The sequence below is a fragment of the Nomascus leucogenys genome, chromosome 22a (assembly GCF_006542625.1).
Source record: "Nomascus leucogenys isolate Asia chromosome 22a, Asia_NLE_v1, whole genome shotgun sequence".
In the NCBI taxonomy this organism is placed as follows: Eukaryota; Metazoa; Chordata; class Mammalia; order Primates; family Hylobatidae; genus Nomascus; species Nomascus leucogenys.
Window position 1 is genome coordinate 87904205 of NC_044402.1, and position 144179 is coordinate 88048383.

Here is a 144179-nt window from a genome sequence, read left to right on the forward strand (position 1 = left end):
AACAAAACAAAATGAAAAAAAAAAGAAGAAAAAAGAAAAGAAAAAGTAAAAAGTAAAAAGCCTAGGGATTGGGTGAATTTTTTTGAAAAACAGCATAAGGATTTAGAGACTGTTTAGATGTGGTATATGAGGGAAAACAAGAAATCTAAATTGAGTTCAAAATTTCAATCCTGAAGAACAGGCAGAATTATACTATCATTGTTAGCGAGAAGTCATGAAGCTATACCAAATGAATGAAGTGGTTGTTTCTAAATCAGTTCCAGTTCCAGTGTCAAATTTCAGGTGAACACTACAGAAACTGACATGTCTTGGAGGCTGTTAAGGTTGTTGAAGTGCCGGACTGCACGTGGCTCACCAATAAATGAAAGATATAGGTCTGGATATAGAGTGAATTAACTCCAGCGAAATATTCAATCCCCAAGAGTGACTAGCCCATGAATTTTCTAGTAGACTCTTCCTTGCTGATAATTTTCTCTTCAACAGAAATAACCTACTTTTTAAAGCATGAATTATTAGTTGCATTGTGTGCAAATCCTAATGATAACTGAATAGATTTCAGAAGGTTTAAATATTTTTGTTATTTTTAGTAAGAGAAAATATTGGGAAGCATAGTATTAGGAAGTACATATAAATAATTTCCTTTCGCTTGCCATAAAACTTCTTGTTTCCATGAAGTTTCTCCTTATCATGAGTTGTATTTAACACACAATTATTCAATCATTTTGACTGATAGAATGGGCTATGGTCAAACAAACAAACAAAAAAAGTGAAACCAATCCAAATCAGGCAGGCACATGATGCAGAGTTGACTGTTCAAAGACAGTTTAGCTCAATATAGATGGAAGTACTGGTTAGTACAAAAGGAGAGAAACCATGTCTAAGGAGGGAAGCACATAATAGAATTCTGTGATTACCAGTCTTTTCAAATACACAATTGAATAAACTTTATCAGAAGCAGGTGTTTGTCACCATTTTATATGTGAAACTCAGGAAGTTCTTGCTTTTTTAAGAGCTGTATTCCTTAATCTGGTTACAGGCTATAAAGGAGATAATCATTTACATGGTCATGTTCTCAAACAGATGGTCACCAAATGGAAACAAAGGACTGATTTGATGTAGCCGGTAGTATGCTAATTTGTAGTTAAATGAAAATACAGAAGGATCCAGAGAATAAGTAATTTCCCAGTAGCCAGTTGATAAATTACAGACCTAGAATAAGCAATTTAACAAAATTAGAAAAGTAACTCTGATACAAATACGTTGATAACAAGTACAATAAGCATAGAAAATTTAATGAACATATTAATTAAAAGCATTTTAATAGAAGAAAAATCAAAAATCATAGTGAAACATTTCATATAAAATATTTAGTAGAATTAATGTTATATTGCTATAACAAATTCACATATTTTTAACAAAAATTTCTTCATATACTATTTTCACTCTCTGCTTCTTTCTTTTTCTTTTGGTTTTAATTAGGCCTCCTTTTGATATTCTTTGGATGAAACCTATAAGAGGAAGAGGAATAAATTAATGTGTGATAAAATAACACAATGAAACATTTTATCTAAAATCTTCTCAAAGTATCTTTTAATATTTGAATCCAAAACACGTTATTGATTTAAAAGCCTTTAATTTGTCCATGTATTCGTGTAGAACAATTTATTTTTAAGGATGTTACTTTGCATATATGAGTTAATAAAAATGGATAAGCATGCCGTTCATTTTTATTATTAGTTCCTCTTCTGTTACAAATCCATGCTTGCTTTATTTTTAAATAGTAGAAATGTGGCTGTATGTGGTTGATTAAATTACAGATAGTTTTTATTTGCATTTTTATACTCTTCTTAGACTTTTATAAACATGCATTACTTTTATATTCAGAAGACATTAATAAATATGTTAAAATTTTGTGCATTACAAGAAAGCTTAAAGCAATTTTGGTATAGTCTTTTAAAGTGAATGCTTAGTATTTGAACATTAAAAGAGTAACATGTTTAATTTGTTTTAAATTGATTCTTTATCTATGAGGACATTAAAAGAAATTACAGTTACATATCTAGCAATATTATCTAAATGTAATTGAAGAGGACATTTCTTAGCTAGATTATACTTTCTTATAATAAAGTAATTAATTTCATATCTTAATAGATTATCATTTCAATTCAATTGCTATCTTAAACACTAGTCAATTAATGGGAAGAGTATCTTCCATACCTTTTTTACATGCCCTCAGACATTCTTGTTTGGAAGTAAAATTGTTTTCATTTCCCCCACATCCACTGTACTTAAATGGGCGGCATTTCCCAATGACTGAATTGTAGTAGAATCTGTTCTCATTGGCACGACACAATCCTCTGTCTGCTGGAGTGAGACACCATGAGGGACCGTGAAATTCTAAAAACATTAGGAAAACATGGTGAGCCATATGTGATAGTGGATTTCAGGTTTTCATATTTATATTGTTTATAGATTAATGTTGTTGCATGTGTATGTAAAACAGTAATCTGAATGAATAAAGGGGTATTTAATAAAATTCGTGCATTTCAATTCTAGGAAATTGCTTAACAAAACCCTGTGTCCACTATATTGAGATTTTTCTCCAATGAATTAAAAAATCTCATTTGCTAAAGAGAAGTGTTATTACTCTTTATATGAACAAACTATTTGTACATAATAAAAACCACTGTTCAACAATGTAACTGCTGAAAATTTCTTACAGACACACACACACACACATATCACACATATATATTCATTTACATATCATTTGTTCACAAATATTTAGCTTTAAAAAATTCTAATGAGCAAAGTTTTTATTTGTGATGTAACAAAAACACTGAAGCTGAGGAAGAGTTACTTCTCTTGACTAAACACATGCTGACTGATGTAATACAATCACAGTTTAAAGTGGAGGAATTCAGGTGTAGCAAGTTTTAAGTTTCAAGGAATGAGTCCAGATGAGATGTTTGTCTTGGTAGCATTTTTTTTCTCATATTTGAAGCTTAGTTCTAGATGAGTTAAATGTTTTTGCAAAGGAAGCAATATTGATAAAGCCAGTGAAATGAAACATTCATTTGGATCAGACAGATAAGCTGGTTTGTCAATGGGATCAATCAATGGTTTTCAAAAACAGAAGAGAAAAATACAATTAGGGTAATAAAAGGAGCACTCAAAAGAGTGCTAAATCAAAAGAGAAAATTAGTTTCAGCTGAATGTTAGTTTTTAGCTCTCTGGGAATTACTGTCAGTGAGGGGCACCGAGTACTCTTCGGTAGCACAGCTAAACTGCTTTGATGTTAATAAACCAGTACTACAGGTAAGTTGTTGTATGGCAAGGAATCAATACAAGAAAACTTTAATGGCTTTGTCAAATGGTGAGATGTGATCCAAGCAAATACAGAGGAGGAAGATTTGCTAAATGTCCAATATTAGCAGAAAATAGAACTTCGAGGTATCCAGTAGTAATGAAGGTGAATAGATTGTGCTTTAAGCAAGAAGCAGTCTTTTGGCAAAGAAACCCCAAATGAACAGACTGTAAAAGAAAAGAAATAAAACAAAGTGAGAAAAAATGAAAAAAAATCTCAAATTGATATAAACATTTTTTACCACCTCCTGCCTTCTAGATATTTAAATAAGGACTAGAGTGTCTTGATATAGTAACTCAGGTAATAAAAAATATTCTGGGAAATATGAGAGGGAATGAATACTGTGAGAATAATTTATGAGAAGAAATTTGAGACAGGTGATATTTTTGTGCCAAACTACATCAATAAGATATCAGAACTATAATCAAATAAAGAGTATTTAGTTTTACTTAGGTCTTTGACTAGGAATATATGCAGTGATTTTAAGAAGACCTTCTAGGATTTGTAAAATGAAAACATCATTTTAAATCACATGTAGCCCTTTATGTTTTACCTTCTCCTATGTGGGGATTATAGTGCATGATTTTTAAAATAATTTTTATTGTGTATATGTGAGGTTTACAAAATGATGTTATGGGATATATATAGATAGTAAAATAGTTGCTATAGTGAAGCAGATTAACATACCCATCTTCTCACAGTTACATATTTGTGTGTGTGACAAGGGTAGCTAAAATCTACTTATATAACAAAAATCCCTAACACGATACTGTTTTACTAACTGTCGTCTTCATGTTGTACATTAGATCTCTAGGCTTATTTATCCTACATGCCTGTATTTTGTATCCTTTGACATGATGATATGCCATCATAAATCAAAGTTGAATGGTGAGAATGTGTGTTAGACATTCTAGAAAATGTTGACATTTCCTGTCACTAAGAATCATTTATATTAGAGGAATTTTCTAGCAGTCTAGGAGAGTTATATTGTAATTGAGTTGTACTATTGTACACACTTTTCCAATGTGTGTTATGTGTATTATCATCCTTGCACAGTATAGAATATAAAATGATTATTAATTGCCACCACTTTGATCTCATGAGCTTCCAGTTATCACCTATGTTCAGAAACAAAAGAGATGCACTAGATGCAATTAACCTAATTTGAGAAAAGAGAAAACAGAGGAAATTGCTATCTCTTTTTTTCCTGTTTAAACACCCACAGTAACTTCGAAATAGATGTGTATGATAAAATGATATAAGATTTATACATCAATTTCACTTTAGCATTTCGTATGTAAGATATATCTGCCCATAGTAAGTTGCAGATAATATGTGTGAATGTGGTTGTAAGTTGTATCCTTCTTTGCAAATGTTAGTTGTTACGTCTAAATAGCAATGCCAGATATCAAGCCCCCTTATTCCAGAACAGAAAAAATTTTCTGATGACAGGGAGCAAACTCCTTCTCTTTTCCCACATACAACCTATAGTAAACATGGCCCAATCATAAAATCAAGGTTATTTCAAAATGGGAAAAAGCTAGCCTAGTACACATGGGGCTACATTCCCTAGATTGGAGGTATGAGAAGAGGAGCCTCTGTTATCATAGACCAAGAACAGCAGGTGAATCCTAGAACCATTTGGGCCTTTCCATTGAAGCTGAAACCATGGAAGATACACCACAGATGTGGTGGAGAGACATACATTAGCTTAAGTCTTCCTTTGACCATCCAGTCATCCAACAAGGCCTGCCATTTACCAGATCCTTTCAGAAGCCAGAGGAGAAAGTTCCCCATAAAACCACATGAGGCAGGGTGAAAGCAGGGGATTGGTTTGAGAGCAAACAGACAACTGACCAGCATAGATGCCAGCAGAGAAAATTTCACTAAATTATCCAAGGCATCAGATTGCCTCTACTGACACTCTTTATGACTTCTGAATCAGAGGGTGTCTGGCATGCTGCTTCTGACAGCCTGGGATTTGGTATGCAGATGCACCTATAATCAGATACTTGCTCCTACTTGTCCATGACTGATGCAATGTCAGTTGTTTATCTATCTTACTCCGCCCTGATTTCAACCACTGCTTACATAGATCATTCTACACAACAGAGTTTTGACCCAGATCAACAGTGAGGTTCCTAACACTAGTAATGGCAATATTTCAATAGTGCATTAAAATGTGAAGTTAATCACTAAGGATATTGTATTATGTGTAATTAACTTTTAGAGGTTTTTAAAGATGCAATAAATTATTGTCAGTTAAGGAATCATTATAAGGTTGTTATTCTTCAGAACATAAATTTTACCTGATATGTAAACTAATTCATTTATCTTAAGGTCATTTTAACTCTGAGCAATAAGACTATCATTGGGTTACTATATCATAAATCACAGTAAAAGTAAAGTAATGAAGCAAATGGTTTCTTAAGAACATTTTAGCTCCATTTGAATTTTTTTCACTTCTTGAAGAGAAAAACTTGATTGTTTCCAAATAGCAAATTTATTCTACATATAGATCAGCACTCATCTGTTCAAAATCCAGACTTTGCCATCTACAATGAAAGAAAATATAAAGGTTTTGTGAAATGTGATTTTTTAATTTGAGATTATAATTATTCACAGAAAGTTAAGATAGAATAAAAAAGACACTAACCTGACTTTTGTTCTTTTTCCAAAGGGAATTTAATAATCAAATGCATTCTGTCTTGATTCTGCTATTAATAACCAGTTGTGTACCTTCTGTCTACAGGGTTTTTGATAGGTTTCAGAATTCAAGATCCATTTTTTTTTTAATCAGGAACTATCATGATCTAATGTGACTGCTAAACTGTAAGATGGTGCTCTAAACTCAGTTTTACAGGTAAAGTTGTTAATGTAAATTTGCTTTGAGGTTTATACAGTAAACTTTGAATCATATATTCACTTTGAATCTTTACTGTGGTATCTTTTTTATGATTCTCATTTGGCTTGCCTACTTAGTTAGGCTTTTGTTTTACTAAACAAACTAGGTTTTGTGAAATATCTTACAACTTGTTAAGTACATTTATTTTTTTCTTCTAAGACTTTTTAGGGAATTGAATAACAAATCTTTTTCAAAGTTTTTTTTCTATATTTTGTAGTAAAGAGAAATATAAATTATTTACTGCAAATTATCTTTGTAAAACTTTGAAATAATACAAAAGTATAACAAATGTAAAACAAAATTTATCCATAATTTGATTCTTGCCCTTTAACCACTATCAACGGTTTACATATCTCCAAATTGTTTGCATATTCAAATGTATTCATATAATATTCTATATTTATTACTATACTTGATAATATTTTGTGGCTGTGTCTCCACATTTTTATGTAGACCTCACTCTTTTTAATGTAGGTACAGTATTTCATTTTATGAGTTGACTACAGTATATTTAGTTACATGGACATATAGATTATTATAATTTATTTTTTCAGTACCAGACAACGGCTCATGAATACCCATGTACACTGGTTCAGGTGCATCTAAAATTAGAAGTATGCAAAATCTATATTCAACTTATAACTTGGTAGATGTTGCTGAATTTTCCACTGAAACTTTTCACAAATTTATATACCTACAACGACATTTAAAGTGCCTAAACCATTTAGCAAAACATGGACCTTACTGCTATGAATTTATCTACTGTTCAACACTTTTTTTCTTCCCCATGCCAACAAAAGTAGAAGGGTACTATGTGGGACAAGAAACTGCTTATAGCTTGCCAAATGTTATATGAAATATCATTTACATGAAATCTAAATGTCCTTAATTTGAAGATGCACTATTATTTTATGTACTACTCATGAAGAAAGAAAGACACGGCCGGGCGCGGTGGCTCACACCTGTAATCCCAGCACTTTGGGAGGCCGAGGTGAGTGGATCACCTGAGGTCCGGAGTTTGAGACCAGCCTGACCAGCTAGGTGAAACCCTGTCTCTACTAAGAATACAAAAATTAGCTGGGCGTGGTGGTACACGCCTGTGGTCCCAGCTACTAGGGAGGCTGAGGCAGGAGAATCACTTGAACTCTGGAGATGGAGGTTGCAAGTGAGCCGAGATTGAGCCACTACACTTCAGCCTGGCTAACAGAACAAGACTCCATCTCGAAAAAAAAAAAAAAGAAAGAAAAACATAATTACACTGTTATACACTATCAGTTATAAGTTTCATCATGATTAGAATCATGTTAAAATGTAGAAAAACCTGCATGTTAGAATCAAGAAAATATAATAATTTATATTTTGTACCAACACACAAATACATACATATAAATATACAAGCACATGTAAATGAGAATAGAATTTATATATGTATCCACTGGGCAAATATTTAAGAGGACGTGCAATCAGTTGGGAGGATGATTACTATAGAGATAGCTTTATTAGGTAGGGAGCTTAGACATTTGCTAGGTTAAATTTTACAAAAAGATACTTTTATGCTGACTTATTCTATATTGTTTGGGCTCCTCTAGCAGCTACTTCCAGTCTTGAACTTTATTTACTTTGTGATAAGTTTAAAAAAAATACAAGGAAATAGTAAATGAAATATGCTAGAATGCCAACAGTGATTGTTTCTGCGTAATGTGAATATGGCCAGTTTTTCTTCTTTTATTTTCTTTTTTATTCAAATTCTTTGCAATTATAATGCTCAAGATATATGATAGAAATATGTTAGAGTGAGTCCAGTGTCCTGAGGTAATAGACAAAAGGCTAGAGATTAGAGATTGGAATCTGTTTCTGAGTAGGAATGTGTGGTAAACTTGTCCCTCTCTCTATAAAAAAGAAAGAGTATGTATCTCTATTCATTAATCAGGAGAAGTGGTATTAAATTGGTGGAAAGCGATATTCTATAAAGAAAAAAAAACAGGGAAGGGAATGGAAAAACAAGCACTGTGGAGCTTTTTTCCCCCCATATGTGTACACTGGGCCACTTACCTGAGGATAAAATATAGAAGGAGCGTTGCCAGTGAACTTAAAATTGAAAGGTCATGAAGAGTAGACTGAGTGAAAACCTGCCCAAACAGAAACTCCCTCCACATATTAAAAGGGAAGGAAATAAATTGGGTAGATGTTCTCTGGGTTGGATTTCATTGCCTAGATACTGCCTAATCCATGGACAGAGTTCATAAAGTCGTGTTTCTTCAAGGATTTGTCTAAGCAAAGCCACAAAGAAAGAAAGCCATGGTAAAATTACAGCTATTGAGTGTACTTTATTCTAAGATAATTATGTCTTATAATGCACTAGAAAAACTTTCTTCATGACATATATGTAAAATTTTAAGCCCTACAAAATTTTAGTAAAAGTAAAAAATGAACATTTAGTCTGTCGATCATCTTTTTAGGAAGAATGGGATTTTAGTAAGCAGAGGATACGGAGAAGCATATGGGTGAAGGAAAGTAAAAACACAAAGGTCAGAATGTTTCTGGTTTGCTTGGGGGTACTTTGCAACCTCCAGGCTATCTGAAGAACATAACACAAAAAAGAGTATAGTGGGATACAAGGCTGGAAAATTACATTTAGGTCAAATTAAGAAGATTCTTGAATACTATTATATTTAGATTTTTATAATGCAGACATTAAAGAGCCACTGAAATTATTGAAGAATGAAAAGACAAGTTCTGATCTTGTTGAATACATGAAGCAAACTCAACCAGGCATGTTTAGGTTGAATCCAGTAACTTTCAATAGAGAAGAATGTAAAATTACCACAACCGAAGCAGTTACCACGGGAGTAGCTAAAATTAAGCACCAGATTGAATTTGGGCAGGTAGAGAGCTAGAGATGAAATAATTCTAGTGTTTCTACATTCAGAAGATGTAATACTTGTCTAATATGTTATGAAACATTATAGAATACATTCTACTTATAATAGTTGTATTTCTTGTAAATGTTGGTGGCTTTTATTCATTGTGGCTTTACTTAGAAAAATATCTGAAAATAAAGATGAAATTGTAGACTATGTCCATGGGTTAGCCAGCATCCAGGCAAATGAATTTGAAGTGGAAGATGAAGATAGAGCTCAAGTTTTGAGAAGATAGAATATTTTAATTTCGACATTGTTTAATGAACGTAAAATGTTATTGTGACTCTTTTCTCCCATAACCCTTGTTCAGGTCTCTGTCTTAGCATGTAGCACAGACATTGAAGTCACCTATTTATTTATCTTCTTCCCTATTTGACAAAAACACCTATAAGGGACAAAATTACACTTTTATTATTCTCATACTCCCAGTACCTATGGTAGTTATTCCCATGTAGGAGACACTCAATGTTTGCTGAAATGAACTGAAATTAGGAAGTACACAGATCTGTAAGTTAGGTCATAAGATAAAATTGGAAATATAGGTCTATACATCCTTCAATTAGTTATAAGATCCAAAGACAAAAAATCTGTATTTTATAATTATGTTTGAATTTGCAAGTGCTATATATGTTATTTCAAAGAACCTTAGCATAAAATTTGTTAAATGAAGATATGTCAGATCAAGGTTACAGACTTTAGCTTCATTAAAAATGATCAACAATAAAATGTATACAAATAGTACTCATTTTTTTACTATAAACCTCGGATGAAAATAGGTCATCATCTCATTGAAAACAACCTCAAAAATTAATACTTTGTGCTTTAATTGTGTGCTCAACAACTGGGTTAAGAATTTTATGTCTCATTACAGTTTCACAAAAGTTTTGAGATATTTCTTGCCACATACAACAAATGAGGAACCTGAAGCCGAGAGAAGTTTTGTGATCTTTTTTCAAGGCCACAGACTGAGTCAGCAAATAGCAGAACTGGAATTAAAAACCACATCTTTCTTTCTATAACGTCAGTGCTCTCAACCACGAAGATACGTCATTCTGAAAACTAACTAGAAAATTAAGAAAATAATAATATCTGAGCAAAACTATTTTAATAATTTTATCAGACAAAAAGAAAATTGTCACAACTTCTCCTTTAGAACTGATGTCCAAATTCCCTCTTTTCTGAAGCTCAGGTTCAGAACATGCTAAATATACCATAGTCCACAGTTACAAACATGAAGTTGAAGTTTCTTAAGTTTGAACAGGAGAAAGAGTTCTAATCAAAATAGGTCATCACACAAGGAGGCTAGAAACAAATCTTGGTGCAACAGTGCTGATTCAAACAGTATTTAGAGAGCTTGAACATTTGAAGGCAACAGGTATTGAGTTGGCATGGTCAACACGGACTAATTCTAGAAACAACCACACCAGAGTTCCAGTCTTGCATCCATGTGATCATATCTGCACTGGTCACTCAGATCCATGTAATGGTGTTAGATGTAACCAAAAACTGGAAACCCCACTCCACTGTGTCCCTAGAAGAGGCAGAGTTGGAATTTTCCTGATCAACAAATTTTATTTATTTATTTATGAGAGAGTCTTGCTGTCACCCAGGCTGGAGTGCAGTGGCACAATTACAGCCCACTGCAGCCTCAACCTCCCTCGCTCAAGCAATCCTCCCACCTCAGCCTCCAAAATAAGTGGGTCTACGATCACAGGCCACCATATTGGGCTAATTATTTAATTTTTTCTAGAGAGAGGGTCTCTGCATGTCACCCAGACTGGTCTTGAACTCCTGGGCTCAAGCTATCTTCCCACCCCAGCCTCCCAAAGCACTGGTATTACAGGAGTGAGCCACTGCAGCCAGCCACCATTTTGTATTAACACTTCTTAACTTCATTTCTGCAAAGATTTTCCATTACTCAAATAGAAAAAAAGGTAGAGAATTACACACAACATAGAGTAGCTCAAGTTTGTCTAAGCTATTCCTACCACATTACTAAGCTGCCCTATACCAGTCACTATTAAATTCATATTACAATAAGGATTTTTCTTTTTTTTAAGCAAAAGAAGTCATATCAAATTAGTATTATTATTAGTTTGTAGCTTGCATGGTATTAATTTGTAAACAATTTTTGGTTTATAGTTGTATAATTATCATAATGAATTTATTCCTACTATGTTACTGGTTCATACAAAATGAAAGTTATTTTAAGTAATTTGGCTTACAAATTGGAAGTCTGTGATTTTTTTCCTTTTAAAGATATCTATATATTTTTCAAGCTTGAGAAACACTTCTCTGGAGGACTCTTATGACTGGGGCAACAAATTATCTGTGTTAAGACTAAAGATGGTCCAGGAAGAAAGGGATTAGAAAAGCAGGCAGTGGTCATCTAGGGTAACTGCATTTTGATGGCAGTGATTTTGGCAGAGATGAAGTGCCACATTTTTGTTTCTCATCAGCATTCCTGTCAGGAAGTAGAAAACTTGCTGGGTGCTGTCCAAAACTTGTTATCTATTTTTGGAAAGCCAACTTGTCAGAAAATCAGAATATGAGGCTCCAGATTTACTATGCAGGCATCTTTAGATTATGAGGGATGTTCCTGTGCTTCTTGGTCTTAGAACACATTATGAAAGGCAAGATACTTCTTTAGATCTATGAAAGTGGACTGTGGATGAAGTGGGTTTTTTTCGTTTGTTTGTTCATTTTTCAAGAACTGTAAACAGTGCTTGTGATGGTATGCAGCTGGATGTGGAACTCTTTAGTTGGTGAGGGATAGTTTCTCTCCAGAAAGTTCTCATGGTTGCAGTATTCCTCTACATGCAATCACACCTTCAACAAGAGGCCAAGGAGATAATAACAATCTCATGCAGATTTATAAATTGACTATATCAGTGATTGTGTTTGGCTGTCCATTAGGCCCTTTGTGAATATAACACCTGTTTCCGAAGGCTAGTGAGAACAAAAATCTTTAAAAAATGTATTTATATATGCATAGATTTTATTTTCTATTTTTTCCACATAAATGGAATGTATGTCTGGAGGTCATACATTGAATACATTCAGGAGAGGAATAGAGTTTCAAGTAGCAAAAGGATCTTCAGGATGTCATCCAATTACTTTCCCTGGACCTGGAGGCTAGCAGGAGGCAATTTGGAACTGGGTCAGGTATATAGGAGTTCCCTTTTTCAGTCAGTGGCCAACTACTAGAATTGGGTTGGCAGTAGCTTTTTAAGTCTACCTGAATTTTCTTCCCCCCAGAATATCATAAAGCTGATGTAGTTCCAAGGCCCCTCTCAAGAGTTGATGTATGGGGCCAGGCACAGTAGCTTACACCTGTAATCCCAGCACTTTGGGAGGCCAAGGCAATCACCTGAGATCAGGAGTTTGAGACCAGCCTGACTAAAATGGTGAAACCATGTCTCCACTAAAAATACAAAAAATTAGCCCGGCATAGTGGCAAGCGCCTGTAATCCCAGCTACTTGGGAGGCTGAGGCAGGAGAATCCCTTGAACCCGGGAGGTGGAGGTTGCAGTGAGCCGAGATCGCGCCATTGCACTCCAGCCCGGGCAATAAGAGTGAAACTCCGTCTCAAAAACAGCAAGAACAAAAAACAAAACAAAACAACACACACAAAAAAACAAAGAGTTGATGTATGGAAGCAAAGGGATGTATAAAAATCAGGAAAAAAATGACTTTTTTTCCATGAATAGTTAGGTCCAGTCAAAAGGCTCACAACTAGCATGAACTCCTGAGAACATTCATTTTTCTTTGCTAGTTAGACATTTACAAGTGAGGTGCAGTGAGAAGACTATGTTTACTATGCATGTAAATATTAAAACTTTATTAGCAGTATGCTATCAAAGGCATCACGTATACATATAAATATTAAGGAAATGCCAAAAGCACAAATATTAACATAGGCATGAAATGCTATCCAGTCCTAGAAAGAACATGGATGCATGAATGCAGAAGGCGTTCAGAAAGACTTGGTAAATATGAGCCGCATTCTTCCAACCATCATTTGTTCCTTCTTTTGTAACTGTGGATCACAAAATTAATAAATAAAAAGTGTGAGTCATCTTTGTATGTTTAACACTGTGATCAATGCTGAGGGTGGGGGAAGTCTATAAACTATATAGTACGTTATGTTTTTCTTCAAAAAATCTTGTAATCTAGGCGGTGAGGCAGAGCAAGCACAATATCTAATAATACAGTATTAAAGGAATCATAGTAAGAAGCCAGGGGAGAGAGACAGGAAGAAGGCCTCCTTATGGTAGTGAAAAGGCAGATTGGTTAAGAAGATGAGGAGGGTCAGTCAATTTTAGGTGGGGAAAATCACATAAAACATCCTTTAGAATGAGAGTGAGTAATTTGTGTTTAATAATAATGAAGAGGCCAATATGAATGGACGGAAAAAAGTTATATTTAAGGGACAGAAAATATCTGCAATAGGTAGAGGACTAGCGGACAATGCAGACACATTTTAGGCAAGTGGATGAAGCTAAATTACCCATGATTGATGAATAGAAATAGGACAGTGATGTCAAAAAGTCACGTATAATTTGTTACATATGATTGTTCCTTTTTGTCTCTCCTCTCTAATATGCTTTAGTTTACTTATGTTACATATATAATTATATTATGTGTAATATATATATAATATCTGAGTTATATCTGAGCTTTCTGATATCTATTTATTTATCTATTTGTCTCATGTCTATACAGCCTGGTTTGCCTAAGCCCCTATTAGTTTATGCTTATTTTGGGGGGATATCATGTTCATATGTATATGATTTAAAAATACTGAAATACTTTTAAATATAAAACTATTTTTGTAGAGTCACCAAAATGACAATTCCAATTTTATGTCAATGCATACATTAAAATAGACATATACCTTAATTTTTTAGCACCCTCTTTAACTATCATTAGTGTTCCAAACTGGATGACATGATTATTTAGGGAATCTAACCATGAAGGATTGATGATCTGAACAAAATAAATAGGAATGAAAAGGGAAGAGACAGAAATAAACATTTCATAAAAAGCAATGAAATTTAATGAATGACTGGAAGAACAGAAGTGATACAAAGAAAATTACTAATCATTCAGATTGGAATAATCAGAAAAACAGTAGAAGAACTCAAAAAGTTTGGAAAGTTGCAAATGTCGAAAAGATAAAGAACAATTATACAAATAAACATCTTTTGACCTTGAAGCCCCATGATACTTCTCTGTGACAATAATCTCAACTTGTTTCTAATGAACACATTCAAACTCTTCGAGTTTCCATATATGCATTAATTTAGTTCTAGTATGAATTCTTCTTAAAATATTAGTCATGATTTTGAGGCTGTATATTTACTGATGCATTTATCTGAATAACCAGAGATTTTATGAATGTCTAAAATATAAATTTCTTCTGCAAATGGGAACTTACAAAGGAGTTGTTTAACAAATGAGAATCTAAGGCCTAGTGAGTTAAGTGTATTACTCTGAATCACATGGATAATAATAATGAGTAACCCTACACGAACTGACTAGATATCAGGCACTGTCCTAAGAAAGTTATGTATTTTCACTGATTTAACCTCACAACACAACCTATCAAGTTAGTACTATAGTATTACCATCCTCATTTTACACTGGAAAGATGAAACTCAGGTTAAGAAATATCTTAGGGTCACACAGCTATTAGTTGAAGAGTTGGGAATTTAACCCATGTCTTCAGGCTCAAAGGTTTTTTATTTGCTATATCATTATTTCAATCATGGGGGAAATCAAGAAGAACCAATTGTGATGGTTTTCAATTCTAGAGTTTATGCCCAAAATTGCACACATTTAGGGAAACTGCTTTAGAAATATTTCTTTTACACAAGTGGAGAGAACACATTTATTTTGACTACATGGATATACTCAATACAGCCAATCAAACTGAAATAATGCACTCATGCTTAGGGATATGCTTACAAATCATTATTTTAAATCTCTTTAAGGAAGAGTAAGACTGTCTTTGAGATTACCTAAATAACTTGCTAATATTGAAATGTAGAAATCAAAAGAAAAATTACACCTGAATTGTGCTTAGTAAGTATTCAAGTATCTTGAATCAAGAAAGCTTACTGGAAAAATACATCTTGAAAGCCATTTACAACATTCCAGTAATTAAAAATATATAGCAATTTTTAAAGAGTCATATTCTAATAAAGTTTAACTAAACTTCTAAAATGCTTCCATAATATCATGAAGAAAAACATTAAAATTATATTTATAAATATTTCACTTAATAATAATTGAATTTTAGAATATTCAAATACTCTAAAGATTGTTATTTAGTGGAAAGAATTTTAAAGAATGGTATTCCATTTATGTTGTGGGGCAGATTATTATTCCTGTACATTGAATTGAAACTTTAAAGGATTTACAGCTTTTCAAAATAACCTGATACCACAGAGAACTTTACACGTTTGATAAAACCCTTGAAAAACAAAGTTTTATGTAAACAAAAAATTGCATTTTCTTAAACTACAATACAATGTATTAATATAATTGTAAGCAGTGACAGATGTAATTATATTTGATTGGGGAAATTAAGAGGTGTCTGTAGATCTCAGCAAACCTCTCAGACAGAAGTGACAAGGGGTCCTCTGGGTTTTAGACAGAGTACAGGGACATCTGCATATCCACTTCTGCATCTTGGCTGGGGCAGATTAGAAATCAGGCAGGTTTTAAGAAGAATGACAACATAGCTTCATTGGCAATCCACGTTATGCTATCCTTAATATCAAATGTCTCCTAGTAACTGCAACATTGTTTCATGTTTTAGATTAGGAAGGAAGGAAGGGAGGGAAGGGAGGGGAGGGGAGGAGAGGGGAGGGCAAGAGAAGGGAAGGAAATGCTCCTAGAAAAAGAGGAAAAGGGATCAAATTGGCCGGAGGAATGTTGATTTTGAGGCCAATATATACAATCAAAAATAAAACAGTTTTCTAGACAAATAAAGGAGACATATGCCCTAATTTTAAATGCAGTTACGATAATATTATTCCTTAAATGTCTATTATTCTGAATAAATTCTTGTTAATATTGTTTTCTTTTAAATTCATGTTGTCAATTCTTACTGCTTAGTTAATAATTTACTTTTACAAGCATTTATTTATTTGTTACAATTTTCAATATGCATCTACATAATAAACTAAAGACACATATCAGAGGCCATTTAAAACTCATTAATATTACTTTCTCACACTTATTTTTATTTTGCCCTTTCTAACTTGGCAGTATGCTTACCAAAAATTTTAAGTTTTATACTTCAAAAAAAAACTTAAGGCAAAACTATTCCTAACCTACTCTACTCACTTTAATGATAAATGACTGCAGATCTCCACTTGAATTGGTAAAATAATTCAAACAAAAATATTCAAACATGTTGCAAACTGATTTCATACATTTCTTGTACTTACTGATATACTGTGTCACATGTATATTTAAACCTGTTAATAATTTTGTCATTCTAAATTTTATAGCAGTAAGATTTAACGTGCTTTTGAAAATATAATACTTAACTGAATAAAACAAAATATGAGTGAAAAATACAAAGCTGGAAAGACATAAAGAAATAATGCAATGATAGTACTTAATTTTTTCAGATAAAAAAATCAGAATCTCAAAAGTATTAATTTTTACAAATGAAGTAGTATTTAAAAATTAGACTCAAGTTCATCTGGCATTCAATTCACTGCTCTACCTATTGAATGTAAGGACCTGAAGTCATTTTGAATATATCATATTTTCCAACTCCCACTGAAAGTTTGCATCCACTTAATGACCTCTTAAGTGCTAATTGCACACTTATTGAATGCCTACAATTTAGGGAATTTATTAATCCCTGAGACAGCCATCAATTTTTTAAGATCTCACATAAGAAAGAAACATATTATAGAAAGGCATTTATACTTTAGTTCTCACACATTAATCCTCATGCTTAGGCTGGGTTGAGGGGGATAAGGGAGGATGGGGATGGGGGTCTGGGGAGGGTCTGAAATAGGCAGGACTAGAGGGTAAGGCATGTAGAGAACTTAATTCTCCTTTCACATAATAATGTTTCAATTATTAAAAGCACATATTATGCTCCCTCGTAGATCTCATGTCTCTTTACACTTTCCATTTCCTCTTTAATCGTGTTTCAAATCTGCCTTGTGATTTCCAAGGTGTGACATTCAGTGCTGAAGCAAGACCCACAAATGATTAGATCACTGTGGGACTCAGCTGAACATTCACAGACTCTTTCTAGAAAAGTCGGAGTCAACATTTTAATGCTTCAAATCCACCTGGGCAGGACTTTTGTTTGCATTCTGTTGGCTTGCTTGCTTAGTTGTTCATTTGTTTGTTTGTTGTAAAGAGGAGTAGCTCAAAGCCAATCTGATTCTGATAAATGGCCAAGGTAGAGAATTCCTGGCCCAAACAGTATGTTTCCTTTATTATTATTATTATTTTAATCCTAAGATTGCAATTTTAATAGTTACAGAATTCCTCACAGTCAGGCTAAGTTTATATATAAACATGCCAAGTTTACCTTTGACATGTTCACATGGACTACTTCTAAACAAAATCTTCAATATCTGAATAAGAATATGTGATTTTTATGATTTAGCTAGGATCTAATAATTTTACACTGTTAATTTTTAGCTTTTTATGTTATTTCTAACTGCCCAGATATTTGTGGTTCCTGATTATGTTTTCCAGTATTTTCACTATTTTCTCAGCTCTGCATTTTGTGGAAATATTTCCTGTATATTCGTTTAAATCTGATAAATAGGTTAACAGACAAGAACATAAAAAAGAGTCCTGCAGAATTCAAAAGAAAATTCCCTCCAGAGTGACGTAACATTTAGGCATGGTTATTCAATCAATTTCTAATCTGTCCTGTGAGTAACACCAGAGACCTTGCCTAGTGTCATACTGACTTTAAAAGCACTTTAGACTGCCTTTGATGCACTGCTGTGCCAGTACAATGATTTACCATCTTACACTGAGGCTGTTAATTCCTAGTACTATTTTACAAAATAAATTTGGCATAGAGTTAAATATCATATGAAAGTTTTTCATATGATACATAATCAAAAGCTTACTTCAAAGCATACTTTAAAATAGATTAGGAAAATTGTTGCTTTTATGAGATTGAATGTCTTAAACAATTTGAATCTCAGTATTTCAACAAACACATTATTAAGCAACAACACAGGTATATATATATTTAAAAACATATTTCTAATACACAATCCACTTCATTGTTACCATGATAATAGTTTCCTGGAAGCAATAAAATCCACAAGATTCTTACCAAAAAGGCTGGGAACCTTGGTTGATTGTGGAGTCAGTGAGTTATTCACAGCACTGAGCTGGGTTCCATAATTATCCACCTGGAAACCATTTGCTGGGAAAAAATACAGCCAATTAAAACAGATAAACATTGTCACAATCTCATATTTGGACTCATGAAGCATACAACAGTTAAAAAAGCAGACTTCTGGCAATTTCATTCACATTGCTATGTTAAATTAACAAACAGTGAATCTTTAAATATAATTGTAAGGTAATATTTCCATGAGTAACTGTAGTTCTTGGTCAAAAAAGCATAGCAGTTAATGTTTATGTCATGCCTTTAATAAATGTTATAGGCAGATAAAACAGTGATTTTAGGTGGTAGTTTTCAATAACTGTTTGCTCTCATATTTGTATAAATGTGAAAGATTTCAGCAATTCTATTGTGCCAAAATTGTACTGCAGTATTCTCAGGAAGAAAAATTAAATAATGCAACATAAAAAGTATTAGATCTATGAAAATAATTTCTTAATTTTCTTTGCTTTTTAAAAAACTATAGTCACAAATCTCACATTGAATGCACACAAATATATCTTCATTTGCATGGCTCAAAACCTGAGTAAGCTTGAATATCATCTGAGATGCCTTAGTTTTAAAAGGATGCCTATAAATTAACTAAAATGAAATAAGAAGTAAACTTACGACCATCTTCACAGGTGTTCTTGCATTCTTCCAGTGTCTCAAAATTGTTCATATTGCCCAGGCATCCACCATACTTGAAACGTTCACACTGTTTTGTCTGATTGTTATAAAAATACCTGGTAATATAACCTCGACATATTCCAGGATCTTCTTCCAAAAAGCAGAAATCTGGCTTTTCTAGAAATTATAAAAATGTCAGAAAGCAATATTCTTTTGTGTAAATAAATTACTGATTTTAATAAAATTTATAAATACCTGGCTATTGAAGGAGTAAGCATAAAAATTAAAAAGTAAACTCTAACTTTATCCACAACTATACACTATTAAAATTATCTACCATATTTTGGGATTGGCATTTCAAATTCTAAATTTCTCATAGTAAATTAGTAGGGAATTAACTGTCATTTTTTAAGAATTTAAGGAATAAAAGATTATTTTACTATGTGCCACTCTTGCTTTGAAATTACAAAACATTATGGCAAAAAATGTGGTTTAATTATTTTTAATATGTTCATGTGTATTAACATTTAGGAGAGGTCTATGAACATTTCAAGCTATTGAGGGTGGCTTCTCAGGAAAAGCATTGTAGTGCGTTGCTTCATTAAGAATGGTTTAAATTTTTAAAAGTTGAAAAAGAAAATTTGAGGGGTATGGAAGTTTTCATGGCTAGCCTTAGAAGTTCCTGAATTCTTATGCGGGAATTAATATCTGTACTAGGTAGGACATCCTCTACTGCTGTGTCATTTTTATTTTTTCCTTCTTCTTGTCATTGGAATGACTTCAATAATGCAGAGACAGAAAGGAAATACATGTTCAAGGATTGGAGAGGCTTTTGCAAAAGACTAATCCTTCTTCTCTGATAGTGTTCCAAAGCAGGCTAAACACAGCTGTCATAAAAGTTGTGCCACTGTGATCTACATCACCAGCTCTGTCTACATGCATGCACTGTGAAAAGAAGTGAGCTAATTTTCAAAATTATTATGCTCACGGGTATATTGGGCCTGAATTTTTAGAACAAAATTCCAATTTCTCAATTTTTTTCCTGCAAGTATATTACCATATTGGCAAAACTGAACTGTGGTAACCTTTTTCATCTTAAAACAACTTGTTCTTCTATGTCAGGGAAGCAATACCCACAAGTATTTTACAGTAAAAAAGAACATGTATTTAATAATATTAATGATTTCTGCAACAGTTGCAGATATGCAAAAGAACTAACTCTTTATTAAAAAGTTATTTTATTAAAATTTCCTACTATAATACAGTTTTAAAAGTCTATTTTCTATAACTTTTCAATGTATTAATTTGAAAGTTAACTTTGTTTCTTCTGTATTGCCTCTTGTTCTTTCAAATGAATGTTTTCATGATTTTTAGTTAAGTGTAATAATATGTGGGGAAAGGAATACAACAATTCTTTAAAATTTTATAACATTTTATCAGGTAAAAATACATTGAATTACTATCATATGATTTGTTTTAGTCTTAATGTGTACTTTTTATGAAATTTTAAATGATCTGAACAGAGGATACAAGAACTTCATGTTTGCCAAAAGTGGATGGGCGAAAAATATTGCATGTAAAAAACAAAAAAGTATAACAAATTATGCTGATAAGTATAATTAAGAAACTGTACATGTACATAAATATATACACCTAATACATACCCACAAAAATTAAAACTAAACAAATAAAACCACAACAAACAATAAACTGTACAACTGAAAGTTGTTATTTTTCCTATGAAACTACATCGGGAAACATGAACTTATTTGAAGACAAAGTTGAAAATGGACACATGTAAAATAATTCTTTTTTGGCCTGCAGTTTGAACTACAGTTGTAAATCAAAAAATTAATTTCCTATTTTCTTCAGGTAAATAAATTAACCTTCTTATTGAATTTGCATACATAACCCTTGCTCTAAGTTGGTGCACAGTTGAAATTGAGTAACACAGAACGCAGACTGGATAAGCTAAAGCAGTATTACTGTCAACTTTTGTTTGGGCCTGAATACTTGGGAATTGTCTTGGACCAAACTTTCTTTCTAAGGGATTGTATTAAATCTCAAATCTCTTTATAATGGTCCAATACTAGGAAGCATAATACAATGTTAACTCGAAATTGATCAGGTCTTTGTTATGAATAGGTGTTAGCATGTAAGCATTTTTAACATTCATGTGGAAAGCTTTATTCTCTTTCATATATAATATGAGATAGGAATGATTGAATTCTGAATTATAAATATATACTTTATAGCACAATTTTACATAAAAATAGTACCTGTATTTAATTTTTTTCTAATTTTATGTTTTTGGTAAAAGTTCCTAATATTTAAAGGTTGGTATTTTCTTCCACAAAAATATTTTCCTTTGTAGACAAAAACTTCATTATAAATATGCCATTTTGATATTACAGATAAGGCCTTCATTTAATTAAAGTACTAAATATTTTTGTCAAGATTATTTTAATATTTATAGGAACTTATTTTTTAAAATTGTAAGTACATACATTTACTTATGTTTCTTGTACAAGCTTTGCTATTATCTTTATTTTATACATTTTGATTCCAATTCTGTCAGAGAATTGAGCCTAAAGATTATCAATGTGTCACAGAAATTTTCAACTCTTTCCCACATAAATAAATCAAAATAAATAAAATTAAAATGCACTTTGAATTTTGTGGTCTTTCATGTTGTGGTCTTTCATGTCCTGAGTTAAATAATTTAATCTCTTTGTTCAGTATTTTCTCATTGAAATGTAAATGCCATAACTGGCAATTGGACCAAATCAGTTTCTAGACCTTTATTAAAAGGAGGTTGGTTTCCCTGATCCATTGATAACATTTTTTCTGGTGCTGATATATTTGTGAAAAAGTAATTATTTTTAGCTAAAAACAATAAATGATATGATTTAAATTACACAATTAAACATATACATACATGCTAGATATTTATTTTTAAATATCTCCACTTACTTTTGCATGTATAACTGCTGACAACTCACAGACATACATCTATTCAAGGGAATATTTGGTGAAACTTGCTAAAGCCACACAATGCTGAGATTAACAAGTGATTAGAGATCAGAGAAATAAAGTAAGACTCAAAACATCAAAATCTCTATCTGGAAGATGTTAAAATAACATGTGTGGCTCTGGACTATGATTGAACTAAAACTAAATATCATACTAGAATTAGAGTAAATAAGGTGTTTGGAGCCTCCTCTGACAAATACAATGTATATATTTTCCTAATTTTTGATTATGTCCATTGAAACACGCAATAAATCATTTCAAAAATGACATGATCAATCTGTCATATGGGTTTATGATCAATCTTTTTTATGGGTTTTTGTAATCAATCTCAGAGAAACTTAAGAATTGAGTATCTATACTGAATCAAGGACCAGAAAAAACAAGCAAACAAACAAATGAAAAATTGAATATCTAAATGCCTTACATAAATCCTTCAAATTTACAGACAAATAAATGTTCACCTTGTTGCAATGTTGTCTTCATAATCCTGTTTGCATTATCTGTAATCAAAAGAATATATGCATATCAATTGCTACAATTTATAATGTAATACTATGAATTTGAATTTAACAAACAAGAGTGATATTTATTACCATTAAAATAATTCTTATACAGAATGTCTTCATAAAAATTGAATTTCTTTTTCTTTTCTCTAAAAATTAATCTTTTCTGTGTACTGTAACCACGAAGCCACTTCATTTCAATAGAGTAATGTTTTAGAAACTATGATAAAACTTTCTAACACACTTACAAAGCTGAGAATTCAGTGACTATGTTTACTGTTCAGAATATCTATACTTAAAACAATTATTTTAAAAATGTGAAATATGAAAGTAATTCAAGCAGCCTACGTTACATATAAAAATAATTTGTTAGATACCTGGGAATAAAAGTGAAATTAACCAGAATTATTTCCTTTCTTTATTCTTTCCCCTGCTGCATTGTCTCAACCCAATTGCAAGCTTCATTATTATTACCAATGTAGAGAAGAAATGAAACAAAAGGCACCTGGGACACGTTGTTTGGTTTAACATTTGATTAACGGAATCATTTCCCTCTAAAACTGGAATGTTAGTTGTCTTTGTCCTACCATATTCCAAGTATGAATTCTAAGTTCTAATTTAAATGATAGGTAATGAAATTTAAATTGACAAGTCTATGAAGTTTTAATTTGTTCGCATAGACATTAGGAAAGTTGAGTGATATTTATTTTGTTGTGGAATCATTTGTTTTACAGAGAAAATCTTTGGTCAAAGCAGGTTACCATTAGTTATATGACCAGAGAGATAGAAAGGGAGCGAGAGAGAGAAGGGAAGAAAGAATGAGAGAAATAATATGAATTGGGTTATAAGCCTCTTTCAGCAACTGGATCATCTTTTTTTTCTTGAAATAGTTAATTCTTCTATGGAGAGTAAAATGTCTACAAAAGGGAAACTAACGGACCCAAACTTCTTTTCGAATTGTACTGTTTTATTCAATAGCCTTTTAAAAAAAGAGGTGTGTGTGTGTGTGTGTGTATATGTATAGCTGTATCTATTTAGGTAAGTTTTGTGTTTTGCTTTGTTTTCACTGCAACTAACCAACTTCATGTTAATGTTTTCAACTAGATTGTAGACTGTCATATAACCTGACATTAAAATATTTAGATATAAAACTAATATGTTATGATTTAATTCATAAAAAGAAAGAAGTGTATACATACAATGAGTACATAAGACTAGAACACTAAACAATTTTCATTCCTGATTTACCTAGTGACAATAGTCATAGGATGGGAATATATAAATGCTTGATTAATATAATTTTTAAAAGAACATATATTTTGTTTATTTACTGTTACATTCTAAATAGGATTAATTCAGGTAATACACATGCCAACTAACTCAATGTGGTTTAGCACACTAGAATTTTAAGTGTATTTATATTACCAATAATTATCTTTGAGGAATCTAGTAATAATAACCTTGGACATGATAATTTGTATGGCAATAGCAGTATGAAAGCAATTGATAGTTAGAAATGATTTATAGCAAATTATCACGTTTTCTTAGATTTAGACAGGACAAACCATTTATCAATGCTTTTTAAGGAGCAATGAGAGAATGTTAGACTAATTTCCATTCTAGTACTCTTTTGAATTTCAACTTATATGAATTTGTTTTAATATTTCATTATGAATATTAAGATGTAAGACTGACAAGCAAAAACATCCCAAAATTTGCATTTGGTTGACACACATTGGTATATGATATTTTATACCTCAAACTGACTTATTGATTTTTGCTTCTAAATCCATTCAAAAGTGTGCCACATGTAAATAATGATATGTTCATCTGGGTGTGCAGTGTTAGGTAAATACCAATTGTGTGAAGTTGGTAGAGAGCGTTGTTCAAATCTTTTATATCCTTAGTGATTGTTGTTTACTTTTTCTGTCAATTACTGAAAAAAGGTGTCTTGAAGTATGTAAACTGAACTGAAGAATTGTATACTCTCACTTCTGCCAATTTTTTCATTAAAAATTTTGGAGTTTTATAATTAGGACCATACACACAGGCATTAAAGATTGTTGTGTCTTTTTTATTAATGGACCTTATTATAAATATCTTTCTTTCCACCTGGTAGTATTTTTTATCCTGTAGTCTACTTTTACTAATCATTCTTATGATTAGTGCTTACATATTATATCTTTTTCCATCCTTTCACTTTTAATCTCTCTGTCCTTATTTGTAAAGGGCCTTTCCTATAGACAACATGTAGTTAGTTCTTGATTTATTTTTGCATACAGTGTGATAATATCTACCTTTTAACTGGAGTGACTGGACCATTAAATTTTAATTTAATCTAATTATCATTAAAGTTGAGTATAAATATCACTAGCTATTTGATTTCTGTTTCTCATTTCTTCTTTGTTTCTGTTTCCCTCTGTTCATGTCTTCTTTAGAATCGCTGTAATTGAATATTTTAATAATAATTTCATCTTCATTATGGGCCTATTTGTTATTTCTGCTTGTTTCATTTTTTTAATGGTTGCTTTAAGGATTATAATGTACTAATCCATTACAGTCTAGTGTCAAGTAATGTATGTCATTGTCACCTGCAGAAACCTCAGAACTTTACAACAATAATCTCGTATTTTTCTCCTTCCTTCCTGTGTGCTTTAATTCTAAATCCTTTAATACTAATTGTACTGCTGCTCTACCAGGAATAAATTTCCCCAGATAATGCTGATTTGAAAAGCGCTTATTTTAAGAAGTAGATTACTGATTGGCACTTTTTTTTCTCTTTCAGTTCTTTATTTTTTCTTTTTAAAAATTTATTTCTTTTTTATTTTCATAGATTTAGGGGTTAGAAGTACAATTTTGTTACGTGGTTATATTGCATAGTGGTGAAGTGGATTTTAGTGTAACCATAACCCAAATAATATCCATTGTACCCATTAGATAGTTTCTCATTCCCTGGTCTCCTTTCATCTTCCCATCTTCCTGAGTGTCTATTGTCTATTATTCTACTATGCCCACATGTACACACTATTTACCTCCCACTTATAAATTAGAACATGTGGGATTTGAATTTCTGTTTCTGAGTTATTTCACTTAAGATAATAGCCTCCAGTTCCATCCATGCTGCTATAAAAGACATGATTTTATTTTTAATGGCTGAGTAGTATTCCATGGAGTATATGTGTATATATAAATATCACATTTTATTTACCCAATCATCTGTTAATAGACACTGATGTTGATTTTATATCTTTGCTACTGTAAATAGTGCTGTGCTAAACATACAAGTACAGTTATCTTTTTGATATAATGATGTATTTGCTTTTGGGTAGATATCCAGCAGTGGGATTGCTGGAACAAATGGTAGTTCTATTTTTTAGGTCTTTGGGAAATCTCCACACTGTTTTCCATAGAGGTTATACTAATTTACATTTCCAGCAACAATGTATAAGCATTCTTTTTTCTCCTAATCTTCAACATCTGTCATTTTTTGACTTTTTAATAATAGCCATTCTGACTGGTGTAATATGGTATCTCATTGTAGTTTTAATTTGCATTTGTCTGATGATTAGTGATTTTCGGCATTTTTTCATATGCTTGTTGGCTGTGTATATGTTTCTTTTGAAAGATACCTTTTCGTGTCCTTTGTCCATTTTTTAAGTAGTTTGTTATTTTCTTGTTGAATTGTTTGAGTTACATGTAGATTTTAGATATTAGTCTTTTGTCCAATACACAGTTTGCAAATATTTTTTCTCATTCCTTAGGTTATCTGTTCACTCTGATATTTCTTTGGCTGTGCAGAATTACTTGTGGATCAACTTTAACTCTCATTTGTCTATTTTTATTTCTCTTGCATTTGCTTTTGAGGATTTAGTCATAAATTCTTTGCCTAGGTCAATATGTAGGAGAGTTTTTCCCAGATTTTCCTCTAGAATTATTATAGTTTCAGGTCTTACATTTAAGTCATTAATCTATTTTGAGTTAATTTTTGTATAAGGCAAGAGACATTATTCCAGTTTTATTCTTCTGCATATGGCTATCCAATTTCTCAACACCATTTATTGAATAGAGTGCCCATTCACCACTGTGTGTTTTTGTTCATTTTGTCAAAGAACAGTTGGCTGTAAATAAGTGTTACAGCCAGGAGGGAGGAGGTACCCTGCAAAGCTACAGGGGCAGAGCTGCCCAAGACCATGGGAGCCCACCTCTTGCATCAGCGTGACCTGGATACGAGACATGGAGTCAAAGGAGATCATTTTGGAGCTTTAAGATTTGACTGTCCTGCTGGATTTTGGACTTGCATGGGGCCTGTAGATCCTTTGTTTTGGCCAATTTCTCCCATTTGGAACAGCTGTATTTACCCAATGCCTGAACCCCCATTGTATCTAGGAAGTAACTAACTTGGTTTTGATTTTATAAGCTCATAGACAGAAGGGACTTGCCTTGTCTCAGATGAGACATTGGACTGTGGACTTTTGAGTTAATGCTGAAATGAGTTAAGAATTTGGGGTACTATTGGGAAGGCATGATCAGTTTTGAAATGTGCAGGTGCATGGTGCAAGCTGTCAATGGATCTACCATTCTGTGGCCTGGAGGATGCTGCCTTTCTTCTCACAACTCCACTAGGCAGTGCCCCAGTAGGGAATCTGTGTCAGGGGTCTGACTCTACATTTCCCTTCTGCACTGCTCTAGCAGAGGCTCCCCATGAGAGCCCCACCCATGCAGCAAACTTCTATCTGCACATCCAGGCGTTTCCATACAACTTCTGAAATCTAGATGTAGGTTCCCAAACCTCAATTCTTGACTTCCGTGCACTCTCAGGCTCAATACCATGTGGAAGTTGCCAAGGCTCGAGGCTCACGCCCTGTGAAGCTCTGACCCTAGCTCTATGTTGGCCCCCTCCAATCATGGCTGGAGTGGCTAGGACACAGTGCACGAAGTCCCTAGACTGCACACAGCATGGAGACCCTGGGCCCAGTCCAGGAAACCACTTTTTCCTCCTAAGCCTCCAGGCTGGTGATGGGAAGAGCTGGCACAAAGGTCTCACATGCCCTAGAGACATTTTCCCCATTGTCCTGGTGATTAACATTCAGATCCTTGTTACTTACGCAAATTTCTACAGCTGGCTTGAATTTTTCCTCAGAGAATGTAATTTTATTTTCACTTGCATTGTCAAGCTGCAAATTTTCCAAACTTTTATGCTCTATTTCCTTTTTGAAACTGAATGCCTTTAACAGCACCCAAGTCCCCTCTTGAATGCTTTGGTGCTTAGAAATTTATTCTGTCAAATACTCTACATCATTTCTTCAAGTTCAATGTTCCACAAATCTCTAGGGCAGGGGCAAAATGCTGCCAGTCTCTTTGCTAAAACATAATGAGAGTCAGCTTTGCTCCAGTTCCCAACAAGTTCCTCATCTCTGAGACCACCTCAGGCTGGACCTTATTGTTCATATCACTATCAGCATTTTTGTCAAAGCCTTTCAACAAGTCTCTTGGAAGTTCTGAACTTTCCCACATTTTCCTGTCTTCTTTTGAGCCCTCCAAACTGTTCCAACCTCTGCCTGTTACCCAGTTCCAAAGTCACTTCCACATTTTCAGGTATCTTTTCAGCAACACCCCATTCTACTGGTACCAATTTACTGTGAGCAAGTCACATCTTACATGGATAGTGGCAGGCAAAGAGAGAGCTTATGCAGAGAAACTCCTGTTTGTTAAAACCGTAAGATCATGTGAGACCCATTCACTACCATGCATGATAATAGCATGGGAAAGACCACCTGCCCCCTGCCCCATCCCCCATGATTCAATCATTTCCCACCAGTCCCTCCCACAACACATGGGAATTATGGGAGCTACAAGACGATATTTGGGTAGGGACACAGAGTGAAACCATATAACACACATTGTTAGAAAAACCACAACCACTTCCGCTTTCTAATCTCTAATAGCCATCTCCTCTTTTCAGAGAGACCACCATGCTGTACTTGGGTTTCTTTCATATAATGGTGGTTCTGAATGCCTTCACACAGGAAGCAGGGGAGATTGCAGGGCTCATCTTATGTATTTACCTTCTCCCAGAGGTCACAATCCTGCATGCCTTTTGTTCAATGTTTGCAAACAGTTGTTTTTTACATTTTGTCCAGTTTTATAGTTCTTTATGTTGGGAGAGAAAGTCTTGTTCTATTTATCCATCATGGCTGCCAATTAAATTCTCTCCTGAGGTGCGTTTTTAAAAGTCTAGCCATATTTTTTTTCTATATACCAGTTATATCCTTATTAGTAGTCTGCTGTATAAAACACTCAGACATTCATACAATAATTACAAGTGACTTTTCTTTTTTTTTTTTCATGGAGTCTTCCTCTGTTGCACAGCTGGAGTGCAGTGGTGCAATCTCAGCTCACTGCAACGTCTGCCTCCTGGTTTCAAGCAATTCTCCTATCTCAGCCTCCTGAGTAGCTGGGACTACAGGCACATGCCACCATTCCCAGCTAATTTTTGTATTTTTAGTAGGGACGGAGTTTCACCATATTGGTGAGGCTGGTCTAAAACTCCTGACCTTAGGTGATCCACCCGTCTCAGCCTCCCAAAGTGCTGGGATTACAGGTGTGAGCCACTGCAGCCAGCCTCAAGTGACTTTTGATAGATAATGAGGAGATAGGGGTAACAGAGTTACATTTACGTGCTAGCCAGAAATGATATTTTAAATGATGATAAGCAAGGCTATTACTGATGAACAAAATGATTACATTTGACTAACCTTTAAAGAAAAGAGTAAGTTTTGCACAATGATAAACCATAAGACTTGAACTATACACATATATAAAAAGAACAGGTATATATTTCAGGAAAGAGGCCAGTTGATGAAAATAAATAGCCTGCCAAATGAAAGAATGGGGATTACAAAGAATGAGGCAACCAGGCTTCTAGCCAAGGTACTGACAACTAAGAATGATTTTCAACTCAACACAAAAGGATACTTGGCCCAATACGTATGGAAGAAAATGGGGTATAGAAATCTGTGATGAATGGGAAAAGACCAAGCAATCACAAAAACCAAGGCACCACTGAGGACCACTGAGCTGCCTAAACTGTGTTAGTAACATTCCTAGGGCATCTATGGAGAGGAAACAGAGAAATCAGTGCTGTGAGGTTAAAGAAATATATTCGTGTCTATTCTCTTCTTTCAGATCTGGAGCATACAACTAAACATCTTACAGAGTCACAGAGGAGAGAAGTTTGCTCTTCACCACATTGAGGTTTTCCCACAGGCCAAGAGCACCATGATGCCAAGGCTCTTGAGTAAAAGCTATTTAGAAAGCAGTAACAAAGTGAGAATGCAGAGCTGCCTGATTTGCAAAAAACAAGACATCTAGTGTTACTAACCAGAGATATCATTTCTATATCACCTCAATTGTATCCAACCAGCTCTACTAACATGCTATTGTAGAATATTGGTCTAGAAACTAGGGAAATAAAAGCAACTCAACTTATTTTATCCCTTGAGTAACTTACAATTTGGAAGAATAACCTGAGATTTAAAAAAACATTCAAAAGTTTGGTCAGTAATTATTTGTAATTTATCTTAGTGAGAAGATATAAAATCCCATACAATAAGGTAATTAGCAAATATTGCAAAAATGTTAAATTTTAGTAGGATTAATGCAGAATAAAAGTTTAATATAATATGATGTACTTTTGAAATTTATAACTTAGTAATATTAATATAAAACATTGCGTTTAGTAAAGTCCACAAGGGTCATCAGGGGTGATTTTTCTTTTCTATGGTGTTCTATTTTTATTTCCTGTAGTATTTTAAGGTTCCATTAATTAAAAAAACTTAAATGTCATATATAGTTCTACTATTTTATGCAGCTGAGAATTTTCTAATTAAGAGCCATAGAGCTTCAATTTCCAGATTCATGATCTTGAGAGAGGATAGTGATGAGACCATTGTGATGACAAAGGAAAGACTAAGTCAATGTGACTAACAGTTTTTCTTCTGCCAGCTGAGATTACAAGTCTGGAAGGCTGAATTACACCCACTTTATTTTAAAAATGCTTCACAATTCTGTGAACATGAATTGAGGTTTTTTTCTTCTGTCTTTATTATGGATAAGAGTATAAGACAATAAATGAGGCCTCATATATTTTATAATTCACTGATATGAAAAAAATGAAAAATGATAGTTGAACATGCAAGTTGACCATACCTAAAATTTGATAATTTGCTTTAAAATGTCTCTCGGGCATATAGAGAGTTTCTGGTACCTATAAATGTGGGTATTTCATGGTACAATTCAGAATTATCATTTTCCTTAAATGTTTTTAGACTTCCCTGAAAGTCTAAAAATGTGGAAATAAAAGATTCCTTGGAAATATTAAAATAGCATGAAATTACTTTTCTCCCTAAATTATCAAATCCATAATTAGACTCAATAGCCCTGAAGGGTCTTGAGTAATAAGGGTTCCCAGAAACCTACCTCTTATACACATTTTTTTGCACTCTTCCAGACTTTCAAATCGATTCTGATTTCCTTCACATCCCCCATATATAAATTCTTCACACTGTCGAGTGAAAATATTGAAGAAAAATCTTTTCATGATTGCTTTACATGGGCCATCATCCGCCTTGAATGCACAAAATGAATGCATAAGTTTCAGTGGTGGCAACTCAGTACCTATGAGGTAAAAACAAAAGATACAACATGTAATCTCCATCAACATTATAATAATGTTTTTCATTTCCTTTTTAATATGTCCTGATTTTAAGGAAAAGTGCAATAAAACATACTAAGAAACTATAAAAAGTTATTCAGTTATCAAAATGGTAGATAAAGTTAATAAATTCACCAAATGAGGCACAACTTCTAGACTCTTGTTAGAGAGGTATTGCTTAAATCGTACCAACCGAGCTGGGAGGGAATTGAGTAGTAGTTGTAAGGCAACTTTATTCAAGTGGATGTGTACATGATAGACCTCTTTTAACTCAGCTAATGGACTGTTCTTTGAATTTCTCTCCCTAACCCACACTTGTGTCACTTTTTACACATAAAACAACCCTTTAAAAGCAACAGAATATTCACATTCATATATATATATACACACAGACACACATATGTATATAACACTATATTAAACCATTCCCTAATTTTAAAAATTTATGTGTTTGATGTTATGAAAAATATACTTCATGGTGCTTTTTTTTTAACTTACCATATGATGCTTGGGTTTTAATAATGTTGAAATAATGTAAATAATGCTTTCTGTGTTTTAAATAGAATGAGGTAATTCTTTTGACTTCAAATTATATATTTTTTCTTTAAATATTTAACTACTAATTTTCATAACAGAATTTTGTACCCTGGGAATGGACATACACGTAGAGGAAACTCAACTAGATTTTTTAAACATTTAATTTTTTTCAAGTCTAATAAAATTAATAGAAGCCTAATATTAAATAAGGTCTATTTGTTTACCAGTAAAGATAGACACTGAAAATTGTGGGTGGTGCAACCAAAAGAATAATGACAAAAATGCCATATAATACTTCTTGAATATTTTCTGCATATTGAGTCTATGTATTTTCTATGTCTTTGGCAATTGATTATTAATCTCTTATGAGGAATATTGAAACCTATAAATGACCTAAACCAACTTTTCCTCTAGAGGGCAGCAATATTATATTGGATTAAACAGATGAGTATAAATATCTTGAAAAAAAGTGTTTTCATTCATTCTAAAATAGTTTGAACTTTGAACAACAACAAAAAAAGAATGACTGAGACTTTAATATTTTCACATAAAATATTTTTAAAGCATAAAATACAGGATAAGTTTTTGGAGTATGATTGTCTCAAAAGAAATCAGTTTTAAATTTCCTGTAATTTCAAAACGTGAATTTTTTGAAACAGAAAATATGTGTATAATAAAAGTTAAATTAGATAATTTTATTAATTGCATTCCACCCATAATATATTATTATTCTAATCATCAATTTTGAATTAATAGCAAGTATTAGTCTTAGTAATGTTAAAACTCTTTGTAACAAAATGATTGAAATGATATTGTTAATTTTTTATATGAGTCATAAAATTGCAAGTAGCCTTTACAATCTTGGAAGGGTTAAAAATACAGCTTTCTATACATAAGTTGGCATTTTCATGCTGTTTGATTCACGTGACACTAATTATTTTTGAACACGTAAATTTTATCTCAACTACTAACACTGCTTTCAATTTTAAAAAATACTAGTTAAATTTACATAATACCATCTCATTATTTTGATCTATTTGATAAGTTAATTGATTTTTTTTTCAACTGAAATAAATTGAGCTGACAGAACTGATAGAAGAGTATGTTTTTCAGGTCCAGAATTTGTTAACTTAGAATAACATATGACAGAGAATTATCATGATACAGGGATAGTTTCAGCACCAAACACGATTGTCATAAAATAGCTAACTAGCAAGTAAGAATGTTGATCAAATCTTTAAAGTTGAGTTTTATGCACATATGCATTTGTGTGTCTTCAAATTTCTCTGGAGTTATATTCAATTGACAAAATATAATATTTGTGTTTACCAACATGATTTTAAAAATAATTTTAAACCAATAACAGTGTCACTAAATCCAATAAATATCTATAGTCTATATACAAATAATTGTATCAAAGTGAGTTAAGAAATATTGGTGAATACTGACAAGTTTAAATGTCATTTCTTTTTTTTTCAAATCCTTTGGCTAACACTTTATGTTGATGAACATATCTAAAATATGATAATTTGCTTTAGAAGGTCTCTCAGGCATATAGAGAGTTTCTGGTACCTATAAATATGAGTACTTCATGGTAAAATTGTCCATTTTTCTTAAATTAGATACACAAGTACTTTTTAATAGAAATTCATAACATAAATATAATTGAGGATTGCTAAAAATACTTTCTAAAAATCGAAAAATGTATGAACCAAAATGACTTGTTAAAACACATTTTCTCTATCACTGAAGTTATAATTGTCAGTATAAGTTTAAAAATCATTGAATTTTTTTTCTGAGTGGCACATTTATGAATAATTGTAAATGCTGTTTATATTTTTTGTCTTTACTTAAGGATTTTAGAATGCTAAGCTGACATTTTGAGTTGTTATGAGAAGCCAGAAAATTTGGTGTGAAGACCCTAAGTGGTGCGCCTGACTTACAGCAGGCCCACAATAAGTATCATCAAATTTCGTATCGTGAGTTTCTGAACTCTAGACGTGTTTGTTTTGAAACCAATAAAAATGTGACCTATCAGCTCCTTAAATATGGGACCCCAGAATTCACATAACAAAGCAGGAATAAAAATATTCTGGCATTTTTAATTTTACAGCTATATACCATTATCTCAAATTGCTGTAGAAATTCTCATATAGTGTGATGTTATTCATTCCCAAGTTAACATTACTTTAGAACTTTAGAGACAAATTATTGAGGCAGTGTTTCAGATAGAAAACTTGAATAAAGATCTGTATCTGCAGAACACAGGGAAATTTACCTAATACCAGCATTGCCATGTATATTCAGAAAAATCATTTTTTATAAATCAATAATTTTATCAGGTACTAATTGATGATTTCTCTACTTTTTATTCTTAATATATTTGATAGTGTTTATCATCAAGCTAAATCTTTTTTCCATTTTCTGCGTTAAAGATATAATCACCTATAGTTCAATCTGCTATTTAGTAATTTCGCCAGCAGGTGGCGGCAGTGCACCACAAAGGCAAAAGCTGATAAACTAGCTGCAGTAGTCGTACCTAGCAATAATAGCTAATGTTGCTCACTGAGTAATTACAATACTCTTGACATTTTTGTAATTGTACCCTTTAATGATCATAACCACCTACTGAGTTAGGCATTATTATCTTCACTTTATAAATTATAAAATAGCATTGCAGAAATTAAGTAAATAACTTAAATTCATACCATAAATGATGGGTTTAAAATTGATCCTCATATGGTTTTACAATAGCTATCTCACGCATTCTTAATAACTGCATGATATTGTCACAGATATGTGACTGACATTCCTAAAGTAGCATTTGGATCAAGCATACAGTTTTAATTATATAATTTCCACTCAATCAACAACTTTTTTTTCAAACCTTCACCTTTATGAAACTAAAAATGGTTTCAATAATGGAAGTAGGTGATAATTTTCTAGAAATTTTCTAGGAGAAACACTAAGTATTAACTTTTATGAATTATATCTTGTTAATTATTAGGTGATTATTTGTCTTTATTCACACTTTAATGTATTTCTTATAGAAATCCTGTATTAGAATATTCTTTGTGCAATGATCTTGCAGCCCACACCTAAGCACAGCATCCCTGGACTCAAGCAATGGCCAGGTGTGCTGTGTGACCCACAGTGCCATGCCACTCCACCCAAAAGGGATGGAAATCTGCCTTGGTTTTCATTTCTTATTTTGAATAAACCCTTTTGAATGTTAATACTTGGGTATTGACCATGTCTCAAGCACTGTGCTGTCACTACAGATATGACAGTAAATTAGATGACAGCAGCCCCTCGTTCATGGAGCATATAGACACTAAGGACTTACATAAATATTCAGAAAGTCCTGGGTGCTGTGCGAGTGAACAGTAGGATGCCTAAATTAGCCTGAAGGTGTCAGCAATAACTTTCCTGAGACTCGAAGGAAATATTTACAGAGGTAATAATTATCTGCCAGCAGCCATGAAAAAGCAAAACACATACAGGGCAATCTAAAAGGAATTTAATCTGATCCAGTCATATAAATAGAACTTGGTTTATATTGAATCATTTGCATTTGATGTCATGAATTTTATGTCTCATAGTCTAAAGGTTACAATCCTGCCTTCCCCTCCCCTCCCCTCCCCCCACCCCATGTCCTGGGATGTTGGATAGAAGCTTACTATAATATTTGCTGCCTGAAAACATGTCATGCCCTTGACTGTAAGAATGCTTATCCTCTTGGAACTTATTTGCGAATCTAGGGCTTTCGGGTAACTTACCATCTAAGAATCCACATGCTGCTAGACTCTAATTAAAGGATTTTATTTTATTTTATTTTATTTTTTTTCTGGCAGGGAAGAAAAAAACACATGTACCTTTTGCCTTCTCCGTGTCAGAAAATGTGCCAGATGCTTTTCCACTTTTTATATAAAAACCATAGGAAATTAGTTATTTACATTATTCATTTACAGCTTAGGACACTGGTAGTCAGAAAGTTTAAATAACTTACTCAGTCTCACAAAGGTACTAGGTGGCAAACTACACCTGCAAACTCAGGTCTGTCTGATTCTAAATCCTACAAAAGATTCTTGCCTTTCACTAAATGTTCACTCTTAATTTTCTCTCTCCTAGCCCAATGGAATTGTTTTAAAAAGCTTATCACCACTCTTTTTATTGTCATTTTTGCCTTATCTAGACATTAATTCTAGATTATCCTCCCTGCTGATTTGATGGCTAAAAAATCATCTACTATTTACTTGTGAGAGAAGCAATAAAATTTGATGTATTTTTCTATTAATGAGTACTTTATTTCAATTAAATAATATACTTCTATAAAATGATGTTATGATCTTAGCATCATGTGATAAACTGTATCTCCAAAATAGAATTTTTTCAGATGTAAGATAAGGTTATTATAAAAATTAATTTTAAATAAAAAGAAAATAAAACTAGATAAAATTGCAACTAGTTGGTGAAGAGGTCTTTAAGTCTAGCTTAAATATCAAAATTCTTTGTTATCCACCTAGGTTTGGAAGCTACCTTGTAGTAATTTTAAATTCTGGCTTAATTACTGATGACTTAATTCTGGATTATTGATTGACTGTGGCAGCAGCAACAATTTCAGGAACTTCCTGGTTAACCAATATTCATTTTCTCAGTCCAGTTGAGGAAAATTGGACTGGGACAATACAGGGAACACTTGGATCTATTTGCTTCTCACTTCCCACAAGTGAGATTGCCTGTTTTTTCCCTGTTAGGACTTATTTTATCCTCCACCTTCCTTGTTTCTGTAACCTCCAGAATGTTAAAATTTTAACCCACCAACTTTTGAGAAAAAAGCTGAATGAGGGATTGAAACTCATAATGTTCAAATTCCTATTTTCAAAAAGGTACATTAGGGTTTTTACTAAATAATGCTTCATCTCTAGGAAATTTTTGTAACATGACTTCCCCTTGCAGAGCCCTCAGAGAACCAAGCTTGATTGAATCTCCTTCCTCTTTTCATCAACAGCAGCACTCTCCATGCTTCTGTCACTTTGTTTACTACTTTATACGGAAATAAACTGTCCCCCCCTTCACACTCCCCTAGGAAATGGCGAGATTCTTGAGCACCTTATCTCAGCCATACATGTTTCCCTAGCACCTTCCACAGTTTCAGGCCCAGAAGATGTATTTATTCAAACTTTATTAAAGTACACTGAACACAGTCATTTTAAAAAGCTATTGGAGATATCAAATAAGAATGCATTTATGGAAATCTTTTTTACATCTTAAACTGCTATAGAAAAATAAGCTATCATTTTGTTAATATTCTCTCATTAATACCAATGCTTGAGATTTCTGTCAGCAATTTACTAATTTGCCACAAAATGTTACGTTAAGAAAGGTATATATCCACAATAACCATCACCATACAGTCTTCTCCTTGCTCTATTTTTTATTGTTAATATTCTCATTTTTAGGCACAGAGTTTTATGGCATTAGATCTAACTTATATTGCTAGATCCTTTGGTGTCCTGGTTGACTAGATTTTTATATTAGTCTCGACTGGGAAGTTTTGATTTTGGAAATATGGGGAAGAAAGAGAGAATAGCTGAAACCTCAGATGTCTGAAGTTTCCTTTCCTCCTCACACTTTTCCTAGCCAAAGGGTAGCATCAAATATCATAGGGAGCTGTTTTTACAACATTTTGCTCCTTGCAATGGCCCAGAGCTACTCCAGTGTTTAATACTGTATGCTGAAAAAAAGAGAGAAGTGTTTCAGCTAGTTACTTGGTTTCGGACTGTTTAAAACACACATGTGCGTGTATACACACACACACACACACACACACACACATTATGTATAATAAATTTCCAAAGAAAAATATCACTTCAATCATAACTAATTTCCCTCCACAATGGAAAAATATGGTAGATTTTTTAGATTAAAATTGGGAGCTTTAACTAGCTTAAAAAGATAAATGCTTCTAATATTTTACCTGTGATAATTGTGTGTTCTTCATCTTCCTCAGAATCAGCATTAAGAGGCGCAGGGGCAAGATTAAGCAGCAGGCATATGGAAGCCCAAAGTGCGTGTATTTTCTTCATTGTGTAAATCACCTCTGAAATACAGAACCCATACATATCTAATAAATCAAGTGTTAATACGCACTCATTTACAGACTAGTAAACATCATATGTGTACTTCATATGCAAATTTCTATGCCATTTTATGTGTATACACATACATTTCTCTGTGCATACTCAATGAGTCATACTTAAAACGTATATGTAGTATTCAGAATTATGGGCAAACACATTCAGTGCATATATTTATTAATATTCAAGCAAACAGGTCATATTTCAACTTTGAAAATATAAATAAAAAGGACAGTAATTGAGAGACATGGGTAAATGCTGATCAATATGGCGAAGTATGTATTAAAGTCCATTTCCATGTGCGATTTTACTTTCTGCATTTTTCGCACAGCTATTCTTTCTCAGTTAGAACCAATAATTATTTAGGCATTTTTCTATTATTTCTTTAATGCAACTTTTAATTCCTGATTTATCTTTCCCTCTGCTCTAGTTCTTCTTTTAAAAAGGAAACACATTTGCAGAATTTTCATCTTTGTTTCCTTTAAAAAATACATTATTTACATCAATTTCCTAACCAGGTTTTCTGTCAGATAGCAGACAGCCAAAACAGAGGACAAAAGAAGTGTCTGACATTCGAGTTAGTCCTCTTTCCCAGTTCATTATTCCCCAGTTTAGGGAGTTATCTGATTCAAAAAGTTTCACAGAAAAGTGACTCTAAGTGATAAGCCATCACTCTTACACTCTAAAGGAAACAGATTTCCATAGGAGAGTGAGACTTTTCCTGTTTCAACGTTGTTTAAAGATCTATCGCCAAAAAAGAAAAAAAAAAAAGAAAAAAGAAAGAAGAAAGAAAGAAAGAGAAAGAAAGAAAGAAAGAAAGAAAGAAACACCTCTATGTTTTTAAAGATGACTTCTTCTTTGGATTTAAAGGTGGAAGGAAAAGTGTAATGATCATGCAACACAGAAAAATAAAAGAAGGGAACACTTGTTTCCTTCCTGTTCTCAGCCACCAGTGCCATTCCAGTCAGGAAGGAAAGCGAGATCTTATCGGCAAACATTCACAAATACAGGGACAGACACTCCATCAAAAACAATCTAGAGAATTATCTGGTTTTGTCTGTAGCAGATCACAGCTGCAATATACACCATTGTGGGTAGCCATATAATAATGAAGTAATAAATGCTATTATGCTTTAAGTTTCATTAAAATCACTAGTGAGATATATAACCTTTTTTTCTCACACACTTTGCAGGTGTTAACATACATTTGATTTTTAGTCAGTAGAGATGCCATATATCTTGTAAATCATACCATAAACCATTTGAATTCACAAATATATATACATATTTATATAGATACATGATTTTGAAGAATCTTTAAACTTCTAATCCTTATCGCATTTTTGAACACATATTTTTCAGAGATTCATTTATTTTCATTTGATTCTTTGAAATATACTATCCTGCTATACTTTGAGTATAAAATACAGAGTGTGCTCTGCATCGCACAGTTCAGGAAGCAGGCTGAGACTGGGGGCCTGCTGAAGCCCTTGAGAGAGAGTGCTCTAAATTCAGCAAGTTCCTCTCTTAAAAAATGGCGGCCTAGGGTATTGCCTAAACAGTACTTTAGACTTTCGTTGGGTGCTAGGATTAGAAACCAGCTCTGACAAATTTGGATCATCAGTTTATTATTCTAGAATATGTGGAACAATCTGAGATGACAAGGGCAGGCTTGCATTGGTTCTCAGAAACAGCTAGAACTGGTGAGCTGAGCACCACCAGGTATCTCTCATTGTGGCTACACTCCTTAGACAGCTTTATTTTCTCTCAGTGTGACCCAATCTTCTCTGCATAGCATGATGCATGAACAATGGACTGTCCTGGGTTTTAAACCTTAAGAGTTTTTCAATCAAAATAGTGTGACTACTTCTCTTTATGGTCCAGGCTTAAACAGCTTGAGACGAGCTCTGATAGTTTCAGCATGAAACAAGGGACACCTTTTGGACCAATCCATTTGAGTTGGGAATTGTAGGAGACCATCATAGATTTGGTGGACCCAAAACCAGCCCGGGGTCAGGAATCAGAAAATGTAATGACATGGCAAATATTAATGGAACCATATGGTTTGGGTGGTGGAAAGGGACAAGTATAACTCCCAGAAGGAGGAAATTGTTGCTTTCAGAAGGGAAGGGTGTTGGACAGATAAATGACTGTATGACTATATACCACAGCAAGCCATAGCTAAATAGTAGCATATGTAATTTTTTTAAAAAAAAAGAAAAGCAAAAGGCAAATAAGGTACATGAATTGCAGGAGGAATCAAATATCTAAATTTTTACTCAAAAATTCTGTCTGGTTCTGGGTGATAACAGATTTAATGTAGGGATGAATCCATGCACCAACTTCTATATACCATGCAAAATCTTTTTCCTTTTGGAAAAATCCAACTTTCTTAAAATTAGAAAACAGAAGTTTATAAAACACCATTTGCGGATCTCCTCCCTCCATAGATCAGCAGAGAATTTGCTGTAAAGATCTGCTTGATAAGCCCATAATCCTGGCTTTCTAATAGAAACATCTTCTTTTAAAAAAATTGACCCTATTATTTAAAAAAGTTTTAGATTTACAAAAAAAAAATTGAGAAGAATGTACAGACTTCTCATACACGTCACACCCAGTTTCCCTATTAACATGTTACATTAGTATGGCGCACTTATCATTAATATACCAAAATTGATACATTGTTACTAACTAAAGTCCATATGTTAATCAAATATCCTTAGCTTTTCCCTAGCATGTTTCTGTTCTAGCAACCCATCCAGAATACCAAATTGCTCTAGTTGTCATCTCTCCTTAACTTCCCTTGGCTGTGACGGTTTCTCAGATTTTTCTTATTTTTGATGATCTTGACAGTTTTGAATAATACTCGTCAGGTATTTTGCAGGGTATCCTCTTACTAGAATTTATCTGATGTTTTTACTCATAATTAGACCAGGGTTATGGGGTTTGGGAAAGAAGATAACAGAGTTAAAGTGCCATTTTTGTCACATTATGACAAGGATACATACTACCAACATAATTTATGACTGCTATTGATCTTAAATACCTGACTGGGGTAACGATTGTTAGATTTCTCCACTATGAAGTTACTTTCTACCCCTAACTTTCCATACTGTTCCTTTATTTATTTTTTTATACTTTAAGTTCTGGGATATATGCGCAGAACATGCAGGTTTGTTACATAGGTATACACATGGCATGTTGGTTTGCTGCACCCATCAACACATCATCTACATTAGGTATTTCTCCTAATGCCATCCCTCCCCTAGCCTCCCACCCCCTGACAGACCCCAGTATGTGATGTTCCCTTCCCTGTGTCCATGTGTTATCATTGCTCAGCTTCCACTTATGAGTGAGAACATGTGGTGTTTGGTTTTCTGTTCCTGTGTTAGTTTGCTGAGAATGATGGTTTCCAGCTTCATCCGTGTCTCTGCAAAGGACATGAACACATCCTTTTTTATGGCTGCATAGTATTCCATGGTGTATATGTGCCACATTTTCTTTATACAGTCTATCATTGATAGGCATTTGGGTTGGTTCCAAGTCTTTTCTATTGTGAATAGTGCCTCAACAAACATATGTGTGAAAGCATCTTTATAGTAGAATGATTTATACTGGGTCAAATGGTATTTCTGGTTCTAGATCCTTGAGGAATTGCTACACCATCTTCCACAATGGTTGAACTAATTTACACTCCCAACAATAGTATAAAAGAGTTTTTATTTCTCCAGCATCTGTTGTTTCCTGGCTTTTTAATGATCACCATTCTAACTGACCAGTGATGATGAGCTTTTTTTCATATGTTTGTTGGCCGCATAAATGTCTTCTTTTGAGAAGTGCCTGTTCATATCCTTCATCCACTTTTTGATGGGGTTGTTTTTTCTTGTAAATTTGTTTAAGTTCTTTGTAAATCCTAGATATTAGCCTTCTGTCAGATGGATAGATTGCAAAAATTTTCTCCCATTCTGTAGGTTGCCTGTTCACTCTGATGACAGTTTCTTTTGCTTTGCAGACGCTCTTTAGTTTAATTAGATCCCATTTGTCAGTTTTGGCTTTTGTTGCCATTGCTTTTGGTGTTTTAGTCATGAAGTCTTTGCCCATACCTATGTCCCGAATGGTATTGCCTGGGTTTTCTTCTAGGGTTTTTATGGTTTTAGGTCTTATGTTTAAGTCTTTAATCTATCTTGAGTTAATTTTTGTATAAGGTGTAAGGAAGAGGTCCAGTTTCTGTTTTCTGCATATGGCAAGTCAGTTTTCCCAACATGATTTATTAAATAGGAAATCCTTTCCCCATTGCTTATATTTGTCAGGTTTGTCAAAGATCAAATGATTTTAGATGTGTGCTATTATTTCTGAGGCCTCTGTTCTGTTCCATTGGTCTATATATCTGTTTTGATACCATTACCATGCTGCTTTGGTTACTGTAGTCTCATAGTGTAGTTTGAAGTCAGGTAGCGTGATGCCTCCAGCTTTGCTCTTTTTGCTTAGAATTGTCTTGGCTATACGCACTGTTTTTTGGTTCCATATGAAGTTTAAAGTAGTTTGTTTTTTCTAATTTTGTGAAGAAAGTCAATGGTAGCTTAATGGGGATAGCATTGAATCTATAAATTTCAATAGATGATTCAATATTTTTCAATATTTTCAATATTGATTCTTCCTATCCATGAGCATGAAATGTTTTTCCATTTGTTTGTGTCCTTTTATTTCCTTGTGCAGTGGTTTGTAGATCTCCTTGAAGAGGTCCCTCACATCCCTTGTGAGTTGTATTCCTAAGTATTTTATTCTCTTTGTAGCAATTGTGAATGGGAGTTCACTCATGATTTGGCTGTTTGTCTGTTATTGTTGTATAGGAATGCTTGTGATTTTTGTATTCTGAGACTTTGCTGAAGTTGCATATCAGCTTAAGGAGATTTGGGGCTGAGAAGATGGGTTTTTGAAATATAAAATCATGTCATCTGCAAACAGAGACAATTTGACTTCCTCTCTTCCTATTTGAATAAACTTTATTTCTTTCCCTTGCCTGAGTGCCCCGGCCAGAACTTCCAATACTATGTTGAGTACGAGTGGTGAGAGAGGGCATCTTTGTCTTGTACTGGCTTTCAAAGGGAATGCTTCCAGGTTTTGCCCATTCTATATGATATTGGCTGTGAGTTTGTCATAAATAGCTATTATTATTTTGAGATACGTTCCATCAATACCTAGTTTATTGAGAATTTTTAGCATGAAGAGGTGTTGAATTTTATTGAGGGACTTTTCTGCATCTATCGAGATACTCATGTGGTTTTTGTCATTGGTTCTGTTTATGTGATAGATTAAGTTTATTGATTTGTGTATGTTGAACCAGCCTTGCATCCCAGGGATGAAGCCAACTTGATCGTGGTGGATAAGTTTTTTGATGTACTGCTGGATTTGGTTTGCCAGTATTTTATTGAGGATTTTCGCATTGGGATATTTTCGCATCAGGGATATTGGCCTGAAATGTTCTTTTTTTTTGTTGTGTGTCTGCCAGGTTTTGGTATCAGGATGATGCTGGCCTCATAAAATGAGTTATGGAGGTGTCCCTCTTTTTCTATTGTTTGGAATAGTTTCAGAAGGAATGGTACCATCTCCTCTTCGTACCTCTGGTAGAATTCGGCTGTGAATCTGTCTGATCCTGGGCTTTTTTTGGTTGCTGGGCTATTAGTTACTGCCTCAATTTCAGAACTTGTTATTGGTCTATTCAGGGATTCGACTTCTTCCTGGTTTAGACTTGGGAGGGTGTATGTGTCCAGGAATTTATCCATTTCTTCTAAATTTTCTAGTTTATTTGTGTAGAGGTGTTTATAGTATTCTCTGATGGTAGTCTATTTCTGTGGGATCAGTGGTGATATCCCCTTGATCATTTTTTATTGTATCGATTTGCTGCTTCTCTTTTTTCTTCTTCATTAGTCTGGCTAGCAATCTACCTATTTGCTGATCTTTTCAAATAACCAGCTCCTGTATTCATTGATTTTTGAAGGGTTTTTCCTGTCTCTATCTCCTTCAGTTCTCCTTTGATCTTAGTTGTCAGATATAAAAAGAGTTCCTCTTTAAAAATTTGGCTTTTTAGCATCCTTGCTCTTTGTTCCCTACTCCCAAAGCCAAACTACATTGCTTATCCTTTATGCCTCCCTGTTTTAGTTTCAGTAAACAACTTTCCTATTACTCCTTATCTACAGAGCCCACATCTGCTAATCAATCTGTAAATTACCCCTCCCATTGTCCACCAGTGTAATCACACCCCTGCCCCTATCAAGTTAGCCAATCAAGTTCAGTGTTGATTGTATAGTCCAACTCCAGCTAACAGAGACTAGACACATGTCAGAGATGATAAATTCATCTTCAAAAAGTTTTAGTTCCGTGTTCTTCCCGTTCTTTGTTTCTCCAGTTTCTATAGTTAACTGTGCTGTAAACAACCCTTCCCACCAGTCCTAATCTATAACTTACATCTGTTCTGTTCCCTTAATTACGCACTCTACAACTATTCTTCCTGCTGAAACTACTTGTCCTACCACTGTAACCCACATCCTTGCTCTATTCAGATTAGCAAATCAAAATTAGCTTAGATTATACAGTCCAACTCAGCCAGTAAAAAAAAGACACAACAGTAAAACCCCCTCGTGTTAAAAATAAAAACCCCTGCCCACCCCTCTTGGTGTGCTTTCAAAATGACATGCGAATAACACCCTTCTACTAAGAGAGGAGACCACCCCTCATATTGTCTTATGCCCAACTTCTGCCTCCAAAGAAAGAAGAAGTAAAAACTAAAAGGCAGAAATGAAATCCACAGGCAGACAGCCCAGCGCTGTGCCCTGGGCCTGGTAGTTAAAGATCGACCGCTGACCTAACCAGTTCTGTCATCTATAGATTCCAGACATTGTATGGAAAAGTATTGTGACAATCCCTGTCCTGTTCTGTTCCATTCTGATTACTGGTGCATGCAGTCCCCAGTCATGTACCCCCTGCATGCTCAATCAATCACGACCCTCTCACACAGACCCCCTTAGAGTTGTAGGCCCTTAAATGGGACAGGAATTGCTCACTTGGGGAGCTTGGCTTTTGAGATGCAAGTCTGCCGAAATTCCCAGCTGAATAAAGCTCCTTACTTCTTTAACCCGGTGTCTGAGGAGTTTTGTCTACAGCTCGTTCTGCTACATTTCTTGGTTCCCTGACCAGGAAGCGAGTTGATTAACAGAGGCCGAGGCAGCCCCTTAGGCGACTTAGGCCTGCCCTGTGGAGCATCCCTGTGGGAACTCTGGCCAGCTTGAGCGGATCCTGAGAGTGCTCCCGGCTAGGCATTTGCCCCAGTGGAATGCCTCTTTAGAGCAGTGCATGGCAGGCCCCCGCAGAGGGTCAACGCAGTGGCTGAACACCGGGAAAGAACTGGCACTTGCAGTCTGGACATCTGAAACTTGGTAAGACTGGTCTTTGGAACTTGCCCACTCCATTTGAGTGGAAGCGTGGCCTGATCACCCACGGCTTGTCTGTACCAACACTTTGGTTTTTGTTTTTAACTTGACTTGGATTGCTTGATACTCTGGTTTTGGTTTTGACCTGACTTGGATTTCTTGATGCTCTGATTTTGGTTTTGACTCTGGTTTGGTGTAAACTGTAAAAGTGTCTGTGTGCCCTTTTTACCCGTTCTTTGTTTTGCAGTGTGCATGTGGTGTGAGTGTAGTGTTTTGTCTCAAGGAAGCATGGGTCAGGCACAAAGTAAGCCCACCCCACCAGGAACTATGTTGAAAAATTTCAAGAGAGGATGTAAGGGAGAGTATGGTGTTACTCTGACACCAGGAAAAGTTAGAACTTTATGTGAAATAGACTGACCAGCATTAGAGGTGGGTTTCCCATCAGAAGTAAGCCTGGACAGGTCCCTTGTTTCAAAGGTATGGCACAAGGTAACCTGTAAACCAGGGCACGCAGACCAGTTCCTGTACATAGATACTTGGTTATAGCCGATTTTAGATCCCCTCCCTCCGGCCCCACAGTGGTTGAGAGAACAGCAGCATAAGCGGCTGACAGAGGCAAGGAAAGACCAGCAGAGAGAGAGAGGGAGGAAAGAGACAGAGAGGAAAAGAGGCAAAGAGAGAGAGAAAGTGACAGAGAGGAAGAGATAGAAAGACAAAAAGGGAGTCAAGGAAAGAGAGAGAGCGATATACAAGTAGTTAAGAAAAAAATACAGTGTACCCTATTCCTTTAAAAGCCAAGGTAAATTTAAAACCTATAATTGATAATTAAAGGTATTTTCCATAACCCTGTAACACTCCAATACCACTTTGTTGTCAGTGTAAACAAGGGAATACCCCAAAAGCACTGAGGCCACTGATAACCCCTAGACTTCTTATCAAAAATCCTTAACCCAGTAACCTGCGGATGGCCCAAATGCATTCAATCTGTAGTGGCAACTGCTTTGCTAACAGAAGAAAGTAGAAAAATAACTTTTAGGGGAAACCTCATTGTGAGCACACCTTACCAGTTCAGAAGTATCCTAAGTTAAAAAAAAAAAAAAAAAAGACAAAAATGTAGCTTACTAACTTAAAAATCTTAAAGTATAAGGGTATTCTGTTAGAAAAAAAAGATAAAAGATGATTTAACATTAACCACTGAAAATTCCCTTAACCTAGCAGGTTTCCTAACAGGGGATTTAAATCTTAATTACTATACAAAGGTTCAACCAGACCTAAGAGGAACTCCCTTCAGGTCAGGACGATAGATGTTTCCTCCTGGGTAAATGAAGGAAAACAAAAAAAGCCATCTATACCAATTCTAAGTTAATTTGAACTAAACAAGGTCTTATTAATAGCAAAGGATAATTGAAATCCCAGACTTACAAGGTTTTCAACAAAAGTAAATTTTGCTAAAAGTTAAAAGTGTAACATGTATTATAGTAACTTCTAATCTTGTGGCCTTAGTCTAGTCCACAGACATAAAGGAAGTTCGCTTTGGAAAAGAATGGTTATCATCTTCAAAAAAAAAGGGAAAAAATGGGGGGAGGGGTGCGAAATTTATGTAAAAAGAATGTTATATGGTAAATTATTGTTCTGAAATAAATTAACTGGTTGTTTAAAGAAAGAAATGTTTGTAATAAGTCAGAAAGTTAAGGCATGTCAAAGAATTGTCTGTGAAAGTCATGAAAGAGAAAAAAGTTATAAAAAAGAATTTATGCAATAAATGTTGTATAATTTAAAAGTAATTGGGCCTCCTGAATGTAAAACTATTGAAGAAACAGTTTATGTGCAAGATGTATAAGGAAAGTGAAATATATCTTTGGCAAAGGGATTATAAGGAGGCATAAGAATGTGGATTTTTACCTACATTAAAAGGTTAAAAAAAGTTTTGTTTTGAAGGTTTAAGCAAGTTTTAAAACATTAATCGTAAAGAATATTCTGTGTGTAAACATATTAGCTGAAGTTAAAGAGGTATCATCCAATTTTTCTGTGAACTAAACATTAAAATAAAAACACGACGGGTTTTTCTTAAATCACTAACCTGCTCTTTAACAAAAATTATAAAAGATTAAAAAGAGTCTATAAAAATCTTACCTTATGGTCTGACATTAAAAATTGAATAAATATGTCTACGAAGTTTTATTAAAACTAAGTTCAACATTAATAACACACTAATATAAAGGTGAAATTTAGCTTATCTGGTATAAAAATCATACAGGAAGCATTGTCAAATATAAAATGGTGTTTGGCTTTCTTTGGTCTAAAAACTAATAAAAATAGGTGCTGAGAAATAAAAATTTCACGGTAGAAAGGCACCAGGGACTATAAAGTCCACTGCTGATGTCCCCACATTTAAAACAAAAGATTAATTTCTTAAAAATTATATACTTGGTTTATCTTCCACTTTCCTTTCACCCAAAACTAAAAGTCTTTTAGCACACGTACCACCCCTAGAATTTCTGGTAAACCAGCACCAGCCTAAAGATCACGTAAGAAGGAAAACTCGAGCCAGCCTGGGAAGGAGCTTACCTTGTGCTGCTAACCACCGAGACTGCTGTTCATACAATGGAAAGGGGATGGATTCATCACACCCGAGTCAAGAAAGCACCACCCCCTCCAGAGTCCTGGGCCGTAGTCCCAGGAGAAAACCCTACCAAACTAAGCTAAGAAAAATTTAACTCTTTCATCTATTCTATTACTCTTTCTTCTTTCCTTGCTCTATTGCTGACCATCTAGTTATTAACATAACCAAGTCAATTTTGCCCACACTATTGCATTTAATGCTTGCCTTGTTATACCCTGTGGAGACTTGCAAAGTCAAAGACAGCTCTCTACTTCAGAAAAGTACCTCTGTCCTTCCTGACTCTCCTCAGACTGGGCATTAGTAAATTGGGACCATTTAATCCAGGGAGATTTCCATAAAGACCCCAATGCCAACTAGGAGTCTTGCCCCCCGATGTAGAGCTTTTATGCCATAGTTGGTCCAACACTCTGTGGACCACTAAAGAGCAAGGATGGACTTCCCCAACCGGTTTTTGTAATTTCCTAAAACCATACATTCATTTTACTAGAGGATCATAGAAGTAAAAGACTTAATACAAACTTTGGCAATTAAGCAGGTTACCAAGATGCAAATGCCTGGTTGGAATGGATCAAATATTCCCTCCACATGTTAAACAAAAGCAATTCTTATGCTTGTGCACATGGCAGGCCAGGGGCCCAGATTGTCCCCTTTCCACTAAGGTGGTCCTCCACTCAACCAGGCATGGGCTGCATGGTAGCTCTTTTCCAGCATTCTACAGCCTGGAGTAATAAGTCATGCCAGGCTCTTTCTGCTATATCCAGAAGTTCAGCACCCTGCGGGTCAGCCCTCAAGGGCCATCCCGCTTTCGTCTCCCAACACTAGGTTCACTTCATGTCTCTCATGACAGGGAGAAAACTTAGCATTCCTTGGAGACCTGAAGGGATGCAGTGAGCTTAAGAATTTTCAAGAGCTTATCAATCAGTCAGCCCTTGTTCATCCCCAAGCGGATGTGTGGTGGTATTGTGGTGGATCTTTACTGGGCACTCTGCCAAATAACTGGAGTGGCATTTGTGCTTTTGTCCAATTGGCTATCACTTTCACCCTGGCACTTCGTCAACCAGAGGGAGGAAAAATAAGACATCATAAAGCGAGAGAAGCCCCTTATGGGTCTTTTGACTCTCACATCTATTTAGATGCAATTGGAGTCCAAAAGGGAATACCAGATCAATTTAAAGCCCAAAATCAAACAGCTGCAGGATTTGAGTCAATATTTTGGTGGGTGACAGTTAATAAAAATGTAGATTGGATAAACTACATCTATTACAACCAACAGCAATGAGCTTTTCATTAGTTAAAAGAAAACTCATGTTGGCCACAGCCCTGGGGCTACCTGACCAGACAAAACCTTTTACACTATATATGTCAGACAGAGAAAACAAAAATGGCGGTTAGAGTTTTGACCCAGATGATGGGGCCCTGGCCAAGGCCAGTGGCCTACCTCTCTAAACAACTAGATGGTGTTTCTAAGAGTTGGCCTCCATGTTTGAGGGCCTTGGCAGCAACAACCCTGCTAGCATAAGAAGTGGATAGGCTGACTCTTGGGCAAAACCTAAAGATAAAGGCCCCCCATACTGTGGTGACTTTAATAAATACCAAAGGACATCATTGGCTAAAGAATACTAGACTAACTAGATACCAGAGCTTGCTCTGTGAAAATCCCTGCATAACCATTGAAGTTTGCAACACCCTAAACCCCACCACCTTGCTCCCCGTATCAGAGAGCCCAGTTAAACATAACTGTGTAGAGGTGTTGAACTCAGTTTATTCTAGCAGGCCCAAACTCTGAGACCGTCCTTGAACATCAGTAGATTGGTAGCTGCACGTGGACGGGAGCCGCTTCACCAACCCCTGCAAAGTGACTCTGAAGAAGATGACAAGCCCTGCTCCAGTCACACCCAGAAGCTGACTGGTCCACGCACAGCTGAAGCATGAGGAAACTCATCATGGGACTCATTTTCCTTAAAATTTGGACTTGTACAGTAAGGATTTCAACTGACCTTTCCCAGACTGAGGACTGTTCCCAGCATATACGTCAAGTCACTGCAGTAGGACAAAAGGTTGCTACAGTTCTATTATTTTATGGTTATTATAAGTGTGCCAGGACTCTAAAAGGAGCTTGTTTGTATAATGCTCTTCTGTACAAGGTATATAGCCCTGGAAGTGACCAGCTTGATGTGTGCTATAACCCATCCTTTTTCCTAGTGCCCATAAAAACAGGCACACTTCTAGGCTTCCCAGTCTATGCTTACCGAGAAAAGAGAAGCATAGCTATAGGCAACTGGAAAGATGATGAGTGGCCCCTTGAAAAAATCATACAGTACTATGGACCTGCCACTTAGGCACAAGATGGCTCGTGGGGATACCAAACCCCCATTTATATGCTCAACTGAATCATACAGTTACAAGCTGTCTTAGAAATAATAACTAATCAAACTGGCAGAGCTTTAACTGTTTTAGCCCAGCAAAAACCCAGATGAGAAATGCTATCTATCAAAATAGACTACTTGCTAGCAGCTGAAGGAGTAGTCTGTGGAAAATTTAACCTAAACAATTGCTGTTTGCACATAAATGATCAAGGGCAAGTAGTTGAAGACACAGTTAAAGATATGACAAAACTGGCACATGTGCCTGTGCAAGTGTGGCATGGATTTAATCCTGGGGCCATGTTTGGAAATGGTTTCCAGAACTAAGAGGATTTAAAACTCTTATAATAAACATTATAATAGTAATAGAAACCTGCTTACTACTCCCTTGTTTGCTACCTGTACTCCTTCAAGTAATAAAAAACTTCATCACTACCTTAGTTCACCAAAATGCTTCAGCACAAGTGTACTATATGAATCACTATTGATCTGTCTTGCAAGAAGACATGGGTAGTGAGGATGAAAGTGAGAACCCCCACTAATGACAGAGGTTCTCAAAGAGGGGGGAATAAGGGAGTAGACCACCTCTCATATTGTCTTATGCCCAATTTCTGCCTCCAAAGAAGGAAGAAGTAAAAACTAAAAGGCAGAAATGAAATTCACAGGCAGACAGCCCAGTGCCACGCCCTGGGCCTGGTAGTTAAAGATCCACCCCTGACCTAACCGGTTATGTTATCTATAGATTCCAGACATTGTATGGAAAAGCATTGTGAAAATCCCTATCCTGTTCTGTTCCGTTCTGATTACCAGTGCACGCAGCCCCCAGTCACGTACCCCCTGCTTGCTCAATCGATCACAACCCTCTCACGTGGACCCCCTTAGAGTTGTAAGCCCCTAAAAGGGATTGGAATTGCTCACTCAGGGAGCTCGGCTTTTGAGGTGCAAGTCTGCTGAAATTCCTGGCTGAATAAAGCTCCTTCCTTCTTTAACCTGGTGTCTGAGGAGTTTTGTCTGTGGCTCGTCCTGCTACACTACAAAAGTAAAATTGCCTTACTAAGTAATCTTTTATTGAGCACACGTTTTCTTCGCAGCACCAAGAACTTGTTTCTAACCTTAGTTATTTCTTCTGCTAGCTTTTGAATTTGTTTGCTTTTGCTTCTCTAGTTCTTTTAATTGTGATATTAGGGTGTCAATTTTAGATCTTTCCTGCTTTCTCTTTTGGGCATTTAGTGCTATTAATTTACCTCTAAACACTGCTTTAGCTGTGTCCCAGAGATTCTTGTATGTTGTGTCTTTGCTCTCATTGGTTTGAAAGAACTTATTTATTTCTGCCTTAAGTTTGATATTTACCCAGTAGTCATTTAGGAGAAGGTTGTTCAGTTTCCATGTAGTTGTGCGGTTTTGAGTTTCTTAATCCTGAGTTCTAATTTGATTGCACTGTGGTCTGAGAGACTGTTTGTTATGATTTCCATTATTTTGCATTTGCTGAGGAGTGTTTTACATCCAATTATGTGGCTAATTTTAAAATAAGTGTGATGTGGTGCTGAGAAGAATGTATATTCTGTTGATTTGGGGTTGAGAGTTCCATAGATGCCTATTAGATCCACTTGTTCCAGAGCTGAGTTCAAGTGCTAAATATCCTTGTTAATTTTCTGTCTCATTAATCTGTCTAATATTGACAGTGCGGTGTTTAAGTCTCCTACTATTATTGTGTGGGAGTCTAAATCTCTTTGTAGGTCTCTAAGAACTTGCTTTTTGAATCTGGGTGCTCCTGTATTGGGTGCATATATATTAGGATAGTTAACTCTTCTTGTTTCATTGATCCCTTTACCATTATGTAATGCCTTTCTTTAGCTCTTTGATCTTTGTTGGTTTAAAGCCTGTTTTATCAGAGACTGGGAATGCAACCCCTGCTTTGTTTTGTTTTCCATTTGCTTGGTCAATAATCCTCCATCCTTTTACTTTGAGCCTATGTGTGTCTTTGCACTTGACATGGGTCTCCTGAATAGCGCATACCAATGGGTCTTGACTCTGTATCTAATTTGCCAGTCTCTGTCTTTTAATTGGGGCATTTAGCCCATTTACATTTAAGGTTAATATTGCTATGTGTGAATTTGATCCTGTCATTATAATGCTAGCTGGTTATCTTTTTTTTTTTTTTTGAGACAGAGTCTCGCTCTTTCACTCAGGCTGGAGTGCAGTGGTGCAGTCTTGGCTCACTGCAGGCTCTGCCTCCCGGGGTTCACGCCATTGTCCTGCCTCAGCCTCCCATGTAGCTGGGACTATGGACGCCCGCCACCTTGCCCGGCTAATTTTTTGTATTTTTAGTAGAGACAGGGTTTCACCATGTTAGCCAGGATGGTCTCGATCTCCTGACCTGGCGATCCGCCCACCTCAGCCTCCCAAAGTGCTGGGATTACAGGCATGAGCCACCATGCCCGGCCCTAGCTGGTTATCTTGACTGTTAGTTGATGCAGTTTCTTCAGAGTGTTGTTGGTTTTTACAATTTGGTATGTTTTTGCAGTGGCTGATACCGATTCTTCCTTTCCATGTTTAGTGCTCCTAGAGGAGCTCTTTTAAGGCAGGCCTGGTGGTGACAAAATTTCTCAGCATTTGCTTGTCTGTAAAGGATTTTATTTCTCTTTCCCTTATGAAGCTTCGTTTGGCTGGATACAAAATTCTAGGCTGAAAATTCTTTTCTTTAAGAATGTAGAATATTGGCCCCACTCTCTTCTGGCTTGTAGAGTTTCTGCAGAGAGATCTGCTGTTAGTCTGATAGGCTTTGCTTTATGGGTAACCCAACCTTTCCCTCTGGCTGCCCTTAACATTTTTTCCTTTATTTCAACTTTGGTGAATCTGATGATTATGTGTCTTTGGGTTGCTCTTCTCAAGGAGCATCGTTGTGGTGTTCTCTGTATTTCCTGAATTTGAGTGTTGGCCTGTCTTGCTAGGTTGGGGAAGTTCTCCTGGATAATATCCTGAAGAGTGTTTTCCAGCTCCTTTCCATTCTCCCAGTCATTTTGAGGTACACCAATCAAACATAGATTTGGTCTTTTCATAGAGTCTCATGTTTCTTAGAGGCTTTGTTCATTCTCCTTTTTCATTCTTTTTTCTCTAATCTTGTCTTCACACTTCATTTCATTAAGTTGATCTTCAACCTCTGATATCCTTTCTTCTGCTAGATTGATTCAGCTATTGATACTTGTGTATGCTTCACGAAGTTCTCATGCTGTGTTTTTCAGCTCCATCAGGTCATTTATGTTCTTCTCTAAACTGGTTATTCTAGTCAGCAATTTCTATAATTTTTTTTTAAGGTTTTTAGCTTCCTTGCATTGGGTTAGATCATGCTCCCTTAGCTTGGAGAAGTTTGTTATTATCCACCTTCTGAAGCCTACTTCTGTCAATTCATCAAACTCATTCTCCATCCAGTTCTGTTCCCTTGCTGGCAAGGAGTGTGATCTGTTGGAGAAGAAGAAGCATTCTGGTTTTTGGAATTTTCAGCCTTTTTGCGCTGGTTTTTCCTCATCTGCATGGATTTACCTACCTTTGGTCTTTGACGTTGGTGACCTTCAGATGGGGTTTCTGTCTGGACGTCCTTTTTGTTGATGTTGATGCTATTCCTTTCTGTTAGTTTTCCTTCTGAAAGTCAGGCCCCTCTGCTGCAGTGCAGGTCTGCTGGAGTTTGCTTGAGGTCCACTCCAGACCCTGTTTGCCTGGGTATCACCAGCAGAGGCTGCAAAGCAGCAAAGATTGCTGCCTGTTACTTCCTCTGGAAGCTTCATCCATCCTAGAGGGGCACCTGACAGATGCCAGGTGGAATTGTCCTGTATGAGGTGTCCATTGGCCCCTGCTGGGAGTTGTCTCCTAGTCAGGAGACACAGGCGTCAGGGATCCACTTGAGGAGGTGATCTGTCTCTTATCAGAGCTCGAGTGGTGTGCTGGGAGAGCCTCTGCTCTCTTCAGAGCTGGCAGGCAGGTACATTTAAGTCGGCTGAAGCTGAGCCCACAGCTCCCCTTCCCCCAGATGTTCTGTCCCAGGGAGATGGGAGTTTGATCTATAAGCCCCTGACTGGGGCTGCTGCCTTTTTTTCAGAGATGCCCTGCCTAGAGAGGAGGAATCTAGAGAGGCAGTCTGTTTACAGAGGCTTTGCTGAGCTGTGGTGGACTTCGCCCTGTTGGAACTTCCCTGGGGCTTTGTTCACACTGTGAGGGGAAAACCGGCTACTCAAGCCTCAGTAATGGTGGACGCCCCTCCCCCCACCAAACTAGTACATCCCAGGGTGACTTCAGACTGCTATGCTGGCAGCAAAAATTTCAAGCCAATGAATGTTAGTTTGCTGTGCTCTGTAGGTGGTGGGATCCATTGAGCTAGACTACTTGGCTCCCTGGCTTCAGCCCCCTTTCCAGGAGAGTGAACAGTTCTGTCCACTGGCATTCCAGGCACCACTGGGGTATGAAAAAAACTCCTGCAGCTAACTTGGTGTCTGCCCAACTGGCTGCCTGTTTTGTGCTTGAAACCCAAGGCCCTGGTGGGGTTGGCATCTGAGGAAATCTCTGGGTCTGTGGGTTGTGAAGACCATGGGAAAAGCATCGTATCGGGGCTAGAGTGCACCATTCCTCAGGGCACAGTTCCTCTTGGCTTCCCCTGGCTAGGGGAGGGAGTTCCCCAATCCCTGGCACTTCCCTGGTGAAACAATGCCCCACCCTGCTTTGGCTTGCCTTCTATGGGCTGCACCCCCTGTCTAACCAGTCCCAATGAGATGAGCCAGGTACCTCAGTTGGAAATGCAGAAATCACCCACCTTCTGTGTTGATCTCTGTGGGAGCTGTAGACTGGAGCTCTTCCTATTCAGCCATCTTGCCATCCACCTGTACTGTACTTTGGAAGAAAGTCACTACATATAGCCAGCACTTTAAAAGACTGGAGAATTGGCCAGGCGTGGTGGCTCACGCTTGTAATCCCAGCACTTTGGGAGGCCGAGGCAGGCGGATCACGAGGTCAGGAGATCGAGACCACTGTGAAACCCCGTCTCTACTAAAAATACAAAAAGTTAGCCAGGCGTGGTGTACTTTTTCTACAAAAAGTACAGCCAGCGCCTGTAGTCCCAGCTACTCAGAGAGGCTGAGGCAGGAGAGTGGCGTGAACCCGGGAGGCGGAGCTTGCAGTGAGCCGAGATTGCGCCACTTCACTCCAGCCTGGGTGACAGAGCGAGACTCCGTCTCCAGAAAAAAAAAAAAAAATAGAATGGAGAATTATGGTCCCTTTCCTTAAGGTGAGAGTATCTATATAAATTGTTTGGAATACTTTTGCACCAGATATTTGTCTCTCTGTATTAAATTATTTAATCCTTTATTTATATAAGTATGGACTCATGGATACTTATTCTATACTTTGTGTTATAATTCACTATGACTTTACTTACATTGTTGCTCAAATGGTCTCCTGGCTTTGGCAAATTTGAGACAGCATTCAGTTGGCTCCTGTACTTCTTTGAGATAGCTCCATCAATATGAGTTTTTAATTTTTTCTGAGTGCCTTACTTTTTGTCACTACTAGATGCTCCAGGCTCATATTGTATATTTTATGCCCCACTCTTAGAATCACAGACATTTCTCCAAGAAGCCCTGATTCCTTCTACTAGAGATTGGTGTTAGAAACCCAGATCTGGGCATTAGGCATGCTCATTGTTACTAGGATGTCATTTCTTTTAGGCCTTCTTTTTGGCATATTAAAGGAATACATGTGTGTATTCTACCCTATCTGTAAAGGTATACTATCTTTAAATACATCAATATGTTCTGTGACTGGCTTATTTTACTTAGTATACCATCCATGTTGTCACAAATAGCAGAATCTCCTATTTTAAGCAGACTAAAATTTCACTGTATATATGTATATACCACATTTCTTTACTCATTCATTTTTTAAAAGATGCTTGAATTGTTTCCATATCTTGGTTATTGTGAGTAATACCTCAATGAACATGGGAATACAGATATCTTTTCAAGACTCTGATTTTAATTCTTTTTTTATATGTACCCAGAGGTGGAACTGCTGGGTTGTATGACAGTTCTAGTTTTAATTTTTGAGAAACCTTCATATTAATACCCATAGCTACTGTACCACTTTACATCCCTGCCAACAATTTGCCAGCATTCCAATTTCTTTTTTTTTTTTGAGACAGAGTCTCACTCAGTCACCCATGCTAGAGTGCAATGGCGCAGTCTCAGCTCACCGCAACCTCCACCTCCCAGGTTCAAGTGATTCTCCTGCCTCAGCATCCCGAGTAGCTGGGATTACAGGTGCCTGGCATGGCTAATTTTTCTATTTTTAGTAGAGACAGGGTTTCACCATGTTGGCCAGGCTGGTCTCCAACTGCGGACCTCATGATCCACCCGCCTCTGCCTTCTAAAGTGCTGGGATTACAAGCGTGAGCCACTGCACCAGGCCCAGCATTCCAATTTCCACACATCCTTGCCAACATGTTACATTAGAGTTTTTAGAAAAATAGCCATTTTAACAGGCATAAACTGATATCTCATTATTATTTGATTTTCATTTCCTTGGTAAATAATGCTGCTGAGCATCTTTATATATCTTATTTGTATGTCTTCTTTGGAGAAAAATGTGTTTAACTCCTTTGCCCATTTTTTAAAAATTTCTGCTATTGAGTTGAAGGAGTTCCTTATATATCTTGGAAATTATCAGATATATGACTTGAAAATATGTTCTCTCATTTCAGTTTGTCTTTTTATTCCATTGATTGTTTCTTTTGCCATGCAGAGCTTTTTAATTTGATGTAATCTTGTCTATTTTTGCTTATGTTGCTTGTACTTTTGGTCTCATATTCAAAAAATCATTGCAAAGACCAATGTCAAGATTTTCCCCTATGTTTTTGTCTAGAAGTTTTACATTTTCAGGTAGTAACTATAATAGTTAAACTGATAGAAGAAGAGAATACAATAGTGGTTGCTAGGGGCTGGAGAGTGGGGAAAATAGAGTGCTTGTTGTTCAATGGGTACAAAGTTTTAGTTAGGCTAGAATAGTAAATTCTAGAGATCTGCTGTACAACATATTGTTTATTGTTAACAACATGGTATTTTGTGTTTCAAAATTTCTTAAGAGGGCAGATCTATTTTGTGTTCTTATCACAAAACAGAAAACGAAAACAAAATAAAAAGGCGGGGCGTGGTGGCTCATGCCTGTAATCCCAGCACTTTGGGAGGCCGAGGCAGGTGGATCATGAGGTTAGGAGATCAAGACCATCCTGGCTAACATGGTGAAACCCCGTCTCTACTAAAAATACAAAAAAAAAGCCCAAGCACGGTGGTGGGCACTTGTAGTTCCAGCTACTCGGGAGGCTGAGGCAGGAGAATGGCTTGAACCCGGGAAGTGGAGGTTGCAGTGAGCCGAGATCACGCCACTGCACTCCAGCCTGGGTGACAGAGTGAGACTCCGTCTCAAAAAAAAAAAAAAAAAAAAAAAATATATATATATATATATATATATATATACATGTATAGCAATAGGAATATTGTTAACCCATATGTCCATGGAATACAACTTTATTAACTAGAGAGCAGTGTCTGTGTGCAGTTCCTTTTCCCTTTAGACTTACAGGCTTCACTTATTTTCAAAGCTTAGTTCAGCCCTCCACCACCCTCAAACTCCTTCAGTGAGTTTGCCTTATACATTCATAGCAGAGTGAGATTTTCTTGTCACAGTCTGCATTCCTTCCAAATTCCTGACCTTTTAATTTATATTTTTAAAATTGTATAAATTAAGGTTCACTCTTTGTGCTGTAGCTGTCTATGGGTTTCAACAATTGCATAGTGACACATATCCACAGAATAGTTGTAGTATCATGAAGAATATTTTCCTCTAAAAATTCTCTGTGCTTCATCCATTCATCCTTCTCCTCCTCTCCTCTATTCCCTTTGAAGTTACTGATCTTTTTACTGTATCTATAGTTTTTTAAGTAATTCAATCATTCACAGTTTTGTACAAATATTATTACAGTCAATTTTAGAACATTTTCATTCCCCCATAAGGAAATTCTCCACCCTTTAGGCTTCACCCTCTTCCCTTAAAGTTCTCCATCTCTACATCAGTAGGAAACAACTATTTGGCTTCTGTCTCTACGTATTGCCTATTCTGAAAGCTTTAGTTAGAAGCACGTATGATTGCTTTCTTTTTATTGCTGAAAATATTTTACAGTATAAATATACCAAAATTTATTCATTCATCAGTTAATGAAAATTTGTGCTGTTTCTACTTTTTGCTTATTATGAATAATGCTGCTATGAACATTTGTATACAAGTTTTGGTGTGAACATAGGTTTGCATTTCTCTTGGGTATATAACTAGGGGTAAAATTCTTGAATCACATGGCAATTCTATGTTTAACCATTTGAGGAATTTCCAGACTGCTTTCCAAAGTAGCTGCACCATTTTCCTTTCATACCAGTAATGTCTTCCTTTCTTTTTTGAATGACACTCATCACCATTTATATATTTATGTGCATTTATATATTTATGTGTGCTGTCTCCACCACTAAAATGTTTTCTATTGTTAGCACAGGCACTTTACATAGGATTCACAACTGTATGTTCAATACCCCAAACAATGACTGATACAAGTAATACTTGATGAATAATTAATAAATTAGAATAAGCTTTGTGAGTTAAAATTAGGCTGCAGTATAGATCTTTGGATATATGCATGGTGTTTTATTTCTACCAATTCCACCAAAAAATAAAGAGATCAGAAACAAGTATTGTAAAATGGTCCCATAAATATTTTTAAAATTGTGTCTTGTATTGCTTCTTTCATTTTTTAAAGGTATGAAATACTTCAATTAAAATTGTTTTAAAGAATTTGTAATGAAAATGAAATACAAATGACATAGATTTAACATTTTTAAAATTTTGCTGAAATGATAGGTATTTTTCAAGTCAAAGAAGACAGATAAGAATGATTGCTGAAATTCCAGCAAAAGAGAAATGTGAGTCTGTGAGAAAGATGACTAAAGAAAGGTGGGCTTAGAAAGGAGATAATTAGGTAGAAGAAATGCATAATTTGCTATTTTACTTTTTCTTTATAATATTAATATTAATATTTATGAGAGAATATGTGCAAGAGAGGTAAATGTTCTGTATTGAATCTACTGAGAGAACCCAAGAAAGGAAAGAAAAAAGGAAGACCTTTGAGACTTTCACTTTTTATGAACTCTTCTATGAACTTCATATGAACTATAATCCCCTTAATAGTCCTAACCTATAAGAAGTATGATGTGAATCTTAAGAAAACTGAGGTTCATAAAGGGAATATAACCTTTCCAAGTAGCATAAAACAGAGTAATATTTGCACTCATAACTCTGTGACTCCAGAATTCATGGACACTTCACCACACAAAGCTGCCTTCCCAAGAATTACTTTGCCTCCAGCATCATCTGGAAAGCATTCTGCCTCCAGTTGTCTTCATAATTATTCTGGTTTGCTTGGCCAGTAGCTCCTTTCTTTCTCCCTTCCTCCCTTCCTTTTTTTCTCCTTCCTCCCTCTTTCCCTCTCTCTTTCTCTAGCTCTTCCTTTCTTTTTTAAGTTCGTTTAGTGGTTAAGAAGAGGGGGTTTGTAGTAAGACTGTTTTAGGGGCTGAATTGTGTCCCCTTTCAAATTTATATGTTAAAGTTTTAACTCCCAGTACTTCAGAATTCAACTGTATTTGAAAACAAGGCCTCTACAGAGATTACTAAGAATAAATGATGTCATTGTTGTTGAGTCCTAATCCAATATGACTGGTATCCTTATAAAAACAGGAGATTAGGACACATAGAGGAAAGATTGAACATCTATAAATCAAGGACAGAAGGCTCAGAAGAAACCAATCTTACTGATCACCTTGATCTCAAACTTATAGCCTCCAGGACCATGAAGAATAACAAACTATTCATTTTTAGCACGTTGTTATGGCAGCCCTAGCCAACTCAAACAGACTATAAACCTTCAAATATCAGTTCTGTAACTTACTAATTATATGAATTTGATACTATATTTACTTCCTATTTGTCTCTATTTACTTATCTATAAAATGAGTGTTTTACTAGAACCTACCACATAGTATTATGAGGATTAAATATAAAAGAATTAGAATAGTGACTAGCTTGATAATATTAGCTATTATAATTTTTATAAGTAATCCTTGAAAACCTCTTGAGTACACTGTAGAAACAGAAGCTCAGTATTTATAGAGCTTATTCTGCATTGAGAATGTCATCTCAGACTTTTTGAAGGTCTAAAAATATAACTGAAAAATAGCACTGATTTGGAAAGAGTTTAGGGTCAAACCGAGAGACATTTCTGTTTGAATTTGGTTAAGCATGGGAGCTTAGAATTGAAAGACTACAAGTGGTAAGGTGAAGCAGTACAGGTCTCAATGTAAAAGGCATGTTCTAAAGATTCAGATCCATTGGAGCTAAAATGTTTTGGCAATTTGGCTTTGGTGGCCAGAAGAAAAAACCTCAAAAGGAATAGTAACAGATATTGACAAAAATGAAATTTATGGGATGAAAAAAAAGAGCAAGAAGCTCACATAGAATTAAACAGAGTAATAGGATTAAATCATAATATTAAATTTCCAGTTCATCATTTTGGGAAAAGCATGATACAACTAGTAGGCAGTTATTGATCTGTTTTATCATTAGTTTTGGGGTATACACATTATTTTATCATCTTTAAGTGAATCTAGAAAAAATTTATGGTGCTAACATGTATACTAAAAGCATGGTACTTATCTAAAGTTTCTAGTTCAGATTTTTCTCTCTTTATTACATATTGTTGAATTTTTTTCTTTTTTATAGTTTTACTATTAATCTCTAAGCTCAATGAGTACTTTGCCATGTCTAAAAGAAGGAAATTTCATTTTAGCTGCTGATTTATGGTGTACCAGTGGAAGACAGGAGAGACTAAACCTGACAACCAGAAAAGAAAAAAAAATAAATTGAAGAATCTTTCTAATTTTCTGCTCAGCAGTGGCTAATGTTGTTGTCCTCTTGTTGTTGATTACTTCCATCCACTCAATTTGGCTGATCTCCAGGGGGCCTACCCTTCTGTCCACTAAAACCTGGCATCCTGGTTTTTTTTTTTTTTTTTTTTTTTTATCTTTAACTGATGTGCTTTCATTTTGTTTTATTTTATTTTGATTGTTTTTCATTTTGGGTGAGTTTACAGCACACTAATACCAAAGAAAATGAATAAAGAAGAAAACATTAGAATAAAACTATGGTTGAGGAGAAGGGGGACAACAAACTCTACAGGAATTCTGATAGCTTTCTATTTCCTTTTTTTTTTTTTTTTTTTTTTTTTGAGACGGAGTCTCGCTCTATCGCCCAGGCTGGAGTGCAATGGCGCAATCTCGGCTCACTGCAAGCTCCGCCTCCCGGGTTCACGCCATTCTCCTGCCTCAGCCTCTCCGAGTAGCTGGGACTACAGGCGCCCGCCACCACGCCCGGCTAATTTTTTGTATTTTTTAGTAGAGACGGGGTTTCACTGTGGTCTCGATCTCCTGACCTCGTGATCCGCCCGCCTCGGCCTCCCAAAGTGCTGGGATTACAAGCGTGAGCCACTGCGCCCGGCCTCTATTTCCTTTTTTTGAAGTTTACTTTTTGTAAGTAGTATTCTCAATTGTAAATCAACAAAATATTGACAATAACTATGATCTGCAAATGGATTTTTGCTAATAAACATTCTTTACTAGATTTCCAACTGTATTTCCCCAATGGAGAACTTGCATAATCTCAGGGAGAGGTTTGAGAGCCAGATTTTTCTCAGGAAAAGAGTAGTTCCTGAATAAATACATTGTGGGAATGCAAATGTTTGAGGAATTTCCCAGGGGAGGTTTAAGGCTGTGTAACTGCACATTTGCCACATACCAAATTCTAGTAAGTCAGCACAGAGCGTGCTTTATCTCTTTATTAACGTCCCTGTTGGGTCCCACATTTTTGGGATGTCGGGTCATCACTATAAATATTGTTTTGGCATTAAGGTTCTTTATATATGACATAAAATTAAAAAGATAAAATTTTGTAAATTTGGCTGTATGGTGAATATATACCACATTTATTTAAAGCAATAATATTAGAACTGCAAAGATGTATCATTATAAAACATCATTTTTTATAATGATTTACTATTCTCACAGTGGTTTCTTATCTGTTAGACTACATATTGGCAACAATACTGTGCAAGTACGTTGAATAGTGCTATGCAGGTACGTTGAATTTATCTTAGAGCTACATAATATATTTTTCAGCATTATATGACTAGATGGCTAGTAAGTGACAAAGGCAGAACTAGAACCTGGACTACATTATCCCAGAGCATCCTGAAAATAAACAAAATATATGAAATAGAGGCCAAAGCCCAACCCAGGAAAATATAATAAATAAATATATTAATTAATTAAATTTGTCTATATTTATTTTTGATTCAGTGAGTTGCCTAAATATTTTTTATTTCTAAATTAAACTCTAAATTTCATTTATATTTATTATCATAAAGTACTTCTACATCACTCTATCCACATATATATAGGACTCTGGGTTTCAGCCCAAACCCTAATTAACCTCATTAAAGAAGGGCATAGGTCATAAAGCTTAGAAACCTGGAGAATTGCCTCTCACATCTGGGAAGAGGGCACAGAAGTTCACCCAACAGTCAAACCCTGAATGAATGGATTAGTACAAGCCTAAACAAGAGAATGTCTAAAGAGATACTTGAAAATCTGTTAAGTATTATATTTATTTTCCCTTCAAACTTGAAAGGAAATACAAAGCATTTATATACCGGTTTTTTAAAAAAAAAATCTTGGCTAAAGAGTTGTAAGAGCCAACCCTGTTTTATTTCAGCCTCCTTTCAAATATGTCATTATAGTCAATTCAAATTATCTGGGATGAATTGTTATATGAAGATTAAGTCTGTTTAGATTTGCTCTGTAGATGCCATTTTATTACTATAGAACCTTAAATTACAGTTTGTCCTTCTAATTATAACAATCATAATGTAAATAGCAGTTTCCATTGTTGAATCTTTATTATTATTGCTCTTCTCATTTGTATCTCATACTCACCTTAAAAGAATGTTATCTTATGCTCATTTTATAAAGGTAAGAAACAATGGTTCAAAATAACAAAATAAATTGTCCAAAATACAGCAGTGTAACTATATTTGACCCTGAAGCAAATGCCTTTAATCACTGCTCTATGCTGTCAGATTTTTTAAGATAGTGTTGGTAAAAAAAAGTTAGTAAAAATCATATTTAACACTGATGTATAGATTGAGTAGTGTGACTCCTTTTTATAAAAATGGTAAGAATTTGAAAAAGGCAGTAAAGATTTGATACAGGCAGTCACCATCTTATAATGGAGTCATATACCAAACTATGTTGGTAGGACCAGTTTTTTGGAACACTGAACATACAATATTATAAATGAAATTTATGTTGATAGTTAACTGGTAAGAACAAACAAACACACATAAAAAAGCCTCAATGCATAAGGATGAACTAGCCCAGATTTGAAGTTTGGTAAGAATACCGCATCAGACCCAGTTCAAGGTGGCTTTTCTTTGCTATCACTTCCAAACAGCCAAGTCTTAGAATGGATCTTCACCAGGTAAGAATACAATGATTCTGTGAGTGAAGCTCTCAGGAGCTATCTCAGTCTATTAGGGTTGCTGTAACAAAATATCACAGACTGTGTGGCTTAAACAACAGAAATTTGTATCTCACAGTTCTGGAGGCTAGAAAATCCAAGATCAAGGTGCTAGTCCAATCGTTCCTGGTGAGGGCTGTCTCTTGGCTCGCCAATGGTGGCTGCTTTCTCACTATGTCCTCACATGGCCTTTCCTGTCCGGTGTGCACATGGAGAGAAAGAAAGAGATATCTCTTCTCTAAGACCTTCTTTAAGGCCATCAATCCTATTGAATTAGGATTGAACATTTATTATCTCATTTACGTTAGTTACCCCCAAAGCCTTACCTTCAAATACAGTCACATTGGGGGTTAGGTATCCAGCATTTTGGGAAACACAATTCAGAGCAGGAACATTCCTAGTGTTTCAAGGAAGTGTCTCTAACTTGGTTGCCAGTTTGTCTCGGAAGTGGGGGTCACTGCCTTTCTATCAGTAGGCTGGAGCTGAAGATACATCAGCCCTAGAGTGCACTTTCTAATGTGCAATTCAATTCTTTCCTTTCCGCATAGCTATAGACTTTGATTCTCTGTTCCTTGCGGCATTACTAACCTTTAGGCAGGACTGGTCATATCAATCACATTTCTATTGAAAATATAGCAATCGCCAACTTCTTATGTTGTACACTTTATGATAATTTGCCCAAACTATGGTGTTTGTTTATTTGTTTGTTTTTGGTTGTTTCTTAAGAGTGAAGAACTGGTCTGGGAAAGTGACTGTTTTCTAGAAGTGTTCTCCAATGAGAAAGTGTATTTTTTGCTCACAATAAGAAGGAAAGACTTGGCGGGGAAAACAGATCCTCACCGTCAGATTCCTTCTCTACCCTTATTTCTCAACTGTAATTGCAAATCACATGTAAGAGAGCAGAAGGCACTGCCCTGGAGGTCAATTCTTGTAACCTGAAATTGAGTAATATATTTGTTTTCTGATTCAGTTAGTTGTGCAGACTAACTACGAAAGTACCCAGAAGGCTTGTTTTGAAATTGGAGATCTTGTTCAAAATTGTGCATAATAAAATTCGTATACTAAACATTCTAAGGGCCCTAATCTAAATGTGTAATATTTACCACAAGATTTTAGGAAAATGATCAGTTATTATCACAAATATGAAAAAAGGTGGAAATACATTCCCAATGGCAGCAGAGAGAAAACCTGGTAAATCCTACCTATATTGTCAACATTATCTCTTCACTTTTGGCATCGTCCTCCGACTTAATCACATGAATGGAATGGAAATATTGCTCCTATATAAAATCTCTACTCAAGTGGTGTGTTTCAGAGTGTAAAATAGCTTGATGGTTATGTTCTCTTCCTTCCTATGCTTTTTAAATCACTGTACCTCTTCCTGTGTTACACATTATATATTTATTTGCTTACTCTGTCTTTTCTCTCAAATGTAAGCTCTTTAAATATGGGAATCATGTTTGTTCTTTCTGGTACCCGCTGGAACTCAATGGGTATTTGTGAAATAAATCTTTTATGAATTAAAAATTCAGTAAAAATTGTTTTATTTTGTAGTTTTTTTACAGAACGTAAAAGGTCACTGGAGAAATTTAAAACAAATATATAAGCTAAAATTATTTTAAATGGTATGAATAAAAGTGAATATAATGGGTAATGGGCCTCGAGTATAAACTAACCCTTTATTAGAGAAGACAATTATTACTTAATCATTTTTCCTTTCTTCCACCTTTGTTTCTCACAAAACGTGTCCATATTCTGTACTCATAAAATATATTCTCAAAACTCCTATTAAATGGACAGTAATGGAGTCACAGCAGCATCCGGCCACAACTGACTTGCCAAGGAGTCAATACCTTTACAGACTCGGGCTAACTACTGTCTGTAAAAAGGTGTGTGGTATAGAGTTCTACAGAGAGCCAGTACTAGAGAGGATGCTACAGTAAACCTAGTTGTTTATATTTTAGTTTCTGACTTAGCTCATGACTGTAGAGTCTCTAATATACTCTATATTCTACAAAAGAATTCCAAATTGTGCTTTCAAGGTCTTATCATATGTTTATTGTGTCTGAATAAATTCAGTCCGACAATGAATCATTAAAATGTGATGTATTTTATCAGCACCTTATTGATGTAATAATTAGTTTCTTTTTACAGTTATTACAAGTGTCAATAATAGAAAAATATTCACAGAAATTTTTCTGTTTTTTTTGCAACCATTTGATTATAAATAAATTTTCATATCAATTTTTCTATTGAAAAATATCAATAGCATATTCCTCTTTTGATATGATTTATATGACCATGATAAGCTTACAAGTTCTATGTCAACCAAAAATTTTATTTTTCCTCATCTCTGCAATGGGAAAAATTAAAAAACATTTACCAATGCAATCACCTAGAGATTGACCATTTTATGTTTGATGCCATTTACAAAAATAGTTTATTTTTCATGTAAGTGATACATTGACATGTCTAAAGACAGCATTCTATTTGATATTATTAAAATTGTATTCATTATAGTTAAATACAATTTTGCTATGACCTTTTATAATACACTTAAATACTTTCTTCCAAAGGTAGAAAGGATTGAGAAATGAAGATTTCTTACCAATTGCTTTTATTTAAATTTTTTTTTTCAAAATTGGAGTATTCTATTTATTTTTAGCTACATATTTAACTGTTCTTTTAGTATTTAAAATATTAAAACTGTCTTTTTAGATTGGAAAAGTAATACATGTATATTTTTCCAAATCATAAAACATAAAGCAGAATAAAGAAAATACAGAATAACCATCAAGCTACCTATTCAGAAACAATCTCTGGTTGTATATGATTTCTTATGCATGTTAATATGTATAAGTGTGTGTATACGTGTGATTATATTTATATGAGCATATGTGAATGATCATTGCACATATATTGTTTGGTAACCTCCTTTGTCATTGAAAGAGATAATATTGATAACTTTTGAGTTGCAGGCAAATGGCTGAATAGAAACAGCTCTGGTCTGCAGCTTCCAGTGAGATCAATGCAGAAGGTGCGTGATTTCTGCATTTCCAACTGAGGTGCCCAGCACATCTCATTGGGACTGGTTAGACAGTGGGTGTAGCCCATGGAGGGTAAGCCGAAGCAGGGTGCTGTGTTGCCTCACCTGGGAAGCACAAGGGGTCAGAGAACTCCCTCCCCTAGCCAAGGGAAGCCGTGAGGGACTGTGCCATGAGGAACAGTGCATTCTGGCCCAGATACGATGCTTTCCCCATGGTCTTTGCAACCCGCAGACCAGGAGATTCCATTGCGTGCTTACGCCATTGGGGCCCTGGGTTTCAAGAACAAAACTGGACAGCCTTTGGGCAGTCACCTAGCAAGCTGCGGGAGTTTTTTTTTCATACCCCAGTGGCGTCTGGAATGCCAGTGAGACAGAACCGTCATCCCCTGGAAAGCGGCCTTAAGCCAGGGAGGCAAGTGGTCTAGCTGAGTGGATCGCAGCCCCATGGAGCCCAGCAAGCTAAGATCCACTGGTTTGAAATTGTTGCTCCCAGCACAGCAGTCTTAAGTCGACCTGAGATGCTCTGGCTTTGTTGGGGGAGGGGCATCCGCCATTACAGAGGCTTGCATAGCCGGTTTTCCCCTCCCAGTGTAAACAAAGCCCCAGGGAAGTTCTAACTGGGTGGAGCCCAACACAGATCCTCAAACCCACTGTAGCCAGACTGCCTCTCTAGATTTTTCCTCTCTGGGCAGGGCATCCCAGAAAGAAAAACAGCAGCCCCAGTCAGGGGCTTATAGATCAAACTCCCATCTCCCTGGGACAGAGCACCTGGGGAAGGGGTGGATGTGGGCGCGGCTTCAGCAGACTTAAACATTTGTGCCTGCTGGCTATGGAGAGAGCAGCAGATATCCCAGCACAGTGTTCAAGTTCTGCTAAGAGACAGACTGCCTCTTCAAGTGGGTTCCTGACCCCCGTGCCTCCTGACTGGGAGACACCTCCCAGCAAAGGTCAACAGACACCTCATACAGGAGAGCTCCAGCTGGCATATGGTGGATTCCCCTCTGGGATGGGGCTTCCAGAGGAAGGAATAGGCAGCAATCTTAGCTGTTCTACAGCCTCCACTGGTGATACCCAGGCAAACAGGGTCTGGAGTGGACCTCAAGCAAACTCCAGCAGACCTGCAGCAGAGGGACCTGACTGTTAAAAGGAAAACTAACAAACAGAAAGGAATAGCATTAACATCAACAAAGAGAACATCAACAAAGAGAACATCCACACAGAAACCCCAGAAACCTCATATGAAGGTCACCAACATCAAAGACCAAAGGTACATAAATCCAGAAAGATGAGGAAAAACCAGCACAAAAAGGCTGGAAATTCCAAAAACCAGAACATCTCTTCTCCGCCAAAGGATCACAACTCCTTGCCAGCAAGGGAACAAAACTTGATGAAGAATGAGTTTGATGAATTGACAGAAGTGGTTTCAGAAGGTGGGTAATAACAAACTCCTCCAAGCTAAGGGAGCATGTTCTAACCCAATGCAAGGAAGCTAAGAACCTTGAAAAAAGTTTAGAGAAATTGCTAACTAGAATAACCAGTTTAGAGAAGAACATAAATGACCTGATGGAACTGAAAAACACAGCATGAGAACTTTGTGAAGCATACACAAGTATCAACAGCTGAATCAATCTAGCAGAAGAAAGGATATCAGAGATTGAAGATCAACTTAAGGAAATAAAGCATGAAGACAAAATTAGAGAAAAAAGAATGAAAAGGAATGAACAAAGCCTCCAAGAAATATGAGACTATATGAAAAGACCAAACCCACATTTGATTGGTGTACCTGAAGGTGACAGGGTGAATGGAAAGAAGTTGGAAAATGCTCTTCAGGATATTATCCAGGAGAACTTCCCCAACCTAGCAAGACAGGCCAACATTCAAATTCAAGAAATACAGAGAACACCACAAAGATACTCCTCGAGAAGAGCAATCCAAAAACACATAATCATCAGATTCAACAAGGTTGAAATGAAGGAAAAAATGTTAAGGGCAGCCAGAGAGAAAGGTTGGGTTTCCCATAAAGGGAAGCCCATCAGATTAACAGTGGATCTCCTCTACAGAAACTCTACAAGCCAGAAGAGAGTGGGAGCCAATATTCCACATTTTTAATGAAAATAATTTTCAAGCCAGAATTTCACATCAAGCAAAACTAAGCTTCATAAGTGAAGGATAAATAAAATATTTTACAGACAAGCAAATGCTGAGAGATTTTGTCACCACCAGGCCTGCCTTACAAGAGCTCCTGAAGGAGGCACTAAATATGGAAAGAAACAATCGGTACCCGCCACTACAAAAACATACCGGATTGTAAAGACCATCGACACTATGAAAAAACTGCATCAACTAACAGGCAAAATAACCAGCTAGCATCATAATGACAGGATCAAATTCATACATAGCAATATTAACCTTAAATGTAAATGGGTTAAATGCCCCAGTTAAAAGACATAGACTGGCAAATTAGATAAAGAATCAAAACCCATTGGTGTGCTGTATTCAGGAGACCCATGTCACATGTAAAAACACACATTGACTCAAAATAAAGGGATAGAGGAATATTGACCAAGCAAATGGAAAGAAAATAAATAAATAAATAAATAAATAAATAAAATTAGGGGTTGCAATGCTAGCCTCTGATAAAACAGACTTTAAAGCAACAAAGATCGAAAGAGCCAAAGATGGGCATTACGTAATGGTAAAGGAATCAATGCAACAAGAAGAGCTAACGGTCCTAAATACATATGCACCAAATACAGGAGCACCCAGATTCATAAAGCAAGTTATTAGAGACCTATAAAGAGATTTAGACTCCCACACAATAATAGTGCAAGACTTTAACACCCCACTGTCAATATTAGACAGATCAATGAGACAGAAAGTTAAAAAGGATATCCAGGAGCTGAACTCAGCTCTGCAACAAGCAGACCTAATAGACATCTACAGAACTCTGAACCCCAAATCAACAGAATATATATTCTTCTCAGCACCACATCACACTTATTCTAAAATTGACCGCATAATTGGAAGCAAAATACTCCTCAGCAAATGCAAAAGAACAGAAATCATAACAGTCTCTCAGACCACAGTGCAATCAAATTAGAACTCAGGATTAAGAAACTCACTCAAAACCACACAACTACATGGAAACTGATCAACCAGCTCCTGAAGGACTACTGGGTAAATAACAAAATTAAAGCAGAAATAAATAAGTTATTTGAAACCAAAGAGAACAAAGACACAACATACCCAAATTTCTGGGACACAGCTAAAGCAGTGTTTAGAGGGAAATTTACAGCACTAAATGCCCACAGGAGAAAGTGAGAAAGATCTAAAGTTGACAACCAAACATTGCAATTAAAAGAACTAGAGAAGCCAGAGCAAACAAATTGAAAAGCTAACAGAAGACAAGAAATAACTAAAATCAGAGCAGAAATGAGGTAGATAGAGACAGGAAAAACTCTTCAAAAAATAACTGAATCCAGGAGCTGGTTTTTTTTAAAAGATTAACAAAATAGACAGATCGTTAGCCAGACTAAAGAAGAAGAAAAGAGAGAAGAATCAAATAGACACAATACAAAACGATAAAGTGGATATCACAACTGATCCCACAGAAATACAAACTACCATCAGAGAATACTATAAAAACCTCTAAGCAAATAAACTAGAAAATCTAAAAGAAATGGATAAATTCCTGGACACATAAACCTCCCAAGACTAAACCAGGAAGAAATCGAATGCCTGAAGAGACCAATAACAAGTCCTGAAATTGAGGCAGTAATCAATAGACTACCAACCAAAAAAAGCCTAAGACCAAAGAAATTAACAGCCGAATTCTACCAGAGGTACAAAGAGTAGCTGGTACTATTCCTTCTGAAACTATTCCAAACAATAGGAAAAGAGGGACTCCTCCCTAACTCATTTTATGAGGCCAGCATCATCCTGATACCAAAACCTGGCAGAGACACATGCACAAAAAGAAAAATTCAGGCCTATATCCCTGATGAACATCGATGCAAAAATCCTCAATAAAATACTGGCAAACTGAATCTGGCAGCACATCAAAAAGCTTATCCCCCACCATTAAGTTGGCTTCATCCCTGGGATGCAAGGCTGGTTCAACATACACAAATCAATAAACTTAATCCATCACATAAACAGAATCAATGACAAAAACCACATGATTATCTCAATACATGCAGAAAAGGCCTTTGATAAAATTCAACATGGCTTTATGCTAAAAACTCTCAATAAACTTGGTATTGATGGAATGTACCTCAAAATAATGAAAGCTATTTATGACAAACTCACAGCCAATATCATACTGAATGGGCAAAAGCTAGACACATTCCCTTTGAAAACTGGCACAAGACAAGGATGCCCTCTCTCACCACTCCTACTCAACATAGTATTGGAAGTTCTGGCCAGGGCAATCAGGCAAGAGAAAGAAATAAAGGGTATTCAAATAGGAAAAGAGGAAGTCAAATTTTCTCTGTTTGCAGATGACATGATTGTATATTTAGAAAACACCATCATCTCAGTCCAAAATCTCCTTAAGCTGAAAAGCAACTTCAGCAAAGTCTCAGGATATAAAATCAATGTGAAAAAACCACAAGAATTCCTGTACACCAATAACAGACAGACAGCCAAATCATGAGCAAATTCCCATTCACAGTTGCTACAGAGAATAAAAGACCTAGGAATACAACTCACAAGAGATGCGAAGGACCTCTTTAAGGAGATCTACAAACTAATATCCAGAATTTACAATGAACTCAAACAAATTTACAGGAAAAAAACAACCCCATCAAAAAGTGGGCAAAGGATATGAACAGACACTTCTCAAAGGAAGACATTTATGCCATCAACAAACATACGAAAAAAAGCTCATTATCACTGGTCATTAGAGAAATGCAAATCAAATCCACAGTGAGATACCATCTCACACCCATTAGAATAGCAATCATTAAAAAGCCAAGAAACAACAGATGCTGGAGAGGATGTGGAGTAATAGGAATGCTTTTGCACTGTTGGTGGGAGTGTAAATTAATTCAACCACTGTGAAAGACAATGTGGCGATTCCTCAAGTATCTAGAACCAAAAATACCACTTGATTCAGCAATCCTATTACTGGGTATACACCCAAGGGATTATAAATCATTCTACTATAAAGACATATGCACAAGTATGTTTATTGCAGCACTATTCACAGTAGCAAAGACTTGGAACCAACCCAAATGCCTGACAATGATTGACTGGATAAAGAAAATGTGGCAGATATACACCATGGAATACTATGTACAGCCAGAAAAAAAGGATGTGCTCATGTCCTTTGCAGGGAAATGGATGAAGCTGGAAACCATCATTCTCAGCAAACTAACACAGGAACAGAAAACCAAACACTGCATGTTCTCTCTCTTAAGTGGGAGTTGAACAATGAGAACACATGGACACAAGGAGGGAAACATCACACACCCTGGCCTGTCAGGGGTTCATGGGACTAGGGGAGGGATAGCATTAGGAGAAATACCTAATGTAGATGATGGGTTGATGGGTGCAGCAAACCACCATGGCACTTGTATACCTATGTGACAAACCTGCATGTTCTGCACATGTACCCCAGAACTTAAAGTAAAATGAAAAAATTAATAACTTTCCAAACTGACTTGCATAACCTCATTTAATGGCTGCATAATAGTTTTTGGATATTTAAAAATTTATGTTACCATTCTCATAATTTTGGGCAATATCTATTTTTGCAATTATTAATATTCATGCAAAAGTGTGTTCGTAGTCTAATATTTCAAAACTTTGAAAGTTACTCATTTATGGTAAATTCACAGGAGAAGAATTATTGGGTCTAATATTTAAACATTTGAATAATATTAATATATATTGAAAATTGTCATTCAGAGATATAATATCAACATACACTTTTTTATGAGCATATGAAAGTATTTATTTGTACCTTTGGGTAAATGGAGTGTGTGTGTGTGTGTGTGTGTGTATGTGTATGTTCTTTCAAACTTTATCAATTGCTCATTTGGATTTCAGTAAATATTAAGTGGCTGCTACTGTGGACAGTATAATGTTTGTGAGTACATTAGAGAAATATTTTACAGAGTGTGAGAATGCAAAGTAAGGACCAGTGATAATAAAGTTCTAGGTGTGCCCTTGTACACTCTTTTTTTTCTTTCAAAATAAGAATTAAAACAAAATGAGATGGAGCAAATAAATATATTGATGTTATTTTATATGTAGGACAAGGTAGTGTGAAAAAATGAGATGGATAGAATGGACATAGGAAAGGCATAAAAAAAGATCTAAGTTTACCAACTTTTTAATGGAAAAACACACTAACCATCTATAAGATTCAGTTTTCCGTTTGTTAAATGAGGCTGTTAAGCCTATTTGTGTTTATGATGAGTGAAGATAATGTGTAGATAACACAGCAGATAGTGTGTAACCTTAGTGCATTTTCCCCAGCAAAATTTAATCCACGATTGGAAACTCCAACATCTGTGATTTTTTTCCAGAAGTAGCAAATGCCTTCAGATAAAGTTTGATGAAAGTAGATAGAGAGCTAGAAAAAAAATTGGTCCATTTGTTTTCAAAAGGCTAGATGTGACTTATTCCAAATTAGACAACAACAAAAAAGAAATGGTGGAGGAGAGGAGGGATTGTTAATGTGAAAGCAGTGTCTAGTTTATCCTCAAACTGAATAAATCTGTTTTGTATTCAACATGGTTATTCAGAGAATTCCTGACATCTTTAACATCGCAACCACCACCCATTACGTCATCGTCTTTTTTTTTTTTTTTTTTTTTGAGACGGAGCGTTGCTCTGTCACCAGGCTAGAGTGCAGTGGCTCGATCTCGGCTCACTGCAACTTCCGCCTCCCGGGTTCAAGCAGTTCTTCTGCCTCAGCCTCCCGAGTAGCTGGGACTACAGGCGCCCACCACAACGCCTGGCTAATTTTTTTTGTTGTATTTTAGTAGAGAAGAGGTTTCACCATGTGGCCCAGGCTTGTATCAAACTCCTGAGCTCAGGCAATCCGCCTGCCTTGGCCTCCCAAAGTGCTAGGATTATAGGCTTGAGTCACCGCGCCTGGCCACGTCATCCTCATTTATAACCCTTAACTATTTGAGCTTGATCCTAAACAGAAAGAGTAAGATCCTTACCTCGCTGCAAAAAATTGCAAAATAAGATGGAAAAAACATAGTGTGTCACTAAATCATATACTATGATCAAAATCACAGAAGCCCCACTGCATATTCAGTATAGGGGGATTAATGCTGTTAATAAGATTACAGCTGTGAACTGGAAGGAAATAGTATTTTGAAGATAGATCCTTGGTAAAGTGAAATATCAAAAAGTTCTGAAAACTTGGAAAGGAAGCTTGATAAATTGGGACAAAGAATGAGCAAATTCTGTGAGAAATTTTATAGATGTAAGTCATATAAAGGGATGACTTCTTTTATGTAATAAATTTTCTTAAAAGAAAATAATAAACTGGCCAGGCGGGGTGGCTCACGCTTGTAATCCCAACGCTTTGGGAGGCCGAAGCGGGCGGATCACTTGAGGTTAGCAGTTCCGAGACCAGCTTGGCCAATGTGGTGAAACCCCATCTTTACTAAAAATACAAAAACTAGCGTCGTGTGGTGATGTGCACCTGTAGTCTCAGCTACTTGGGAGCTGAGGCAGGAGAATAATTTGATCCCAGGAGGTGGAGGTTGTAGTGAGCTGAGATTGTGTCACTGCACTCCAGCCTGGGTGACAGAGTGAGACTCCATCTCAAAAAAAAAAGAAAAAAGAAAAAAAAAAGAAACTAATAAACCTTTAATTAAAAAGGCAACTTAAGAGATAGGATTAAATAATGACAGATCATTCAAGATGCTTCAGATTCTGAAGCACAAGTGACCACAAGCAATATATTATGTAAAAATATTCAGACACATTTTCATATATCTTCTCCATATTTCATAACATCACAAATACTTACCACACACACTCAAAAACTGTAAGACATAGAACTAAAAAGTTATCCTAACATGTGTACTTGAAAGTTTTCACAGAGCAATTTGAAGTATATTCTGGAATATCAGAAAGCCAGAAGTTTGGGGATAAGAATTATCTATGATTTGAGATGCAATATTGAAAATAGTGTTCTAATTTTTGAGAAAATTCAAAAGTAAATTCAAGAGACTTTTATGATTAAAATGATAAGGCAAGTGAGGAAGAGAGAGGAATCAAGGCCACCTACAGTGAGCGTCTGACTTTAGCAAAGGAGTCAATTGATGGTTCCTGGCACTGACTTGGGAGCCTAAAATAAAAAAAGCACGTAGCCCTAGGAAGGTGATTAATTCAAGGTGACGCAGTTTGAGTTTGAAGGATTTGTGAAACCTCCAGTGGAACTATGAAATAAAAAGCCCCATATGTAGATATGGAGCTCATAATAGAGATCTCTGCTGGAGACAAAAAGGTGAGAATCAGGAGATAAACGATCATTGTTCCGTGGGGTGAATGAGATCTATTTATTTAAGAAGTATATATAGTATTTGATGTGAAGCAAGCACTCTCCTGAACGCTTTTACAAATATTAACTCATGTAATCCTCATATGACTATGAGGTGACTGTGAAGACTGGGAAGGAATATCCTAGAAGTGAACTCTGAACAACCAGGAGAAAAACAAGTATGAGAAAACTGAGAGGAAATGGCCAGCAAAGCAGGAGAAAACTTGGGAAGCTGCAGCTACACAAACACTAGAGGAAGTGAGGATTTCCAGAAATTGTCATGAGTGAACAATGTCTAACGCACAGAGTGTTCCAGAGGGCAAGGGGTAAACACATGCATGGGATTTAATGACAATGGCATCACAAGTAACCTCGTAAAATATTTTAGCGTGAGGGGGCAGCAGCAAGTGAGATGAAGTAGGAACAGGAACAGAGGCTATGAAAACAGAAATTTAGGATGTTATTTTATAAATCTGTGCTGAAAAGTAACAGAATTTGAAGGGAAAAATTTTATGAAGGTTATAGTTGTATATGGTTAAAAAGGGACAGTTAAAAGCTGTAAGAAAAGTGAAATAAATAGCAGATGCGATCCCAGGCACAGGTGAAAAGAGTTTAACTGTGGGCTGAAGAAAAGATGTATTTTCCATTAAAATGATAGGTTTTCTTGGTGGGGGATACAAATATATTTTCAAAGTGTGTGTAATGAATGTGTGTGTGTGTGTGTGTGTGTGTGTGTGTGTTTTGCCGGGGGAAACAAAGAAACAGAAACAGAGAGATGAGAAAGTTGCTGAAGAGCAGATAGGAAGATGAAAATTTTCTTGCTGTGATTAAATTTTGTGTATGAGAAAGAGATTGAGATTGTCTTTCAGAATGACAAGAAGTAGTAGACTTTTAAAAATGTGAAGGTTTGATGTTTTCTCTAGGTAAAATAAAATGGAGCATTAATAATTTAGCATTAAAGGATTTCTGGGGCTGGACGCTGTGGCTCACGCCTTTAATCCAAGCACTTTGGGAGGCCAAGGCAGCTGGTCGTGAAGTCAGGAGTTTGAAACCAGCCTGATCAACATGGTGAAACCCTGTCTCTACTAAAAATACAAAAATTAGCTGGATGTGGTGGTGTGTGCCTGTAAACCCAGCTACTCAGGAGGCTGAGGCAGGAGAATCGCTTGAACCCGGGAGATGGAGGCTGCAGTGAGCTGAGATTGCACCACTGCACTCCAGCCTGAGTGACAGGGTGAGACTTAGTCTCAAAAAAAAAAAAAAAAAAAATCTAGGCTGCTGGAATCTCAACTATAAATTAATAGTAACTTCTGCTGCCTTAAAAATTCAGCATTTCTCCCCTCCAGATACAGGAATTTAATATTTGAATGATTATATTTGGATTTTATTAACTGGACAGAGATAAAGAACAAAAGAAGCAAGACTTTGAAAGGTGTTAGTAAGAGGAAATATATAAATGGTTTAAATGATTTATTACTTAATCATCAACTAATCATTTTTTCTACCTGTGTTCTTTCAATGTTTAGAAATGTAGATAATACTTCAAATTAGTAATATCACACTTGGGAATTAAAAATATTAAAATGGCTATGTGCACGTTCATGTTTGTTTTACTAGAGAAAATAAAATTTCATTTTAAACAATGTAGGTTTCCAACATAATGAAAGTTATTAGATATGGTGGCACATCCATCTACCGAATTTAATAAACACTAAGTAAAACTGGCAGTGATAATGACTAGAAGATAATTGGGAATAATCCACATGATATGAATTTGAAATGCTGTACACAAAAATAGATGCATAATTTAAGATCAACCAAGTCAAAATTGGTGTTCAAGGAGAAAAAGATGGTTTGGTAACAGAAAATACTTTAGGTCAATGAGATTATGAATTCATTTTCATAATTTCTCTTCTACTTAAAAAAAGTTTAGTCATCTGGTTTGTTTGCTCATGAAACATTCTCTGCTACATTAGAGAGTGAGAAGACTCTTTAATATGTTCATAAATCCAGCTCTCAGAGAAGCTTAGCCTACACCCACCTAAGGAATAAATGACCATTAACCCACATTAATCATGGTGATTCCATTGACGTTATAGTGTTTGGTTTAGATATTTCTACGTGAACTCCGGCTAACAAGTTGAGAGGGGATGTAGCTGCATGGTTGGGGATGGGGTGATTTTGAAAATTCTCCTTGCTGTGAATGCAGCTATTAAGGAAGAACCACAAAGTATCTCCTACTTCTATTTGTCCTGTCTGTAAGTGACACTTGTTACTGAAGCTGCTATCTTGTAACATTGAGGCAGACAAACTAAAAATAAAATTTATCTGCTGTGAGTGATGGAAATAAAAATATAGGAAGAACCTGCTTCCTTGTTGAAGGAACCAGTCTTGAAGCAGCTTACCTCTGTATTTTGTATAATGTGGGCTAATAAATTTAAGCTAATTATTTATGCTACCTGTGCTGTGATGTTTTCCTATCAGCAGCCAAATATAACCTCACAGTTGTTTTGCTGTTTTTGCTTTCACAAAAGAGCTATTAACCAATTTAAAAATGTTTTTTGACTGAAGGATGCTTAGGGGATGAGAGGATATCAACAATATAAGCCCATACCAAATCCCCATTTCTTATCATTAAAACTGTCCTGACATTAAAGCAATGCTCAGTTTTTTACCATAAGAGTGAAATTTTGAGATTATAATTTTAAACTGTAAAATATTTACACTTAAATTACACTTATAATTTTAAAGTGTAAAATATTTACACAGATTAAAATAAAATATGGGAAACAATGAAGCAAAACATTCTAAACTTGAAAAGTAAATTGATATTACAAACACAGAGTGACTTAAAAACAACAAAAAAAAACCAACAAAAATCAAACCTCCATTGTAATTGCAGATTTGTTGACTAAATGTTTACTAAAAGACTGGCTAGCTTGAGCCCAGGGGGCGAAGGTTTCAGTGAGCCACTGCGCTCCAGCCTGGGCAACAGAGCAAGACTTCATCTGAAAAAAAAAAAAAAAAAAGACTCACTAAAGGGAAATTTCTTTTTGGATTTGGCTCTTTTTACAGGAAGTCATACTTTTCTGGAGAATTACTTGATGAAAAATTTCTTAACCTTACTTCATGAATCAAATCACAACTCTTTCTACATTTTAGATTGTGAAAATCTCACTGATAAGAAAAAATAATTGTTTCTCTTGGCCAGGTGCAGTGACTGACGTCTATACAACCAGCACTTTGGGAGGCCGAGGCGGGTGGATCACCTCAGGTCAGGACTTCAAGACCAGCCTGGCCAACATGGCGAAACCCCGACTCTACTAAAAACACAAAAATAAGCCGGTCGTGGTGTGCACCTGTAATCACAGCTCCTCAGAGGCTGAGGCAGGAGAATCGCTTGAACCCGGGAGGCGGAGGTTGCAGTGAGCCGTGATTGTGCCACTGCACTCCAGCCTGGGTGACAGAGGGGCACCCTGTTTCAAAAAAAAGAAAAAAGAAAAAGAAAAATAATTGTTTCACTCTTTTAAGTACAAAAGTAATTGTACATGGTTTTTTAAAGAAGGGAAGTCTCTTCTAAGAATAAAACTGTTCACTGTATAGAATTAATATTTTTGTTATTCATAGTATTAAAAAAAAGTCTCATGGAGAGGAAATAGCAATACCAGGCAAAATGAGTATATATTTTTATGTTACAACCCAATAGCATATAGCATATGCAAACTATTTATTTAAATAATTTTTAAGCTAAAATGGAGACGAGGTCACACATTTATACACTGCTAGAACTAAAAACAATCATAGAAATAAGTATCTGAAATATCCAGGTTTTTTAAATACAAAAACTGAAGCTCAGGAAAGTGATTTTTTCACCCCAGTGTCTTACATTTACATATTGGCAATGTTTCAACTCAGACATAGGAATGTGACCATTCAAGGAAAGGGCAACTGCAAGCTTCAAAAGACACACTACTCTCACAAATATTTTCCTTTTTATCACCTAAAGTAAATTTCAGATTACTTACAATCTCTAGAAATTAACATTTCATTAAACCATAACTAGGAAATGTTTATTTAATATTTGAGCAAAAGTTAAGAAACATATTTAAACTTAATTAAAACAAAAATAAATTAAAGAAAATTAATTAAAACAAATTTTTGTGTAATGTTTTGAGCCAAAGTCAAGAAATTTAATTAAAACAAAATCATTTTTGGTGTTTATATTTTCGATAGGTAAAAATAATTTTCTCCTACCAAATAACAGGAAATATTAATATTTATTACCAATTAAGAGAGGAGTGTGAGCCCTGGAAGTGGAGAAGTGAAACTGAGAGGCAGTAAGGGGGAAGGGGGAGAAGAGATCATTAGAAAATTAAGAACAAGGCAAATGTAAACACATTTCTTAAAATTTGCAATTGAAATCTGAAGAGAATGTGATATACTATAGATCTCCACTACTAAGAATACAACGAACAAATTGAAATAAGAAGGAAACACATAATAAAGGAAATCATGCCAATGTTTCTTTTTATAGTAATGAATAGTGTTTCATTATGCCTGTTCTATTTATAGTTGTCCATAACTACTAAAACTCTCTAAAAATGAATGGAATTATTTTGTCTGGACTTTATAGTTAAATTTGTAAGTTTTTTTTTTTTTTTCAGAAAAAGATTACATTGTTTTCTTTGAATGAATTCACTTTTCTTCATCAGAATTACTGATTTCCATACTAACTCAATTTGTTTAAAAGCAAAGCTCTTTATGGTATGTTATTGTCATTTCCTTAAGAGGGGAAAAAAAACAAAAGTTAGTATTACATATCTGAATCAAATGGAGGTTTTCAAGAATAAAATTCTGCACAACTACAAAAGCTAGCAGCTCCAAATGAAAGGAAATGGAATAAAAAATGAATGCAAGATAATACAATGAATTTTTGGCATGAGAGGAAAAAAAAGAATAATATATTAAATGTGTATTTCTCTATTATAATTACCATACATATTAAAAATGAGAATGATATAGAGAGATTGAGAGACCTGTGGCTACTTTTGGCTATTTTACCTGCTTTTTGTATTTGCTCTTCTAGGTACCTGTTATTGAGTTAGATAAGCAAATGGTATTTCAGGACCAAAACATCTATTTCCTGAAGAGTTGCTCCTTTAATTGTGTATCTACCTACCTGTCTATGTAACTCTTGTTAAATGAATTAATTTGTTAGTTAAAATCAATCTATTAATTCATAATGAATGGGATATCTTGTGGGAGGTACGTGTACTTTGCAAATACATGGAAAGACAGTTGAGACTTTCCTAACAGGTTCTGGAATTCAGGTTGATATTACCTTTTTAAAAATTTTTAAGGATTAATAGCTAAAAAGATCAAGTCAGTTTCTTCATTTCTCCTGAAGGCCTGTTTCCATCAGATTTTATCTCTGCCTAGACAAATATATTGGAGACTTCTCAACTTTCTGCTTCTGATGATCTCAACTTGTGGTACGGCAAAAGAAGAGCAAAATGTTCACCCAGGTGTGGGAATTTCTCACAAAAATGTTACTTTATTATATTTAGGGAAAAAAGGGGGCAAAATCTACACTCATAATACCTGAGACTGGATTTCTAGAACCTTTTGGTTTCAGATTTATGATAAATTAGAAAACTTTCTGATTAGAAAAATGTTATAGTTTCAAATATCAGCTAACATTTTTATCTTTAAGTACAATAAACATGACAAATAATTATCAATGTTTTCTCTCCTATTAAGGAGAGTATTTTTAGTAATAAAAATAAGTCTTAATATGAAAAAGCTAAGAATTCATGATTGCTTCTAATGACACGTATCTGGGAGGGGTCTGAGTTTGGTTCAAGAGAGGAACTACAGCTGTTGGTGATTACAACCATCTGCCCAGATGACATCACGATCAACTCCTCTGAATCACTCTAAAGGAACGAGGAGTCCTGGCAGCTGAGTCATGATCCCCCAGGAGCTGTTAAGAAGTTCATCTTCAGTCACTTCCATCCAAATAGAAAAAAACCCATGAAGGGTGAGAACTATGGGTCCTGAGAATGACAGGCAATTGGTGCCACTTTATTCACAGAATCCAATAAATAATACTCTTCGATTCACATATTTAATGATCATTATTGTACATTTTTATAAAGACCACTTAGTCTAAATTGCCATTCATCTCTTTCCTATCAAAATCCTACCCAACACATAATCATATCATCAGAAATCAGATGTTTCCTTGTTGAATGCCCTACCTAACTCGTTCGATTGTAATTTTCTGGGAATGGTGACCAGAGATTTGATTATTTGTAAGTTACATCAAATCCTCATTACTTTATAAATGATTTAAAATTTATCACTTGGTACACTTTCCATATCTTTCAAAGGATTAATATATAAAAAGTACATAGTTAATGCTCAGCTTTAAAGACATTAAAGGACAGAGTTATACAGAAAGAAAGATCCAGAGATCTTTCTTTAATAAAGATATTAAAATTGAATCTGCTTCTTCAAGTATAATGATAGAACAGAAAGAGATCTTAAAATGGTTTAATCTCTTCCTTGGCTTTCAAAAATATAAAGTCTTCTTCTTTATTGGAGATTTCTTTATCCATAGAATATCTTAATTCCCCACTCCCCAACTTCCTCCCCATGTCAAGTTTTATCTGTCTTTAAAATATTTATGTTGTCTTCTTCGGGATATATCATTGACTGGCACTTTTTGATTCTCGTTATATATACTGTTATCCTTGGATATTAAAGTAGGTCTCAAATATATCTTTCATGGTGGTGTGTAAGGTTCTGAGAGAGCTGGAAAAAAGGTATAAGCTCCCTTCTAAAGTGCAAGTATATACTTGCAGAGATATTTTTTCACTTACATTCTTGGAGATCATCCATGGTCTCCCCATGTCTTTTACAGAAGAGGCTTCCAGCACCTATTAGGGAAGCTAGATGGTCACTTGTATCTTCCTTATCTCTGTACTAGATGATAATATCGAATGCAGGTAAGTGGTGGTGGGGAGAGTAATATTGACAGAATAGCTATATGGCAAACATTGGCACCTCAGAAACTGTTTGCTTTTTTGAGGGCTCTTATTAATATTTGCAGACTTTAAAAAGGCTTGAAAAGAGTTTTATCCAGAGCTCACCACATATAGAAAAACAGATCGATCTCTCTTGTTATGGGAATTGAGGCTAGTCCAAATTCCCCCAGATTAAACATCTTTCCTCATTTGGCACATTCTTCAGCTGTTCCTTAAGAAAAAAACATACTAAGAAAAGTTAATTTTGGGAAGTCTAGAATTAGAATAAAATTATTACATTAAAAGGAAAGCCCAGATATATCTTAAAAAATGCTTATCTTAATTTTTTTAAAAACTCACATTAGCACCAGATCATTTCTTTAATGAGTACCGATTTCCTTTCTTCATTGACTAAATAGCTTTGCTAAACGAGATTAAAACCACATAACTCAAATGAGACATATAAGATCTTGAATAATGTTCACATAGCTATAACATCAAATTCCAATGCTAATATAAATTTTGTCTACTACGTTTGTCATTTATTTGGGATTATCTGTTTGCCTCAAGTGGTGTAAAAAAATTGAGCAGGAACCACCTGAAGCTTCCTTTCACAACAAGAGAAAGTTGTAATTAGTATTTACTTTACCTAGCTTTCTTTATATGAAAGTAGCCAAGAAGCAAGGGAGAAAAGACAATTACAAGAAATTGTGATAGGAAACTATTAGGAAAAGCAATTTGTAATTTCTGATAAAACTCTAGGTAAATAACCCTGAGCACTCGTAGTCTGGCAAGTGGGAAGTACCTGTTGAACAAGTGATCATTTGATTGATTTTAAGCATGTGGAGCTCATTTGTTCATCTAAAATATAGAAGAGAGTGAGATATTAGCTTCCTGAATAGCTATTGTTATTTAGAAAAAATAATGAACCAATAAACTTCTTATATAAGATGAAATAACTATTTTTTAGAAACAGTGATCTTATGTTCTTCATTGTATAAACACTTATGTACTCATATAACATAGCTCCTGGGATACAATAAACAATAAATGTATGTTTATCTTATTTAGGCAAACTAAAAGTTACAGGCTCTGTGCCCTTAAATTTTTAAATTTATATTCATCTTTTGTTTTTTAAGGTGTTATAAAATTACAATTTTAAAAGCCCTTCTATTTCTAACCACCATGTATTAACAGGGATTGGATTTTTCCACCCACCTGAAATAAGTAAAAAAAAAAAAAAAAAAGACAAAGTATAAGAAATTATATTGGTCAGTGGAGAGCAGTGATTTCATAGAGATGAGAAACAAGTGTTTAGCCCCACATTTGTATATTTGTTCCACCAGACTGAATGGAGACTCAGTTTAGTTTCTATATGAAAGCTCAGGGAGGAGGAACTCTACAAGAACCCAGTGGTCTCCCTGAGTTTGGGAGACAAAGCAGAGACAGTCTCAGGAGGTAGTTAGGGTATATAGTACCGAACGTCGGAGAGGACAGAGTTATACAGAAAGAAAGATCCAGAGATCTTCAGATGGACTTCTAGTCTTCAGCTCAATATTGATCTGTTGCATTCATAAGAGAAAAGTCTAAAGACTGGGTGAAGCACCACCTAAAAGGGTTAGAGGGGCCCACACATGTAAAGCAGGGAATATTTTTGGTTCCCAAGTTGCAAAACTCTCAGTTCATGGAGCATTAAGTATAGTACTCAGGTGTTTGCACCAGTAGTAGGAAAAAATTAACCATAGAATAAATAATTCTCCAGTCTTGCCTAACAAAGTTTAATAGCAAGACAACAAAATAGGGAACAGTTTCCAAGTACTTTAACTACATCCCAGAAGAGAGCTGAAGGATATTTATAGAAATACAACATATACCAACACCCAATAAGGTAAAATTCATAATATTAGGCAACCACATCAAAATTACTAGGGATGCAAAGAACAGTAGAATATAACTCATAATAAGAAAAGTCTAAATGACAGAAATGACATCAAAAACAGAATTAGCAGACAAAAATATTAAAAATTTAAAGTATTTTCCATATGTTCAGAAAACTAGAGAAAAGTTGTATTACATTTTAATACAACCATTGTGATTCATTTTCTGAGATGAAAATTAATCTTTGAAGCTTCCTAAATGGACTTTAAAATATTACCAAAATATTCGTAATAAACACCATTATTCTGGAGACTTACCCTGTTTCTGAGATTTACTCTGTTTTTAAGCCTTGGAAATGAGGAATGAGGAATGAAGTGATGCTTACAGATGAATTATCATAGAATTCAAGGACTGGATAGAAATAGATAAGGGTCAAGAAGAGGAGGAGAGATAGACTACGTTGGCAGCAGTGTGGTGGCAGCACTTGGGGGTGTGGCATAGTTCGAGGGCGTCAAAGGCACATTGTGCTTGGTAATAAAAACTGTTTACATTTTATCAGTGTCCTACGGATGAATACTTTCACATTTCTGATGTTGAAATAGCTTTCTTGTGCCCTAATCAGCAATATATAATGTTTTTTACTCACATATTGACTGGGCAATTCCTTGCAATAATTCCAAGTCTACACAGAGACCTGTGGTCCATCATATGGGACAATTGGGATAGTTGTATTGCAGCATAGGAACTTCTATTATGGGCCATGATGTCCTTATATTCTTTTGTTTTTGAAATAATTTTAACACCTGGGTGTTCCAACTAAGAGAGGACATAGCATTCCAAATAGAGGCTTAAAGAGAAAACAGTGGATTTGACATGGGCCCATACTTTCTGTTATTGTTGGTTTGAGGAAGAAGAAAAGTAGAGGTCATGAAGTTGCCTTCAGCAACTGGTAGCTACTGGTAGTTGAATCTCAGGCTGTGGTTCTACTTGGCACCTGACACTTGGAGAAGTGAAGACAGGGAGAGAAAGGTAATAGGAAGACTGGGCCCCTGGAATTGATACATAACACCAAGAAAGCAGTCAGTGAGGATCTCAGAAAGCCAGGAGAGATGGTCTATTATGAAGAGAACTTGCTGGAAACACTTGAACACTTCCCTGTTTCTAGTGAGATTTGATATCCAGAAACACATGTCTATTGAATTCAAGTTTCTCCTAATGCACATTGTAGCAATCAGAAAGAATTATAGTGCTGCTATATTTCTATAAAAGATAGCAGAATCTACCTTTGGCACTAATGCATGAAAATATATTTGTGTTTTAAAAAGGCAACCTGCCAAATTTAATTCCTAAAATGAGTTAATTGCTATAGATGGTAAACAAAAAAGGATGGCTAGTTGTAGAAGGCCTTTATTGAGAATAGATGAGTTGTATTGTAGTGCAATCCTTAGATCATGTCCACATAGAAAAAATAAATTGATGATATAATTAACCCATTTTAACCTATATTATAATTCAATTTAATTAATTTATACTGATAAGATTTTTTTGAAAATCCTAGTCTAAGTAATTTTCTTCACTTTTCATATTGTCTCTTCCTTTTTATTTTTTGTAAGGATGTTTACTTTGTATTTTTTTCTTGTATGAGGTAGAGATATCAGTTGAAAGATACCTTAAAATTTTGTGACACTGAATTTAATCAGCCAACCATTCCTAAGGAATCGATAGCATATTTACTATTTGGTTAGATGGATAGGCACTCTGGCATTAAATTAAGTCTCTAAAGTTGGCATTTTTTCTCCATTAGTTTGCCATCCTGCCCATTTACCTCTTGAATTTGAAAGATGTAAATAAAAGATTTCTAAAGATTAGAAAATTAATTTTTAAGATAATTAAGCTGTTTTGAAAATTAGACTTTATTACAAAATATGTTCTCATTTTATGTATTATTAATTTAACAATTAGTTTTATGACAGAAGATTTTAGTCAAAATAGTTGTACAATCAACAAGCAAATGATCTATGGACAATCAGTCAGGCCATAAAACACCAGTTGATAACATAATCCTTTTGGACAGGAACCACATTTCCAAAAGGAGTTTTGATTTAGTCATTGGTGGTAAAACAAAAGATATCAGACTGTACCTTAAAAACAAACAAACAAAACAAAACAAAAACTTGTCCAATTCAGTATACTTAATAGAGATAGGAATCAAATAGTAGTATATGTCATTAAACTTTTCCAACAAGATTCTGTGGTCACTTGAAGTAGAAAAACTTGGTTTTCCAATATAACTACTCAAATCAGTAAAAATAAATATTTTAAAGCTTTACTCTTATTTTAAAATTACTTCGTTAGTTATCTGTATTTACATTAGTATTTTTCAATCTTTGTTGATCCCTAATTATATTTCATATAATTTTATTAAGCTGTAGGCCACAAATTAACATTTCAAACTCAGCTAAATTTCAGGGACTATTCCCTCTTTAGTTTAAGGATTAGATGAGATATGGACACTATATATTGAAATAATCATGCACTAGAATGATAGATTTAAAATAATCTTTAAAATAGGGAGATTTTGTCATGTTCAAAAACTTTGCAGTATCTCTCAAAATTGTCACAACTTTCCCCCTTTCATGTAAATATTACGCTTTTACATATGAAATATGACTCTCTGGGCAGTATGTTTCCTGCTTGAGTTTTGCCCTTTGTGTTTATATTATCTCATGTTATACAAAGTCATTTTGTGACTAATTTCCAGAGCACTGAGTCACAGTGTGGCTGTTGCTTATCTTTTCTTTTTTCCCACATGGTAGTACTCTTGGCCCTTATTTTTGGTAATTATTTTATACTAATGAGTGCTTTTTCATAATTAAATAATTGTTTCTCTCATTATATTTCTGTGGTTGTTTAGTGCTGTATTATATGCTTTCATTTTTTACTAGAAGCAAACATTTTATAACCAACAGGAACATAACAGTACATCATGTAGGCACGTTATCTATTGTTTTAATTGACAAAATTGCACAACATAGACTTGATCGTAAGTATTCTCGTTTAGGTATCTCAGAATATAACCTTTGGTCTTTGGAGAATTGTAAAATATTTCCTTAGAGAGATTAGTTAATGCTGGCATAAAATAATTTAGATTATGATTATTTTAATGTTTATACCTCATTTTAAATATCATCAACTAATAGTACTGAAAGATTATTTGAATAGAAGAATAACAGTCTCTATTTTATATGTTACGAAATAAAATGGAAAGGTAAACCAAACTTTCAAAAACTTCCAATTAACCAAGCACCATTAGTAAAGAATTCTACTGCAATCTTCAAATTATAAAAAAGCTACATACACCAATTAGTTACAAAAATGTTTATGGTTTAAAATCATAAACATTGCACATAAATGCAAAATGCTGAGAACTCAAGTTTGGATTGCAGTTTGAGTTTACTCTGTTTACAGGGAAGGGTTGATTTTCATTTTCGGCAAATAAACAGTGATCCTCCCCTATCAGTTCTTTGCCTCTCAGCACCCTGCTTTTCCCCCCGAGAAAAAGAAATTAAAGTTATTTCTTATGGGCTAGACAGTATATTGCCAGGTACTCACAAGTAAAATCTCTGATGAAAGTTCTTGGAATGTTTTTTTTCAAAACGGAGTTGAGGTTATTTTGTTTTTCCTTCCAGGTATTGAAGACAGGATTTATCTTCTCTACTTCTTCTTTTAGAAACAGATCAAGAAACTGGCGATTGAAGAGTAACTGAAAGAAACGCAATCTGATCTTACTAGCAGTGAAAGAGCGAGGTAAGAATTTGACTATTATCCAGCCTAAAGTCTCTGCTGTCTATTAGAGCAAAGAGGGAGCCTCAGAGTCGGCTTCAGAGATCACTGGCAGTTGGGAATAGCCCAACTTCCTGTTAGGTCACTGCAACTCTGACTCTATTTAGTCTAAACCTCTTTTTTCTTTCTTTTTTTTTTTTTTTTAGTGGAGGAAACAGATGAAGGAAACAGCTTACACCAAGATTTCAGTTACGATCATTTTCAATAGCTGTTTCCTTTACTTTCCAGGATTGTTTTTGTAATCAGTTGAAAAAGAATGCTTTTTTCCCCCTAGAGTTAGGGTTTAAAAAATTACGTATTTATTATTACATTGTTAATAAATAAACTTTTTTGCAGTTTGTTTCTTCTTCAAGTTATTTCATTTGTTTCACCCACTGTCAATATATTTATTTTTTTAAAAAGTCTGAGGGCTACCATTGGAAGTCTCTCTTAGTGAGACAATGTAATACATTATCTGTTGCAGGTGTCAGTCTTTGAGCCTTACCTTTAGCTACTTGCTAACTTGGCTCCTCAGCCAAGTTATTTGAATTTGCTATGCCTCAGTTCCTTTGTTCCTAAAATGTTGATAATAAAAGTTTCTGGGCTTGATATAAGTACTAAATGGCTTAATACATAAAAAGTACTTAAGGCAGGCCCCAGCATGTAGCGAACCTCCAGTAATTGTTGACTATCATTATCGCTGTTTTCTGTATTTCTATTATTATTATTCTACAAAATATGTAAATATTTAAAGATGTCAACCAGAGTCTCTGGTGTATGTTCCTATAATTGAGGTTCATCCTTACTGTTTCTGTATTGGAATTACGGTCATATCAGACTAGGATCACTAGAGATCTAATAAATGGGCAGAAATCTACTTTACCAGGAAGGCTGAAGACATTTGGTCAGAAAATATATGAGTTTCTTGCTTCTCCATCTCAGATTCTTTGTGCCTTCAATTTTTCTTGCTTTCCTTAGACCTCTCTGTAAAAGGTAACCTTTCATCTTGTGTATTTTTATATGTATTGAATAATTATTTGGTTACTGGAACATAAATCATCTGATTTAATCCTCACAACTAGCTTATAAAGAAGGTCCTCTTTGTATGCCCATTTCACAGGTCTAGGAAGATTGGTTCAGCATGTGGAGCTGTGATTCTAATGTCATGCAGTCTGACTTTAGAGCAAAAATGCTTAAACCCTCCTCCATGCTGCCTTCTCACTCATGTTCTGGATTTCATATCATGTTAATAACTTATCTCCTATTATATCATGCCCTGCCCCTCAACCACAATCAAAGCTATCATCTCACTCAGATTGTAGAGGAAAGTCCTTTTTTCTTGGTACCACCATGGACCTTGATTAAACTTTTGACGAATCTATAGCTCAGGTAGAGGCAAGCTCAGCCAATCAGATTTTCTTTCTTGAAAGCATAAAATGAGAACTATAAAAAAAGTACATAGTGTAGAAATCAAATAAAATTTCAGGACTATCTAAATTTATTATGTCAAGGAAAAAAATTAAGCCCTGGAGACTGTCACGTAGGATATTTGCAATTCTGCCCCTTAGATTGTAGATTGGCTCTCTTCCTGATTGTTGTTCTAAAAATGACTAGCAGAGACCAGATATCAGACCTTCCCCTACTTCCAATTACTCATCTTTGTTATAGATTAACTGCCTCCTTTATTGTCTGGTACCTAATTCAGACCAGATGGCACCCAAAACCCCATGACTGTTACATCTTCAGTGTGGAATGTTAAATACACCTTTCCCAAAACAAAAGCACCACCTGGACCAATCAGCTAATTGTAACTATGCCATTAAGGCTTATGAAGAAAGATGATGAAATTTTGTTAAGCTCCCCTAAACTTTGTCTCTATAAGTGATCCCAAACTTCTATACTTCTGAACTCTGACTTCCATTCTTTGGAATCTGTCCTTCCTGAACAGCTTGTCCTCAAACTTTGTGCTTGAATAAACTCTCTTTAAACTAGATTCTGACCTTTTAGTTATTTTAGGTTGATAACAGTAAATGTCAGGCTCTTAACTAAAAGGCCACATAGAGAAAGGGCTAACAGCCACAATGTCTGTGTGCAAGAGAGAACCAGGCAAAGAATGAAAGCAAGAGCAAGAGTGAGCAAATGATGTGAGCATGATGCCTGAGCTCTACAGTGGCAGTACATGCCCAGGCCTAGCTCAAGTTTTCCGAAGTACTCAGGAACACGCATCCTTGCAATAAACCCCTTTTTGTCCTAAAGTCATTTAAAAATGTTTTTCTTAAAATGTTAAGAACCCTATCTGAAAGAGCCATAGCTGAGATGAGTGATTTTATTTTATTTTTTTAACACCAGAGATTATCAATTTCATAGTTAAGCTGTGCTTGGCATCAGTGAAAACGTCTCATCATTTTAAAAAATGTAACTTACAAAACCTTCAGTATTCTTGTGCTAAAGAGAATGTGAGAACTTGATGTTATGATATTGTTAAGTCGGCCTGATGCTGTAACTATGGACCCTGTAGACTCAGCTCCTCCCTCCCAAAGGCTTGTGCAAGATCCTTTCTGTTTTTTTTTTTTTTTTTCTAGTTTACCATTTCATTGTGCATAACTCTGAGTCTAATTTATTTGGATAAAACAAATATTCTCACCAACAATTTGCCTATCTGCCTTTGTATCTTAAACCTCTCTGTATCTAATAAGTTTCTGTATTTCATTTCTCACCATGTTTTGTTATTTTTTCTTTCCAACTCACACATGTCAAATAATATTCTCAGCTCTTACTATAAGCTTTAATATTTCTTGACTAAGATATAAAAATAATCCTTTTTTTTCATTTACTTGCCCTACCTATCAGGGGACATTTCCTAACTTTATCCTTTAAGAATGTTGGGTATTAAAACATATCTGATGTTTCAATAAGTTCAGGTAATTCTAACTGATCATGGTGAGAAGGTTACACATTGTTGCAGGATAGAGAACACTAAGATGTTAAAACTACAGATTAAACAGAGGTTTTGATAAATATCCAAAAAAATTAAATTTTATCACATCAAATATTAATTTCATGCTTTTTTGTCTACTTTAAAGTCAGTAAATATTGGATATTCAATTATTTCATATTTTAAACAATTACTTTTCATACAAAATGTGACTGCAAAGATGTTTAACTGGATTGGGTGAAGGGTGAATCCTTGAGCTTCACTCTTCATTCCAGTCTTCATCCTTATATGTAGAATCTAAGCCATATACTGTTTTTAGTTCACTTTTTCTGAAAATGGATTTCTGAAAACGGATCAGCAAATGAAAACAATGGATATTATCAGATTTCAGATGTAAAAAAGACTGGCCTCTAGGCTATATCAGATTATATTTGTTAAAACTCTATGTAATAGGTAAGACACATGCAAACATGATTTTAAATGTGCCTCTATATTTACTTAATCATTACTGAAATTTATTTAGCTCTTAAGTCCCTATGTTTACTGATGTGGAAAGTGCAATCTTGCTTTTTCTAGGTAATTTATTACTAGCTAAATTACCAGTTAAAATTTGGTCACTTTGGGGAAAATCTAGGCAATTCAGATGTGTCCTGCTCTCATTCCTTCCCTTCTCCTGAGAGCACCTGAAACTTTGGGAGGGATTGGGAAAGACCCCTGGCCCATTTTCTCCTCTCTGTCCTGACTACCCTCTGCTAAGAGGGCTTTTATAGCTTGGTTGTGTCTATTACAGACAAGATTTAAAATTAAAATATGTTCTCACTTCAGATCATAGTTCTTGCAATTTAAAGCCTTGCCTTTCAAGACAATCTTCTTTCCTGTGGGTTGAAACATCGATTCGGCAAGTCACATGAAGTTCTTTTTGCTCTTATCTTTATCTGCCAGGGATAAAGGGTAAGGACAAAAAGAAATGGAAAAACATATCAGGTGGCAAATCAAAATACTACCAACTATAGTCCAGCCACCTTATTTTTAGCTAAATTTAATATCGTGTTCATTTTAACAATAGTTGAGATACCTAATATTAAGTACATCATGCAATTATCTGCATGGTTAGTTTCTCTTTAGATAGTTGTTTCAACCATTAAGTATCTCAATTTTTAGTATTTCTTAAGAATTTAAAAAAATCCGTCTCACAGGGAATGAGGGACAATTAGATACACGTGAAGGAGAAGAGACATACTTAGATTCTTTTCCTGCTTCTCTGTCTGGTAGATTATGTTATTTGTTCAAACATACATATTTGCTTCCCCTCCCTTTTGGTCCCTCTTTGGTAACCAGTGAAAAGATAATATTTCTCTCTTCTCGAACATAAGATTTTGCTACATTACTGGCTTTGGCAAATACAATGAGCAGAAATATATGTACACAACAGCTGGGTAGAATTTTTATGAGCTTCATGACAAGTTTATGAGTTTTATATTCTATTTTTTTCCATTGTTTCTGCCAGATGATTGTTATGTTCAAGATAAAGGCTACTCTTTCATAATCATAATAAAGAGGAAAAGAAGCACAAACATAGATGACCCACAAAGGTGATTGAAAATGAACCCTTTGTTGGTAAAAGCTCTGTATATTTGGAAGTAGTTTGCTACCAAGCATAAGTTAGGCAGAAATGAACAATACACTATCTTTACTGCATGCATATAATGACATTATGTAACCCTGAACCACTGGACTAAATTGGACTGCTAGACCCCACGTCTTCCATCTCCCCGTGCCCCATCTTCTTCCTACACATTCCTTGCAGCATATGAAGTAATTTGGGGGAGAATCCTTTCCTGAATTTACCTGTGGTAAGCAGCAGCCTTCAACAATTAATTAAACAAGGATCAATTTGAAATATGTTGCAGATTAAAGTAAATTATTGTTAAGCAGCCTAGTAGTAACAAAATGGTTTTCAGGAATTTTCTATTCACAAACAAGCTGAGTCCATCTGTAGGAAAATTCCATCTTCTCAACTGGTTAAATTTTCACATGGATATCAAAATAAATACATACATGCAAAGGTTGAGTGCCAGCATTGTTGTAATTTTTGTTTGATCTATGTCACATTTATTATTAATAAGATATTTCTTGCTAAGTTGAAATGAGAATGGTTATTGAGAAGTAGTTGTAGCACGTGGGACTATGACCCTCTAGTCATGGTTTGAGGGTTACTTAGCTCTCACAGAAAAATTTTCAAAGAAGTATTAGTCATAAATTGCATTAAGGTTTTCACAATAAAATATTGCTACTTATTTTTAATGTAATGTCTCACAAAGAAGAAAAAAATTTCTTCTGTGGACTGAAAAAATATTTTCTGTGTGAGATATTACATTAAACAAATTCTAGTTTTCTATAATCAGACTTTCTTCTACATAGTATGCTGATATCATTTAGATATCACTTATATTAATGTAGTTTATTCCTAATACTATTTCATTTATTTCTCTACCTCTTTCTGTGAGAACCTTGTAAGTTTATCTCTATCTCTGAAATGTAAATAAAGAGGTAAATTGATATACATAAATTGATTTACTTTTTAAAGGTGCATAACAAGGGTTTCCTATATGCTTACCTCTGATAAATAAGTCCTATACAAATGACATACCTGTTACAAAAGTATCACAGACTCTTAGGTCACAATAATTGATAAAAATCATCCAGCATAAGAAAAGTAATATTCCCACTGCACTTTGCAATCTCTTGCTTTCATTTGTGGACCAAACATTAGGAGAGCCTTGTCAAAGCACTGTGTGTTCAGAGGAGTGAGTCAAAAACAAAAAAACAAACAAACAAACAAACAAAAAAGATAGGGTTTTGCCATGTTGCCCAGCTGGTCTCAAACTTCTGATCTGCCTGTCTCAGCCTCCCAAAGTGCTGGGATTACAGGCGTGAGCCACCACACCTGGTCTGAATAATAATTTTTATTCAAAATATTTTATTTTTATTTTTGTCTTTCTTTATTAAGTATATATTTGTGTTTTCACTAATTTTTTCTAAGAGGAACCAGAAAAAAAAAAAAAAAAAGACATGGTCCATGCTCTTTGGAACTCTGAGGAAACATGGCTCACTAACAATCACAAAGCTAATGGTTTTGTGATTATCTATTTCCCTTTGTCTAATAATACAAGATATACCTACAAAAACAAGAATGGTTAGCAAACAGAGAGTTTGACTGATTTTTGGTAAGAATCATAAAAATATTGCTAACAGATAATCTCTATTTTAGACATTTGAAAATAATTTCCTGTAAGTTTATAAACATTTTATTAAAGTATTTTTACTTACAAGTTTCTTAGAAAAAACTTTAAAAAGTATGAAAAAATAGCACATAAACATATCACATAGACATTTATTAAGCACCAACTATATGACGAATACTGTTCAAGGATTTAAAAAAACAGCAAAAGACAAGACAGATAAAACCACAATAAAGTGAATTCTACCAATGATCACAACTTTTACTCTGCAGGAGGATTACAACAAACTGAAGAATGTCTCACCTTTTGATATATCTCCTTCAAAGCTGCTTAGAAATAAGTTATTCCCAAGCTTCATGTAAAATTCTGTTTATTTATGCCTTTTAATTTATAGAGTCATGTTGGTGTATCTTGGGGAGGTTTTCACTGGTTATTCAACATCTAAAATGTAAAGAAAAAATTTTATTCATCTCATATTCAGATTTTTTTTAATTTAAAATTTGAATCCCATGGTGAATAATTATATTTTTATGTCAATTTCTAGTCACTTGCACTTTACAGTTTATGATAGTAAGCTCCTTTAATGACACTTAAATTTTTTCCTCAGTTTTATAGGCAAAACCTGGCAAAATTTTAAAATTGCAGTCCATTGAGTAACAGTGAAGTTGAATATTAATTTTTTTATTGGATATTTTTCTTTTTCTTTTGTGAATTATTATTTATGTTCTTTGCTCATTTTGTATTATGTAAACATATGTACATATGTGCATATATTACATATGTTACATAAACTTATGTCTATATTTTGCATATATGTATATATTTGCATATATGTATATATACACATAAGCTTAAGGATAAAATGAAATATTCTTTCTATTATTAGATACTATTGTCCTAACACAAATAAATCTGTATAACGATAATAGTAGTATGGTAATAATAAACATTATTTAATACTTAGTACTGTTGTATCTCTTCAAATAATTATTTTAATATTTAAACAATCCTATAAAGTAGCTGTTGTCACTATTTTAAATCTAAAGAAATTTGAGAATTATTAGAAAGCTCAATTAAATTGGCCAGAGTTTTAGTACTTACTGGCAGTAAGGAGCCAAGCATAGTTTAAACTCAAATCTGTTACTCCTTTGTCTGTAATCGTTCCAGTCGGCACTAATGCATCGATGCCACTATGCAAGTGATTAGAAGGCAGAGAGTAAGTGGCATTTTGATTCCCATTGGCAAGGCCCCTTCAGTCATCATGAAATTATTTTTATAATCTTTCTTCTTTTATTATGTTTTTATTTCTAAACCAAGGGACTGATGTTGTTTGAAATAAGAAGTGTTTGGTTGGTTGAAGTCTTTGTTTTGAGAGGAGAAAATTGGAATGTGATCAAAATTTGTAGGAATAGAGAAGAAAATGGTAGTCCTTCGAATACTATGTTTCTTCAAATTCTATTAAAATGGTTCATGCTTGCTCAGAGAAAGGGATTACTTGTAGTTAATTACTGCCCTCTGTTGACGACATGATATATAAATTGTAATTCATGTTCTAAAAAGAAAGTTAAAATTACAAGAAAACTCATTCATGAAGATTAGTAATTGAACCTCAAAAAATTCAAGTGTTTGCCCAAACACATATATAGCTAGTTAATTACGGGGACAAGTGAGACTCCAAGTGTCATAAGCTATGATTAGTCTTGTGTTGACTAAATTAACAACAGTATTATTTTTGGCCTGAAAATATTTTCCTATTTTCTGAGACTCAAAAACAAAGGTTGTAGTACTCAAAATAATTCAAAATACATTTTACTTAAGAAAAATTTAAATACAATTTATATTCAGGTTAAAATAAATTAGGCAGTACAGAAAAGTGGGAAGTGGAAAATAAATATCTTTTTCTCACTCTCTACTTGGTCCCAGAGGTGACAATCACTAACTGTTTGTTTGTTGTTCTGAAATGAATTATAAATGCATAGAATTTTTTTCAAAACTAAAATACTAGTCTCTAACTTTTTTAAAACTTAAAATATATGTCTTAGAGTTTATTCCATATAACCACATAGAGATATAGCTTAGTTTTTAATATGACTGCCTACTATTGATACTTTTGAGGATTACAGGCATGGTTAGAATGCCCTTAATTTGGAGTAACTTGTTATTTCCATATAATTAAATTCAGGTGATGCGTATCTTCTAGGATTATTACAAAAGTGAGGTTGTTTTGTTCTCATTTCCTTCCACCAGGGGGCACTTCATTTTGGTTTGTCTCTATCAATGTTCACTTTGATCACTGGATTAAGGTGTTTCAGGCTTTTTCATTGAAAGCTACCTCATTTTCCTGCCTCTGTGTACAAGAAGGATTTGAGTGGCAAAAGTGCTCAGCTAAGATAAAAAATAAGTAATTACCCTGTCAAATCCTTTGTTCCAAGTAACAGGAATAATGGAATAGATCATAGAATGTTAAGCATTATTTTCCCAAAAGTGCTGAGTGTCCTAGTTTGATTCTAATTCCTTTCTAAAGGAACATACAAATAAATGAGGTATTTGTACCAGTTGTACAAGGAGGGGAAAGAACCTTTTCCTATATACAACAATTCGTTTAACTCAAATTTGTTAATATATGAGTCTATAAGCAACACAGGAAGTATAATCATGATTCTCTTGGCAGCTACGTGAATATTAGAACTGATGATGGTTTTGTTTTTCTTAAAACATTTAATAAGACATAGTCATTTTTAAATAATATTAAAGTTTCAGTTTCATTTGGCTATTTATTTTAAATTTTCATATTCATAATAAATTTGCAATTTGTATTTGCATTTTAATAAGTAATTTTGAATTCTTTAGAAGAAAAAAGTTATTGAAAAGATGATGTTTAAAAATGTTTAGATTTAATTGAATTTACATTTTTGAAAAAATATTTCAAATTGCATGCACTTAAATACAATACAACAAAATGATGCAATAATCATGCTTGCAACATAATTACTGGTTTTGCTGAAATGAAGGCAAGGAAGGTCAATATGGAATAAACATATACTTATGAATTATCTATGTATTTTCGTTTATTATTAATCCAAGCATCATAACCAATTAACTAAATACCTAAATATGCAGAAAAAATTTATTTGAAAAGTCTCAATGTTTTGTCAACTTTCCTAACATAAAAATTACAGCTTTATAACATATCTTTCAATTGTCTTTATGAAATATATTTGTCTAAATGGGATGGAAAATATTTTATGTAACAACATACTAGCTTGATTAATAACTTTGATATTTAAAATATAGTTACCATAATGCCTTCTGCCTCTCACCTCACAATAATACAAAGAGCGCATTTATTGAATCATCCATTCACCAACTATTATCGGCCAACTATTATGTGCCACTATTGGGACTATAGCAGTAAACAAACAAACAAAAAAGGAAAAATTCTGTTTGCTTGGAACTTACATTTTAGTACATTTTTTACCAAAGGAGAAAGGAGACACATTCAGACATAAAGCACAGCTTTTGTCCACTTTGTATCACACAAAACTTTCTCAAGTTTTCTTTATTGGCATGATAGATTTTTGCTGAATTAATGTGGTTTTAGAAGAATATAATCATAACTACAGATAGATTTACCAGAAGACTGGAGAAAAAGTTTGGCCTTAGGGAAATGTTTAATAAGCAAATGACAGCAGAATAAAAATTTCAGTGTGGCCAATAATATGTTACATATTTAATGAGTAGAGTTGAAAGTGGAAAGAAGCAAGGAAAATTGAAATTTAAATTGAGTTTTTGTTTTACTTTGGAGAACTATTACAGAAGCAGAATATGCTTAATTGATTTCATAACAGGTAGTATACAATCACAAAATCATATCCTCTATGTCCCCATGGAAACAAAGTGATAAACAGCTGCTGTCCACTTTACAGGCACAGAAAAGCAAGGTTAATTAGAAGTACTGTACCTGCAAATTCAGTTCCATTAATGGCAAAATCAATTCAGAAAAGAGCGTTTTCACGGCATAATTTTTTTCCTAGTTCTATTAGTATTGTGTCAGATCCATATATTTGTGATTCATTAGAGAGCTTAGAAAGTGCGATGCCTGCCAAAGCCCACCTGGACTGGGAAGAAAATCATTTCAACTGCCTTGGCAACAGTCATTTTTCTTTCTTTCATTGTAAAAATCATTCAGAATCCAGGTGACATTCAGGATAACCCAAAGTCACACTAAACAATAAAAGCATATAGACAGTAGTCGGTCTTCCTCCCACCACAAATAAGTAATAAAATCCTTAAATCACAACTTAATCCAGATTTTTCATATTTATCTTAAACTTAGGGAGTGTCTGTACCTTTCCTTTCACAAATAAGGATGACAACTGAGTAATGCACTTACTTTAGGATGATGTTTAGGGCTCAATTACCCGTGTGCCCCAAAGTATGGAAACCATCTTCAGTGAGTATTAAGATTCCTTTATAGTGCATGGGGATTATAGCACAAGCTGTTTTTCGTCTTCAGATGTTTCTCCTGATACTTGTTCTGTTCATGCTTTGTGGATTGCAGTTACCACTCATAGTCAATATGAACACAAATTGATTTTATTCTGTCTGAAAATCTTAACTCCAGTACATTCTATAGTCTTTCTCCCTTTTTAGTAGTAGCCAATAACCAGAGGCTGGGATGAATTCTCCCCGTGTACATTTGCTATTTACAGAAATAATTTATACATTTTTCCTGTTTTAAAAGATACACAAATAGTATTACATTCTACTTATTCTTTTGTAACTTACTTAAAAAAATATATCTATGTATTTACGACTTGTTTGATTTTTGTTGCACCGTGTTCTTTCCAATAGGAATTGCTAGGTTGTAGAATAAGCAGTGTTTCAATTATAAAACATGTTGCTAAATGGCTCTACAAATTGTTCTAGAAGAGTATTTATTTCTTCACATACTTGCTAAAAACTGTGGTGAGAATTTTTAATTCCTGCCGAAGTAATATTTAAGAAATGATGTCTCATTTTTTTATTTGATTTTCAATTCTCAGATTTCTTGTGAAGGTGTGTTGATAGTTATTGGTTTCCTCTTCTGAGAAGTTCTTGTCCATATTCTTTGACCATTTACAAAATTTGGTTTTCTGGTCTGTCTTATTCTTGTTTCAAGAATAATTATTTTTTATTCTGGACAAAACTCTTTACTGGTTTTATGACTTAATAACTTCTCCAAATATATGTCTTGACATTTTAGTTGGTTTAGAGTAGTTTACTTGTCTTGTGGCGATTAATATTGAGGTAAATAACTGTATCAATCCTCTTAATGATTTATGCATTTTACATCTTATTTTAAAAATTCTACCTACCATAATATGATAATATAATTCTACATTTCCTTCTGAAATCTTACTTTTAAGTCTTTATCTTTGACGTCTTCATCTTTGTCTTCTGTTTTAAGCATTTTAAAGTTCTTTTGGCTATTTTTGTACCTTTTACATCTTTCATGTGCGGTCTAACATTGACTTACAATTTTCTTTGAAAAAAATATTAACTAGTAGTTCATTGGACGAATAAATTAATTTTGGAAGAATATTGTTGATAGACAAGAAGAGCTTGAATTCAGTGACCAGATAGATGCATTCACCAGAGCTGGGAGAAAGGTAGCTATAAAAACAGAAGTCAGCCAAGGCGGGCGGATCACAAGGTCAGAAGATGGAGACCATCATGGCCAATATGGTGAGACCCCGTCTCTACTAAAAATACAAAAATTAGCTGGGCGTGGTGGCACCTGCCTGTAATCCCAGCTACTCAGGAGGCTAAGGAAGGAGAATCACTTGAACCAGGGAGTCTGAGGTTGCAGTGAGCCAAGATCGTGCTGCTGCACTCCAGCCTGGCGAGAGAACGAGACTCCGTCTAAAAAATAAAAGAATAGAAGTAATGGCTGTGCTAACAATAATCTTGATGGACATGTACTGCAGTCACACCAGATGCTGTGCTCAAAGGAGACCTGTGCTTAGCTCAACTATCTGTTGTTGCCATCTTGAAACTTTAACAAGGAGCCTACTTTTTCATTTTACGCTGGATTCCAATATCTTACAGCCAATCCTAGCAAGCAAAACATGGGCAGATAGAGTAGCTGGTGTATATCAAAGTTCTCTTCTGTTGGCTTTTATATCTTTCAAAAAAATGGGGAAGTAACGGTCGTTTGTCTCCCTGTGCTGCATTCTAGGTTATTTTCCTAGGTCTCATATTCAATTAATTATTTCCTTCTGTGCCTTATCTGAAATTTGAGTGGATCAATACATTTATAATTATAATAACTATATTTTAATTTTAGAAGTCCTACTTAATTCCTTTTCAAAACTGACTTTTCTATGAATTTGGTGCTTTGGGCTTAATGATTTTAGTTTCTTGTTTTGTCTATAATGGCTCTATATACATTATTTTTCTACTCTTTTCTAAATATGGTTTTTCTATTTTTTGAAGTTCTTAAGACTATTGGCTATGTCTGCCAATAATTACTTATGATGCTAATAATTTGGAAATGTACTCACCTTCACAGTGAAATTATTTGTGAAAATTCTGTCTTGGATTATGTATGTTTTCAGAGAGATTATGCATTTTTATATACTAGATATCCCAAATGACTGCTATTAGCCCACACGGGAACTTTTCGCTATCATTTCTTCAGACAATGCATTTCATATAATTGTCATAATGTACTAAAACAAAACAACTTACTGCCAAAACTGAAAAAAAAGTAATAGAAAAAGTACAACTATAATGTCAAAGATATGACTCACTTCTCTTGAAAGTAATACCATTGTGCAATTTAAAGTCTGCGCAAAATTTTATAAAGTTGTGGTCTTACCTGTTTTTAAGTTTTTTTAATTTTATTTTTTTATTTTATTTTTTATTATACTTTAGGTTTTAGGGTACATGTGCACAATGTGCAGGTTTGTTACATATGTATCCATGTGCCATGTTGTTTTGCTGCACCCATTAACTCGTCATTTAGCATTAGGCATATCTCCTAATGCTGTCCCTCCCCCCTCCCCCTACCCTACAACAGTCCCCGGAGTGTGATGTTCCCCTTCCTGTGTCCATGAGTTCTCATTGTTCAATTCCCAATGAAACCAGCTTCTAAGCTTATTTTCCCCTCCTACTGGTATTTCTAAACCATTGGAATTGTGCAAATTTGACCATGAACTCACCTAAGAAACATACTCATTGCTGTAAATGTATCAAAGGAAACTTGTTTTCTGGCTGTAACCACAGCAAATAGTCTTCTGATCTACTTCTGTAAGTGAATAGAGATTTCCGTAGACTTCCTTTTCAGTAACTGTGTAACCTTTTTGTAGAGTCTCAGTATTTTGCAGTTGCGTCATTTCTAATGTCCTGTGTCACATAGACTCAAAACGTATTTCCTGTGCCCATGAGTATGTAAAACCAAACTTAATAGCCGGACATAGCCGCAAGACCAGCTCACTACTTCCATTTTCTCCCTCATTTTGTTTTCTTCCCCTGACTCTGAGGATTTTACATTTTTTCCTATAAGCATAGCAATACATTTTATCAGAAAAGTTATATTTCTATTCAGCACTTCGAGGCATTTGTAGCATAAAAGTTTAGTATTAATTTATTCTACCATCATTAATTTATTGCTTCCATCACAAAAATTTTAATTACATTCCATTAACTCAGGAATTTAAATTTTCTCTTCGAAACAAGAGGCTACAACCACCAGGCAAAAGTTTTTGAATACTAGCTCACTGTTAAAATATTTATAATATTCTTCACGTCCTTACTCCAACACATTTCTTTTTACTCTCAATAGAGGATTTTATTTTGTTTTGGGAGAAAAAGGAGACAGCTAGATAATGTGTTACCAAACTTCCTGTTCCTCACCAGCAATCTTTTCTCTATCCATACCTTTTTGTCTCAGTTGTATGGGTCATGATTGAGTTGAAGCAAACAGAATATACTGTAAGTAGTTTAAGGGTAAATGTATTTATTACAGTGTTCTAAATGGATTCTAAATTATTGAGAGGGCTTAAGAAAGAGACATATAAACATCTAATAGCAGAACTGTGCTGCCAGCTTATCAGCAGCTCTTCCCAGAATAAAGAACTTGTCTGTTCATTGATAAGTTGTCTTCATAGCTGTTGTCTCCAAACACACACACACACACACACACTACTATTACACGTGCTGGGTTCAGAACCATGCTGCCTCTTTTATAATACTGACCACCAATTAGAGAACCAGGCACTGTGCTTCTCTTGTCAATCAATAATCTCAGTTGTAATTCCAAGTCTTGTGGGAGCTCATTTGATTACGGAACCTGAAACACATTTGGAATTCTAGCTATGAGATAATCTGGAATTTGTTTTAAGCTTTCCTGTCTCTGCAACATAGAAAGAAATACTAAAAGAAAGCTGGGATAAATATTGAATATATTCCACTCACACTACTCTTGGAAGTTCCTCTTTCCAAGGTTTTCATATTTATTAAGTCAAATGGACAGTTTTCAATGACCATCTTGCACTCCAGACTTTGACCTCTTCACATAACTTGAGATTAGTCACTGTTTCTTTCTAAAAATTTCACCTGATTGCCTGTCTCTGCCTTAGTCTTATTTCAAGTTCTTCTTTCTCTGCCCGTCCCTCAATTGGGATATTTCCCAAGTGTTTATATACTTCTTTCAGCTAATCTGAAGGCTACATCTAATTTATTTCTCTCAACTGTTGGTATCAAATACCCATACATGTATTGAATTACAAATATTGTTTTTCTTTCTAATACTTCCGAACATAGATACCATTATATAATTACCTATTGCATATACCCCTTGGATATTACAAAGACATATATAAAGCTGAACTACAACTCTGATTGTCTAAATCTATGATTTTTGTTGAGATCCTAGTAGTTTTTCTTAATTTCTTATTTTCCCTTAGGTCCTGTGGGTTGTAGCTCATGAATAGTTTTTCAATCTTTTCCATCTCTTCTATTCTCACAGCTACCACCTTGGTTCTTCATTTGTTATTCTGCAATCACTACAGTGGTCTCCCTAGCTGCAATCTTGGCTTCTAATCTAGCTTTCAAATTGATGTCAATATGATGCTTTAAAAACAAATTCAAATCATGTCACTCTCTATGTAAAATTTGATGCATCAATTTACAAATATCTATCAAGCATTTACTATGTTCCAAGCATAATAAAAAATAGGCATAGTTCTAGTCGCCTCAGTTTATCATTGAAAATACTGATTCAACTGGTCTACCTAGTATATGATACCAAGAATGAATTATTTGCTGAACAATTCTCTCCCATATATGACAAAATTATTTTCAATAATGACCATGAAGTTAAATTATACATAATACTTGAGGTATTAGATATGCCAAACAAAATAACAAATATTCAGTAATTAATAAGTGAATTTTAATACAACTGGAATTTCTGCAAAACAATTTAAGTTATATTAAATAACTGCCATTTTATTATCTGTTATTTAGTTTTCCAGTAATCAACTAACAGTTATGAAAAAATATGCATTTTAGTTTTAAATATGTATTTTTAAATTAGGTAATATTTTTCATACATGGGATAAAATTTGCACTTAACAAAAATATTGTTCCTCCCAGTTCCGACTCTATTTCAATGTTTAAAAATTTAAATGCATGCACGCACACAAACTCCAAGTGAGCAAATAGAATAACAAAATTCAAATAATGTAAGTTTTGTTTCCCCCTCTTAGAAACTTTTCTTTCATACTTTATTTTGAGTTTACTCTTTAAATGCAAGAATTGGCAGTTCTCCAGGTGTCGGAGACCAAATGGCACAGAAGGGGAACTAGAATGATTCAAGATTGTTGTGAATTGGGTGTTCTGTATTATTAGGAGTTCTCAGAATAAACTTCCATGTAGAAAACACATCTTCACAAGAAATCTGCCCTAGCAGAGGTTTTCCATGAGGGCTCCATGCATGCAGCAAACTTCAGCCTGAACATCCATGCATTTCCCTACATCTATTGAAATATAGCCGGAGGTTCCCAAACCTTTATTATTGTCTTCTGTGCACCTGCAGGGCCAACACTGCATGGGAAATGCCAAGACTAGGGGATTGCACCATCTGAAACAGGGCCTGAGCTGTATGTTGGCCTCTTTTAGCCACAGCTGGGATGCAAGGCACCAAGTCCTGAGACTGCTCAAAGCAGCAAGGCCCTGGGCATCACCTATGAAACCATTTTTTTCCTCCTAAGCCTTGGTGCCTATGATAGGAGGGGCTGCTGTGAAGACCTCTGACTTGCCCTGGAGACATTTTCCTCTTTGCCTTGATAATTAACATTTGGCTCCTTGTTACTTGTGCAAATATCTGAAGCAGGTTTGAATTTTTCCCCTGAAAATGGGTTTTTCTTTCATATTGTATCATCTGGTTGCGAATTTTCAAAACTTTTATGCTCTGCTTCCCTTTTAAACATACGTTTTAATTTCAGATTATCTCTCTTAAGTTCAAAGTTCCCCAGATCTCTAAGGCAGGGACAAAATGCTGCCACTGTCTTTGCTAAAGCATAGCAAGAGTGACTTTTGCTACAGTTCCCAATAACTTCCTCATCTCCATCTGAGATCACCTCAGCCGGACTTCAGACACTATCCTTTTCAAAATGGCCACGGGCAAGTGGGAATCTGTAGTTTTGTTCACCACATGTTTTTGTGTTTACCAGTTTTGCTAGGTAAGCATGGCTTACATAGGACATTAATCTTATGATTTATGGAGGGAAATCAGTTACCATTCTATTTGGAGAAAGCTTTCAAGTTCTTCAAATAATTATCCAAGTATCTTTATATAGGCTCTTCTATAGAGACAGTAAATCGGGAATGCTTAATCTTTCGTCACTGTTCTAATTATTTAGTATTTTAGATTCTATTTAATCAATCTGTTTAATGGAACTTTTAACTGAATACCTTCTTTTTTATTTGTTTTTTTACATCTCATAAAGGCACATAGAGCATGTATTACACAGAATGATTTTTTTAACGCTTCCTATATGCAATAGCTTTGGTTATACACTTAAATAACTTGCTTATTTGTGAAATTCCTGTGACACATACTGAATGAAACTTTGTTTTTTCTTTGTTCTCCCCAGAATGTTTTCAACTGCCCTTGTGCGACTAGACATTTTCCATCTGTGATTTGCTCAGTTTGTTTTTCATGTTGTTACTAGATTTCCTGTTTTATTTATTGTTTCTGAATCAGTGAACCAAGGTTACCCACTTTCCAAGGTAGGAGATCCTTGAAGTCTGAATCCATATGCTCCTTTTAACATCTTCAGGTTATTAATGAAGACATTTGATAGATACTAGGTATAGTAACAATAACTCATAAAGAAACTATAGCACATATGTCTACACATCAAGTAAAATATTAATTAAAGACATAAGTCAGTCCTTATATGTAACTTGAAATCTGTATTAAGGTTATCCAGAGAAACATAGCCAATAGAATATATGTGTATATATCAGTATTTATCACTGACATTGTTTAGAATTGCCAGTGCCTAATAAAGAGCAACTAAGTGTATATATATATATAAAATAACTAAGTATATCTATTTTATATACACACATACCAAGTATAACTAAGTATACATATATATTATGTATATAAAAGAAAATTTATTATGTGAATTGGCTCATATGATTATATAGGCCAAGAAGTCCACAATATGCTACCTACAAACTGGAGAATCAGAAAAGTCAGTGTTGTAATTCAATCTGGGTCTGAAGGCCTGAGAACTGGGAGCTCACAGTATAATTCCCAGTCCAAGGCCAAAGGCCTGAGAACCAGAGGTAGTGGGGGCAGCTGGTATAAATCTCAGAGTCTGAAGGCCCAAGAATCAGGAACTCTAATATCTGAAGTCAGAAGAAGATGGATACCCCAGCTCAAGAAGAAAGAGAGAGAATTTGCCCTTACTGCCACTTTTTATACTATTTGGTCCCTCGTCAGATTGGATAAGGTCCACCCACATTGGTGCAGGTGGAACTTCATTATTCAATCTACCAATTCCAATGCTAATCTCTTCCAGAAACATCCTCTCAGGCACACCAAGAAATAATGTTTTATCAACTGTCTGGAGGTTCTTTAACCTGGTTAAACAGACACATAAAATTAACTATCACCATACCAATAAATCAATTTGGTCATCAAAGAAGCAAAATTCAAAGAACTAGACATGCAAAAGATTAACTGGGGAATCGCCAATGAAGGATAAGTTAAAGAGAGCAGGGGGAGGCAAGAAAAGCATACAGACCACGAGGCAGGTCTAACACCTGTGCAAGGAGAAAAAGTAGGGAAAATTGAGGAGCCAGAGCTTCAGACCACAGCGTATTTCTGACATTAGCCACTGGCTGCTGGGGAAATGTCTGAGGAAGTGCTGCCTGTTCAAAGAACCTTGTACTAAGCAAGTATCTTGATTCTAGGGTTCTGGACCCACACTCTACTCACTGTCTGAGAGCAGTCTGGAATGCCTCATGGATGAAAAGGTACAGTAACTGGAGAGTTTCAATCAGTTTTACTCTCTTATTTTGCGTATGAAAACATTGTATGCAAAAGAGAGAGTATTGCCTAATTAAGATACATAGTAACTGCTTAAAAAACACTTTTGGAAGAAATATAAAGTCTACAAAGAAACTTAATATAGTGTTTTGAAGAATATATTTTAATTCAGTGGGAACTAGATTGTTTATGTAATAAATGTTGTTGATGAGATTATTTAATCATCTGCTAGAAGTAGGAATTTTACTTTATTTATTCATTTAAGAATAATTGTCAATCAAGTAAGTAACTAAATGAAAAGCAAAGTAGTAAATATATTGCAAGAATAGTAGTAAAAATTTGAAGTGCTATAGATCTTCCTGAACAAAGAAGGTAATTCAGAATCTATAAAATAAAAGATGGATATATATTTATGTATACTTGTTATTGTATGGCAAAGGATACCACAAAATAGCTTAAGACAAATAAATAACAGCTAAATATGTATATCATCATGAATTATACAGTTATTACTGCCTATAAATATGTCCTGTAAATTAATTTAAAAGACAAATATCAAATTAGATAAATGACAATTGTCGCAGACATCATTAGTCACCATCAAATATTCACCAAGTGTAGCTCACATATTTCCCAGTCTTACTTATATATATAGTTAGATTGAGGCCATATGACTAGTCATTGTAAGAAGAAGTGATAGTTATATTTTGGAGCTAAGGCTGCCATGAGCTATGTCTCCTCTATAATTCTTTGCTTCTTGGAAGATTATTATTTTCATTCTCTTAATGATTAACTGGTTTTTATTTTCAGAAAGTGATGTTTTAAGGATACAGTCTTAGAAAATTTAAAATAAACAGAACAAAGTATGCAGTTAATTATTTAATAATGCATTTTCCTTTGCTTTTGGCAAATCTAAATGATATTCCTTGAATTAATCTGAGTAGTCACTGGATGTCACTGTTGCTTTACCACATATGACTGTTTTGTTTATAAAGACAATTATTTAAGGTATTTTCTAAATAAGCACTTTATTAAAAGAAGCAAATCCACATCATAAATATCTGTTAATAATGTTTAGGTCAAAGCCACATAAGATATCAAGAATTTTAAAACATTCCATTTTTAAATTTACATGCTATATGTTTCTTCCTAGGCTTATAGACATGCTTCAAAGAGCATTCATTGAGAAAATTTTACAATATTAAAAAAGTTATTTGAACAATGACTGCTTTTTCAAAATAGAGAAATAAGCTTTAGGTTACATATGGTGCATGAATAACATTTTACAAATTAAAAATTATAACACAAAAAACATTTAAAATCATACGTGCATATATACTCAAATATTAGAAATGTATATATTTAATATAAAATTGGAATGTTTATTCTATAGATATCTTTCCACTTCAATATGATATATTTACTGAAAATTTTATGTTTAAAATATTTTCCCTTAGGAAAAAAAAAGTTTGAAGGAAAGTAGTTTATCACAACTGCCATATGACCGCAAGAGAGTATAACTACCAGATGAAACTGTGAATACAGATCAGCTTATTTTGCAAAGTGCTTTATGCAAAAACTGTTCCTACACTTGTGCTTCCATGCTTCGAACAGGCCCCACCCACAACCCCATTGTCTGGCTAAACTCTTCTCACCTTAATATCCTTTCCTTAGGGACTGCTATACTGAAACTTATTAGTTACATCACCTTAGAATATTGCTTTTTACTTTTTTGTGTGTTTTTGTTTTTGTTTTTCATTTACCACCCAGGTCATTACCAGTTGAATGTCTACTTACACTACTGGGCTGTAAACTTCCTGAACGTGGCACAGTATCTGCTTTATTGATTGCTTATATCCAATAGCACATAAAAATTATACATAAACATGTGTTAAATAGTAAAATTTTGTGAAGCAATAACGCTTTTAGCACTATAAAAAAAGTTACACTAAATGTGATTTATAAACATAAAAATATTACTAAAATTTGGAAGGGAGGGATTGGGATAAAGCTCTAAATCTGATATAAATTAGATTTGTCAAATAAGCTTTCAACTATTCCCTGGATTGAAGAACGTGTGAATACATATAGGGAGACTTTCAAAGCTCACATCTTTTCATACAGCATTTTCTACTGTGTTTTACTTTGGATCATAGATCTACATTTACCGTCACTGAGAAAATAATGATAAAACATTGTTTACATATGCCAATGATCAATGTAAATATGACTTAATGCAAAATTTTATATATTCTATTTTCTTTTGCCTTTGAACATTTCCTGGATTTCAGGCAAAAGTTGTTCCAGGCTTATCTTGTATCTCAGCCCTAGAAACAGCCATTTTTTTCCACATTGCCACATTCCTTAAATTGGAATATGGTATTTAAAGTAAATGTATTGCTTCAATGTCCTCTCAATGTAAAGATCTAGGGACAATGCACTTTTTATACATACATGTACATATGCAACTATATTATTTGTGCATCTGTCTGTCTATCTGTCTATCTATCTATCTATCTATCTATCATCTTAAAAATCAGAGGATAGCACCAATATCTCTAATTCCAAATCAGTGCCTCAGGGTTCATTTTACTTTTTTAGTAGACTGACAGTATTAAATTGTAACACAAAGAATAAAATAAATGTATGAAAATACATACTAACATAGATAAATGATAGACTAGATAGATCATGCCGGAGAAATGACAAAACTTTCTTACCAAAGAACAATATTCAAATAGTAAATGTAGACAGGATGAGAGAAATAGAAATTTACCATAGCAATTCATGTGTGTGAAACTTTAAAGAGAAATAGCATATCTGCAAGTGCTCAAAATATCTCCTTGAAAATATGTATTACTTAGGTGATTTTTAACATATGTCCACAAATTATTTGATATCCCTCTCACAAGGAGATGATACTTAATTCCCTTCCATGTGTGCTGGAGAAACCTGTCAGGCACTGCTTAACCAAGTGATGAAGGTTAATATAAGTCCTGTTGACATCATTCATATACCCCTTGATATGTGGTGAGAAAGCCACTTTACCTTTCTGGTATTTTTCATAAAATCCATACCTCAAGCCTAATCAAGAGGAAACACCAGACAAAGTCAAATGAAGGAATGATGTACAAAATACCTTACCAGTACTCTTCAAGTGAGTCAAAGTCATGAAAGAAAAGAGAAGACTGAAAAACTATCACAGTTTTGAGGAGACTAAAGAGCATTGTTACTAAATGCCATCTGGTATACTGGATTGGACTATGGAATAGAAAAAGGACATTAGTGGAAAAAACTAGTAAAATTTTAATAAAATCTATAGTTAAATAGCATTATGGTTATTGAGGTTAATTTATTAGTTTTATTAAAGATATCATCGTTATGTAAATATTAACATTAGGGAAAACTGAGTGAAGAGTATGGGAAAACATTCTGTTCTGTATCTGAATCTCCTTTGGAAATATTTCAATTTCAAAATATTTGTAAGCAAGATACGATTATTCCTGTTACATATCTATTCCTAAATCTGATACGAATAGCACTTCTAGTATGTTATATTAGTTACATAACATAATATTACTGAGTCTTGCAAATATGTATACAAGTTACATTGTTAGGCACCTGACAAGATTTATATAATAAAAAATGAATCCTCTTACTTTCTTTATGCTAGGATCTATCAGTTTTATGTTTTTTAGGCACAAAAGCAGAAATAGTTGCAGTACAGGCTATAGATTCCTCAGAATACAGATTAATGCTGGAGTTACACAGAACTTTCCAATGGATACAAAATTCCTTTTAGATGTTCCTGTTTTCATGAAGAAATTGGAATTCAAGTTTGGATCTCTGTACTGAATAGAAATGCAACAAGACCAAAACATCCTGGAATTTCCAGAACAACGTTATTACAGAAGGTTTCTGGGCACCTAAAATTGACATAATAACCGGAACACAGAGTCGAAATGAAGCAGGTAAGTGAATACTTCAAAAGAAAATCACCAGGATTCAAAACACGCTCATAACATAAATGTTTTCTTATCTATGATCCTTTATTCTTTAATAAATATTCCATACAGCAAGTAATTATAGATAATTGCTATAATTAGTAGTAGCTAGAGCTAATGGCCTTGGTCTGTGGTGTGCAATATAGACACATGTACAGACACATGAAACATTGTCCTCTCTGTGCACCGAAGTACCTATTAGTGGCAATCATTGTTGGTCCTTGGAGGATGATTTTTGCAAGAGTCTTCTAAAATACAGACTGAAAAAACTGACATACTGTTAAGTCATAGTTATAAAACATATAAGAAAATATGTATTTATGCACAGTTAATTAGATGTTTTGTCCCACTGAATACTTATGCTGGCAAACACTTGTATCTTAAACTAACAAAACAAAAACTATCACCTCACAGTTGTTTATCTACAAGAGACTGCAATAAAATTCACAGTACATGCTAGAGTTTATATGACAGAGTTATATAGAAAATTTGAGCTCATTTTAAGGACTAAATATTTTGAAATGGACAAAAAGGAAAATCAAAATTATATGAATCATTGTGTTATTAACCTCAGTAATGTAGATTCAAAAGTAGTCATGAAAAGTCCCTTTTCCGTTTTGTAATAAAATCACGCTGGTAAAATTCTGGTCTACACTAATAGGACCTGTGGCTTTTTTAAAGGACAGGTAGTGTTTAATACAGATTCTAGAAAGTGACTTGGATCACTATCTCTTTCATGGTACTGTTGACTTCAAAATTATTGCATACTGCAATCTTGCTTGTCATGTTAAATGTGTGAATACATTTTAGCGGTATTAATAACAAAATAACGAGATTTTTGTCTTGCAAATACCTATAATTAATTTATTATTGATAGAATATTTCCATTGGTATAAATTATGTAACAGATATTTAGAAAAAATAAAGCATAATAGGATCAAATTTGTATTATAATAGTAAGCAAAGGAAAGAAATTGACCACATATCTGAGAAATAAAAAACACATAAATATAGGTGATGGAGAAAGGTTTTAAGGAATTCAAATTACTCACCATGGATAGTAAAGCACACATATATCATATCTGAGAAATAAGAAATATATAAATACAGGTGATGTAGAAAGCATTTATGGAATTCAAGCTACTCACCATGGACAGTAAGGTACAAATACAAGAGTTTGGTACTGGTATTAATGATAGCACTTTTTAATATAACACTAGTCTGTGGAAGACTGTTAATTTCTCCCACTGTTAGGGTAGCCATATAATTTATGGTTCTCTAAAAGTCAAAGGGTCTTAAATCTGAAGAGATTCTGGAATAACAGGTGTGCTTAACTTATGCAGCAAAGTGGGATGTGCGGTCATCCCTCCTAAGATTCATTCTCTACTAATTTTATAATAATGACATTTTAAAACCAGAGTCATGTCTTTCCAAACAAAGATTACTTTTTCCAGCTTCCCTTAAAGTTACATGCAGCCATGTGTTTAATTCTGCTGTCTGGAATATCATTGGTGGTAAACTATTTTATATCAGATAGACGAGGGCATGAACTAAGAATGGCAAAGAGTGTGGAAGGAGCTTCATATCATGACATGATATCATAACTAACATTCCTGATTTTTATGGAATAGAGTCACTATAACAGCCAAGTTTTTTAACAAGAGATAAACTTATATGTCCTTTTAAACTACTGTTATTATATGTCTGCCATCTGCAACTTATCCTCACATAAAAACACAAAATATAATAATATGCCTAACAGAACATATATAGCAAAGAATAAAAATGTATAGCAAAAATATTTTTTCAGACTATTGGAAATAGTAAGATGTATTGCTTTAGATAATTATTAGTGTTTTAGAGTAACAACCTAGGAAATAAGTGGAAAGCATATATCTGGGAATAAAAGCAATTAAATTAATCAATAAGATATGAAGTAGTGTATTAGTTTTAGGAAAATTATAGTGACCAAAGAGTAACTGAATCAACCAATCCATATCTGTCTATCTATCTACCTGAGACAAAAATGTTGTTACTAGACAATTTGCATACTCAGCCAGCATTGAATAGAATAAATTCAATAAAATTAGTATGATCAAACATGTATGTCCATGTAGCTGATACAGGTTTTGTATCACTTATTCAAAAATGCTTGGGACCAGAAGAAATCGTTCAGATCTTGGATTTGTTTGTATTTTGTAATATTTACATCTATATAATAAGCTATCTTTGATGATAGAACCCAAGTCTAAACATGAAATACATTTATGTTTCATATACACCTTATACACATGGCCTGAAAGTAATTTTATAACACTATTTAAATAATTTTGGGCATGAAACAAATTTTTAACTGCATTTCTATTGTAACCCATCATATGAGATCAGGTGTGAAATTTTTCACTTCTAATGTAATGTTAGCACTCAAAACGTTTTGGATTCTTTTTAGCATTTCGAATTTTCGGTTTTCAGATTAGGGATCCTCATCCTGTATAATTAATTACTACCCTAATTAATGCTTGATTATATATTATAAAGCAGGAAATCAATGCAAAACATGTATAGCATTATAATGTATCTTAAAATGTAGCTTGTTTTTCTTGAAGATTTATTTTCTTATATTTTGATAAGACCAATGCTAAATTACTTCGAAGACTACTTTTGCTATGCGATCTATTATGTTCCAAAAGCTAGTCATTGTTTTGCCTCTCTACCCTCAAAATCAATCCCTATGCCTTATATTTTATATAATCTTGTAATTTATAAAATGTTTTTGTATCCATACATGATCTTGATTGGTTGGCAAGCAAGTTTCAAGCTTTGGCATGCATTTTATGTATTTCTTCATACAAACAACCTAAACACGTTGGATTAAATAGGTGTCAACAAGTTTTTCTTTAAAGAGCCATATAATTATCTGTGGACCACATGAAGTTCTTGTTGAATATTATTGCTATTATTATTATTATCATTTCTTAGAAATATAAAACATTTAACTTTTCAGCTCAAAGTCCCATACATAAATAGTTTGCAAGTTGGATTTGGCATGTGGTTTGCAGTTTCCCAGCCCTGGTTTAAAATGACACCATTTTATTTCCTTATAATTCTGTGGATCAGAAATTTGGGCTGGATTTAGCTAGGCTATTATTTTGCTGGTCTCACCTGAGATCACAACCATAAGGTTGTGGTCAACTGACAGCTCAACTGTTACTGTATGGTCTCAGACAGCCTGATTCACATGTTGGGGGTTGGTGCTGGTTGTACAGTGTGCTTCTTTCTCTAAGCGGTCTCTCTCTTCCTCAGGAGGCTGGCCCCAACTTCTTCACATAGTTTTCTCAAAGCCCTAAGAGGGAAATACGGGGAGCTGCAAGTCACAAGACTAGCCTTGATTCAAAGGGTGGAGAAATGGACACTGCCTATTGATAGGGGAGTTCAAAACCACATTATAAAGAAGCATGTATACACAGACAGGAGTTATTATAGTAGTTATCTTTATAAGCAATATTTCAATTTTTAAAGATCTTGAAACTTTATGATTTTTTTGTTTAGTAATAATACATTTTCCTGGAAGGGAGTCATATGACAAACTAAACGTAAAATCCCAATTTACTAATTTTCATAGGATTTATGACTGCTAGGTAGTCTAGAATGCTTGTGCCAGCCAAAATAATATTTTTTTTCTCCATAGACAATCAAAACAAAAGATTTTTTTTCTTAATTTTTAAGAAGGAAATAGGATTGTGTTTGAAGTGGGAGACATGAGGTATGAGTAGGGGTAGTTAAATTTTTTGGTGGTTACTATCTTTGGGACAGATGCTGTGAATTGGATCTCTCAGAATACCTGACAGCTTCCCATTAGCCTGTCTTCCCTTGCTGCAGAAGAATGAAACACCATCACAGAATTTCCAGACTCCCCTGAAGCTAATGTCACCTCTTAACTACTACTACCAGTGCTAGGATAAATTGGGAATCACACAGGATGAGGTTAGCTAATCATTCAAGCACTATGGTGATGGTGCTTCCAAACATACCTCGAAAAACCTCTGGCACCCAACCTGACCTATAAATACAATATAATTAAAATGGACGTTCCTGGAGAAGTTTTGTAGAATTTGTCCACTTGATTTAAAATTTTTCATGTAAGTGTTAATGGTCACAGGTAGATAAGAGTTTTGAATCAATAAAAGATACTTTCTTTTTTTTTTTTTTTGAGACGGAGTCTTGCTCAGTCGCCCAGGCTGGAGTGCAGTGGCGCGATCTCGGCTCACTGCAACCTCCACCTCCCGGGTTCACGCCATTCTCCTGCCTCAGCCTCCCCAGTAGCTGAGACTACAGGCGCCCAGCACCACGCCCGGCTAATTTTTTTGTATTCTTAGTAGAGACGGGGTTTCACCATGTTAGCCAGGATGGTCTCAATCTCCTGACCTCGTGATCCACCCGCCTCAGCCTCCCAAAGTGCTGGGATTACAGGCGTAAGCCACTGCGCCCGGCCACTTTCTTTATCAGATATTAAGACATACTGCAAGGATATAATAAGAATAATGTCATTATATTTGCATGCGACCAGAAAACAAGAACAATGGAACAAAATAGTCTATAAAATTGTCCTATGAATATAGGGAAATTATATATGATTGGTATGGCTTAATAAATTTGTAAGGAAAGAATGGTTTGTCTGAAGAGGTGAGGATTGAGAAACTCGCTTCCATCTATAGAAAAATAAAGCTTTTCTGGACCTCACAACAGTATAACAGTGAACATTAAATGGACCCAAGACGTCAATGTGAAAGGTTAAACACACTTTCAATAGAAAAAAAAGACACTACCATAATGTGAAGAAGTATTGTTATTTAAGTCTCCCAAGAATGAAATAGGTTTACTCATATTTCTCTTTGGTGAAGGGCACAATAGAGAATTCAAGAGGTGAATTACAGACTGGGAGAGGATAATGGAAACAAAGAGACCAGAAATTAAAATATACAGGAAAATCTTGTCCATTAATAAGAAAAAGACAGTAAATTAGAAGGAAAATGTGCAAAAGATATAAATACTTATCAGAAATATTTTCTGATGGCTAATCTGTTAAAGAGAAGATGCTTAACTTCACTAATAATCAAATAATCAAATGTAATTAAAACATCAGTGTTATAGGGTGACTATTCATTTAGGTTTGCTTAGTTTAATCTCAGTTTATGATTGCAATCTCTTTGCAGTTATTATCTCTTAACTATCAAAAGTGATCCTGCTTTGGATAGATAAAATATATATTTTCTTAATATCTATCATGTCCTATGCATCAGATATGAAAAAAATGGCAAGTGAATTAACACCAAGAGTTGGTGAGAATACAGAGAATTGAAAGCAAGGTTATCTTGCTGATATAAGTGTAAACTAGAAAAGCCATTTTGAAGGGCAAACTACCAATTCTTAGTAGATTTGTGCCTCCGTGTTTCCTATGACACTGAAATCCTGCAAGAGCATATGGCCAAGGGACACTCTCATTATCTGTTATTCCATGGCTGTTTGTGGTAGCAGGGAAATGAGGTCACCTAAAGTGTCTTTAAATAGGAAAATGGAAATATGGATTGTAATGGAATACTGTGCAGAAGTTAGGACAAATAACTAGATAAACATACAAAAAGGATCTTAAAATTGAGTGTTGAATTTAAAATTTGAAAAAAAATGTATAGGTGAATATCATTTGTCCAAATTAAAATCACATGCATCAAGTGACACTATTTTTTTTAATGAAAGTACATGCATATTAAAATCTATACTAAACACATCAGTGTGGTTAGCAAGGGGGGGTGAGTACACAGGGAAAAACTAACGATGAGGGGAAAACAGTTAAATGTGAGTGAAAGAGCCTTGTATAGATGATATTACTGTCTCAAGAGATGAAGGGTACACTTACTTCTGCCCCTTACATGATGGTAACTTATGTATAGATAGTGTATATATGTATACATATGACATTCACATATATATGTATGATTTATAATGTTAACTATTTTACTATGCAAAGAATTAATTTTTTATAAGTTTATTTCTTTATTTCCTGAATGACTTAGCAATTAGCTTTTTTTTTTTTTTGCTTTTCTTGAGCTTTTACCTCTCAGTAGTAAGTCTACATAGTCATTTATTTATTTATTTTTCCATCAATTATTGGAACTACTTCTTTAATCTCTAATTCTTCATAAGATGCCCAGGAATAGACAAAGTTATTTTAAATATTTGTTTGAAATTCAATTTAAATTTTAAAGAAAAAAATAGTAGAATTGATATTTACTGTGAAATCAATTAATTACAGCAGACTAACATTGATCAGTTATAAGAAAAAAACACTTTGAATTTATTTTTTGACAATGTAAATCAATTGCTGAAACACCAGCAATGAACCTTATAGATTGATTCTTCTATATTTTAATTGGCTCGGCTGTGTTTGCATTTGGATTTTATGAAAATAGGATATAATAAGGAGAAGCATAGTTCAACAAGTGAAAGTATAAATGAGTTACTGACATCAGATTTCTCTAACTCAAAATTCTTGCAAAACATACAGAGTATGGTTGATATTATTCTAGCAATAAAACAAATATGTTTGTACAAATGAAATATGTTCATTAAGGGGTTGTCCTGCTAATTTTTCTAACATTTACTGATCACCCAGCCTTGACTCTTCTAATTGCTTTGTGTTTATCACCCTCATTGAATCATCATAGTAGCTCAATGAATTAATGATTAGTATGAGTTCGATTGGGGACAAAGGAGATCCTTCCATGTAATTTAAGTGGAGATTTAATACAGAAAGTGGGTGGTTATAGAACTATGGAAAGGGCTGAAGAATCCGTCATTAAGTTGGGTCCCAAAGAATCACTTTTGGTAAAACGCCAGATAGCCAGCTAGAATCACACTTATTTAGTCACAGTCTTGCAGCAAGTTAATAATCAGAAGAATTGATGGCTCTAGGGATCCACTGCCTTGGCTGGAGACTAGGAATCAGAAAGCTGCTGACCAGCGGTTGACTTCTACTTAATCTACTGAAAGAAAACAGGCACCTTAGGCTTAGCCTATCTTCTCTGGTGATTTACTTCCTAAGTCGCAGTCACCAAAAAATGCATCTCTTTAGAATTATTTAAATGACATCCAAAGCCATAGTTGCAAGGAATCTGGGAAATGTACTTTGTTACTTTCCTGCCTATGTACATTAAACAGAGGCTGGAAAGCATGTTAAGTATGCCAGTGCTGAGGAACAGGCTTAGAGAAGTTGTCAGTTGTCAAAACCACATATTGAGTTAATGTCTTGCAATTAAAACACATGTTCCTCTTATAGTAATTGTCACAGAAATATTTTCAATTGTAGAAAACGTGAATAAAAAGCACCAGTTTTCTAAGAGAGGCAAGACATTTTAAGATAAATAACAAAAACTATATTGATGACAAAAATGTGTTTATGGTTAAATGATTGACTAATATAAAGTTGGTTATTCATATAACCTCCTACTTTTAAAACTAGACAGCATCTGGAACATCCCAAGTTCTTAAAATGCTGCAATAAATGGCAGTATTTGTATATAAAAATATGTGACTTCTTAGCTTAAAACATCTATAAAACTAGATTTTAGAATATAATTTTGATTAATTTCGCATTTGCTAAAATTTTGACTAAAAACTAAGGCATTGATTTTTATTAACCCATCAAATTGATGTTTGTCGATTTCCGTTTGACTTCTGAAGTAGTCAATGTTATTTATTTCTTTTTAGAAATTCAGAATATAAACATGGCATAAAGTTGTACTTTTAAAGGCGAGCTCAATTTGTTACATCAAATAGTGGCTAAAATTAAATGTTATATGTCTACATCTACACCCACATTCATATCTATGGCCATATCCATTTATCTTTCTATTTGTCTACCACTATTCACACAAATACCTTCAACTCATACCATACATTGCTTTTGTCAATGCCATAATTATTGTTTTACTCTCTATTTAGTAATTGTGAGATCTACATGGAACATGGTTTAAAAGATGAGCTATTATAGGATTTAATTATTTTTTAGGGAGTTCTGTTCAATGTTTTTTAAAAATAAACATTTATGTAATAAAAGTTACCTTAAAACTCCTTGGTATAAGAGCAGTAAGTCTATAGCTTTTTCAGAGATTTATTAGAGAAAACAGTTGGTTTAAGCTAAAAACGTGCGCTAGTTTCTAGAGTGCAAGCACCAATATAAGGGAAAACAAGTATTATTTGATTTCTAAAATATGAGACATTACATTGATAGATAAAATTACATTATAAAACTTGTTTCATATTTTGTGTATCCAGAAAGACAAAAATTGAAATGCAGTGGAATATGAATAAGGTCAGGAATTCTTAAAGCAAGTCAGGTTTTGATATTAGAGACAAACTAATTCTTATCATTTAGTAGAGTAAAAGTAAGTTGTTTGAGTTTCTATTATTTATGAATAATTTATGGCATAGCTATATATTTGTAAATTTTGTTTTTTTAAGAAAACATATTCTTCACAATGGTGCTATCAATTCCATCTCCAACTCAAATTGGAACACAAAATCTTAAAACACAAAATCTTAAAAGTAAAACACTGTATGGCCAGGACCAACCAGTTCTGATGATAAATCTATTAACCTGTCTCCTATTTACATCCACTTATTCTGTCACAATATCTAAGATTTTTAAAAATTAAGACCTTATGAAAACAAACTTAAAAATGAAAAAGATGTGTTAATAATCACAACACTCTCAATAGCATTTAATTGTACATTAATACTGTATGAGCTAATGTAATAATCTATATTTATGTATAGTTCTGTCCACATTAAGAAACTGAAATACTCGTAGTCAGGTGTGAATACTAGAACAATCTTACACCACCGCCAGAAGTTGTTCTTTGTTTCTGAAATTAGTAAAATGCTTCTGATTTCTTTTTGTTTGTTCTGTGTTGTTCTTTGTACATGCTGATTTGTGTGGTAATGGCTTTTTCTCGTATGGGAACCATTATTTTCAGCAGAAAAGTCCTTATAATCTATTACATCTCATTGTTTATTTTTAGAAAAATGTTTGTTAATTCTATTGTTCCAAGTTCTTGCACATACATATTCCCTTGACCAAAACTATATGTCTCATTAATTCTATATAACATTGGTTTCTATATTTTTAGATTTTTATGGTCAAGTTACATTTTATTTAAAAATTAGATGCTTTATAGACAATATAAGCTTTTGATTTTTCTGAAGTGAATGGAATGACTATTTTTAAAAATGAAAGAAGGAATATTGCAACAAACAAAAGGAAGGAAAAGCACAATCTGAGAATTAAGAAGTGATTATCTAAGAGGAATAATTGCAGCTTAATGAAAAACTATAGTATCATTAGTTTTCTTATTTTGATTTGAAATATTATTTAAAAATCACAAACACCCAACTGACATATTAGAATCCCTGATCTGTAACATTATTTAAGATCATTAATTTGTCTCATTGCCTCATTGTACCCCCAATTTGACATAACACAAGACCGGCAAATTCTGTGGACATGGGCTTATTGCTACACTTCCTTTATCACAAAAGTGCCCTCCTGGAACTATTAGTTCAGAGGTGCCGCTTATTAACATTTGACTTATAATGTATATTTGTGCTGAGAGATATGAGAGAAAGAGAGTTAGCAAGATTTAAAAGGACCTATTAAAGCGTATTAAAGAATCTTAAGTATTATGGAAACTGTTTCATAACAACCTAATTGTTGGATAATTTGTTCTAAAAATTTTTGTTTGGCTGTACCATAATGGTACAAGACTGTAATGAAATAGGTCCCATCACACCTTCCTCTTGCTTGTCAAGTTATATAAAATTTTCAAATGCCTATACATTCTATGGTAAATAAATTTAGTAGAACATTTGGCTTTCCTAATAAATTCTGGCCGCAATATAGAATATTAAGTTACATTTGTCATGAATTAGTTTTTTAAATTTTTTATTAAGGGGAGATAAATTTTACATTATTTATGCAATACCATGCAAGGGAAAGAGGTATTCTTTGGAAGATTTAGTTATGAATGAGCAATTTCTTGAATACTAAATATAGAACAAAATTGTGCTTATCTTCAAAAATAGGTTATTCATATGAATAGTGGGTTTTGGCATTAAAACTCAGAAAGCTGTAGAATAAAAATTAATATAGATTTTCAGTTTCAAAATCTCAAATGCCCTATGACATAATAGTTAACTAGTGAATATGACACTGTGTTGCAAATAAGAGATGTAAGGATACATGATTTAAAATATATCAAAGCAGGGTTTGTTTATGTGCCCTCGGAAAACAGCAATCTCATCTTCCAAATTGGCTCTACTTCATTCAGAGTCCAGGCTAACTCTTATTCTTTTGATTTTCTCATCAAAACCAATGAAGATCTGAAAATATACTCAATATCCTCTGCTAGGATTCTTCACAGTTGGTATTAAAAGCTTAAGGGAGAGAATATGAATTTTTGAGTTTGACAGATCTGGGTTTTAATCTTGCCTTAACAACTCTGGGACCTCTGTCAAGTTACATAAACACACTAAAACTGAGATTTCCATCTGTAAAGTGAAAACACAATATCAGGTTTGATGTCTAGCTTTAACATTCACCAGCTGTGTGACTTTGGTAAAACCATCTCAACACTGTGTAGCTCATTTCTTCTCTGTAAAATGGTGAGAATGATAGTACTTCCTTCCCTAGGCACTTTACCCAAGTGGCTAACAAAGGAAACCTCCAAGGTCCGAGATCTAATTGTATGTTTTAAATTTTATATTTGTTTTCTATAAAAAAAACCTCCCAATTAAAAGCTCCCAGGAAATCTATATCTTCTTCTGTCTACTCCTTTGGGAAGTTTTAATATTATTATGTTTCATAATGACTACTGTCTTTCAGGATTAGGTGGGTGACATTATGTATTGTGTCTAAATCAAAGTAGCTGCTTAATTAAAGACAGCTTTAAGAATAATGTTAGCATTTATTATTATTCGTATTCTATAAAGACAAAGTCATCTCATCAACCTTGATTGTACAGTGTTTCTATGTGCAATTGACAGTTCTTAAATTATTTACTCAAAGGTTTCTATACCAGTTAATTCTCATTTGCAAAAGTATCTTTTTAACATACAGATATATATTTCGTTGGTTAATAAAAATAAAAATAGTAAACTTTACTGTCATTATAGCATTATACTAGCACTTATTGAGTGCTTACTCAATGCCAAGCATTGAATAATTGCTACCTGTAGTAATAGTAGAAAATAAAGTAACAGGCCGGGCACGGTGGCTCGCACCTGTAATCCCAGCACTTTGGGAAGCCAAGGTGTGCAGCTCACGAGGTCAAGAGATCGAGATCATCCTGGCCGACACTGTTAAACCCCATCTGTACTAAAAATCCAAAAATTAGCTAGGCGTGGTGGCTCCTCAGGAGGCTGAGGCAGGAGAATCGCTTGAACACGGGAGGTGGAGGTTGCAGTGAGCCAAGATTGCACCACTGCACTCCAGCCTGGCGACAGAGCGAGACTACATCTCAAAATAAATAAATAAATAAATAAATAAATAAATACATAAATAAATAAAATTAATTAACAGTAAGTAGTCCGTACTGACTACTTCTGAAATTATACATTTTTTAATTTTCATGATGACTAATGAAGTAACATGACAGTTTAACAGGGAATCGATAAATTAAGAAATGTGACCAAAGTTCTCTAGCTTGAAGAGGCAAAGTTGGGATGTGAATGAAAGTCTATCTAATTGTTGAGTCTATATTATTAAAACACTACTCCATAATAACTCTTCATGTTCACAGAAACCCTAAACTTATAACCACATCAGACAGAAGAAGTAATGTACCTTAGTTCTGAAATATTTATCACTTTTGCTACTTAGTTTTCTCGGCATTCATTTCTCCCTTCCTTGGACACCCTGACTTCCTTTTCAGTGTTTACTTCCTTTTCACTTTGAGTAATCATAGTGGGGCTGCCAAACAAGACATCCTGTGCTCCTCAAAGTTTCTTTTAGAACTTTGTAAAACAGTGAGAATGTTCTCATGAGGAGATTTGTTGGTCCAATTGAATTTGAACCATGTCCTTTAATTTCTAATAAACCATTTTGCCATAAATATGAGATTTTTAAACCTAAAAATTAGACATTTGATAGTCAGAAAGCAAGTCTTTATAACATCTTTCATTGTATGTGAATGATATTATAAAAGACACTATGCAATAATACATTATCTATCTGTGATGTAAAAAGTAGTGGAAAGTGAGATATATGGCAATTATTTCTGTTAAAATATTGTTTCTTTAAAAAGTTAATGATCTATCTTGAATGAATGAAAAAATGTGGTGTTTTTCTCTTAAGTCAAAAATTTATGACACTAAGACTCTAATATAAGTTCCAATTAGAAAGTAAAAGCCATCTGTATTAGTCCGTTCTCACGCGGTTATAAAGATAACTACCAGAGGCTGGATAATTTATAAAGGAAAGAGGTTTAATTGACTCACAGCAAACTATCCCACATGGCTGGGGAGGCCTTAGGAAAGTTACAATCATGGTGGAAGGCGAAGGGGAAGAAAGGACCTTTTTTACATTGCTACAGGAGAGACAAGTGCAAGCAGTCGAAATGTCAGACACTTATAATATCATCAGATCTTGTGAGAACCCACTCACTATCATGAGAACAGCATGGGGAAACCCCTCCCTACAATCCAATCACCTCCCTCCCTTGATACATGGGTATTACAGGTCTCTCCCTGGATACTTGGGGATCACAATTCAAGATGAGATTTGGGTGGGGACAAAGAGCCAAATTATATCACTATCTTTTACTGAAGTGAAGCCTATCTTCTGTGATGCCACATACTTCATTGAAACAGTGCCATACCTTGGGTCACCACATTAAGATAATAAACACCACCAAAATTATACAATAATCTCTGACACATGACATAATCCACTGGAAACATTTAGAATAATAGAGAACATTTCTCTAAGTAATCATAAAGAATTCTTTTGTCATGTCTGGCTGATGTGAATGAGCAGTGAAAAGGCCTTTAACGAAACTGTGTGATGTGTGAGCTTGATAACTGCTGTGATCAAATTCTTTAAATCACTGCAAGGCTTATTAAAAAAGATTCAAATACTTTTGATTAAAAGAGTCATGCTTTGGCAAATCTGCAAGGAGCATCCAGCTGTGCATCATTTCACATAGCTCATGGGTTAGTTTCCGGTATCATGTGTAAAAGATTTAGATATGAAAATTCAATTAAAAAAGGGAATTTTGGTAGCAAACAGTGCTGACTTCTGGGAAGACATTAGCAGTTTTTGTACCCCTCCCTTTTTTTTAACCCTTTAAGACATGAATTCATGCAATAATTTTTATCTGCAGAGTACGTTTAGTAGAGTAAATTTTTTCCTTTCATGTACAACAACCAGACACTCCTGCATACCATACTTTTCAGGACTTAATGATTTAGAGAATGCTCAGAAGTGACTAATAAACAAACTGCTTTTGATAGAAGCCAGTGGTCAATATGCCCAATAGTATAGACCTAAAAGGCAAGTAGAGATACCCTACATATAGCTTTTAAGAATAAAAAGAAAACCTATTTGATGTATGACCTCAAACATTTTTGAGGCCTCTAAACATTATTTTCTGTTTTTGGTAAACAGCATTTTGGAAATGATTTCAGAGAGATGAACACATTAGACAATGAGAACTAAGTGGAAAATTACAGAGCATCTATAATGTTTTATTTTAAAATTTCTCTAAAAATAAACTGTAACTTGTATTTGTTTACCTTATTTGTGCTCTTTTTCTATGATGTGTTGAGTATATGAGCCATATGCATAGTGGGCATATGATTGGTTTTGGTTTGTGTAATAAACTAATGAATCAAATTTTCAGATTATTCATGTTAATATATTTTTGAACATAATAATGTTATAAAAATATAAATACCTTAAGCAAATGTTAACATATTTCTATATTAATATGTGTATTAACATCAATATCTATATTAATATCAACATGGTATAAATATTTCTTCAAATATATTTCAGCAAAAAATACTAGGTGTTTACAATTGGAAAATAATATTTTGTTTTTAGTAATTTATTGGTTAAGGATTTATTTTTTGAGCCTTAATAAACACCACACAGAAATTATTAAAGACATTTTTGTATTTATGAATTATATTCTTAGTATCTCCAGTTTCTCTGGTGTCCTACATATAATAGTACTTAGATTTGTGGACAAATATCACACCCTGTTTATCAGAGGTCCTTGAAAAACTCTCTTTATGTCAGTGTTAATCCTTTTCACATAGTAAATGGTCTAAAAAGAAAAACAAAGAAATCTTGTAACTCCTTTGAGAGGATAAATATAGCCTAATGTATCACTATGAAAGAGAAGAGATAAGTTCTTCTCTGGAAATCACAGGTATGAAATGAGAAGACTAAGTTAGAAGGCTGTGTTAAAGATTTGTTTTTTACTTAGTAAATTCTCATCAAATACTCTTTGTAAGTTATATGATTCAGTTTAATTCTTTAATAGTATTGATATTTCCAGGGTTACAAAAGAAAGTAGAGTAGTGATTATTTATACAGTTGAATAAACAACTAATTTATCTTTCTAATAATGACTTGTCTAAAATAAACTTTGGTAAATTTATGTCTTGCTGTCTAACAAGCTATCAATGTCTCAAAAAATAATATTTAAAAAAGACTAGCTATATGACACTAATTATTATTATACAGAAGAACTAACATTTCTGAATATTATGAGGGCCAACAGTCAGAAGCTGAAAAGTTTCAGCACAATTTATTTGTACACAACATCTATGACACTTAATCTAAAAGTAATAACTCTTTTAACAGTGAGATCCCTGTGGCTTTCTGATGCAACTTATTGTAATAGGTGAATTATCTCCTGGTTGTGAACTGTGGTAAACATGAATTTAGTATTGCAATTTTTGATGTGTGGGTTCTCTTCTTTCTAGTGTCTCATATTACTCCTTATTGGAATGTGAACTGAAATGGAATATACTGACTAAATCAGGGAGAATAGCTGCTTGAAGCAAAGACTGGCTTGCCAGAATTAATAGCTGTTAACCAAGCATAACAAAGATAACTGAATAGTTCAAGTGATGAGAACAGCAAAAATAAAGGCAATAAAGTGTGAAATTAAAAGTTAAGTGGAGTAGCTAAGATGGACAAAAATGGACTTCTTTTTAAATCACAGAGTAAAACCAATTAACCTCATCAATTTGTTAACAATGAACATATTCTGCAGACCTCTGGTGATGTATTTCAGACTCTTTCCCTAAAATCTGAGGGTACAGCTGTGTATTTTTGCATCTGTTCCTGGAGCAAACATCTAAAGCAGAGAACTTACAATATAAAGTATATCACTGTGTTCCCTGTTTGAAGGGAAAGTTGATGCCCACAAAATAACCATAACATCATGAAGGCTTAGCGGGGCCAGGAGGGACACCTACCTCCCTGTACTTGGGTCACACACCCATGGTGTCAGAGGGCAGAGTTGGAAGAGGAAGTGATATGGACATAACCATGAGCATGTTGGAAACAGGTGTGGAAGCACTTCTTGGGCGACTTCTGCCGGTCAGATACCACAGTCTGCTTCTTATGGGAATTCTGCCATTCATGTTGTGAGTACTTCCACTATAGTAATGAAGTGACTTTAAGTAAACCACTAGTGACTAACGAGAGTAGCAGAGCAGAGTGGTTATAAGCACAATAACTAGATAGGTTTCCTGATTAATTACATCATAAAGACCCATTTTCCTTATTTTGGAAACTGAGGTTCATAATACTTTTCTCAGGGTTCTGTGTGGGTTAAACAAATTAGATAACAAATGTAATATTCGTTAGTTAGTGTTTGCCACTTGGGGTCATTGTGTAAACACACGTGTGCTTGGGATCCACATGATCTATTTTCTTGCAGATTGAGTCTGTTCATATGAATTTTGAAAGAAGTTCCTGAGAGATTTTGTGAACATATGCATAATGAAGGAAAGCATAAAGGTGCAGAGGTCACAAAAGTGAACACTTTTTTACCTCTCTTTCCTGTGCCCACTGTTAAGACTTTTGCATGTCAAAGGAAAACAATGATTTAGATCACCGAACCTTTTTGTTTGAGACCATTGCATTTCCTTGTATGCTGTTGCTGGCGTAGTGATCCTTCTGACTTTGCAGCATTGCTCTGCAGTACTCTCAGTTAACAACCATCTATCAATGTGATGGTTATTGGTTTGTAACTATTGGCTATTTTACCACTCCCTAGTTCTGGACTTGACTCTAATTCCTTTTCTGTCCTTTAACATTCACCTAGCCAAAGGATGGATTCTTTAACATCTTATCACACATTAATGCGTTCTATACCTCCCCATTAATAAGTCAACACTGATTCCCAGATCAGCAAAGAATTCCAGCTTTTTAATTTATGTATAATGAATGCACATATAATTTAAAAATATTAGATACCAATATTTTTAAAGAAAACAATATTATAGATTAGATGTATTGCAAACTATAAAAAATGCTTGCAATCAGCTTAGAAAAAGAATAGATGAAATTTTAAGAGGTTAATTTTGAAGATTATGTGGTACAGTTCAGTTTAATGGCTCTCTAGTTTTACTTACTAAAATTTGAGTAAGTTTTATTTCATTATGATATTCAATGACTGTGAACATTAAAATTTCTCTCAAAAATGTTACTGTTAAATAATAGCAAATAATATTAAATATAAAGACGTACTGAAAAGGCATGGTATGTGATAACAGTAAGGAAGACTGAGTGCCTTAGTGAGGGATATGTCATAAAATCAAATGTCATCCAAAATTAAATCTAACAAATGACCCCTAAGCTAAAAACTACAAAACAATGCTGAAAGAAACCTAAAAGACCTAAGTAAATGGAGATATACACCAAGTTCATGGATTAAAAGTATCAATTCATGCAAAGATAGATCAATTAAGGAGAACAGAGTCAAAGTACACACACACATTAGCGATTGATACAAAATAAAGGTCATAAGGTAATTGAGTGGGAAAAGAAAACTTTCAACAAGTGATGTTGAGGATATAATAACTGTCTTTCAGAATTGTTCTGATGTATTATTTATCATTATTGTGTAATAAATCATTCCAAAATTTAACAGCTTAAATACAAACATATATTTTTTCACAAAATTGCTTAGAGTTAGGGGCCCAGGAATGGCTCAGCTGGGTCCTCTGACTCACGGTTGCTCACAAATTTAAAGTTATCAGCCCAAGCTACTATCATGTCATTGCTCAACCAGGGCTGGAGAGCCCACTTCCAACATAGCTCGCATGGCTGTTGGAAGGCTTCACACTCCTTGGCTGTTGACTGCAGGCATTAGTTCTTTTCCTTGTTGCATTTCCATAAAGATGCTCACACATTGCAGCTGCTTACCCCAGAGTGAATGATGACAGAGAAGGAAGACAAAGAGTGTGTCAGGACCCAAATGGAAGCCTCAGCTTTTAAAATAATCTAATCACAGAAATGACATACCACCCTTTTTTCTGTGTACTATTGGTCACACAGAACAAACCTAGTACAATGTAGAAGGGTACTGCACAAGGGTGTGAATACCAGGAGGTGAGGATCATTAACAACTATCATAAAAGACTGGCTATCCCATGAAAATAAAAGAAGTTAAATGTACAAAGCACTCAGAACAGTTTCTGACAAAGCAGAAACACTATTCGAGCATTGTCTATTCCTATTATGACCTATACCAATTATTCTGATATTTTTGACAATAAAGTAACACGTTTGAGATAATGTTATTACAATTTATTCCATATTTGTAATTATGATTTCTTTCTTCTTACATCATTTGTGGGATGATTGGGAGTAAGTTCACTGAAATTGATGTTTCAAATGCAGATAAATTATTTTAGTATTTAACGTGAAGTTTTTAGAGTGAGATACATGAGTGAATACAGGGACTGTCATTTCAGTGTCAGTGTGAATGCAGGGAACTGCCCTCATAATTACAGGCTGATCCTGATTGCATTATATCCTATGATGAAAGTCCCTCATTCTAGACTTTGATAAATAATGCCATGTGGCAGTTTCCAGTTTCAGCATCAGCAAGTAGAGCCAATGTGCCAGGTGCAAGCTGAGATGATGTTTCAACGCAGAACAATTTGGATGCCAATGTTAGTGCTTTGCTTCCTCTGATTCAGCTCATCTTTCTGACATTGAGCATTACTGGGTCAGTGCTCTGGTGATATGAGGTCAAAATAAATGAAAGTCATTGTGGGTGATTCTTGCAAGATGCACATCTTTGCACAAAAAGTTAACTTTATTGCTGCTTAATATGTTCCTTTTCAAAATTAGAATCACGAATTCTGAAATTTCACAGGTTGAGTGAGTGGATTTATAGCAACTGAGAATTACTAGGTCAACTTATAAAATAAGGAAACATAAACTTTAGATTTTTTGGGAAAAATAAGAAGGCATGTTTGCTTCCAGCATAAATTTACAGTTGCCCTGACTCTGTTAAAATGTGTAGCTTTTTGAAAGAATGCTTTGAAGACGATAAACAGGCTATAGAACACAGCACCCCAGGTCTCTTGCCTCAGACGCTACATTCCTTAAAAGAAAAATGACCCTACTTCTTGCCTATTCTTACACGTAAAAAAGCCTGCCAAGTTTAGCAATTGTGCTCCTGCAAACTATAACTAGATGTACTCTTACAACCAAGCTCTGATATAATTTGCATGTACTGAATCTTCACAGCCTGAATAAAAACTATGAGCTGAAGTGCTGCGTCAGAGCTGACAGAAATTCTCTCAAAGACTCTCTGAGGTTATAATCCTCAGTAAGATGGAATAAAACTAACTTTAATTATTTAAAACCCTGATTTTTCTTTAGCTGAACATTTAAATAGACAACTGTCTTTGTTTTTGTGTTGCTATCAAGGAATACCTGAGGCTGGGTAATTTACAAAGAAAAGAGGTTTATTTGACTCATTCTCTGGTAAGGACATCAGGCAGCTTTGACTCATGGCAGAAGAGGCAGGGGGCCAGTGTGTGCAGAGATCACAGGGTGAGAGAGGAAGCAAGAGTGAGAGGGGAGATACCAGGCTCCTTTTCACAACCACCTCTCAGGAGAACTAGAAGAGCAAGAATTCATTACTGTGAGGGTGGCACCAAACCATTCATGAGGGATCTTCCCCCACAACCGAAACACCTGTCATTAGGCACTACCTCCAGTACTACTGAAAACCAAATTTTAATATGAGACTTGGTGAGGCTGAAAAAACTAGACCAAAACCACAGCAACATCTGATCCAAAGCTACATCAAGTATGCTCCTCAGAACTATAGTTCTATAAGATGTTAGTAGCTGTTGCATGATGTCACTGGCATATGTACTTTCTTGACCATTCATACTTAAATTTTTACAATAACCTCCGAAATGCTTTTCAGTAAATTACCTTTCTCCCAGGGTGCATTTGAAAACAGAGGCTGACACAAACTTTCAAGCTAAAATTTTGTTGATGAATATCATTCAAAGGAAGAAAACACACATTTGATTTGCCTATTCAATTCTTTTCTATATTGAAAACTGGTTTTTTAAATTTAGTATAAATTTATATTTAGAATGAATAAATTTAGTATAAATAAAACGAATTATACAGCAATCATTAAATGGACATTGGTATTCTCTCTATTACCAATTTCTATCTGTGATCATAGTCAAGTCACTTAATTTTCTTATATGAAAGATTCTCTGTAATTTTAATAAAAATTTTAGTATCATTTCTATAGCAGGGGTATGAACATTCGTTAAGATGTATATAAAGTCAGTGATTACGACTAGAAGCTATTTTAGAGAAATAATTTTTATAAATAAATATGTTACCTAAAGACAACCTTCCAAATTTGCAATTTATAAAAATTCAAATTTTCTATGACGAACTGCATTTATCATCTATATTAATGTGAAGCTGATAAGCAGTTATTGCAAATAATGCAGAATACTCAGAACATCTTTCCTTGATTGTGAAAAAGACTATAATTGAATTGCTCTTGAAACATAATTGTGATACAAGGCATTTTTCTATATGCATAAGATTGACTAATAGTCCAATCACTTATACTTAGCCATATGGTTGAGTAGCTTGCAGCTGACTGTGGATTTTACATTACAATTAGGAAGGACATACTTTTAAAACCTTCTAGACGAAATTTTACTCATGATGCATCACATTTTAAATTGTGATATGTCCAAATCCATATTTAAGAAAACATTAAGCTTTCATCATATTTCTGAATTCATATTTTAAAAACTATAGTTTTTATCCATAAATACTACATGCAGTACCCTTCAACCTGTCTAATCACTAGAAGGATAAGATATTACTAAAAAAGGGATGACAGGAGAGAAATTTTAAAAAACAAAGTGCATTTTAATGTGTGATATGGTTTGGCTGTGTCCCCACCCAAATCTCATCTTGAATTGTACTCCCATAATTCCCATGTGTTGTAGGAGGAATGCAGTGAGACATAATTAAATCATTGGTGGGGGGGTGGGCAGTTTTGCCCATACTGTTCTCATGGTAGCGAATAAGTGTCACTAGATCTGATGGTTTTATTAGGGGTTTTTCTGCTTTTGTGTCCTCCTCATTCTCTCTTTGCCTGCTGCCATTCATGGAAGACGGGACTTGCTCCTCCTTGCTTTCTGCCATGATTGTGAGGCTTCCCCAGCCACATGGAATTGTAAGTCTAATTAAATCTCTTTCTTTTGCAAATTGCCCAGTCTCGGGTATGTCTTTAACAGCAGCGTGAAAACCGACTAATGCAGTAAATTGGTACCAGTCGAGTGCGGCATTGCTGAAAAGATACCCAAAAATGTGGAAGCAACTTTGGAACTGGGTAACAGGCAGAGATTGGAACAGTTTGAAGGGCTCAGAAGAAGACAGGAAAATGTGGGAAAGTTTGGAACTTCCTGGAGACTTCTTGAATGGCTTTGCCCAAAATGTTGATAACGATATGGACAATGAGGTCCAGGCTGAGATAGTCTCAGATGGAGATGAGGAATTTGTTGGAGACTGGAGCAAAGGTAACCCTTGTTATGTTTTAGCAAAGAGGCTGGTGGCATTTTGCCCCTGCCCAAGAGATTTGTGGAAATTTGAACTTGAGAGATGATTTAGGGTACCTGGTGGAAGAAGTTTCTAAGCAGCAAAGCATTCAAGAGGTCACTTGGGTGCTGTTAAACGCATTTAGTTTTATAAGGGAAACAGAGCACAAAAGTTAGGAAAATTTGCAGCCTAACAATGCGATAGAAAAGAAAATCACATTTTCAGAGGAGAAATTCAGGCTGTCTGCAGAAATTTGCATAAGTAATGAGGAGCTGAATATTAATCCCCAAGATAATGGGAAAAATGTCTCCATGACATATCAGAGTTCTTCATAACAGCCCCTCCCATCACAGGCTGAGGCCTAGGAGCAAAAGATGGTTTCATGGTCCAGGCCCAGGGTCCCATGCTGTATGCCTCCTAGGGACATGGTGCTCTGCATCCCCGTCACTCTAGCCATGGCTGAAAGGAGCCAACATAGAGCTTGGGCAAGGGCTTCAGAGGGTACAAGCCACTAGCCTTGGCAACTTCCACATGGTGATGAGCCTGTGAGTGCACAGAAGTCAAGAATTGAGGTTTGGAAACTTCCACCTAGATTTCAGAGGATGTATGGAAATTTCTGGATGTCCAGGCAGAAGTTTGCTGCAGGGGCAAGGCTTTCATGGAGAACCTCTGCTGGGGAAGTGCAGAAGGAAAATGTGGGGTCAAAGCCCCCACACAGTCCCTACTGGGGCACTGCCTAGTGGAGTTGTGAGAAGAGGGCCACCGTCCTTCAGTCCCCAGAATGGTAGATCCACTGACACCTTGCACCATGCACCTGGAAAAGCCACAGACACTCAACACCAGCCCATGAAAACAGCCAGGAAGGAGGCTGTACCCTGCACAGCCACAGGAGCAAAACTGCCCAAGACCATGGGAACCTACCTCCTGCATCAGCATGACCTAGATATTAGACATCGAGTCAAACGAGATCATTTTGGAGCTTTAAGATTTGACTGCCCCACTGGATTTTGGACTTGCATGGGGCCTGAAGCTCCTTTGTTTTAGTCAATTTCTCCCATTTTGAATGCCTGTATTTACCCAATCCCTGTACCCCCACCGTATCTAGGAAGTAACTTACATGCTTTTGATTTTATGGGCTCATAAGTGGAAGGGACTTACCTTGTCTTGGATCATACTTCAGACTGTGGACTTTTGTGTTAATGCTGAAATGAGTCAAGACTTCGGGGGACTGTGGAGAAGGCAGGATTGGTTTTGAAATGTGAAGATATGAGATTTGGGAGGGGCCAGCGGTGGAATGATATGGTTTGGTTGTGTCCCCACCCAAATTTCATCTTGAATTGTACTCCCATAACTCCCACATGTTGTGTGAGGGACTTGGTGAGAGATAATTGAATCATGGAGGCAGTTTCCCCCATACTGTTCTCATGGTAGTGAATATTCTCACTAGATCTGATGGTTTTATCAGGGGCTTCTGCTTTTGCATCTTCCTCATTCTCTCTTTTCCTGCTGCCATCCATGTAAAATGGTACTTGCTCCTCCTTGACTTCCATCATGATTTTGAGACTCCCCCAGTTGCGTGGAACTGTAAGTCCAATTAAATCTCTTTCTTTTGCAAATTGCCCAGTCATGATTATGTCTTTATCAGCAGTGGGTAAACAGACTAATACAACCTGATTTAAATGTTATAATCCTTAAAGACAGGAATAGGTCCTATTTCAAATATGTATATATATATATAATCTTTATAAACCTTATTAGATATCTATAGGTTCTTGTTCTCCTAAAGGTAGCATTCAACAAACCATTTCAAATGTATTTTGGGAAACAAATACAATGGTTTCCCCCACAATATCGAACCCCTACCTTTGTGTCCAATTTCACAGTCATCCTGCTCTTTATCTTCACTTCAGCAACACTGGTCTTTTTTTATAAATCAAGTTCTCAAATCCTACAGCATGCAGTAAGCTCTTACCCAGAGGTCCCTCAAACTGTAATGCTCTTCCTTCTTTGTCTGGTTACTTTTCCATCAAATCTTACTCTTGATTAATTTAATCCTTCTGATTCTCTAATTTGTTCATTCATTCTGATGCCATGATCTTAGTGTTTGACATGACCACTGCTCAACACTTTCATGATTTGTTTTTCTATATCTGTTGAAAACTTGTGTTATTTTATACTTAAAATCTCCCCTTTAATTTTTGATTAATATATTTACATCAAAAGGAATTGTTCAATTATTATGCAAAAAGAAATTTGATCAAATAAATGAACTTTCCATGAATATGTATTTTTAATATGTTTTTAAAAATATTAATTAGACATAAAACACTTTAGGGAATTTCATGTAATGAGTTGAGAAGACAGTAGCATCAGATCTCTTCCCAGACTTAGAAATACAAAACTCAAGTAAGTCACCATACCTGAAAAGGTACTCAAGGCTATATGCCTTCTTTATAATCTCTTCTTTCTCTGCAGTTGTACCTATTGGCTTGCTCACTGTTATGAAAATTATCACATGCATATTGTGCTGATGTTATGCTGTTTCCCTTATTTTATTTTACTCTATGTGTATAGTGATACGCTTGGTCTCTTTTTACATGTTATACAGTGGAAGAGAACTGTAGATGTTAGACACTCAATACATATTTAATTAATGTAAATTAAAAATTAAAATTACTTTTAGTTTCAGGCATTTTGAAGATGGAAAGATACTTTTCTTAGAATCATAAGAAGACACTTATATTTCTCTATGACTGTCCCAAAAGCGCTTTTATTCCAACCTAAAACACCCACATGACTATGGGTAGAAAATAGTAAGCATTTTATAAACATACTTTTAATAAATTAATGACAGTCATTCATCATTAAATGGGAAATTCATGCAATGGTTGTTAAAATAACCAAAACAATTTAATGATAATTATGTCATGTCATTCACACAAAATGCATATTAAAAGGAGAAATGATATAGTGTGGAAGTAATTATAACCACGACAATACTGATCCCACTGACCTTTCAAAGTTCAATTAACTAGGTTTCTAAATTTTAATACCATTATTATTCTGGTGAATAGTGCGCTTTCATTTCCCACAACATATGCCCAATATTATTAATCAGAAATATTCTTATTTATAATAAAATAAATACATAGAATTCATGTGGGGGAAATATTCTCAGTTGAATGATTTGTGAATATTTAATAGTTTGGTAAAGTCTTGTAAACATCAATATCATTCTCAGCATAAAATAATTTAATAATATACAGTGGAATATAATTATTTTTCCTCAATTTTAGCAAAAGAATAAAGAAAACTATAAAGTAAAATATGCCTTTGATGAAACATAAGTCAGCATATTAAATGTTAAAACACACAAACATAGTCATTATAATTAAACACACACCTTTAAGGATAGAGTTTATTAAGTTTAAATAGCAAAATCTTTCAGGCACTATTTGTGTTTTTTGATTGTGTCATATCTAATTACATTATACCAATACAGATTTATGAACATATATAATAAGTGTAATAAATTTTTAGAGCATAAAGCAAAAAATCAAAAAGATTTTTCAAAAAATCCTGCTTAATGATAAAGGTAAGGGAGTTAAACAGTAAATACTTATTCTTTAATTTATGCCTGAAAAAGCTGATTCTAAAACACTGATGAATTTGATTCAGTTAAAACCCTGGAAAAGATCATATATGCAAACTCTGACTCTACAGAAGCCAAATTTGAAATCAATAAGTTATTCAAATAACTAAAAAAGTAAAGTTACCTTAACAATAAAGGCCTTCCTGACAATTCTAGGACTTAAGAACAATCGCCAACTTCTAGAAAAGTTGCACATGCAATAGAGAGTACTTTCTACCACCCCTGTCTCCAAACCATTTAAGAACAAAAGTTTAAAGCCTATTAGGCTATAATACTTGCTTACAAACAAAAATTTCTCATAAATAAATTTATTACAACCGTCAGTAGCAGGAAGTAATATTGATATATTACTATCATCTAAAACTCATGCGATTAAGGTTTCACCAAATGTCTGAATAATGCCTTTTCCAGCAAAAACTCCACTTCAGAATCACAAATTAGTAATAGTTTATCATGTTTCTTTAATCTCTCTTGGTCTTGATTGATTCTTTATCTTTCCTTTCATTCTTTTTACCTTTTACATATTTGAAGATCATAAGGCACTTCTATTATGGAAGATCCTTCCATCAGTATTTGTCTGATTATTAGGTTATTTATATTGACAGGAATATTGCAAAGGTGACACTGTGTTCTTATTGCATCCTATCAGTTGATATACGATTTCAATTTTTCCCATTATTGATTGTTTTAATGAGAGCAGTTACTCTTGCCTTATTCCAAGAGTTGGAGGGAAAGTTTTCAACATTTTACCATTATGTATGGCATTTGCTTTAGGAGTTTTGGACCTTCATAATTTGACACCTCTGTAAGATAATAAAATTTTTATTCTACTTATAGCATGCTAAATATTTTTATCATGAAAGTTTTTTAAATTTTTAAAAATATTTATTTTGTATTTATTGAATTCATTGTATGATTCTTCTTCCTTTGATATGGTGAATGGTATTGATGAACTTTTCAAATGTTTAATGAACTATATTTCCATTACTGAAATAATTCTAAACAGGTTGTGATGCATTGTCCTTGTTTATTTCTGAATTCAGTTTGCTAGTTTTTTGTTTAGAATTTTTCATATCTATTTTTGTGAAAGAGATTGGCCTAAAGTTTTCTTTTATTCTTGTCAAGGTTTGATGTCAAGGTTATGCTCACCTTATATAATGAATTTGAAAATTTGGCTGGGCATGGTGGCTCATGCCTGTAATCTCAACAATTTCAGAGGCCAAAGTGGGAGGATTGCTTGAGCTCAGGAGTTCTAGACAAGCATGGACAACACAGTGAGATCCTATCTCTACAAAATATAAAAAAATTAGATGGGCATGATGGCACATATCTGTGGTCCCCAGCTACTTGAGAGGCTGATGTGGGAGAATCATTTGGGCCCAGGAGGTTGAGGCAGTGAGCCATGATTGCACCACTCCACTCTCACCTAGGCAACAGAGCAAGACCCTGTCTCAAATAAATAAATACATAAAAATAAAGAGTTTGAAAATGTTTCCTCTTTTCCTATTCTTTGGGAAAATTTGTTTACAATCTGCAGCATTCACTTATAAAGTGAATATGTCCTAGAGTTTTTTTGTGAGAGATTTAAAATTACAGATCCAAAGTTCTTAAAATTGTATTTTGTATGGAATAGTCTTCCCTCAGATTCAAAAAAAAAAAATAAAGGAAAAAGAAAGAAAGATCCTGGGACAATGACTTGGAAGAAGGTAATTTAGTTAGTAAGGTAGCCAATAGAACAGGAGTGAGGGACTAGGGAAATTGAGAGATAAGGAGGAAAGCTGAAACAAATCTACATAATCAAGCTGTTAACCATTCTAGATAGTTGTGGTTTGATCCCCTGGGAGTTGATAGGTTGGTATGAAGACTGCACCTGAAAGTTGTCTGTCTTAGTCCTGGAAATGATAAATGTTCATTCATTAGTGTCTGTGCACCCATTGGTCAAAGGTTGTCATATGAGATGTTAACTTCCTTATGCTTACACTTCTGAGCTACACCTACTTTAAAGCTAAGCTGGTTTCTGCTGTGTCCTGACTATTGTTTTAGATAAAGACAAGGCAAAAAGCAAAGATGAGTTGTGTAGGGCAGTTAAGGTGTTATCGCCACATGTTTGGGCACAGATAGTTGTCATAGCAATGATTGTATAAAGAGGTTAACCCCGTGGAGGTGAGGCAGGGCAAAGGTATTTAAACAGTCAGGGGAGATGCAGTGGCTCATGCCTGTAATCCCAACACCTTGAGAGGCCAAGGCAGGTGGGTCATTTGAGGTCAGGAGTTCCAGACCAGCCTGGCCAACATGGTGAAACCCTGTCTCTATTAAAAATACAAGAATTAGCCAGGCCTGGTGGCAGGCACCAGTAATCTCAACTACTCAAGGGGCTGAGATGGGAGAATCACTTGAACTGGGGAAGTGGAGGTTGCAGGGACCCAAGATTGCACCACTGCACTCCAGCCAGGGCGACAGAGTGAGACTCTGTCTCAAAAATAAATAAATAAATAAACAAACAAATAAAAAATTTAAAAAATAGATTTTCTATTCCATCTCACATCAGTTTTGTTAAAAATACAACAACAACAAAATCCGTCATAATACTGATTTTCTCTGTTGTACTTTATAGGACATTTCGTTAACTTCTGCTTTTACTTTTATTATTGCCGACCTTCTATTTCATAGTGTTTAATTTTTGTTGTTTTTCTAAGCTTTTGACATCAATGATTAGATCTGGTTTTCTGTTTCTCTTCTTTTTCAGCTAGTCAGTAAAGATTATACAATTCCCTTTAATACCACATTAGTGCTGACCCTTTTGTTTTAATATGTTCCACTTTTACCATCATTCATTTCAAAATGCTTTCCATTTTCTATTGAAATTTCCTTACTCACACATAGCTTTCTATTTCAAAGTTCACAATTTAATTTTCAACCTTTCGAATATTTTGTATCAGTAGTAATATTTTTGTTTCTGAGTTCAAGCTTAATATCATTGTGGCAAGATAGCATACTTGCATGATTTCACTTAACATTTGTTGAGGTTCATATTCTAGCCCAGCATTTGGCCAATTCTGGTAAATATTCTGGTGGTCTTGAAAAAAATTGCATTCTACATTTGTTTGGTGTAATGTTCTGTACATATCTACCAGGTCAACTGGATTAATTTTATTCCTCAGAAGTGTTATATTCTTAATGAATTTTTGTCTCTTTGCTTCCTCAATTCCAGAAAAAGAAAGTGTTTTTTTCAATATTATTTTAGGTTTATATCCTTCTTGTTATGTATGTCAATTTCTGAATGGTATATTTGAGACTATATTAATACGTGCATAAAATTTTAAGGCCTTTTTACTGTTACCAAATATTTTTCTTTATTACTATTTTTTGTTTAAAGTCAACTAACCTAAAACTCATTTAAATTAGTATTTTTTTAAGTCTACCATAGGGGCTTAGATACAGATACAGACCTTACTATTTTACAAATAGTCTTCCCTAGTAGCTTCTCAGCAATATAATCTCTAACAGATTACCAAATTCTCTCTCACTCTACTAAAAGCATCAGAGCAACCTGTTAACCCTTTGTGGATTTCATAAGTATTTTTAGACTGTGTGGGTGTTAGTGGTCTTTACATTTATTAACTTTAAAAACCATCATGAAACATCCACAAATTCTAGTATTTACTAAAAGTATTTGCTTGCCTGAAACTTTTCCCCCAATGAGAAATGGAAAAAGTATCTGATATTAGTATAGCTCTTAGCTTTTTGTTAGTTGAACATTTAAATACTTTAAAAATATTTTTGCTTTTCATATTCCCGTATAATGTATTTAAGATGTTTCTCTTGAGAACAAAATATCATGGAATTTTAAAGAGATTTTAAAAAGATCAGACAATCTTTTTCTTTTAACTGAAATATTTATTACACTTGCATTTATTGTACTTGTATATTTGTATAATTTGTATATAAATTTAACGTCTTACTTTTTTTGCTGTTTTATTCATCTGACTTATATTCCATTTTGTCTTTTTTATCTTTTTTGCACTAGTTAGCCTTAGATTTCAGCTTTTTCTTTATCTTGTTTCCTTTACATTCCTTAACAATTTTTAAAGATTATGCTAGAGATTATGTGTCATATCCCTGATTAGAATCTAATATATAAAGTGGTACTTTTATCACTTATTAACAAAGCAAATACATAGGAACAGTTACTTCAACTTACTTAAATTTAAGATGTATTTTTTGTATATTAACTTTTAACAGTCACTGAGGAATGGAAACATGCCATTCCAAGTGCAACCTACTTTAATTTCTGAGTTTCAAAACCATGATATAATAAAATATTTTGGAGTTAAAAAAATTTATTAATAGATAACTGGCTCAGATTAGGATACCAGAAGTGGTGTGCTGCCATAACAGATATCTGAAATACGAAGCATTGTCTCTGAGACTCAGAGACAAAGAGAAGGTGGAGGGTCCTAAAGAACACATAGTGAAAAGTTGAATGAAGTGAGAATATTGTTATCAGTGATATATGATTTGTGACTAGAATCTCCATAGACTTAGTTCTAGTTGGTGTCTACAACGACTATATTGCAAATTCATCAACTGACCCACATGAAACTGAACTTATTATCAAGTCAGAATGCACAAGGGCTTTGATCAATATAGGAAAGCATAACCCAAAATTGTCCATTATTCCTACAGTAGAATTACTAGTTCCTCAATAATCTGTTCAAACTCATAATTATTAACATTGTGTCTTATTTAAACTTACATTTTTCATTATTTTTCCTAAATAATTGAAGGCAAGTAATGTTTTATAATTAACAAAAACAATGAAAGAGGTTATTGAAATAAATAGTCCCTTAAAGTCACTTCTATATATTTCATATTTTAGACATGGGGATTCTGAAAAAATGGAACCTGAAACTCCTCTCTAAACATCTTTAAATTATTATTTTGCAAGAACAATTTTTAAACATGAACATTCTGTCAATTTGATAAACATCTACATACTGACATTGATTTCTTCTTAAGAATTGATTAGACTCGAGTATTATATATGTTAATAAAATAATGAAAATTAAGACAGTTGCTATACTGTGTCCTCATTGCATAGTGCAAAAGCAGTGTTTTGGCAGATAGGATAAAAACAAAATTACATAAATAATAGGTTTTGTTAAAGATGAAGAAAATATTTCTACAAAAGATAAAGCACAATCACAAAACTTTAAGTGGAGAATCTATTAAAAATTTGGGGGGATAGATGGTATTTTTGGGAAAGGATTTGTGCTGTCAAAAATTAGTTATACTCAGCCTTCTGAATACATTTAATATTATTCTGTGTTGAGTAACTGAGTTGTGATACAAATCTTTGACCCGTTCCTTAAGTTTCTCTTGTTTAGTGACAGTGAAGGAGAAACTCTAATTAAACTAATCAAAAGGCAGTTGGAGATGATGGATTTTGTTTACATGAAAACTAGTGAAGCTGCGCTGGTCAGAAAATAATTCACCAGCTAGTAAAAAATTAGTCAAAAGGACAAATTTCTCTGTTGATATCATACAGAACATCTTTCAATAATTAAAGTTTCCTCCTTCCATTTCAGCAGATTTTACATTTTCTGCCATCTGTTTAGAGTAGACATAATGCTGATGTCTAATCAGCTAATGCACAACATTTTTCACATGTAGATTTCTCTGAGTCATCAAGTGCCTTTAGCCAACAGCATAATGGTCACTGTTGATATTCAGACATGGAGCTTCAGGAACAGTTCTCAGAAGAGAATTTGGTTACTTGTGGTAGTCATAATTGTTGTTTGTCAAATATTTTCAATACTCTAATCCCCAACCTCCCTACCTTCTAGGCCCATAGTAGTATTGCACTGCTGTCTCTTTTGTTTGGAAGTGGCTTGGTTTCTAGTTTAGGTCAATGAGTCATTAGCATTTAATTGTTGAAGTCAGGACTTAGCATGTACTTGCTACAGCAAGAACTCTTAGAATCTTTATCTTTCCTCTTATATGGGAGCCAATATGATGTGCAAAGGTGACCACTCTTTAATAGAAATTGTTGTTTCTTTTTGTTTATTTTTGAATAAAGCGCTAATATAAAAATACATTAATTACTCAAATTAGCCTCTCTTTTTATTGATACATAGTAGTTGTTCATATGTACAGGGTACATGTATTTTTTTGATACATGCATACAATGTATAATGATCAAATAAGGGGAATTGAGATATCCATAGCTGCAAACACCATTTCTTTGTTTTGTGAGTATTCCAAATCTTTTCTTCTAGCTATTTTGAAATGTACTATAAATTCTTATTAACTATGGTCATCCTAGTGTGCTACTGAACACTAAAACTTATTATAAGTGAAATATTACAGAAATATTTTTAAAACTTCAAGGGAGGAAACATTTTTGAAAGAACATTATACTATAAATAATCATTTTGAGCCCATAAACTTTTTAATGGAGTATTAATTATACATTTAAACAATAGACTAACATTCTTAAGAGGAATCTGAAGAAACCAAAAAGGGCTTAGTGAAAAACTACAGAGTTATCAAGGACTTGACACAAAAACTTATGGAGTAAAATTACCCTATTGTGATTTTTTTCAGACATAATATTTGGGATACAAATCCTAAATGACATTTCAGTGTGTCATAGAAGGATATAATAAGAATGACAATTATTCCATTTTTAAATTTTTTATTCTTGATGGTACACAATCCTGATGAAAAAAAATCTTGGTAATGTATATGTAAGGATAGGAATTATATAGTGAAGAATCAACTAAGAGAAATGAAATGCATTCTCTGGTAATGTGTGATTCCATTTTATGTAGTCCTCAGTGAAATCTTGGGATGCAAGCACATGCCATCGTCTATGGTTAAAAATATTACATGTAGCCAATAGTTCTTCTAGATCACACAGTGCATGTCTGAACAAAGCTTAGACATTCCAGGTCCAAATGTTACACCCTTCTTGCCAGCTCTGCAAGAAGCAGATATGGAAGACTATATGACATCTCTGAGAAGATATGTCACTGAAATAATGTTCCCTGAATCTAATGAAACAATGTTATATGCATGCACATACATAAACTCATAGACAATATTATCTGCAGATTGATTTTGGCTTTCATTTGCCTACTTCTTTTCTTCTTTAATCAAGTATTAATTCCATATTCCATATCCATTTATTAATCACCTGCTTAATAAGGGAGCATATTACTATGCTGGACCTGAACTTAATACTAGAGAAAGTGAAAGTATGCTCTGGTTAAAAAGACATACACACATACACACACATGCACACACACACACACACCCCTTTATATGTGTGTATATATACATACAAACATACATACACACATATACCTATACGTGTAAGGAAAAAGTAAAAGCCAAAGATAGTAGATATAAAATGTACAAGTACTGAGAATTTCAGAGTAAGAAAATCTGTGTACCTGTGCATTGTAAGATAAAAACCTTATTGAGACACTGGTTACTTGGAGGAAGTATTAGAGGAAGTATAAACAAAATTTGGAAGGTAAGCATTTCTAGAAAGTGAAGAGTTTAATCAGTGACCCCAACAGGTAAGAAAAATCAAGATTTCAATATTATGTGATAAGAAAATTGCTTGTTGGGGGCAAATAAAATGAGATAAATGGTAAAGAGAGATCAATTACATGCATATTATGTATCAGAACTTAGCATGTACATATTATGTGTCAGAACTTAGCATGTATATTGAGATATTTTCTTCAATATCATTTAAGTAGTCAACTATGGGTGATTTTGATGATGATAGTGGTAACAATGAAATGACATATTGGTGAAATTTGCAATAAATTTGGGATTAAGAAAGCAATATGTACTTGGAATCCATACAAGGCACTAATGGTTTGGCAAGTTAGAAAAATTAAGACAATGCCACAGTGTTGCAAGATATAGCAACAATATGCTCCATGTGATTCTCTCTTCACATTTAAAAGCACTTTTTATTTGCAGCTGCTTATGTAAGCCTTGATATTTCCAGTACTATTTAAATTGCCTTGTAAGAATGTTATTTT

The 144179-nt window shown here is 34.4% G+C and overlaps 1 protein-coding gene across 3 annotated transcripts; it reads right to left on the reverse strand.

The window, feature by feature from the left end:
* Positions 1 to 1259: 1259 nt before the first annotated feature.
* Positions 1260 to 88646, reverse strand: TFPI (tissue factor pathway inhibitor). 3 transcript variants are annotated; one of them, XM_030803344.1, is made up of 8 exons: positions 88340 to 88646; positions 37984 to 38106; positions 31232 to 31429; positions 22712 to 22750; positions 19218 to 19394; positions 18534 to 18626; positions 2218 to 2397; positions 1260 to 1508 (listed from the first exon to the last, which is right to left on the reverse strand). In XM_030803344.1, exons 2-8 carry the CDS (start codon positions 38090 to 38092, stop codon positions 1402 to 1404), a joined length of 903 nt encoding a protein of 300 aa, XP_030659204.1. In that variant the 5' UTR covers positions 38093 to 38106; positions 88340 to 88646; the 3' UTR covers positions 1260 to 1401. The 3 variants fall into 3 exon arrangements, with proteins under 3 accessions (XP_030659204.1, XP_030659205.1, XP_012357154.1); XM_030803345.1 differs by having other exon boundaries at positions 1261 to 1508; positions 2218 to 2364; XM_012501700.2 differs by lacking the exons at positions 1260 to 1508; positions 2218 to 2397 and adding an exon at positions 13007 to 13232.
* Positions 88647 to 144179: the final 55533 nt, after the last annotated feature.

What these genes read in the sequence shown, in the direction of transcription:
- TFPI (XM_030803344.1), bottom strand. Translation starts at nt 38,092, where the DNA reads ATGAAGAAAATACACGCACTTTGGGCTTCCATATGCCTGCTGCTTAAT. An exon ending in CAAAAAAATGTGTATAAGAG is followed by an intron (nt 22,751 to 31,231) that starts GTAGGTTTCTGG and finishes TTTTGATTACAG; the next exon opens with ATAATGCAAACAGGATTATG. An exon ending in GAAGACAACATTGCAACAAG is followed by an intron (nt 19,395 to 22,711) that starts GTGAACATTTAT and finishes TATAATTTCTAG; the next exon opens with AAAAGCCAGATTTCTGCTTT.